At 38.1% G+C, this 102,456-nt stretch overlaps 7 protein-coding genes across 7 annotated transcripts; 2 read left to right on the top strand and 5 right to left on the bottom strand.

Annotated features, from left to right (window-relative positions):
• Positions 1–48,804: 48,804 nt before the first annotated feature.
• On the bottom strand, positions 48,805–50,240 carry LOC131840985 (uncharacterized). The gene is made up of 2 exons (XM_059189203.1): positions 49,953–50,240; positions 48,805–49,053 (listed from the first exon to the last, which is right to left on the bottom strand). The coding sequence occupies exons 1-2, from the start codon at positions 50,238–50,240 to the stop codon at positions 48,805–48,807; spliced, it is 537 nt and encodes a 178-aa protein (XP_059045186.1).
• A 514-nt stretch (positions 50,241–50,754) lies between these two features.
• Positions 50,755–52,209, top strand: LOC131840981 (uroporphyrinogen-III synthase-like). The gene is made up of 2 exons (XM_059189200.1): positions 50,755–50,924; positions 51,025–52,209. The coding sequence occupies exon 2, from the start codon at positions 51,109–51,111 to the stop codon at positions 51,853–51,855; it is 747 nt and encodes a 248-aa protein (XP_059045183.1). The 5' UTR covers positions 50,755–50,924; positions 51,025–51,108; the 3' UTR covers positions 51,856–52,209.
• Positions 52,210–59,039: 6,830 nt separating this feature from the next.
• LOC131840987 (uncharacterized) lies at positions 59,040–62,891 on the bottom strand. Its single transcript, XM_059189206.1, has 4 exons — positions 62,669–62,891; positions 60,498–60,674; positions 60,021–60,122; positions 59,040–59,174 (listed from the first exon to the last, which is right to left on the bottom strand). The coding sequence occupies exons 1-4, from the start codon at positions 62,798–62,800 to the stop codon at positions 59,040–59,042; spliced, it is 546 nt and encodes a 181-aa protein (XP_059045189.1). The 5' UTR covers positions 62,801–62,891.
• A 3,503-nt stretch (positions 62,892–66,394) lies between these two features.
• LOC131840982 (uncharacterized) lies at positions 66,395–73,572 on the bottom strand. The gene is made up of 5 exons (XM_059189201.1): positions 73,424–73,572; positions 73,171–73,341; positions 68,122–68,355; positions 67,417–67,737; positions 66,395–66,616 (listed from the first exon to the last, which is right to left on the bottom strand). The coding sequence occupies exons 2-5, from the start codon at positions 73,291–73,293 to the stop codon at positions 66,395–66,397; spliced, it is 900 nt and encodes a 299-aa protein (XP_059045184.1). The 5' UTR covers positions 73,294–73,341; positions 73,424–73,572.
• Positions 73,573–75,317: 1,745 nt separating this feature from the next.
• LOC131840986 (tudor domain-containing protein 5-like) lies at positions 75,318–94,316 on the bottom strand. Its single transcript, XM_059189204.1, has 10 exons — positions 94,128–94,316; positions 93,140–93,246; positions 92,167–92,525; positions 91,814–91,976; positions 90,930–91,194; positions 89,262–89,452; positions 80,953–81,094; positions 79,772–79,993; positions 79,148–79,261; positions 75,318–75,902 (listed from the first exon to the last, which is right to left on the bottom strand). Exons 1-10 carry the CDS (start codon positions 94,314–94,316, stop codon positions 75,318–75,320), a joined length of 2,337 nt encoding a protein of 778 aa, XP_059045187.1.
• Positions 94,317–95,035: 719 nt separating this feature from the next.
• Positions 95,036–96,081, top strand: LOC131840980 (NADH dehydrogenase [ubiquinone] iron-sulfur protein 3, mitochondrial-like). The gene has a single exon (XM_059189199.1). The coding sequence runs from the start codon at positions 95,116–95,118 to the stop codon at positions 95,914–95,916; it is 801 nt and encodes a 266-aa protein (XP_059045182.1). The 5' UTR covers positions 95,036–95,115; the 3' UTR covers positions 95,917–96,081.
• A 1,587-nt stretch (positions 96,082–97,668) lies between these two features.
• Positions 97,669–100,257, bottom strand: LOC131840984 (splicing factor Cactin-like; the record flags this gene model as incomplete). Its single annotated transcript, XM_059189202.1, has 4 exons — positions 97,669–97,894; positions 98,981–99,125; positions 99,531–99,709; positions 99,933–100,257. Coding segments are annotated over 4 exons (838 nt in total), but the record flags the coding sequence as incomplete, so codon positions are not given.
• Positions 100,258–102,456: the final 2,199 nt, after the last annotated feature.

Genomic DNA, 102,456 nt, shown 5'->3' with positions numbered 1-102,456 from the left:
GAAATGGCTAGACCAATTTTGACGGGACTTTTATTGGCAGATAACTGATGTAATAAGGAGTAACTTAGGGTATTTTATCATTGAAAATACCCTATCTTGAAATCTTTAATGAAATCTTTAATCGTCCGCGTGAAATTTAACTTTATTATTAGTAAAATAATAAAGTTAAATTCCACGTGGACGAAGTCGCGGGTACAGCTAGTACTGCTTGCTGACCGCTTATAAGACAAAACTAGAACGGACAGAACAATTGACTAGACACAAGTACGACAGATATAAAGACGGACGACAATATAGAATATATTGTGTGTGATTAGGTGATTAGGTCGTGTGATTAGTAATGTAGACGTGTGATTAGGTACGCCTGCGTAGGTACAAACTGAAAACCAGCGCTGGACGCCTATCAGTCCAGCAATAGCTGAGTTTGTACCTATTGCCAATCATGTTAAATATGTATAAATGTGTAACTATGTCACTATATCCGCAATACATCAGGCATCTGAGCGCAGCAGATGGTGCCGGCTAGTCGACAAGATAGTATAGGGTCACGATCCTCAGCAGTGAGGGAACGATTAAGAAGAAGAGAAGATGTCACTATACTAATATTGCCAATAATTGGATTTTTTTTTTTCAATTATAATTATCTCCCCTCTTAAGGAGAGGAGATGGCAACATACCCCCGGCAGAAGCACAGTCGGCCGGGGTTCAGAGCCCCAGGGAGAGAAACCGGCGTACAATGCGGGCAGAATCTAACAGCACCGCTTTCTGCATCTTTCCCGGGAGTGAGCCGCCCCGGAATCCCAACCGTCTGAGATGTTGTTCCAGACTGGTTGGGATAAGACCGTTCACCGACATAACGATTGGAATGATTTCGGTGGAGATCACCCCCCACATTTCGGTCACCTCGTGAGCCAGGTAGAGATATTTTCTCTTTTTCTCAGTTTCGGCTTTCACGACGTTCTCGTCATGCTGTATGGTGATGTCCACCAAAAACACCCTCGAAAGTGCCCGATCCATCACCACGATATCAGGTTATTATTATTATTATATCTTATTATCAAACAAGTTCACTTCTTTCATTATCGGCAACAATCTTATGCTACGTTTACATTGAGCCGCTTCCCTTGTCACTCGCGCTGCCGGAAATATTACCGGGCGACAACTGAGCGAGAGGGCTGAATGTAAAAACACGCTGCCACTCGCGCTGCCAGTCCTTTGACTCGCGCACCAAAAACCGACAATCGACGGAGCGGTAAGAATAAAAAAAATGTAATGACTATTCAAAAGTGCTTCAATGTAAGTTTATTTGAATAAATGATTTTCTATTCTATTCTATTAAAGAAACCGAAAAGACTTTGTTTTATACTATCTAATGATATACATAGAAAATATCCATGCTACACTATTTTTTAATATCGTGCGAGGAATCAAAATCACAACCATCGGAAGTAAGGCAGAGTGCTAAACCACTGAACCACCAAGTCCATGAATAAATGATATAATATTCACTGTCTCCTATAATAACTAGCAAGATAAATTACTTAGTAAACTTGCACAAACTTTATTCAAATTGGTTGTACGTTCAGTTTAAGGCAGAAGTTAATATTCCTCTGGACTGCTTGATATTCTTCTCAGTTAGAAGACGACGGTATATGTTTGTGTTGGTATTACATTTAAAGCATAAAGAGTAATTTTTTTATTGGGTTGTTTGAGCTATTATCAGGCGCTTATACCTGTTGCACTACGACCTTTATAGATCTATTGTGCTCGCCCTTTTTCAGACTTCGCTACCTAGACCCGTCAGGGACAAGAATTGAAGAATATTCTTTTTTATCTCCTCAGGATACAGTGTGAACTTTCCAAAGGAGATTTTTCGTTTATGTATAAGTGGGCTACAACCATGTAGGATGTGTTACGTTTCCTCTTCAGTTTGATAAAATCTACAGATAACACTGACTTTGGTCTATAAATACGGAGGTCGGTAATTAAAGAACTCTTTCTCTGTGTGTAATCGTTGCACCGAATACATCTCCGGAATTTGATAATAGTGTTTATTATTTAATTATCGTAACCATGAGTTATCTGGTATCAATACCCGTTCTTACATATGTGTGTAATAATATACAGTAGAACAAACTGACAATTTCAAAGATGTGTAAGGCGAAGTCGGGACGGGTTTTTTTTTTATTGGATTGTTTGGGCTATTGTCAGATGTGTAGCACCTGTAGCACTGGGACCTACATAGATCTATTGTGCTCGCCCTTTTCAGAGTTCGCTACCTAGACCCGTCAGGGACAAGAATTGAAGGATATTCTTAGGAGCGATGGTTTTTATCTCCTCGGGAAAGAGTGTAAACATTCCAAAGGAGATATTTCGTTTATGCATGAGTGGGCTACAACCACATAGGATGTGAAGCGGCGTTTCCTCTTCAGTTTGGCAGAATCTGCAGATACTTGTCGTGCATAGGCCTAGTTTAGCCATATGCTTGTTTAATTTGCGGGACGGGTTGCTAGCGTCTATAATCACATGTTTTATCTAGTGTTTTAATATAAAATATAGTATTTAGTAATTTGTAACATTTTGATCAAATTACTATGAAAAAAATCCTTTGAAACTTTTTTCCTAATATCAATGATATCCCTGATATTTCAGGCGTCCATAGGCTACTGTAACCGTTTACCATCAGATGGACCATATCCTTGTTTGCCACCTACGTGGTAAAAAAAACAATTTTCCTCCACGGAGGTCTGATGTTGCAAACCTAAAAAAAAATACGATCGTATTACGAAACTCCTCTTATTTCCAAGTCGGAGAGTAAATTAATGGGACCCCACTACCGAGGTATCGCTTTAATCTGCCCCGTAATTGAGTGGAGCGTTTGCAAAAATAAATCAATTTTGTTGTTAGAATTAATGAACATTGCAAATGGGCCGGGCGCGAGTTGTTGCCCTTGACTGCGCATAATCCATCTCGATCACTGTTCCTCGACTGCCCCTGACGCCGGCCCCTGCCCCCTGCCCCGGGGCCCTGCCAGCACGGCGCACCGTGTGCCCCTGTCAGTACTTCACAATACATTTTATAAATTGCCTCGGATACGACTTCAATGGAGCAGCAAACGCTAGCTGGCCACTCCACTCCACTCCTGTAATCGCATAAGAACAGATCAGGAGAGCACGGCCACTATCAAAAATATTTTTCTTTCTTTTCTTTCTTCTTTCTTTCTTTCTATCAGGATTTCACTGACCAGTTTCAATTCTTACTGTTGCATGCTGAGAGTTAGGTACTGGCAGAGTACATTAATTTTGTATGAAAAAAAAAATAAAAATGTCCAAAATTACTACAATAAAAATATTTGTTGAAAACAGAGTATGTAATATCGTTTCACTAATTTATTTCACCGTCAATATATATATATATATATACATATACAATTGAAATACTGCACAAATTCGATTTTCAACACTTATATTATTAACTTCCTTAATGTGAACAAAGGGACAGCACAGTGCTGCTATTGGTGAATACAGGGTGATTTTTTTTGGGAAAGATTGTAATTTTAATTCATTCGTACCGTTGATGACTATAAAGAATGAAATACAATTCTAAAATAATAAATAAAAATAAAAAATACAATTTAAATATGAGATATAAAACTATATGGCCAGTACGTCAGCAACATGTACCTTTTTTTGCTTGAAGGAAAGTCTTATGGAGATCGCCCGCGCCTGGGGAGTATCTACAGCGAAGAACAGAAAAATAGAGTTGCACAAACCACGTTTTATTTATTTTTATTGATTTCCCGATATTTCGATAGTGATGAAAAAAAATTAAGGGCAGACATATTCATCTACCTTCACACGTCTTCGTTTGTTGCTACTATTGAAACTCGCTCGATATTTTACTATATTTTATTTTTATTTATCAATATATAAATCGTATGATATTTAACAAATTGCAATGTATGAGGGGAGCCACAATGTTTATAGATATAGATTACTAGTTTACCAGGGCAGTATAGGTGCATTTCAATGAGGTTGTGCTATAATTAATAAAATTATTTAAAAGAGCAACACTCAAGTTTCTTGTTCGTTCTTCTTGTGATGAGACAGCTTTCCGAACGAGCGGTAGATTAAAAAAGAATGTAATGACTATTCAAAAGTGCTTCAATGTAAGTTTATTTGAATAAATGATTTTCTATTCTATTCTATTATATATAAGCAGTTAGGTTTCAGCATTTGCTGATATACCTATATACAGCAACAGCTGAAGCCGCTCCTATGGCCAACAGTATAATATTTTTCTTATTACTTTGTAATTTATTAATGTTATCAATAAATGATAAAGAGCAACACACAAATTTCTTGCTCATTCTTCTTGTGATGAGTCTGCATTCCGAATGAGCGGTAGAATCAAAAAACTTGACTATTCAAAAGTGCTTATATTAAGTTTATTTGAATAAAGATTATTTCTATTTCTATTTCAAAATGTTTTATCTATTTATCTATCAAGCGGTTGATCACTTGTCGACAATTCCAAAACGATTATTATATTTATTTCAGGCTATATTATAAATACCTTATAGACTAACATACATATGAAATAATAATGAAATGTAAACAAAATTGTCTCTATGGTCACGGCACTGACGACGGTAATCACGGTAGCGCCGATACACCACACCCTTCGGCCAGTAGTCCTCCTTCATAACGGTGGACAGCATGCTGGTGGGGAACCGGACCACAGACGCTTTGAAACTCATGTTGTGACTCCACTCCAACTGCATCACAATTAGCATATCTAAAATAGAGACATCCTTTCGCCCTCGACGTGTATTTTATGTTTCCGATCAGCGAGGGCGCGTTGTCACACCGGTATAGTCATTGTTGACTCGATGCTCCCACAGCGACCTTTATAAATATCTGCAAAATCACCTGTCGACCCGTCCGCCTGTCCGGCCGTCCGGCTGTCCGCCGCGACCCCTACTCCGCCCTGACATTTATGTAGGCGTACTGATATTTTGTGGCTATTGAACCACGCTCCGCTCTATTCACCAACATTAATATTTATATATTCAGGTTTCTTACTACAATGTTTAATATACAATTTTTTTCTTAACGGTTTTAAGCTTAATTTGTTTTTCGTATTGATAGGAAATCTATAGTGACACTCATTTGAAAGAATAGAATAGAATAGAAAATCATTTATTCAAATAAACTACATTGAAGCACTTTTGAATAGTCATTACATTTTTTTTAAACTACCGCTAAGTTTCATCCATAAATAGTTTTGACTCCACCATAAAAAAAAATTACATACATCGCACTACATGTATAGTAGTTAATATTCACTAAACGATTACTTGAGTGATGACCAAGGGCGGATCCAACTTTGGCGCCAGGAGGGGGTCACATAGTCGTGGTCAAGTCAAGAACTTATAATTTAATTTTGATAACAATAGATACAAGTAAAAAGTAGGTGTTATATTAATGTACGCAAGTACTGTACTTAAAAATATTTATTCTTTATTGTACGCTTGAAAAACTTACCACTTAATAACTTGTACATATACACGTACATATAACCATCTTCTCTTGATGACATCCAGAGAAGCACTATTTAAGTATAATTAATTAAATGTTGAAGATATGTAGTTACATAACATCTGTATGGTGACAAAATATATAAATAAAATCATTGTGTTCAATTAGTGGTCCACCTAAGTCTTGGCCTCAGGGGGGGGTCATGACCCCCATGACCACCCTGGATCTGTCGTTGATGATGTCATGACAATAGTTGTTCATGCACGGGATTCTCATTTAATGTTAGACATAGACACCTATATAAATATACATTGTAAACATACTAGCTGACACACACTTTCACGAAGGATAAAGGGCCTCGCAATGGGTAAGGCAAAAAAAAACTTCGTTCGCATCACACACTTTCACGAGACCTGCCGCCCGGGATTGGGTAAGGCGAAAAAAAACATCGTTCGCATCACACACTTTCACGAGACCTGCCGCCCGGGAATGGGTAAGGCGAAAAAAAACGTCGTTCGCATCACACACTTTCACGAGACCTGCCGCCCGGGATTGGGTAAGGCGAAAAAAAACATCGTTCGCATCACACACTTTCACGAGACCTGCCGCCCGGTAATGGGTAAGGCGTAAAAAAAAACATCGTTCGCATCACACACTTTCACGAGACCTGCCGCCCGGGAATGGGTAAGGCGAAAAAAAAACATCGTTCGCATCACACACTTTCACGAGACCTGCCGCCCGGTAATGGGTAAGGCGTAAAAAAATCGTTCGCATCACACACTTTCACGAGACCTGCCGTTCGGGATTGGGTAAGGCGTAAAAAAAACGTCGTTCGCATCACACACTTTCACGAGACCTGCCGCCCGGGATTGGGTAAGGCGTAAAAAAAACGTCGTTCGCATCACACACTTTCACGAGACCTGCCGCCCGGGATTGGGTAAGGCGAAAAAAAACATCGTTCGCATCACACACTTTCACGAGACCTGCCGCCCGGGAATGGGTAAGGCGAAAAAAAACGTCGTTCGCATCACACACTTTCACGAGACCTGCCGCCCGGGATTGGGTAAGGCGAAAAAAAACATCGTTCGCATCACACACTTTCACGAGACCTGCCGCCCGGTAATGGGTAAGGCGTAAAAAAAAACATCGTTCGCATCACACACTTTCACGAGACCTGCCGCCCGGGAATGGGTAAGGCGAAAAAAAAACATCGTTCGCATCACACACTTTCACGAGACCTGCCGCCCGGTAATGGGTAAGGCGTAAAAAAAAACATCGTTCGCATCACACACTTTCACGAGACCTGCCGTTCGGGATTGGGTAAGGCGTAAAAAAAACGTCGTTCGCATCACACACTTTCACGAGACCTGCCGCCCGGGATTGGGTAAGGCGTAAAAAAAACGTCGTTCGCATCACACACTTTCACGAGACCTGCCGCCCGGGATTGGGTAAGGCGAAAAAAAACGTCGTTCGCATCACACACTTTCACGAGACCTGCCGCCCGGGATTGGGTAAGGCGAAAAGAAAACGTCGTTCACATCACACACTTTCACGAGACCTGCCGCCCGGGAATGGGTAAGGCCAAAATAAAACATCGTTCACATCACACACTTTCACGAGACCTGCCGCCCGGGATTGGGTAAGGCGTAAAAAAAACGTCGTTCGCATCACACACTTTCACGAGACCTGCCGCCCGGGATTGGGTAAGGCGAAAAAAAACGTCGTTCGCATCACACACTTTCACGAGACCTGCCGCCCGGGATTGGGTAAGGCGAAAAGAAAACGTCGTTCACATCACACACTTTCACGAGACCTGCCGCCCGGGAATGGGTAAGGCCAAAATAAAACATCGTTCACATCACACACTTTCACGAGACCTGCCGCCCGGGATTGGGTAAGGCGAAAAAAAAACGTCGTTCGCATCACACACTCACGATTTCTTTACCCTTCGTAAGGGTAGGTAGAGTTCATTACTCCCAAACAAATTTTTATAGGGGGCCCCGCCGAGGCACGCTACGCTTCTCATAGAAACAAAGAAATTACAGAATGTTGTCTTAAACTACTACACAAAGTAGAGTCGCCAACTGTCCTGTTTTCCCAGGACATGTCCTAGTCTTTGAAGAATCCTGGGAAGTCCTGCATAGTCTATATCTTAACATATAATTTTGATTTTAATTCATATATTATCTTTTATATATTTTTCTCTTTAGCATTAAGTTTCTTCATTGTTACTACAATGCGAATCATATATATATATATGCAAATATCTATTACTATGTTGTAATATGCTTACACTGTCTGCTGTAATCACTATTTCATTGTCAGATTATTGGTCAGGTATTTATGTGTGTATGGTAAAATAATAATAATAATCTCAGGACAATTCACATAGCGCCATCTAGACCCAAGTTAAGCTAGCTAAAGCTTGTGTTATGGGTACTAGATAACTGATACAAATACATAGATATTTTTTTTCGTAAATACATACATATACATACATATTATACATAGAAAACACCCAGACAGATACAAACAATCATACTCATGAATACAAATGTTTGTGCCGTGCGAGGAATCGAACCCGCGACCATCGGACGTAAAGCGGTGTGCTAGACCGCTACACCACCGAGGTCGTCAAAATAAATAACACAAATAACTATTATAACAGTATAATTTTATCAAATACTTTTTATTAACAACCTGATTATATTAATTACTTTTTTTTTTACTATACATTAATATAAGTGTAGCAACACTATTACTGCGTTCTGTTTTTGAACTGGATAGTCCAGGTTTCTTGAACTTTCAATCCAGATTATTTTAATTTGGACTTGGCAACCCTAACATAAAGCAATGTTCCGACGAAACAGATGTATCCGAGTGAGATGTTCTTGTAGTAAACTTGATTCTTTAATTAACATGGAATTGTACTAATTAAAACAGATTCAGCAGTTGGTAGAACGCGTCTAACTTCGAGTTGGGTACGAGCTGTGGTCACAATCAACCGCTCCCTACCATTATTGTCCAAACTAAACGGCTGCCTAACAACGTCCAACTACAAGAACATGGCAAACAGTGTTGCCACTTTATATAACCTTTTAGTATTATTTAAATCAACAAAATATTTTTTTTATTATCAAAACTGATTATCTATACTTACATATAAATAAAATTAAAGTGTCTGTTTGTAATATTGAAATAACTGTTTTACTACATGCATATGAATATAAATATGGTACATACACCAAAATAACATTTTTTACAATTTTTATTTGTCTGTTGTTCCGGCTAATCTGTGAAATGGCTGGACCGATTTCGACGGGACTTTTTTTGACAGGTAGCTGATGTAATAAGGAGTAACTTACCTAAGGCTACCTTTATTTTATGCATGCCTCTTACTTGTTACACTGTAATTATTTATATAAAAAAAACATCTATTAAAAAGAGCAACACACAAGTTGCTTGCTCATTCTTCTAGTGATGAATCTGCATTCCGAATGAGTGGTAGAATCAAAATATGACTATTCAAAAGTGCTTGTAATGAGTTTATTTGAATAAAGATTATTTCTATTTCTATTTCTATTTTAGAAAAAGAAAGTTAAATTCCACGCGGACGAAGTCGCACGAACAGCTAGTAATAATATTAAAATTGATTATGATGCTGTACTACATAGCTTTTAACCGCGGATTCGCTCGCATTGAATCCATTAAACATCCTAACTTTCACATTTATATTATTAATAAAGATTTATAACTTCATTACTGCTAGATGGCGCTTAAGTAGCAAAAATTTATATTTTCTTTTTGTTTTATTATTATTTTTTTAATAAAAAGTAACCTATTTTCATTGTAATATCTTCAAGAATATATGTACAAGATTTCATAATGATCGGTTCAGTAGTTTTTGCGTGAAAGCGTAACAAACATCTCTACTTTCACATCTATACTCTATACATATAAATAAAATTGAAGTGTCTGTTTGTAATATTGAAATAACCGTTTCTTATTACATGCATATGAATATAAATACGGTACATATAGCAAAATATATTTTTTTACAATTTTTGTCTGTCTCTCTGTCTGTCCGTTTGTTCGGGCTAATCTATGAAATGGCTGGACCGATTTTCACGAAACTTTTGGCAGATAGCTGATGTAACAAGGAGTAACTTAGGCTACTTTTATTTTAGAAAAATAAAGTTAAATTCCACGCGGACGAAGTCGCCGGTACAGCTAGTTTATATTAGTCAGGATGTGACATTGTATAGTAAGTATCACTTGTAAACAATCATATAAAATTGTGTTCATATTCATTATGAAGAAGAATGCCAGAAGAAACTTGACGGTAACTTAAAATGACACTGATCTTATCTAATATAAGTAAAGACGTTGAAGGTTACCTTAAGTTACAACTTAAGGTCTTTATCTCGCCAGTTGCTAAGGGCAACTCACTTAATCCACGCTAGTGGCTTCAGAGATAAAAACAACGCATACATCACGACAAGCCTGCGTGTCGAGCCTGCGTACGTATTTTTATTCCTCCCTCTAAGTCTCTAAGTCCTGAAAATAAAAAGTAATGATAAGGGAGTAGCGAGAAAATAAACTGATGTTTAGGTGGCTGAAAGCATATGCACAGTCAGCAGGGATGGCCGGATGTTATTATGCACTTTCACCTTTTAGTGGGATCATAATATAGCACACAACATCCAAAATATATCTCTTCCCGCGACTTCTTTCGCGTGGAATTTAAATAAACCATTCTCTGCACTACTCATGGTTGCCTGGTAGATAACGTCGCAAGGTATTAAGTCCGCTATATGTACACATTGTTATTATGCATTAAAGATAAATATATATATTGTTAGGAGTATCCTCTAAATTTAATTAAATAAAAGAAACTTATAACAAATCGTATAATTAATTTTAACAAAATCAGGAAAAGAACTTATAAAGCAAACACGGTATGATACGGAGATTCGTTCGAGAGCACGTCTGTCGACCAAAAGAGGCCGCACACCGGGTTTCGCAGCCTTTTATAGACGCGCCGCACGACGGTGGCGCCACCACAGGAAGTTACACCTAACACGGCCTCTCCTGACGGAGCATCGTCCCCGATGCTTTCTGGTCACGGCGCGTCGTCTGGTCCGACTGCTAATCTTATGCGCTCTGTCCAGGCTGAAAGTATTCTCAGGGCTATTGCTCGGAGACGAGTCAACAGTGACTCTTCACAACCTGTGAACCATAAGTTAGTGGTAAGCATTTTATTTTTGGAAGTAGGATCACGTTGCCTCACAAGGACTAATTTAAATCTGATCTAAGCTTGTATACATAGAAGCCACACAAAGCTTTATACGAGAGGTAACCTATAACACACTTTACGCTACACAGAGCCTTACACGAGATGTATCTTATAACACACTCGATGCTGCACAAAGCCTTACACGAGGTGTATCTTATAACACACTCGATGCTGCACAAAGCCTTACACGAGGTGTATCTTATAACACACTCGATGCTGCACAAAGCCTTACACGAGATGTATCTTATAACACACTCGATGCTGCACAAAGCCTTACACGAGGTGTATCTTATAACACACTCGATGCTGCACAAAGCCTTACACGAGGTGTATCTTATAACACACTCGATGCTGCACAAAGCCTTATACGAGGTGTATCCTTTAGCACCCTCGATGCTGCACAAAGCCTTATGCGTGGTGCTACCTAATACACACTCGACGCTGCACAAAGCCTTACACGAGGTGTATCCTATAACACGCTCGATGCTGCACAAAGCCTTATACGAGGTGTATCCTATAGCACCCTCGATGCTGCACAAAGCCTTATATGAGGTGCTTACCTATTACACACTCGACGCTGCACAAAGCCTTACACGAGGTGTATCCTATAACACACTCGATGCTGCACAAAGCCTTACACGAGGTGTTACCTAAATACCTTACGATAAAATTTATCTCAAAAATACAAATTACATTAGAAAAACTCAAATTCCTTTTTGACTCTACTCTATTTTGACTCTGTATAGATTAGAACAATAGAGAAAGCATTTGAGTGTACGAGAATATATTTGTATTCGTTACATTTTATGTACTGCATCATAAGGTATTGAAAGTATAGTGGACCTGGACATTGGGTGGAGAGGAACGTGATATAAAGTATAAGGTAACATGTTTACACATTAAACAAACAATTCCGTGCTCTATAGTATTTCTTTACAAGATGGACCCTACTTTGAAACCGTCAACTAATTTGAACTCGACAACGTTTCCACGTCAATATGGTCAACACGTAGTCTTTAGAAATATAACAATAATCGCGACTTTTTCCTATAGAGATATGTTAATAATTATTTTCTTTAAGATTTATTTTCTTTATATATCGCAAACTATTCAACTGCCCTTGTACAAGTAGTTTCATCATCAGCAGCATATGCTACTACGATTCGTGAGGTTATTAAAAGGATTTCGATGCGTGTGATATGAACTAACCTTTACGATATTCAAACGTCAAATCACGATCCTGTAGGCACATTCACCAGCGCACTACCCTAGGCAAGAGATCCTCTTATAATTTTCAGGGCGTTGCAGTTAGTTACTACCCTAAAATGTTTTCCGATGAGATGACGATGTTGCAATGCCTTGACAACAGCAAGTATCTCGAGCTCAGGAGTAGTACCTTGGATCTGCACATATTGTAAAGCTACTGCGTGTATACGTCCGTCTTTTCCTATTTGAATTAGTACCGTAACCTAGTGCACTTGCATCCGTATGGACTTCAGTCCGTAAATGGTCAAAGATAAGCAACGCGGATTGACTAGCCAATATAGAGATGATCTCATCTCTCTAGTTTCTATTCTTTTCCCCGTTAAAATTTCAAGAGGCGATTTGGGTGTATCACGGGATATACCGAATAAGATAGCTGACCAGTATCACTAAATAATATCAACTAAATATTGCACAAACCATGTCAGCTCTCCTTAAATGATATTGTTTGCATTTGATCAGTTCATTTTTATTATACATCGTCTCAACCGACAACATCGTATTCCGCAACAAGCAGCTTCGACAGTTTTTGGTATCCAAAACTACTACGGCGTTTATTTTCTCTGTCCGTCATACACATGAACGAGGACTGCTTGTAGAGACTTTCCTACTCTAACACCGCTTTAATCTTATTTACTTAATCAACCAATTGATTGCGTATTTAATATTTAGATTTTAATGATTTAGTACTAATTCGCAGTTTGTATTCACACATTTGAACTTAAAATGTACAGTTACCACAAGTGTTCAAAAAAGCAACAGACTTAGTCTTCCTCGCTCGTTCCTTATACGATAAGATAGTTCACGCGGAAGATTCAAAAATAAGTATTACTTGATGAATGAATGAAATGCTCAAATTGAAATTTGTTTGAACGAAGAATCCATCATTTCTTTTTGGATACGTTCGGCCTGACCTGACTCTTACAAATAGTTCCAGTCTCCTAGGATACACAACCTCAGGAGCGAGGTAATTACACTTAGCGGAAATGAATTGTAAACCTGGATTTTCACACGCATGCTTAATTTATAACTGTAAAATAATTTATATGGTCGATTCGGTAATTAACCGTCGTACCTACATAACGCTACTTCGTTAACAAGTAGTCGAATGTGTATCTCTATACGGTATTGACCATAGCTGTGACTGAGCCACTAAAAAGTATTCAGAATGTTTATTCATTAAGACTACAAATTTTCTTTTTCATCACCACGGAACGGTGTATTTATCAATTGAAGTCGCGCTATCGATTCACTACGCGCTATATTATTTTCAAAAGAGCGGTTTCTAAAAATACGCTAAAAATCGTTATTTCGTATACGCAATGTCTTTTCAATATTAAAAATATCATTACCAATGAGTACCGACGTCTTTAAGATAATCACAAGGTACTAAGAAGTTACTTCTTGTGAGATGTTATGAATTTTGCAGATTAAGTAAGAAAGTAATCAAACCGCATATCCGTTTCGTCTAAACAGCATAATATGTGCACCTTACAACACGAAAACCATCATTTGATTTAAAAGAAGTTGTTGAACTACTATCGTACTAAACATTTGTGGGTATAATCAGACCGCATATCCGTTTCGTCTAAACAGCATAATATGTGCATCTTACAACACAAAAACGATCATTTAATTTAAAAGTTGTTGAACTACTATCGTATTAAACATTTGTGGGTATAATCAGACCGCATATCCGTTTCGTCTAAACAGCATAATATGTGCATCTTACAACACGAAAACGATCATTTGATTTAAAAGTTGTTGAACCACTATCGTACTAAACATCTGTGGGTACCCGCATATTACGGCGCGATAATTTCGTCGCGATGTGCATTATCACTAGTCCAAGTCACGGCGAAAACTTGCGTTAGCCTAATTCAGATTATTTCTTTGTAAAGTAAGCGTATTCAGTATGACCTATCTTCTCACAAAACGCATATACGATTTTGTCCGTAGGTTATTTTTCAAAAGAACTAAATTTACTTCTATACTACTCGACTATATTGCAACTATAGCACCGTATTTAAGAATCTACTTCTATACTACGTAGTTTGCTATCATATATGACCAAGTATGATCATCACTAGCTCACTCACGTTACTACGCACTTGCTTCACCTTTTAATGACAAAACTGACACCGTCTGTCGGTTCACTGAATGACCACGATCTACTTCATCGCAACTATTCGTCAATGTTGCGCATACTTAAAAGTATGAAATATAAAAATAGAAAGATCTCACCAGATTCATGACATTAAGCGTCGATAAGACGTTTCGTAATGTCTGTTGAGGTAGCAACCGATCGCGCCACCGCACCAGGTGCGCTCGTTGGCGCCGCGTTGGCGGGTCTGGCTGGCGCGCCGACTGTCTGCGCGGGCGGCGATAGCGTGGCGGGGCCGGTGCCGGCGCAGGCACGTCGTCAGCATCTACGTCGGCAGCTATATGCGAACCCCTGTTTCGCTGAGCTACCCGCACGTTGTTCCAGCGACACCAATTGTTGAGACTTGCGTCCATTAACGCTGCTAGTTCACCTATATTTGATAGGTGGAGAACGGAGACGCGTGCTCTCGTAACGATGGGCGTTTTCTACTCGACATGTAATCAATCCTTAGTCAAAAATGTTATTCGCGACCAAAAATGGCCTCGAATCCCACTTCTGATGTTAGGAGTATCCTCTAAATTTAATTAAATAAAAGAAACTTATAACAAATCGTATAATTAATTTTAACAAAATCAGGAAAAGAACTTATAAAGCAAACACGGTATGATACGGAGATTCGTTCGAGAGCACGTCTGTCGACCAAAAGAGGCCGCACACCGGGTTTCGCAGCCTTTTATAGACGCGCCGCACGACGGTGGCGCCACCACAGGAAGTTACACCTAACAATATATATACCAAAATATTTATTTATAAATTTCTATAAAAAAAAAATTATATACATACAAAAATCTATAAGATAAATATTTTATGTATAAATAAATACATAATTATCTGGTAAATCAAATTATAAGTACAGCATCAAATTGAAAGTAAGAAAAAAAATATATAGACATAACTATAGAGAAATAGTAAGTATGTACTACCGGGGAATACATTTTAAAGAACAGATAGAGACTTTGTGCATATATATAGATAATTAGCATACTTTTTAATACGTCAAAATAGAATCATGCATCAGACGACCTCGGTGGTCTAGCGGTCTAGCACACCGCTTCACGACCGTTGGTCGCGGGTTCGATTCCTCGCACGGCACAAACGTATGTATTCATGAGTATGATTGTTTGTATCGGTCACTGTGTTTTTTATGTATAATATGTATATATTTATGAAAAAAACATGATCTATTTATTTGTATCAGTTGTCTAGTACCCATAACACAAGCTTTAGCTAGCTTAACTTGGGACTAGATGGCGAGGTTGTCAAAAATTGTCCTGAGTTTATTAAATATTTTTTTATTCTCAGCTTTTGCTGGTTTTCTCCACACTTACGGGCCGAAACCAAGTGCAGAGTGTGTGTATGTGTGTGCGCGTGTATGTATGTGTGAGTGTGTGTGTACTTACTGTGTGCCTGGTGTGACTGGTGTTATATCCTTTTCATCGATTTCGAGAAATTTTCAGACTGTACGACAGGTATTTAAGATAGCAGCCTTTTGAAGGGTGATGTAAAGTGTTTTTTGTATATCTAATTGTTTCAGGCTATGATGTAGGTGTTTGGGTATGATACCTGTAGATGAGAAGACTATGGTATTATATAAACTTTTTCCTGTTTCCAAATTCTTGTTACTTCTTCCTTTAGTTCTGCATATTTGTTTATTTCTTCAGCAATTGTCTTCTGGAGATTGTGGGTATTAGGAACTGCAATATCTATCAGGTAGGTTTTTTTATTTACTTTATCTTGAAGTATTATGTCAGGTCTGTTATAATAATAATAATAATAATAATAATAATATTATTATTATTATTATTATTATTATTATGCAGTTCTATGTATTGGTGTGGATATATGTCTATGTATATTTTGTACTTGCAAAAAAATTGACAATTGTCTAGTACACTTGTTATAAACTGGGCAAACAACTGAAATTAGTAGACAGATGTACACGAAGGCGACTTTTTAGTAAGTCACAGATAACATAATTGACTAAGTCTACGTTAGTTCATCTGAGATTCAATATTATTTTATCTGTGGTTCAAACATTGACATAGATTATGTAATAACATTAAAGAAACTTTATATATTTAGTAATGATATATTGTAAATTAAATATTGTAATGGGTGAAAACTGTGTTTGAAAATTAGCTAATATACCACACTCGACTCTCTAATTACCTTACAATATTGTGTTATTGCTCTGTGCCCCTCAGCAAATAGTTACGCTGAAGGCAGTTTACCTTGAATGTAAATTAATAACATTAATAATATCTAAGGTAAATTCGCCTTACACCTAATGATTAAATTATTTCATTTTGATATAAATGCAATAGAATTTTTATATATTTTATTTATAAACTCTTAATCCACCAATAGAATGAATAAATAAGAACTATACAAAAAAGAGATATGGAAGTACAAAAGGCGGTCTTATTGCAAGAAGCCAATCTCTTCCAGACAACCTTTAGGTAGAGAAAATACAACAAAAGTGAAAAAAAAATGAATCTGTATTTTTGTAATTGTCTTGTACAATTGCAAAAATATTGAACTATTGAACTCATCTGAAAAGAATAAGAGCTGAATTTCTCATCATTTTCCAGCTCTAAAGTACTTCGAACTATTAGTAGTACAGTTTATGCTGTAAATAATATAAATGACGTAGTAGAGTAACTTGAAACAGTCATGCTCGCTATAAAGTTCAAACTTGTGGCGGCGTGGTGGGCCGGGTCGATGTGCTCCCTCTAATATGGTTGAGTACAATGATGGCTGGCTCATACGTCATACTCCTGAACGGGTGCTGATTGTGGGGACTGGTCTGTTCAGGCGAACACTGATTAGATTTCTTGTTTTTTGTAATAGCATATGCTGGTGGTCACTCTATTCTCACAAATTTGATTTTTAATGACTGTGTATTATTGTAAACATGTACATTCATTTGAAAAGAATACGAGCTGAGTTTCTTGTCAGTTCTCATCTCGAAATCATTCCGAACTGACGGTAGATTTGACATATCATAACAGTCTGTAATAGACCTACATGAATAAAGATATATTGAATTTGAATTCAAACTGATCTACGATATACAGACTCGTTTTTTCTAATATTTATCCGCTCTATTTTTTACTACACATTATCGATATTTTCGGCTCTTAAAAATAATCCGTCTATAAAAAAACAACGAGCAAACTCTGACGCAACTTGATTGATATCAGAGAGGCCATCAAATTCTGATCAATCAAATACTCGGCGACGCAACGCAGTAAAATTACAAGAACAAAATGTGCAAACAAATGTGTGTCGTATAAGAAACAACCATGCGTTCGATACCAACAATATTATGGTGTATTCGCTATCTGATCTGGAATATGGTTTGGTTTATGGTGTCGTAAAAGATATCGCACCAGCGCAGAATGGGTCACGGGCCGTACATGTACAAACCAATTACATAAACCATTGGTTGTGGCTGCTATCTACACAGCTTTGGTTGATATTAATCTGCAGTTAAATATTAATAAATATATGATTCACTCGAATTGCTGTGTTAATAGAGCAGTGTTTATAATCAGGGTATATACAATACATATGGTTTATTCAATTTTAATTGAAATAAAGTAAATACTTAATTACAAACACAAAGGTATAAAGAATGGAATAAAATAATTAACAATTATGAACATAACAAATAAGTATGTCTACAGAAAATATCTTTTTTTAATTTCCCGCGCAAACGTAATGAGCCATAGATGCACAATTGCAGGCGCGTAGCCACAGTAAGATGGCGACGCGTTATAGCTGTATGAGATTTAATACTTAGCTTTATTTTAATTTTAATGCATAACCCCTATGAAGAAATAATATAAAAAATCAGTTAAACTACTCTTAAAACAATTTGTTATTATATAACGTCTAAAACAAATGTTCAATTATTACATATTTTCACGGATAAAATTGTATTAAAATTTTTTGGTACGCACAATCACATTGTGGAATCACCTTCCAGTAATAGTATTTCCGAACCGATACGATATTGAAACCTTCAAGACAAGAGCTCCTTCTTAAAAGGCCGGCAACCAACGGCGGATCTAGGGGGGGGGGGTCATGGGAGTCATGACCCCCCCTGAACTGGTTCCAGGACTTAGGTGAACCACTAATTGAACATAATGATTTTATTTATATATTTTGACACCATACAGATTTTATGTAACCACATACCTTCAATATTTAATTAATTTAATATAATATAATAACTTTGTACTAAAATACCTACTTTTTACTTGTATCTATTGTTATCAAAATTAAATTATAAGTTCTTGACTTGACCACGACTATGTGACCCCTTCCTGGCGCCAAACTGGATCCGCCCTTGCCGGCAACGCACTTGCAATTCCCCTGGTGTTGCAGATGCTCATGGACGGCGGTAATCACCTACCATCAGGTGAGCCGCAAGTTCTTTTGTCCCCTACAAAAAGAAGAAATCTCATAAATTTAAATAATTCAAAACTTGTTTGTTCTTGAGCATTTATTTGACATCGTCATCATCTGGAGTCTGGAGCGGATAAAGTTTATATCGGGAACTAGTCCGTTTATAACTCGCTCGACCTTCCGAGATTGTATTAAATTTGATTTAAAATTTAAATTCCCAAACTCTCATTATCCATTTGTTGTTTATAATTCAACTTCTCTCGGTTAACTTGCTGGAAGTTTGCTGTTTCTGATGACTATAATTCCGCTGACAACGTTTAATCCGCGTCGAGTATTAAGGGTTGCCACATGACTATATTATGTTATGTGTCTTGCCAGTTCTTTTTGATTTAATTTGTATTCTTAGTATGGAGGTTGATTATTAAAAATATTATTACAACAGTGCTGTAATGACTATTGTAATCTCAATATAAAGATTATTGATATTTCTGTATACATTTATGATGCTATGACGTAGGCATCCGCTAAGAAAGGATTTTGTTTAATTCTACCACCAAGGGGATAAAATAGGGAGTGAAAGTTTGTATGAAACTTTGTCAGTTTTAAACCGTTTGGGCTGAATGATGCATGCATAAAGCTACTATGACGTAGGCGTCTTATAGGAAAGGGTTTTGATAAATTCCACCCCTAAAGGGATAAAATAGAAATAGAAATAGAAATAGAAATAATCTTTATTCAAATAAACTCATTACAAGCACTTTTGAATAGTCATATTTTGATTCTACCACTCATTCGGAATGCAGATTCATCACAAGAAGAATGAGCAAGAAACTTGTGTGTTGCTCTTTTTGATAGATGTTTTTTTTTATATAAATAATTACAGTGTAACAAGTAAGAGGCATGCGACAATCAACATAGAAATCGCTACGCACTCATTATTAGTGTAATCAGATAATATTGTCAGTGCTATGTATTTAAAATTTTTCTACAAAAACATTATTATCGTTAACGAATTCTTCAATTTTATAGTAAGCTTTTTTGCAAAGGAAGTGTTTTATTTGACATTTAAATCTTTTTCTGGCAGATTTATAACAGACTCTGGTATTTTATTGTAAAACCTTACGCAATTGCCATAAAACGAATTACTAACTTTAGCCAAACGACATTTAGGTAAAATCAGTTTGTTATTGTTACGTAAGCTTTTATTAGTGCAATCACTAACTCTTTTGAAACTGTCTATATTCTTCCTGGCATACATGATGTTTTCATAAATATATTGAGAAGCAACGGTGAGGATATTTGATTCCTTAAAGCACTCTCGCAAAGACTCCCTGGAACCCATGCTATAAATGGAGCGAATGGCCCTCTTTTGTAAAATAAATATTGTATTTATATCAGCTGCTTTGCCCCATAACAAAATACCATACGACATAATGCTATGGAAATAACTAAAGTACACAAGTTTAGCTGTTGCCACGTCTGTTAATTGTCTAATTCTTCTTACCGCATAAGCGGCAGAACTAAGTCGACTCGCTAATTTAGTAATATGGGCACCCCATTGCAACTTGGAATCTAATGTGATACCTAGAAATACAGTATCATCCACAAAATTAATAGGTTTATTGTCCAACATGATTTTTGAATCTACCGGTCTTACATTGGGGAGAGTAAATTTGATACATTTAGTTTTATTTGCATTTAGTAACATATTATTAGCCGTAAACCATTTTAAAACATAAGAAAGAGCACCGTTTACTTCGTCCAAATCATCAATATGTCGATTGACTTTGAATACTAATGAAGTATCATCAGCAAACAGAACTATGTCAGCTATCTTTTCTACCATATAAGGAAGATCATTTATGTAAACTAAAAATAAGAAAGGACCTAAAATAGAGCCCTGAGGAACACCCATTTTAATACTAGTTCCTTCAGACTTTACACCATTTATTTCGACAACTTGCATTCTATTATTTAGATAGGATTTCATCATGCTTTGTGCTTCATATCTAATACCGTAATGTTCAAGTTTGAGCAAAAGTGTTTCATGTTCAACGCAATCAAATGCTTTTGAAAGATCGCAAAATACACCGACTGCATCCTGAGACCTCTCCCAAGAATCAAATATATATTTAATGAGAGCTACACCGGCATCAGTAGTTGATTTACCGGCCGTGAAACCAAATTGTCGACTGTGAAGCAGTTTATTTACTTTAAAGTGTTGTAGCATTTGATTGAGCATAATTTTTTCAAACACTTTACTCAATACTGGTAAGATAGATATAGGCCTATAATTACCTACCACAGTTTTTTCTCCTGACTTAAAGAGTGGAGTTATTTTGCTATGTTTCATTAAATTGGGAAAAACACCGTCAGAAATACATTTATTGAAAATAATTACTAAATATGGAGCAATAACATCTATAGCGGTGTTAATAACTTTAACAGACATGCCCCAATGGTCTTCAGTATTTTTTAAATTTAATTGTTTAAATGTTTTAGTAATTGTAGCAATGTCAATAAATGTAAATTTAAATGTAACCGGACAAGAAACAACATTATCAATAAGGAATGATTTAGCTGTACCAGGAGAAGAGTCCAAAGAGGAAGTAATGTCAGTTGGAATATTAGCGAAAAAATTTTCAAAAATATTGACAATTTCTTTTGTGGACGTTACTAGTTTATCATTATAATTTAGCGTAAAATCGTTATATGGACTTTTAACTTTGCCAGTTTCTTTGTTAATAATATTCCACACTGTCCTTATCTTATCCTTGGACTCTTTAATTTTTTTATTTAGATAATTAGACTTTGCTACATTACATACCTTTTTAAAAGTTTTTGAGTATCTTTTTACATAATTTACGAATGTACTATCGAAACGGTATTTTTTTTGAGCATATAAATCAAATAATATATTTCTACTTTTAAGAATTCCCTTTGTAGCCCATTCTGAAAATTTTGTTTTGTTAATAATACTGATAGTTTTTTTGTTAAAAGCCTTATTATATTCGTTAGAAACAATATTGAAGAAATCTGTATAAAGTTTGTTAGGTTCATTAGATGGAAGATAAAAATCTAATTTACTACGAACTGATATTTTAAATTTATTTATCTTATAACTAGTCAAGTCTCTTTTTAATAAATTAATTTTCCCAATTTTGTTTAAGTGATTTGGAAAAATAACTATTTGACCACAGTGATCAGAAGGAAGGTTGTTTATTATTATTTTATCTAAATACTCACTGTTGCTAAATATGTTATCCAAGCAAGTAGCAGACGTGGCAGTGATACGAGTGGGTTCGTGGAAGACATTACTCAAGTCAAAGGATTGAAATAAACTCATTAATTTAGTTTTTGTGGTATTATGTGATAAAATGTCAACATTGAAATCACCACACACTATAATTTTTTTGTTAATATTAAATACTCTTTTTAAAATATCCTCCATTACCTCTTCAAATAAATTATAATCACTATTTGGAGGTCTATAAACACATATAACTATATAATTGTCTAGTTCCACACAGGAAATTTCAATACAACATTCAACAGAAAGATTGCCAATATCACTACGTTCTTTTACTTTTATATTATTTTTCACCAATATCATAGAACCTCCTCTATTTACTATTTTTCTATTAAAGCAGCTGACAATATTATAATTGTTTAAGCTGAACATCATATTGCTCACTTTGAGCCAATGTTCAGTTAAACATAGAACATCTATATTATTTTTTTCTAAAAACAATTGAATAATTAATTCACAGCCGAGAAAACTTTGTATGTTCTGGTGAACAATTTTCAATTCTGATAGCTTTCCCTTTGTCTTTTTCAGCAGTTTAAATCTGCAGTCATATTTAAATTTTTGTAAATAAAAGGATTCTTACTAGAATCAATATTTATGTCAATATTTTCAGTATGTTTAGTATTAACATTAGTACAAGTACTACTAATTGGATTAATGCAACCCATTATATTACTTATAATGGGGTCATTTATATTATAAGCTAGTAAACTAGCTATATTTCTTATTTGTTTTTTAGGCAGATAAAATCTATCTCCAGTCATACAAAAGTTTGTAACAAATTTGTTACTATCAAAAAATAAAAAGTCATTATGACGACATGTCATATTATAAATTAAATTATTAATATAATATATGAACTTATTTTGTTCAATGGTCAGAGAACGACAGTAAGGAAATGCACATAATATTATTTTACCTATGCCCAGCTCAGCAATATTAAGCAAAGAGTTTACAAGTTTAATTACATGACTTTTTTACATATAAACAGTTGCCTAAAGCAATGACTAATGTGGTTAACTTATCATACCTACCATTAACCACCTTATTTAAAATATTAGGCAATGAAGCACCAGGAAGACAATTATTTATGACATGTTGATATAGACTTTCTGATAATGAACGGCCCAGACCCTTACCATATTCATCTGAATAAATAATTGTCCTTCGTACTGGTGCAACATTACAATTATCAGTTTTTAAAGACAAGTTAGAATTGAGTAAACTAGAACAAGGAGTGATTGACTCAGTCAAAACCGAATAGGGGATGATAGTTTGTATAAATCTTCTTAAATTTTCGACTTCTAAATTCCACCCCTAAGGGGATAAATTGACACGAGCGAAGGCGCGGGCAAAAGCCAGTTTTGTATATATTTGAATAATATAATACAAAATAAATAAAAGTAAGTTAATATATAAAAAAAATCTTTGTTAGCCGTACGACTGTATTCTATTATGTATTCTAATTTGATAGCTATCTTCAGTACATCGTACCTGAAGAAACTTCTTCGTTCAGCTTCAGATTGTCTATGTGTACGTACAAAGTGTAAAGAAATGAACGAACCTGAAATTAATTTGTTCAGTTCTCAAACTGATTGTTATAATTTAGGTCTTTAACTCACGATGATTAATCCAATTTATTTGTATCTGAATCGATTTTACATTGAACGCCTGAACAAAAGAGGCAAGAAGGAACAATACTTGTTTAATATAACAATATTCAAACCGTAATCTCTCTCCCCCTTTTATATATATATTTTTTCCTCGTCTTGGTGCCACTGAACACCAGCTGTATGTTCACCTAGGACATACATTAAAGCTGAGTGGAGCCATTTCAGTGCATATATGGATGTAAAAAATGATTATTTTATGTTTATTTTTAATTAACTACATTGTAAATTAAGTTTAATTATATGTACATTTTATTTGATCTTTTTTTTCGTTTGTTTTTTATATTGCACTGAATAAAATATTTTTCTTTCTTTCTTTCTAATTCCCTTTTCAAAACAAACGCCCGTTTACTTTGAAAATCTAATAAATATAAAAAAAAATGTATTCGCCAGTATGATATCAAAATATTTGAGGAAAATGTGTTACAATAAAAAATTTTAATTATTTCGAAGTAAGCGTATTTGATAGCGTTGTTATAAATCTTTGAGTTTAATAAATAATTAATTTATAGAATGTATATTGCTATATTTCTTTAAAATTAAAAAATACTGGTGAAAAATATGTTTAATAATAAATACTTATGTAACTTTTATTTCTGATATTCGATCCAAATGCATATTACCGACTTTAATCAACATCATTACATATATAAAACAAAGTCGCTGTCGCTGTCTGTCCCTATGTATCCTTAAATCTTTAAAACTACGCAACGGATTCTGAAGCGGTTTTTTTTTAATACATAGAATGATACAAGAGGAAAATTTATATAATATACTAGCTTTTGCCCGCGGCTTAACTCGCGTTAATTTATCCCCTTAGGGGTGGAATTTATCAAAATCATTTCTTAGGGGATCCCTACGTCGTAGTAGCTTTATGGATGCAAAGTTTCAGCCCGATCGGTTTAATATTGACAAAGTTTACTTTCATCCTCTATTTTATCCCCTTGGGAGTAGAATTAATCAAAATCCTTTCTTAGCGGATGCCTACGTCATAACATCTACCTGCATGCCAAATTTCAGCCCGATCCGTCCAGTGGTTTGGGCTGTGCGTTGATAGATCACTATGTCAGTCACCTTTGAATTATACATACATATTTAGATGTACACTCGTGCCGCTTCAATATCCGTTGCATAATTTTTAAAGATTTAAGCATACATAGGGACAGACAACGACAGCTACTTTAATTTATACTATGTAATGATAATCATAATACTCTCTCTTGATTTAATTCTTACCATAGACTAAACTGAAATTTATATGAAAATCAGAAATTCAAAATAATATTGCTCCTCGGAGGCAAGTTACGGTGAATGTTGATCATTTGGCAGCCCTACGTTACGTGAAAACGGGAGAAGGGGGGTGGAGGGAAGAACGGAAGTGGAGGGACAGGGGAGGGTGAGGGCACGCAGAGCAGAGGATCAAAAGCCCTCTGTCCACAATCTGCTCCGCGACCACTCGGTTTAATGATGACAGCACCTTGTCAACAATATAAAAAAAGCACGATCTAAGATATAAGTAGTTAATTTAGCATCCCCTCCAGAGGAACACATTAAGCAATTAAAACTTTGGCCGTATCAAATCACGGCTGAAGTACTACATAATATATTTATAATAAAAAAAAAAAGAAAAAAAAATGTGATAATAAAAACAGTTGAGAAACAAATAAAATTAATAAAAAAAAAATATATTAGTAGTATCCAATTTATAAACTTTATCAATAATAATTTAGTAAATATTGTCATGTATCTCTGTCTGTCCTATTTCTCCCGTTAAGCAGCTTGTTTTGCAATCTGCATTCTGGATATGTGTTTAAAACCCACCACACAACTTCATTTACATCACACTTTACATAATATCTTTTTAAATTATAGCCTATTTGTTATTCGGGTGTATAAGCTAGATTCGTGTAAAGTTTCATTAAAATCTGTTCAGTAGTTTTTGCGTGAAAGAGTAACAAACATCCATCCATATTTGACATGACTTAGACTTAGTTAGATATGACAGTCAAATTGCTGTTGCGGAGGAGACTTTAGCTGTTTGAAGAATGGTCAATAAATGGTCAAATAATTATAATAATAATAAAAAAAAATCAGGTGGTAGTTATGAGAGATACAGCAGTTATTTCAAATTCAATACATGTTTATTCATGTAGGTCTATTACAGAATAGAATAGAAAATCATTTATTCAAATAAACTTACATTGAAGCACTTTTGAATAGTCATAACATTTTTTTTTAATCTACCGCTCATTCGGAATGCTGTCTCATCACAAGACGAACAAGCAAGAAACTTGTGTGTTGCTCTTTTAAATAATTTATTCTTACTTACAATTTAAGTTTAAGTGTAAAAATAAAGTAACATGATTTTGAATTTTGAATTTGAATAAACCTAATCTATAAGGACGTGTACACACACCTCCTTAAACTAGTATTCTAAAGCGACACTTTCAAGGTCAGTCCTGTAAGAAACAAACGCGTCCCGGGACGCGTCAATTGTCAAATCTAACTATAATAGTACTATGAACGCGAAAGTTTGTGAGTATGGATGGATGTTTGTAACTCTTTCACGCAAAAACTACTGAACGGATTTTAATGAAACTTTACACTAATCTAGCTTATACACCCGAATAACAAATAGGCTATAATTTAAAAAGATATTATGTAAAGTGTGATGCAAATGTGTGGGTCAGCTAGTTTTAAACACAAATCCAGAATGCGGGGGGGAAGGGGATTGTTAGCAATGGGTACTAGTAACTCCCATGGCTAGCAATGTACCATGTTAGGTCGACCTCCACGCGGTTCCCCCTGGAAACCATCGTGATCAATTCTAGGTGAATTTGTCATGATGGGCTAACTGACCTGACCTCATGCTCATCTTATCATCCTCCACTGGTGCCCCGCCAGCGTAAACCGTTAGCGCAGGCGGGTGCACCATTCCATTATCATCCACAAAAAAAAAAAAACCAGAATGCGGATTGCAATACAATTTTGAATTTGAATAACTTTAATCTAAAAGGACGTGTACACACGCCTCCTTAAACTAGTATTCTAAAGCGGCACTTTCATTTCAAGGTCAGTCCTGTAAGAAACAAACGCGTCCCGGGACGACGTTCAATTTTTAATTAAGCCTAGTTTTATCAAAATAAAACCTATTTTCCCCAAGTGAAATGGTGTCTCTAAAAACATCACATAATTTCCATGTCATCGACTTCAATAAATCAAGTTTGATAAATAGAATCGGACGTTTATTGACCTATTTTTCTTTTGTATAAATCTTTCCATTCTTTCGGTCGACGAAGAGGTTTTAGTGGGGAGTCTACAGAGTAATATATATGTACTGCACGTAGCTGTGACCAGATGGTGAACGTATAAAATAAAGTATGAAAATGGCTGTACCTGTACAAATAAAGTAACGAAAAAATGTTGCTTTTCCAACGTAAATATGCGAATCGGAGCGTGCACAGAACAATGAAGACGCTTATTCCCACAGTAGAGAAGAAAAATAGTGCCCGCCAACTAATATATAGTTTATATTTATATTTTAGTAGCTGTACCCGTGGAATTTAACTTTATTTTTCTAAAATTAAAGTAGCCTAAATTACTCCTTATTACATCAGCTACCTCCCAATAAAGGTCCCGTCAAAATCGGTCCAGTCATTTGAGAGATTAGCGGGCACAAACAGAACGACAAAATTTTTTAATAATGTTATTTTGGTGTATGTACCGTATATATTCATATACACGTAGTAAAAAACGGTTAATTCAATATTACAAACAGACACTCAAAGTCATTTAAATTCGAATTTATTTTATTCACTATATAAATAAATAATAAATATATAAATAAACTTATTAATGTACAATAAATAGTGCAATTATTATTACACGTGTATACTCACTACCTATAGACTACAATAAACATAATAGACTATATAGCGACACCTCATCACACCCTATATAACGCTACAGTGGTGAGGTGATAACCACCACAAAACAATAGCCAGAAGCCAAGGGAAGACTTCAAAGGCGAACAACGAAATAACCGACAAAGCAACAGAGTTTTCAAAGCAAGCTAGAGAGGTAGAGCCCTTTAGCTTACTTTGTAAACTATGTTTCGGTTGCAAGGTGCAATTGGGCAGTGAAATTACGAGATAAGAGAGATGACATCGTAATCCCCTGAAATTCAATACACGGATGTCACGTGATAACTTTATTATATCGAATTAGGTGTTAATATGAGGAAGCCTATTTCACTATTTAATAGATTTATATTATTTTGTTTAATTCCGCTACAGTTAGCATGCGTGAGACCACAAATATTCAGTGCGGAAACTTGACTGACCGTTACGACCTTCTCTTATTTTAATTCTTCTAATTTTCTAACAAAACCAGCGTCGTGGCACCCCGTCACGACATATGCTGAGCGGAGACCTAGTTGGTACTCTAATTATTAATATAAAATGTAAATTAAATTTTAAAAATTATTTTCAGTGTACCAAATAAACAAGTTTCTTTCTTTCTTTTCTTTAATTTAGTGTTGAGAACAAACCGAGATTTGATCACCGAACAGTCAACACTAGGCTACCAAGCTATATCCGAACTCTATTCAATACCTGATGATGCCTCATTCAAAGGCGAAACACGTATCGTAATATGGGTTTAGACTCAATAACGGTCGGAATTTGATCGCCACTAGCGAAGGTCGTAATGGTAGTCAAGTTTCCCCACTGAATATTTGTGGTCTCACACATACTAATTGTAGCGGAATTAAACAAAATAATGTAAATATATTAATTAGTGATAACTTTTATACTCGTATAGGCGACCGTTACCACTTACCAGCAAGCTGGCAACCTAATGTAAATTTAAGCCTAGATATTGAAAACAGATTGAAAATTCTGATATGTTGGTAGTGTTACGTGCTACCGCACGAAGCTTATATATAATTACTTCAATGAAAATTAAATGGAATCTGTCACAAAATTAATTTATAGGCTTTTACACAGCTGCTATGGCAATATTTGAAGGAAATTTTTAGTAAAATTGTTATTAATTCTCTGCTAAATTCATGGATTTTTTTTGGACTACTCTAATGCTGTTGGCTGCAGCTGGCCTTTACAGCTTCACCGGGTGATAGGGGACGAGTGCAGATGGCACTCCAAACCAAAGGAAGGACTTATGTAACGGCTGAAGGACAACTCCCGCCTGACGGATACGACTTTAGTCTGAGGGCACCGCTAGGGGTTCGAACCTCGGCTACGGCCTTAATTTCGATCCCCGTTTGAATTGGACTGGGGATCGATCAGAGGGGGTTGTAAAGATGTGAATCATTTGTAGAAAAATAGGTACATAAAGGTATGAAACTGTGTCAGTGTAATAATTTACTAGTCTCACTTCTGGGAAAGAATCTTTCCTCATAAAAGAAGGATTTGGACTATTGTTATCACAGAGATTATATCAGGACTATTCAAATCTGATATCATAATGTAAAAAATAACTACTTAAGTCAGTTAAATTACATAACGCCATCTAGTCTCTAAAGAGCGTACTATGTGTACTGGATTTTACTTTATGTTTTTAACACTAAACTTTACTACAGTTAGAAATTTATAAAAAAACAATACCAGGTTAGTGTGGTTGGTCTACCCAAAACCGAAAAATATGGCAAAAGGTCTACGACACAAAAAAATTTGGGAACCTCTGGTGTACATACAAAGCCCCACGGTGAGCAGAGCTTGTGTTATGGGCACTGGACAACTGATATAAATGCTTATATATTTTTTCTAAATTAATAATTTACATAGAAAACACCCAGACTGATAGAAACAATCATACTTGTGAATACAAAATGTTTGTACCGTGCGAAGAATCGAACATGCTACCATCGGAAATAAAGCGGTGTTTTAAACCGCTAGACCACAGAGGCTGTTAAATATAAGCCGAGTTACTAATTCATTTCGAAACACAAGTACATTTCCTAACTTGGTCCATTCGAGGATTTGAAGCCAAACAACATGCCCAACCACGGGCGGGGCGGCCGCGAAAATATCTTCCGTACAATAAAGTTTCAAGGTTCATTGTCGCGTACTCATGAAACTTTTAATTTGAACGGGTCCATTATAAGAGCCCCAACAATGAGGGCGCATTGTGAACTGCCTTGAAGCCGCACAAACAAAAAGTGAACATAAATTTTTACATTACCGTCAAGTTTCCACCTACTCGTGTAGCTGCCACAAATTTTATTCGCATTATAAACGCGAAAGATTGTGAGTATAGATGAATGTTTGTCTTTCACGCAAAAACTACTGAACAGATTTTGATGAAACTTTACTGTAATATAGCTTATATATCAGAATAACATATAGGTTAGAAATTTTGCGGGCACAGCTTGTATAGATATACCAACTGTCCCGGCAAACGTTGTTTTGTCATATAAATTAATAACGCCATAAAAAATTGGAGTTGGTGATAGAAGAGTGCAAATTTAGGGTTGTATGTATTTTTAATGACACATAATAAAAAAATACAATATAAAATTTTGCCCAAAAAATAAAAAAATAATGAAGGGACAACCCTTGTCACTTAGGGGTATGAAAAATAGATAGTAGCCGATTCTCAGACCTACTGAATATGCATATAAAATTTCATAAAAATCGATCAAGCCGTTTGGGAGGAGTATGGTAACTAACATTGTGACACGAGAATTTTATATATAAGACTAGCTGTCCCGGAAAACGTTGTTTTGCCTTAAAATAAAAAAAAAAAAATTAGGGGTGGACTACCCCTAACATTTAGGGGGATGAAAAATATATATTGGCCGATTCTCAGACCTACTCAATACGCTCACAAAATTTCATGAGAATCGGTCAAGCCGTCTCGGAGGAGTATGGGAACGAAAACGGTGACACGAGAATTTTATATATAAGATTATTATATCGGTCAATTTTTTTATGGACTAGTGCTTATCAGATTTGAAGCATAATATATTGGCCACCTGACTTTGTTGTAATGTATATGCATGTAACCTCAATGGTTTATAATATTTTGACGTCGATCGTCACTCTACTTCTTGTATTACAATTTTACAATGTCGTTACCAATACGTTTTCTTTAATAATATTTTTCTCCAATAGACTTAACACCTAAACCTTAGAAATTTATGTCATTATCACAAACATATAAACATATGCGACGAGGGACATATGTTATACCTATGGTATAACAAAGGTTGAGAAATTATATAGCTATATATTATCTCAATCAAATCAAATCAAAATATCTTTATTCTTATGTCTATTATACTATTATGATATGTCAAATCTACAAACAGTTTTCAAATTCAAATTCAGAATATCTTTATTCATGTAGGTCTATTACAGACTCTTATGATATGTCAAATCTACCGTCAGTTCGAAATGATCTCGAGATGAGAGGAACTGACAAGAAACTCAGCTCGTATTTTTTTTTAATGTTGTACATATTTACAATAATACTATTTCATTTAAATTCAAATTTGGGAGAATAGAGTGACCACCAGCATATGCTATATAAATAAAAAACAAAAAATCTAATCAGTGTTCGGAACCTGAACAGACTAGTCCCCACAAGCAGCACCCGTTCAGGAGTATGACGGATGAGCCAGCCATCATTGCACTCTACCATATTAGAGGAAGCACATCGACCCGGCCCACCACGCCGCCACAAGGTGAACTTTATAGCGAGCATGACTGTTTCAAGTTACTCCACTACGTCATTTATATTATTTACAGCATAAACTGTACTACTACTAGTTCGAAGTACTTTAGAGCTGGGAACTGATGAGAAATTCAGCTCTTATTCTTTTCAAATGAGTTCAATAGTTCAATATTTTTGCAATTGTATAAGACAATTACAAAAATACAGATTAATTTTTTTTTTCACTTTTGTTGTATTTTCTCTACCTAAAGGTTGTCTGGAAGAGATTGGCTTCTTGCAATAAGACCGCCTTTTGTACTTCCATATCTCTTTTTTGTATAATTCTTATTCATTCATTCTATTGGTGGATTAAGAGTTTATAAATAAAATATAAACAAATTCTATTGCATTTATATCAAAATGAAATAATTTAATCATTAGCTGTAAGGGGTATTTACCTTAGATATTATTAATGTTATTAATTTACATTCAAGGTAAACTGCCTTCAGCGTAACTATTTGCTGAGGGGCACAGAGCAATAACACAATATTGTAAGGTAATTAGAGAGTCGAGTGTGCTGTATTAGCTAATTAAAACAGAGGAGAGTATCACTACGTACAATCCGGAACATGATCCTATATTTTGTACTGAAATAACTTCATGACAACCATCTGAAATGGGGTCGATAGAAACTGTTGTCCATCGTATTGGACGCAATATTTGACATGCCCATATTTTGTGTTTTTTTTACGATTCGAATGCTGTAATACGTCGATGCAGCTTTACTTGATTTTTGTTCCTTTTTCAAATTACACTACACATATTATCGGGAAGTTTCAGAAATGGTATGTCGATGCAGCAGTACTTGTTTTTTATTCCTTTTTCAAATTACCATTATCGGGAAGTTTCAGAAATGATACGTCGATATACAGTACTTGATTTTATTCCTTTTTCAAAGTACACCCCGAATATTACTGGGAAGTTTCAGATGTGATAAGTCTATGCAGCAGTACTTGTTTTTTATTTCTTTTTTCAAATTCGACTCCACATATTACTGGGAAGTTTTAGAAATGATACGTCGATGTAGCAGTACTTGTTTTTTATTCCTTTTTCAAATTACCATTTTCGGGAAGTTTTAGAAATTTCATACAAACTTTCATCCCCTATTTTATCCCCTTAGGGGTGGAATTTATAAAAATCCTTTCTTAGGGGATGCCTACGTCATAGCTTTCAGCATGCAAAGTCTCAGCCCGATCGGTTTAAAATTGTCAAAGTTTCATACAAACTTTCATCCCCTATTTTATGACCTTGGGGGTAGAATTAATCAAAATCCTTTCATAGCGGAAGCCTACGTCATAACATCTACCTGCATGCCAAATTTCAGTCCGATCCGTCCAGTGGTTTGGGCTGTGCGTTGATAGATCACTACGTCTGTCACCTTTGAGTTATATACATTTAGATTTATATATAAAACAACAATAGATTGAAAATAATACAGTAACGATAGTCAGTTTGGGAGGGATCTCCCACCGCGTGCTGTCAACACCCAAATCACCAGAACATCACAACAACGCCACGTGACAACGGCCACGGTAACGTGACTGTCAGTGTACGCATATGTGACCATTGTGTATGTTAGGGAAACTACTCTGCTACCAAAATGTTAGGGAATTTACTCTCTGTATATTTATAGGGGGAATTATGTGTGGAAGCGTCTGTCTAAATACCTGCCTGGTTCTGCGGATTTCTTGGGCTTCAGGGTCCCGAAGATATCTTCGCTAGCTTTCCAGTTTCACAGTAGGTTTAACACAGTTCTAATTTATTTTAATTCACAATACAATGCGCGCGCGTCTTGGCCGCCGTAAAGTCAGGTCAGTACTGAGTAAGGGAGGGGAAGGGAAGCCGCGGGAACACAAACTAACGGACTCTAATATAAGAATCTGTGGTTACGATGATACAGGGTATATTTTGAACAGTGTACATTTGTTATATCAGGTTGTTCGGAAAGTAATTTCGTTTTTTCCTGGCAGAGGATTTAATTATATTTTTTTTTGCACTCAGTTCATACTTAAAGTTCAAACTTTATATGGTTTGAGAGCTCATATAGCAAGGCTTGTGTGTGAAAAATATCAATTAATTCAACGTAGTTTTTGGTTGGTGCCCTTTTAAATATGGAGAGGGATAAGTAGCATTTTCGACATATCATACTGTTTTACTGCAGAAAGTGGAAAAATTCTGTTCAAGGCAGAAAGAAATTAAGCAATGTGTATGAAGAAGGTGTGTTAACAGTACGCCTGTACCAGAATTGGTTCGCCAATTTTCGATTCGGCAATTTAGATGTCGAAGATGCAGCACGCTCGGGAAGGCCGGTTGAAGCTGATAATGTCGCGATACACCGAACCGTAGAATAACAACACTTATAATAACATCCCAGGCCTTTCATTTTTTTTTCGAATTCTTGTGTGGCCAAGGGCCCCAGCCTAGTTTAAGATGGCGGTGCATGTACAGAATTGACCTCTCTACAGATTTATTATAAGTATAGATATCACTTATCTGATAAAATATTGTTTTATATTAAACTGCAGGAAGTTTTAATCGACTTTATTTTTTATACAATAGAAACGTAGACAAATAAAAATTCCATCCGTTATATAGATATAAACAACACAGAATATCTTCATTAAATTAGTTAAAAATAAATAATTACTAGAGCATTTTAAAAATAATAAATTTAAAAATCATGTTATTCATAAAATTACTACACGTAAAGAATATATTGTATCTAAGGTCCGTAATTATTACGGATCAAGAACTAGAAAATATTTAGTTTCAAAATATTATAATATGTTACCAAAAACATAAGATTATTAGATAATGTATCCAAAAAATTATTTAAAAAGAAATCATTAAACTTTTTTGTATCCAAATATTAGGGCATATTGTGTGTATAAGATCAGGTTAAGATACCTACCATATAATGCCACACAATATGCCCTAATATTTGAATTGTACAGTAATGTGTTTATGTGATTATACATATGTGTGTGTATATATAGATTAGAAATAAGTATTAAGTTAAGCGCTTTTACTGCAGACAAAGTGCTGAGCAGTTTTGCGGCTCAATGTTTATATTTTATTCTGTATAAATTACACAAATTTATACAGAATAAAATATAAACCAATAAAACACATTTTAATAATAAATTTAAAAAAAAGGTTATTTCGTGACGCCTTTCAGAAACTTTTTGACATAAAGTTGTGTCTGAGTAACATAGGGTTTTCCTATTAAGGTGTTTATATTAAAAGGAAAGCACACGAATAACATCATTTAAATTTGGTTGCCTGTAAGATATTGTTTTATGCAATGAGGCCGCCTTTTTATATATAGGGGACAAACGAGCTTGCGGCTCACCTGATGGTAAGTAAGATGGCCGCAAACCGCAACCTTTTTAAGAAGGAATAAACTAATTTTTTTAAGGCTTTTAAGTATTAAAGTTTCAGCTGATAATATCTAAATTTATTTTATATCTAAATTAAAAATAATTTCAAATAATATTAACTCTATATTGCGTCACAATTATACTTTAATTGCATTATCCTAAAAGCAATTACTTGTATTTCACTCAAGTTCTAAACTGAGATTTTAATTATATTTATGAAGCACTGGAAGACACTCGTCTGTGCTGTTATATTGCGATAGAGATCTTAGATTTTTTTATATAATTCTAATTATGTTGTAGTAATATGGTATTAGTAATCTACTCGCTGATGTCCTGCAGTTCCCAAAATAGAAAATTATTAAAAAAAAATTGTTTTCAAAGAAACAAACTTTCGAATATTCAGAACATATATTTATGTAATACTAGCTGTGCCCGCGGCTACTTTCGTGTAGAATAGTGACCTTAACCAAATAAAGAAACACATATATATATTTTTTTTTTTAATTTATTCTTTATTGCACTTAAAAATTGTACAATTTGGTGAGCTTAATGCCATATGGCAAATAAACAACCTAAAAAAATCCAATTAAAAAGATATCATCGTTCTAGATTCTTAAAAATGATGAATTTCCATACAAACTTTCATTCCCTATTTTATTTTACCCCTTAAGGATAAAATTTGTCATATTTATTTATCAAGTGTCAAGCGCCTATCTTTAAAAAAGACGATATTTTCAAAGAACCTTTTATCTCCTCTTTCAACCCTTTAAGCAACTTTTTTTGCTTAAATATCCTTTATCAGGGTCTAGACTACCTGTGTACAAAATTTCATATAAATCGGATCAGTAGTTTTGGCGTAAAAGAGCAACAAACAGATAGAGTTACATTCGCATTTATAATCGCATTATTATTAAACATTATCTCAGACAAGTGATAATGCTTGACTGGTGAGTGTGCGCAGTGAAATCAAATTGTATAAAAAAATACTGTATTCCGGTCAAAATCGATGGACCTAACTCGACGCAATATACAAAGTCGCAAATGTCCCCATATCAATAATAATAGGGAATATCTCTCCAAGAAATGATACTTCAAAGATACCGTAACATTACGGATGAAATGGAACTCTATCGTGGAGACGTAGTGTTGATACTCGGGTAGGAATATCTGTTTTTACATTTCAAGGAAATGGCAGGTCTCTAGGGGCATTTCGCGTTGATCGCACTGTAATACTTTACAGTCTGTACACACGAGAAACTTTTCAGTTGACAGGATATATTTTTTGATAACATATTAAATATATTTATTGACTATGGTACTCTTCTGGTTGCTTAATAATTTATCTTAATCTGTAAATCATATTTACTGAGCAAAGCCTATTACTCACTAAACGATTACTTGAATGACGAGCGGGATCATGCACTGGATTTTCATTTAATGTTAGACATAGACACCTATATCAATATACATTGTAAATAAACTGGCTTTAAAAAAAAAAGTAATTCAATTGAATTTCTTGCCAGTTCTTCTCAATTGGATCTATATACTGAACTGGACGGTAGGGAAAAAATTATAATATAAAAAATTTGACGTTCATAAGTGGCCAAAATGTCCTACATGAATAAATGATTTGTGAATTTCAAATTGAATTTCAATAATAATAAATTAATAATTACATTTTGAACTGATTCGGCGTGATGATATGTATTATGATATGTGATCCTATATCGTCGCCAGCATGGATTCAGCAAATGAAAGTTATTTTTGTTTATTTTCAAAACCAACAGCGAATTATAAATAACTAGCTTTTTTCCGCGGCTTCCCTCACGTTAATTTATCCCATTAGGGGTGGAATTTATCAAAATCCTTTCTTAGGGGATGCCTACGTTATGGTAGCTATATGCATAATGATGATATTAAAATTGACAAAGTTTCATACAAACTTTCATCCCCTATTTTATCCCCTTGGGGGTAGAATTAATCAAAGTCCTTTCTTAGCGGATCTCTACGTCATAACATCTACCTGCATGCCAAATTTCAGCCCGATCCGTCCAGTGGTTTGGGCTGTGCGTTGATAGATCACTACGTCAGTCACCTTTGAGTTATATATATATATATATAGATAACTAATATTATGTTCTTAAATTTAAAGCTAATTAAGGGTTTTCGCACTATAACTACACTAAAGGTACAGAAAATTAAAAAAAAAAATATTTGTTAAAGTATTAACATATTATTGTTGTATGTATCCACAAGTCTAGTTTATACAATACTAGCTGTACCCGCGACTTCTTCCGCGTGGAGTATAACTATATTTTTCTAAAATAATGGTAGTCTAAGTTACTACTACTCCGTATTACATCAGCTACCTGCCAAAAAAAGTCTCGTCAAAATCGGTCCAGCCATTTCAGACATTAGCCGGAACAAACAGACAGACTTGCAGACAGTAAAAAATGTTATTTTGATGTATGTACCGTATTTATATTCATATGCATGTAGTAAAAGACGGTTATTTTTAAACTATTACTATAATTATTTCTTAAACTTCTAACTGCTCTATAGTCGCATATAAAAAAATGTAGCTGCTCTGTAGTTGAGTATATAGTCTGAATGACCTTGGTATTAGTAACAACTATTAAAGTCAACTAAAAGTCGCTCGTGTGGACGTTTTCAGCGACAATCGCTACAACGAAGAGGCGACGCGTCACCGTGCGACGCGTGCTCCGTCGGCCGGGTGGCCGGGTGCTCCCTACCCCTCACTGAGACGCACATTACTCTCTGTGAATGCACGACGAGGTAGTTACCCGCCCCAGGACAGCTCTGGCGCTGTTAAATTGCTATCTGGTTAAACTATATACGGGTTAACTATATGAGAAATATCGTTAATGAAAGAAGAGAGCTTGTTTTAAATGTAAAATATAATAATTCAAAATCTCTATGTAATTGTCCATATTTTTTCTTGTCGTATCTCCCTTGTCAATTGTCTCGTCAGTCCTTGTCACGTCTTATCACAGGCCAGCAAGCAGTCCTGTCAAGGAGGCCGTAACACTATACAAATAAATAATATTGGAGTGTCTGTTTGTAATATTGAAATAAACGTTTTTTACTACATGCATATGAATATAAATACGGTACATATACTAAAATTTATTGTTTTACAATTTTTGTCTGTCTGTCTGTCTGTTTGTTCCGGCTAATCTCTGAAATGGCTGGACCGATTTTAACGGGACTTTTTGCCAGGTTGATGTAATAAGGAGTAACTTAGGCTACTTTTATTTTAGAAAAATAAAGTTAAATTCCACGCGGACGAAGTCGCGAGTGCAGCTAGTCAACAATATGGTATAAAACAAAGTCGCTGTCGCTGTCCGTCCCTATGTATGGTTATATCTTTAAAACTACGCAACGGCTTTTTAAGCGGTTTTAATAGATAGAGTGATTCAAGAGGAAGGTTTATATATATAATACATATATACCCTTGTGAAGCCGGGCCAAGTACCTAGTAAATAAATAAATTAATGAGTGTGTATAAACATGATCAGTAATCTGCAGCAGTTTTTTTCTCTTCTTACATTCGTGGTGGAGAATAATCAATGGTTATCCACTGGTTAATTGATGGTCTGCTCCATATACGATGGATACTGTGGACCATTATCCATTAATATCAAATTAGGCTGTATCTGACACGACAAGTGCCCTCTGGGGCGCAGGGTTGCCAACAGTACTTAGTATTTTATGATTTCGGTACGAGATCCGAATTGTTCTCGTTAAATTTGTTCGAGATTTTGACATATGGAAATTTCATTCATTCATTCATAATTAAAGAGCTACTTCTTCGTTTCTTACTTTATCTTTCCAGCTATTTCTTTCCTTCATGGAAATTTATGAACAAATTTTTAATTACACACAATTTTTTGTGTGTATGTTATTTTATCGTAAACTAGTTACTCGCCCCGGCTTTGCGCGGGTGTACATGTATTATATATATTAACGTTCCTCTTGAAACACCCTGTCTATTAAAAAAACCGCTTCAAAATCCGTTGCGTTGTTTTAAATATTTAAGCATATATAGGGACAGACAGCGACAGCGACTTTGTTTTATACTATGTAATAATCTATACATATATAACTCATATACAGCTCAAACCACTGGACGGATCGGACTGAAATTTGGCAAGCAGGTAGATGTTGTGACGTAGGCATCCGCTAAGAAAGGATTTTGATTAATTCTACCCCCAAGGGAATAAAATAGGGGATGAAAGTATGAATGAAACTTTGTCAATTTTAAACACATCGGGCCGAGACTTTGCATGCATAAAGCTACTTTGACGTAGGCATCCCCTAAGAATGAATTTTGATAAATTAACGCGAACAAAGCCGCGGGCAAAACCTAGTAAAACAATAAAACGTAATTATTGAATAGGTTATTTTGATGAAGATATAAGATAATCTCGTATCAACTCAGTTTCACACGGCTGAAGTTATTTTAGGGATCTCTAATTATACTGAAATTAAAATAGAGCCTATGCTTTACCGATAAATATAGTTTTATATAAATTTGTTGTATATATATTAGGTGTATGCACAGCCCTAATTACGTAAGATCGTTGCCCCTCCGCCCCTACACATCTTCAAAAATATTACTACCTACGAGATAAAAGTCAATACGAGGTTACCTTCAGCCGTTGTGTGCGAGAACAAAAAGTTATAAGGTTGCCAACCCTGGGTACACGCGCTCTTGTAGGTATCAAGTCAAGTCGAATTACTCAACTCCAACTACAGCGAGCGATAATGCTTTAAGTTTCCTCAAGGATACTTGAGAGACTCCTGAAAGTACCCCGAGTCACTCTCAGTCTGAAACAATTACGTTCTAGTCAGCACTGTGACGAAATACCATTATCATCATATTTGAGCGTTCCACTACTCAAATTATTGCGTGGAGTTTAAATTTTCTAACATAAGAGCTGAAATTGTACTGCAACTTAATAATGAATGAATAAAAGGAGTGATAGAAGATCGTGGAAGGTGGCGGGAGCTCCACCGACAAGAGCACAGCTCTTAAATTATGAATAATACTAAACTACTCGATGGATTTATATTAATCGTCTGCTTCTTCCTTATCCCATTTATTTGGGGTCGGCGTAATATCTTTTTCTCTTCCATTCATCTTTGTTCGCAGTCATCTCTGTTCGCAGTCATTCCGTTATTTACTCCCTTTCTCACTATATCATCTTTCACACAGTCCATCCATCTTTTTTCGGTCTTCCTCTACCCTTATAACCATCCACATTCATATGTAACACCGTCCTTAGGATATGATCTTCATTCCTACGCATTACATGCCCATACCACGATAGACGATTACTCTTTAACCTCTCTGACATCGGTGCCACTTTCATACTTCCTCTGATGTATTCATTCTTTATCTTGGCTATCCTCGTTACACCACACATCCATCAATGGATTTATATTATTTTGTTTAATTCCGCTACAATTAACATGTGTGAGACTACGAATATTCGGTGTGGAAATCTGACCAGCGCTACGACCTTCTCCAGTGGCGATCAAATTCCGACCGTTATTGAGTCTACACCCATATCGCGACACGTGTTTCGCCTCTGAACGAGGCATCATCAGGCGTTAAATAGAGTTCGGGTACAGCTCGGAAGCCTAGTGTTGACTCATCGGCGACCAAACCGCGACTATAAATATATAATACTAAATTGAAAGATCATCATCGCAACCCGAAAGACGTCCACTGCAGGACATAGGCCTCCCAAAGATCTCCACGACGAACGGTTCTGCGCTACTCGCATCCAATGCCTTCCAGCGATCTTGACCAGATCGTCGGTCCACCTTGCTGGAGGCCTTCCCACGTTGCGTCTTCTGGTCGTGGTCGCCACTCGAGGACTTTATTGCCCCAATGGCCATATATTCCACGAGCTATGTGCCCTGCTCGTTGCCACTTCAGTGTCGCAATTCTTCGGCTATGTCGGTCACTCTGGTTCTTCTTCTTCTACTCATTTCTGATTCGATCACGCCGAGAAACTCCAAGCATAGCCCTCTCCATTGCCCTCTGAGTGACTCTGAGCTTGTTCATGAGGCCCATAGTTAGCAACCAAACTGAAAGTTATGGTGAAAATAATATCTCAGGTCAATTCACACAGCGCCATCTAGTCCCAAACTAAGCAGAGCCTGTATACTAGACAACTGAAACTATAAATACATAGATTTTTTAGTAGGTGTCGTATATTGCGAGGTAATAACGTATTATTACAACGTCGTAACGTTGTCGGTTGAGACTATGTATATTACAGACTAGTTGTTCCCGCGACTTCGTTCGCGTGGAATTTAACTTTATTTTTCTAAAATAAAAATAGCCTAAGTTACTCCTTATTACATCAGCTACCTGCCAGAAAGAGACCAGCCATTTCAGAGACTAGCCGGAACAAACAGACCGACAGACAGACAGACTGACAAAAATTATAAAAAATGTTATTTTGGTATATGTACCGTATATATATTCATATGCATGTAGTAAAAAACGGGTATTTCAATATTACACAGACACTCCAACTTTATTTACATGTATAGATGTAATGTCACACACTTAAACTTAAATGGTCTGCTCTAATCACTATGACTAAGTTTAACCATTGTTGTGTAAAATATTTTTCTATTTGATTATTTAATTGAATTAGTGCTAATCACACACACTTAAACTTTCTTGCTCGTTTTTCTTGTGATGAGACAGCTTTCCGAAAAAGCGGTAGATTAAAAAAAATGTGATAACTATTCAAAAGTGCTTCAATATAAGTTTATTTGAATAAATGATTTTCTATTCTATTCTATTCCGAACTGACGGTAGATTTGACATATCATAAGAGTCTGCAATAGAACATGAATTTTGATTGATTTGTTTTGACTAGCAAACTTTATTTTGCCATATAAATTAATATCAATATCGAAACATTCACCTTTCTTTGTAGCTGTGACGTGGTCGAGTGGAATGAGTAGTCATGCTCACTAAAATGTCCAGACATGTGGCGGCGTGGTGGGCCGGGTCATTGGGCTCCCTAAACTATGGTCGAGCGCAGTGATGGCTGGCTCATCCGTCATACTCGTGAACGAGTGCTGCATGTAGGGACTGGTCTGCTCTTATCAGTACGACTGATTTAATCTTATAGTGTTTTTATATTTGAGCCTAAATAGATTAGTGCTGGTTGGTAGTTTGTATTCACACGTTACGACTTGTAAAATGTGAACTTACAAGGATTGTTTAAAAGAGCAACACACAAGTTTCTTGCTTATTCTTCTTTTGATGAGACAGCTTTTCGAATAAGCGGTAGATTTAAAAAAATGTTGACTATTCAAAAGTGCTTAAATTAAGTTTATTTGAATAAATGATTTTCTATTCTGTTCTATTCTATTCTTAGTTCACAAATTCGTGAGAGCAGCACAAGCGGCCCACGTGCTACCATCGCGTATGCATGCGGCAATCAATACAAAAGCGGCTACGCTATCATATATCAAGGCGTTGTCCGCAAATAAACTTATTCTTGCTATATATTGCTATCATCTATAAATTCATCTATCTTATAATAGTTTTTTACATAACATTTGTTTAATATAAGATTTGAATTGCTTCTTTGCAAGATTTAGCGTAGACTCTGGCAGTTTATTATAGAATCTTACGCAATTACCATAAAATGAATTACTAACTTTGTGTAGACGACATCTATTCTATTCTATTCTTAGTTCACAAATTCGTGAGAGCGCGGCCCACGTGCTACCTTCGCGTGGCGTCAAACTCAATAACGACAGCTATCAGTTCCCGCCGGTAACGAAGGTAAGCCGATAGCGCGGGACACTTTTTCAATTCTCATACCGATAAGATCCACATCTGAGGGCCTCGTGGGCCGGGGAAGATAGGGGGCACCTAAATCATAGTCCCACTGCGCGACCCTTTCCCTCTAATTTATATTCCGGGGTCCCCACTTGCCAGCTGCCGCGTAGGTACCTACGTGCGTCTTTTAACATTCATAATCCACTTTGACCTGTTACGTTTAATCAAACCTATATCCTATAGTATATATCGTAACGACCTCGGTGGTCTAGTGGTCTAGCACACCGCTTTACGATGGTCGCGGGTTCGATTCCTCGCACGGCACAAACATTTGTATTCATTAGTATGATTGTTTGTATCGGTCTGCATATATAATGTGTAGGTATGTATTTACAAAAAAAAATGTCTATGTATATGTATCAGTTGTCTAGTACGCATAACACAAGCTTTAGCTAGCTTAACTTGGGTCTAGATGGCGCTGTGTGAAGTTGTCCTGAGATTATTTATTATTATCATTAATATAATTTCATTTCTTAATTTCATTTATATTTAGTGCACCGCAAACAATCATTCTCTGCACCACTCATGGTTGCCTGGTAGATAACGTCGCAAGGTATTAAGTCCGCTATATGTACACATTGTTTTTATGTACATTAAAGTTAAATAAATAAATATATTGTTACATAGTATAAAACAAAGTCGCTGTCGCTGGACACCGACTTTGTTTTAAAGATTTAAGCATACATAGGGACAGATAGCTCTGTCCCTATGCTTAAATCTTTAAAACTACGCAACGGATTTTGAAGCGTTTTTTTTAATAGAAAGAGTGATTCTAAAGGAAAGTTTATATATATAATACATGTACACCCTTGCGAATAGAATAGAACAGAATAGAATATATCTTTATTGCTAACTGTGTGGGTACATTTTTTTGTGGGTGGTATAACACTATATATAGTTATGTATCAACAGTTTCACCCTATCGGGCATGCAACAATTTACAACGAAAAGCTAGTAGGCATATAAAGTTTCATCAAAATCGTCAAACCATTTCTGAGAAGCATGGTAACTAACATTGTGACACAATTTTATATATAACATAGATGTGTAGATAAACAGGGTGTTTCACTTTATATATAAGATAGATGCTATACATCTATAAACAGGGTGTTTCACTAAGCACCCTGCAAGAGCCCGGGGCGCCGGGGGTACTGGGTGGCTCCTCTGTAAAGGGTTTCCTCCGTGCGGATATCCCTTCATTTGTCCTCGTTTCCAATGTAATTATAAAGATCCAACCAAATGATTGCGTATTTTAGTACATTATTGTCACGTACTGCAATTTATATTTCTGACAAATAAATCGCTTGATTGATTATAATTAGGATTACAGAATTAATATTTGTACGCTGGAAACAGCAGAATATGATGAAACATGTATAATATATAATTATCACCATTGTACATACCGTATTCTGACAAATAAATATATTATTATTATTATATGAAACTAACTGTACCCGCGACGTCGTCCGCGTGGAATTTAACTTTAGTTTTCTAAAATAAAAGTAGCCTAAGTTACTCCTTATTACATCAGCTACCTGCCAAAAAAGGTCGCGTCAAAATTGGCCCAGCCATTTCAGAGATTAGCCGGAACAAACAGACCGACAGACAAATAAAAATTGAAAAAAATGTTATTTTGGTGTATGTACCGTATTTATATTCATTTGCATGTAACAGAAAACGGTTATATCAATATTACAAAAAGACACTCCAAATTTATTTATATGTATCGATGAAATGAAATGAAATGATATTTATTCGGTAGATGTTAAAAAAATTAAAACACACATTAAAGAAACAAAACAAAAACTCAAAACTTTGCAACAATTACAAAAATAAAACAGTGCTCAGCATAATGCTGCAGCGGCGGAGCGCTGCAACGCTGTTTTTCAGCACAAAACCTGGGGTAGTGTATTACTATATAATACTATTGTATAACTATACTTTGTTTTCTCTATACTTACCAATCTATACATGTAAATAAAATTGGAGCGTCTGTTTGTAATATTGAAATAACCGTCTTTCACTATATGCATATGAATATAAATACAGTACATACACCAAATTAACATTTTTTACAAATTCGTTAACTTTATTTTTCTAAAATAAAACTAGCCTAAGTTACACCTTATTACATCAGCTACCTGCCAATAAAAGTCCCGTCAAAATCGATCCACCCATTTCAGAGATTATCTGGAACAAACAGACCAAATTAACATTTTTTACAAATTCGTTAATTTTATTTTTCTAAAATAAAAATAGCCTGTTAAAAGAGACTAGCCGTTTATAAAAAATGTTATTTTGGTATATGTACCGTATATATATTCATATGCATGTAGTAAAAAACGGTTATTTCAATATTACAAACTGTTTGTAATCTCCAATTTTATTTATATGTATATATTTAGGTTTCCTAACTATATAATATAATTATATCTCGCCTCTACTCTAGTTCAATGACATGAAAATTATTCAACCAAACCGACTTAATAGGCAGGTAGTGGAAAGTTGGTTCATTACTAGTGACATTAGGTTTATGGTTACGCGCTCAAACTTTGTAATGAGCAGCCCTCCGTCCTCCAGCAGCCGAGAATGTTGGATCCAATCTCTTTATCTATTTGCCAAACATGATAAAATACAGGCCCTTCCCCTCTGGGCACACTGGGCACGTGCCCAGGGCCCGGCGATGGATTGGGGCCCCAAACCGTATTACCATCTTGTCACAGATCTGTGCCCGCAAAACCGTGACTTCTTTTTAACCAATTTAGTCATTATTTAAACGAAATAAGATCGAAACGCATTTGAAAAAATACTGTTGGCACGCGCATACCGCCTCTTCACTTTCGGTCGCTGCGACAGACGACAGACATTCGAAAGGCTAGTCTAGTCTAGTCCCTACTCCATTAAATAAAAGAGAATAGAATAGGATAGGACAGGACAGAACAGAATAGAACAGAATGGAACAGAATAGAACAGAATAGAATAGAATAGAATTTGTTAACTCGTTTTATACAGTAATGACATAAGAAGTACAAGAATAATTTACACATTAAAAAAACAGAGTCAATGTGGACCACAACTCAGCTTAATGCTGGAAACATAAGTTTCCACAGCTGTTTTCAGTTGTGCCCACAGTACGGACTACTACGGACGCACATACATATGTATATTACAATAAAAAAATACGTATACGTAAACTTTATAAAACAGATATTATACAATAAAAAAAATAATAATATCTAAGAGAAAAAGTATATAAATAATAAAAAGGAAAATTATAATAATCGTAAAACATTATATACGTAACTAGCTTTTGCCCGCGGCTTCGCTCGCATTAAATTAGCCCCTTAGGGGTGGAATTTATCAAAATCCTTTCTTAGGGGATGCCTACATCATAGTAGCTTTATGCATGCAAAGTCTCAGCCCGATCGGTTTAATATTGACATCCCCTATTTTATCCCCATGTGGGTAGAATTAATCGAAATCCTATCTTAGCGGATGCCTACGTCACAACATCTACCTGCATGCCAAATCTCAGTCCGATCCGTCCAGTGGTTTGGGCTGTGCGTTGATAGATCACTATGTCAGCCACCTTTGAGTTATATATATTTAGATAGCCCTCAAATAAAAAAAAATAAAACTGTAAATGGAGAAAAAAAATAAACAATAATAAAAAAAATACCCACAGTGATGCGTACGGTGCATTTTACGTATTCTAATAACGGTATCGTAATATTAAAATAAAAATATTCATAACACTTGCTCTCTGGTACCAGCACATAGTTTGAGTCAAGGAAAATGTGTGTTATTACCAAACGAACAGTCCACAAACTTAATCCACAGTTCATCCACAGTCCACAGTCTTAACAAATGCTTACCGATGTCTAACAACATCTTGGACACCGCAACACATAACAACTTTTTAAAAATATTTTTGACTAGTGTTTAAAATCTACCCTATACCATCGTAAGCACAGATTATTATATTAGAGTCCGTTAGTTTTCTGTTCCCGCGTCTTTCATTCCCCTCCATTAACTAGTAACAAACTGACTGTACGGCGGCCATGACGCGCGCGCGCATTGTGTTGTGAATTAAAATAAATTAGAACTGTAAAACCTACTGTGAAAGTGTGTGAAAGCTAGCGAAGATATCTTCGAGACCCTGAAGCCCAAGAAATCCGCAGAACCATACAGGTACCTGACCTGCCGTTTTCCCTAACATTTTGGTAGCAGAGAGTAGTTTCCCAAACAACTAGTTCGTTTTGAAGGTATACGTGTTAAAAAAACTAATTTGTTTAATTTAACAAAATAGTGCTTTATTACAATGGTCATAGGGGCCCCATTACCCTAATGTGACCAGGGCCTCTAATAGGTGAAAGACGGGCCTGATCAAATCAACTGAGAACCATAATTGAAAGAGGGAACTACAGGGCGCTGCCGGCGAATACAAACAGCTTCATTATGGGGATCATATTGTTGAAAGGCAGCGGATAGCGGGCGAGCTGATGTTTATGCGAGTCAACTGGGACGTGAGCGACGGTAACCCGATCTATTGATACTGTATTGGTTATGAATGAATGAACGAAACTGTATGATATGAATGTATGGGACACAGCTACATACATCAAAATAATAATTGCATTTAATGATGTCTAGTAAGACAAATCCAATATTGTGTACTAAGCACTGCTGTGTCTAAACTGTGTCACCCCACCTTACATTTTCCTATTGTCATTTAGTATATAAGATCATTATTTCTATGAACATATTGTCAGTTTATTACCATCTGTAATATACATCGTCTCGACCAACAACATCGTAATGAATTACGTATACAAGGAAACACTTAGATAATTTCAACAAACTTAAAGACTGTACAAGTACAAACTTACGCGTACGTATAAAAATAAGCTAATTTTACCTAAATGCCGTCTACACAAAGTAATTCATTCTATGGTAATTGAGTAAGATTTTATAATAAACTGCCAGAATCTACTCTAGATCTTACAGAGAGGCATTAAAATTTTCTATTAAACAAATGTTATGTAAAAAAAAGCCTATTATAGGATAGATGAATTTATAGATAACAGCAATATCTAGCAAGAATAAGTTTGTTTGCGGAAAACGTTATAATTTATTAAGAAAAGATTTTGATTAATTCTACCCCTAAGGGGATAAATTAACGCGAGCGAAACCGCGGGCAAAAGCTAGTACTATATAATTCTCTTATAATAATGACCCACTGCGCCATCTAGTCCCGCGGTAAGCAAACCTTATGTTATAGTTACTAGACAACTGGTATAAATACTCAATTTTATAATATACAAACACCCAGACCGATATAAATGCACACAGCTTTACCTCCGACGGTCGCTGGTTCGAGTCCTCGCGCGGTACAAACATTTGTATTCATGAGTATGATTGTTTGTATCGGTCTGAGTGTTTTTTATGTATAACATGTATGTATAATTACAAAAAAATATCTAAGTATTTATATCAGTTGTCTAGTATCCCTAATGCAACGCATTATTATATAGTGGGATATATGTATATATGTATATTATTATTTGTTTTTATTTTTTGCCTTTTGAACTCACTGGGATAGGGGGCAAGGGGTTATCAATCCACATTGGATTGATAACTCCATTGCTAGCAATGTACCATGTCAGGTCGACCTCCACGCGGTTCCCCCTGGAAACCATCGTGTTAAATTCCTGGTGAATTTGTCACGATGGGCTAACTGACCTGACCTCATGCTCATCTTATCATCCTCCACTGGTGCCCCGCCAGCGTACACCGTTAGGGCAGGCGGGTGCACCATTCCATTATCATCAAAAAAAACACTGGGATATAATATTCGTCTTCATGGGCTTGTCTTTATCCCATTATTTGGGGCTCTCTATAGGTCGTCATATCTGAGCATACTCTCCTTTTATTCATATCATCTTTCACACAATCCATCTTTTCTTAGGGCGTCCTCTTCTTCTCCATCCATCCACGCTCATATTATACACTTTCCTTACGACATAATCCTCGATCACTGGGATATAATATTAAAGACACTAAAAACAATGCTATATAAGTATATTGAACAATCAAACACGAATCAGAAATATTAATTATAATACAGCTAGTCACAGCGCTGGCTGCTCGACCGTAGGGCTCCTTAAAAAAAGGTCATCCTCGAACTCCTTATCGAAGAAGCAGTTGGAGGGGGGACCTGTGTGCGCGGCCAAGCAGCGGTGCTTCCGCAGCAGTAAGTACAGGAGCAGGTTGTACTCCGCGGTGGCGTTCTGGACCATCTTCAGAGTCGCTTCCAGCTGTTCGTGGCGGGCGTCCCACTCGCGGAGACGGTCCACGCTCGCAAACAAGTACTGGTTCAACTGTTTGATAGACAGATACATCTTTTATTTGCATTTAAGAGCACACACAGAAGGCACAGTAATATAAAGAACAAAAATCTGCAGATTTTGCTAAACTGATGAGGAAACGCCACTACACAACCTATATGGTTGTAGCCCACTCATGTATAAACGATATATCTCCTTTGGAAAGTTTACACTCTTTCATGAGGAGATAAAAACCATCGCTCCTAAGAATATCCTTGAATTCTTGTCCCTGACGGGTCTAGGTAGCGAACTCTAAAAAAGGGTGAGCACAGTAGATTCGTAGGTCACAGTGCTACAGGTCCAAGCAACTGCACCACCAGCACCTAACAATGGCTTAAACAACCCAATAAAAATATATATACTTATAAAGAAACTGTAACAAGTATTTATTTTTACTCGTGACCGAGTGCTGCTTGTAGGACTGGTCTGCTCTGATAACATGGAATTATGTAACTAAACTGACTATTAATTTATTTATATCAACTTTGCTATTCGGCTTTTACACAATTCTAAAAAAAATAATTCCGAACAACACTAAAGAACACGCAAGTTTCTTGCTGGTTCTACTTGTGACTCTGCATTCCGGTATGAGCGGTAGAATAGTAAAAATATGACCATTCAAAAGTACTTAAATTAAGTTTATTTGAATAAATATTATTTATATTTCCAATTAGAAATTATATTATATTAATATTATATTATATCAGTATATTACTCTAGCAAAAGTTTTGAGGTTCATAATATCTTTTATGTTAAAAAACAGTTACTATGTAAACATAAAAAGGTTTTTACAGTACCCTCATCATATAATATAATTTTAATGTAGGTACTCATAATTCACTAGATTCATATACGTTAATAAATAAGTTACAATGACGGAAATTATAAATCACCTTGACTATTCTTCTTTCCATTATTTTCCTTTGAATCCATTCGCATATATACGTAAGGAAGGCTGACATCAATAGTACGAGTGTAAAAAATATGTCTAGAGGGGGAAAATGAGTGAATGCAAGGTAGAACCAAGCGTTTGTTGGCGGGGAAACAGTGGGAGTCTGTGGTGTTTCGAATTCCTCCTCCGACTTGGAGTACAAGTCTGGTACGTAATACTGCGCTGGTAGAAAAAGCAGTGCCACCAGCGCTGTCACGATAAGCCCGCTTGAACATGTGCTCAACGGCATCGGGAGCCACAAACATCGACTCCCGGTTCACATCGCCAGTAAATTATGTCAAGTAAGTTAGTTATCGAACATAAACTGCTTAGTTTTCTTTTGGAATCTTATCGAAATATGTAAATGTGAACTTTATCAAAATAAATTTATTTAATAAATACTTGACAGAGTAAACGTCGGATTTTTTTCTTCTAGATTTAAAAGCTATTGTCACAACCAAAACTTGCATTTTACTCTGTTTTTATACGTTGCATCCAGCGCCTTAAATTCTTATAAAGAAGCTAGGACTGACATTTGCACCACATATTGTCATTCAGTTTGCGTCTCATCGTAAGTCAGTCCTTTGAAACTGACAAGATAATAAAATACAGAAATGATACCAAAGACAACGGCTGTATGGGCTTAGACTGATTGCCTTTCCATTAAGGATAAATAAAACAAAAAAAAAACTGACAAGATAAGTCAGATAAAACTGTCAACTTCAACAAGTTGTCATTGGAAAAAAACTTTGTTTATTCTAATTTCTAATAAACTTTCAATTCTTCATAATTTCTTTTCCTTAACATTATTTAAATATTTTTATATATTAAATACTTAGCTTTCTTAGTTTTTGTTACATTATTAATTTCATTTAATACTAACTTCAGTTGTTTTACTTTTAATTGTGTCAATTGTCTATTCTGTAAACATCATGTAAGTGCTAAAGTGTTATGCATGGAAATTACCTGTTTAATCGAATGTGTTGACTCGTGAACGTCCAGCGTTTTACAATAATAACATCCTCCTTCCTCAGGGTCAACTAGCTCGCCTTTGAAATAAAGAATAAGGATTTGTTGAGTAGCTATCAGTAGGCCTACGGTTACGCATCGACATTAACATGAAGAAAGTTGTTTTATTCAAAAGTGCATCAGAAGATTACAAAAGAGCTTTCACTGAGAACAATTATCAAGTGGTGTTTGTGGAACCCTTACGATTCTCGTTCATAAACCTTGACGCTCTCAAAGATAAACTTGCACTTAACGAGTACGAGGGCCTAATACTGACCAGCCCTCGCGCCATAGACGCCGTGTCCAAATGTTGGGATCCCTCCAAGTTTGTAACATGGAATATGAAAAAAGTCTACACAGTAGGCCCTGTGAGCAGTCAAAAAATAACTCTTTCACTAGGCCTGGAACCGCTGGGAAGCACTGCAGGTAATGCCGAAAACCTAGCCAAATTAATCAGTACCGAGAATACAAAGACTTCAAAATTTTTATTTCCATGTGGCAACCTGAGATCGGAGACCCTTCCCAACATGTTGCAGATGCAGGAGATTACAATAGATTCCGTCACGGTGTATGAAACCAAGGAGAACGAGAGTCTTAAAGAAGATTTGATAGCACTGAACGAGGGGGACCAGGACCCGTGCTGCATGGTGTTCTTCAGCCCGTCGGGGTGCGAGTACATTCATCGTCAGCTGCAGACCTTCAACAACAAGCTCTCTACATTGCCACACTTTGCTATCGGCAACACAACAGCACACAAAATTGAAAATCTGGGCTTAGAAATAGCCGGTGTCGCAGCCAAACCTGTCCCAGAGAGTGTTGTGCAATCTGTTAACTCTTATTTCACACCCCACCAATAAATTTAATTAGAATTGAGTCTTGGTTTAGTTAATTGCAATATGTACAAAAAAAGTGAAAATATAAATGTTAAATGTGATATCAACAAAATATACTGGTGTTGGTATTTGTCTCTAGCTAAACATAGGTATAACATTAGGCAAAATAATATGTAATATACCAAAATTTATAAGAATTTTGATAGGCAATATTACTGTGATAAATTTCTGTTGCATTTGAAGCACATTATTGTGATAAATTGTAGTAAAATTTAAAAATCTGTAACCAATGTATAATATATATTGTTATAGAGGTGATGAGTGTAATTTTATACATGAAAGTTAAAAAATTAGTGTATGTGTACCAATGATGTTATGGATATGGATAGGTTTCGGATATAATAATGATTATTATACGGGATATGGATATGAAATTATTTCAGATTATCCATTAGCTCCGGATAATGAATATTAATTTTTTAAGAAATTTCAAAAGTAAAATACAAATAGTTAATAAAATTACTTACTATTACATAACGTGTCTCAATTAGGCTCCGCCCCTATCCGGTATTATCCAAAACTTTTATTTCGGATTCGGTTACGGTTACTGATATTTTTTTATATCGGATATCCTATAGTTTCGGTTACGGTTACGGAGCTTCTTAACATCCCTATGTACCTATAAGTTCATAGGTACATAGGGATGTTAAGGAGCTCATAACATAGGGATGTTAATGTGTTTAATAAATGTTTCGAATTATGTGTATAAGAATATTAAAAATTTAAAACAGGCATACTGCTTGTACACAGGGAGTAATAGTTAAATTACAATAAAATATAGTTAACACATATTACTAATCATAGTATATATATATATACTTCAATCCTTGTCCCTGCGACTGTAGCGAACTTTAAAAAAGGGCGAGCACAATAGATCTTTGTAGGTCGCAGTGCTACAGGTGCTACAAACATCTGAAAATGGCCCAAGCAACCCAATAAAAAATCATCATAGTGAAGAAATTGTCACTGTTTTTATTAACTTTTCTGTAATTTTTCATTGTCATTGATCAAACTTAAGTACAATTAGAATTTTATAAATACAAATATTGTTCAACATTGTGACTGAGGATGATGTGGCAGCCAATATTATTTAAATAGTGTTAGTCAACTAACCTTGTCATTACAAATGTTTAATTAGTTCTAGATATAGATGTTTGGTGCTGGGTATAGATAACTTTTGATTATATACAACTCTGAATATAGGCATTGTACATTGTTAAATCTGAAATCACAATTATATATTTTGTTATCTAGATAAATAAAATGGCATAATTTATGGTCATAAAAATAGATATAGTAACACTTAAAAAATTACTATTTTAAAATTAGTGTATTACCCACTATTTCGTTTTCATGTCTTCAATTTTTTTATTATCCAGAATATATTGTTGATTAAATAGATAAATTTAAATTTTCAAAATTAAAGCTAACATTGCCTCCTTTTATATAAGTCAATTAAATTAACCAGGCCGTCTTAATCATTATCTAAATACTTTTATAATGACATATAATACTTGTGTATATTTTTGTTAAAACTTTAAAGGAAAAAAAAAATAATTAAATTTAAAACTTTCAATGCTTTACAAGACAAGCATATGTACATTTTGCATAGTGCCATGATTCTATACTCTCCCTCGCCTCAATCTGAGTGGTAACGGAAATCAACCTGTGTAGTGTCATATAAGTACAGCTATTTCTGTATACCTCAGCTCCATAAACCAAGTCCAGTGATTTTCGTTTATTTTTAACAATTCACTTAAAAGAGAAATAAATTACCCAAGCCATTGTTTAAAAAAAATACTGTATACCCATGACCTGTATTGTTTTATTGTATGTAAATAAAAGGTAAATATATGTACATAGTATATAAAGATATAATTATTTTTATACTTTGATTTCGCAATAAACTATATTTTGTTTTGGCATTTTGTTTCATTCATTTTCAAATCCAGGAGCATATTTTAGCAATGGATGATTTGATTGATGTCAGTAAATACAATGCTGACCGTTTTGAGTCATTAACTAAACATTGTACATGTGATCATTCAACTTTGCCAAATAATAATTCAGTTTCAACTGTGCAGATAAATGAAGTTCAGGGGATTTGTGTCAGTGACTATACTCCTAAAAGTAGCACAATGGTGTTTTCTGACAGAATAGGCTGTAATTTTGGGTCTATATTGAAGTATCATCTTAAGGGTGATGTATTAAATTACTGTATGCCAGGGGCATCATTTGCACAAATTATTAACAAAATTAAATCTACTAAAATGAATAAAATGACCACAGTTGTGTTATTTTTAGGTAATAGTATTAAATTAAATAGACAGGATATAATTAAAGGTATTCAATATTTGTTACAATTGAATGTATATAAGATTGTATTGTGCGCTCTTCCTTATACAAGTAGCCATTATCATAAAAAAATTAACAATAAGGTACATTACCTTAATAATTTATTACATACATTGACATGTCGTCATAGTGACGTTTTTACATTTTTTGACACTAATAGTTTTATTAGTGATTTTTATTTGACAAAAGATACAATGTATCTTTCTAAATCTTCTAAGAATAAAATAGCCACTTTAGTGGCTTATAATATTGACTTCATGAACAGTTTACATGGTAAACTTCAATATAAAAATTGTGACATAACAAATGATTCTATTAATTTTTGTTTAAATAGTGATTTAAGTAATTTGACTGCAGATTTAAACTGCTAACAAAGACAAAGGGAAAGCAATTAGAATTGGTAATTGTTCATCAGAACATACAAAGTTTTCCCGGCAGTGAATTAATTATACAATTATTTTTGGAAAAATACAATATTGACATTATCTGTTTCACTGAACATTGGCTTAAAGAAAGCAATATGATGTTCAGTTTAAATAATTATAATGTTGTCAGCTGCTTCAATAGAAAGTCAGTTAACAGAGGTGGGTCTATGATAATTGCAAGAAATAATATTAAAGTAAAGGAACGTGCTGACATTGTTAGACTTTCTATTGAGTGTTGTACAGAAATCTCATGTATAGAACTAGATAATTATATACTTATATGTGTTTATAGGCCTCCTAATAGTGATTATAATGTATTTGAAGAGGTGATGGAGGATATATTAAAAAAAGTATTTAATAGCAGTAAAAAAATCATTGTGTGTGGTGATTTTAACGTTGATATTCTTTGTGATACACCCACATGTACAAAAATTATTAGTTTATTTCAGTCTTTTAATTTGAGTAATGTCTTTCAGGAACCCACTCGTGTAACCGCTACGACTGCTACTTGTCTTGACAATGTTTTTTGTAACTGTGAGTATATTGAAAAATTAATAATAAATAAACTTCCTTCGGATCACTGTGGTCAAGTTGTTAAGTTTAGTAATCAGACTAAAAAAAATACCAATAATAAAAGATCAAAAAGACAAATAAATGCTTACAATATTAATAAATACAAAAGCACGGTTAAATATAAGTTAGACTTAGAGTTACAATCTGTCAGTCTTAATAATCCTGATATTCTTTACACCAAGTTAATTAGTCTTTTGTCAAAAGAATACCAGAATATTTTCAAGAAAAGAGAATATTGTGTTAAATCTAAATTTACAGAATGGGCAACAGTAGGAATACTTAAAAGTAGAAACATTTTATTTGATTTATATGATCAAAAAAAATATAGATTTGATGACAAATTTACAACTTATGTGAGAAATTACTCTAAAATTTTCAAACAAGTTTGTATTGCAGCTAAATCTAATTTTATAAATAAACAAATTAATCAGTCCTCTGACAAAATTAAGACCATCTGGGGAATTATAAACAAAGAAACTGGACGGTCTGAAAAAGCCTGCAATCAATTCTCATTAAATTATGACAATAAGTTAATAACAGCAACAAAAGATATAGTTCATATTTTTCAAGATTTTTTTGCTAATATTCCGATTGATATTACATCTTCTCTAGACTCATCTCCAATTCGAGCAAAAACATTACTGGAGGCTAATGTCAGCCCTTGCTCTTTAACATTTAAATTTTCACATGTCAGCCCTTTTCATGTCATAAAAATATTCAAACAGTTAAATTTAAAAAATACGGAAGATCTCTGGGACATGTCAGTTAAAGTAGTTAGTACATTCATAGATATTGTTGCTCCTTATCTAGCTACTATTTTCAATAAATGTGTTGATAATGGCGTGTTTCCTCAATTAATGAAATTTAGCAAATTAATTCCACTCTTTAAATCTGGAGATAGATTTGAGCTAGGCAACTATAGACCAATTTCTATTTTGCCAGTTCTAAGTAAAGTATTTGAAAAGATTATGTTTAACCAAATGTTAAAATACTTCAGGGATAACGGACTGCTTCACAGTCAGCAATATGGTTTCACTGCCGGCAAGTCTACTACTGATGCAGGCGTAGCGCTTATTACACATATATTCGAATCATGGGAAAACTCACAGGATGCTCTCGGCGTTTTTTGTGACTTGTCGAAGGCGTTTGATTGCGTAGATCATGAAACACTTTTGTACAAGCTCAAACATTATGGTATTAGAGATAATGACCTAAGTCTAATGAAAACTTATCTAGAGGATAGGGTGCAAACTGTAGATATTGATGGTGTAAAGTCTAAGGGAACTAATATAAAAATGGGCGTTCCTCAAGGTTCAATATTAGGCCCGTTTCTCTTTTTAATTTATATAAATGACCTTCCCTACATGGTAGAGAAAGTTGCAGATATAGTGTTATTTGCGGATGATACTTCGTTAGTGTTTAAAATTGGTCGCCAATGTAATCAATTAGACGATGTAAATTATGCTATCTCTGCTATACTAAATTGGTTCACATGTAATAATCTATTATTGAACTCCAACAAAACTAAGTGCATTAAATTCACGCTGCCTAATGTAAAACAAGTAAATACGCAGCTATTGCTTAATGATGAAATAGTAAATTTTGTTAATGATACAGTTTTTTTAGGAATAACAGTGGACTCGAAGTTACAATGGGGGCCCCATATTTCAAAATTAGCCAGTAGACTTAGTTCTGCTGCTTATGCAATTAGAAGGATAAGGCAATTAACAGACGTGGCGACGGCAAAACTTGTATATTTTAGTTATTTCCATAGCATTATGTCATATGGCATACTGCTATGGGGTAAAGCTGCCGATATAAATACTATATTTATTTTACAAAAGAGAGCCATACGTTCTATTTATGGTATGGGTTCTAGAGAGTCATTACGTCAATGCTTTAAACAATCAAATATCCTCACCGTTGCCTCACAGTACATTTATGAAAATATTATGTATACAAGGAAAAACTTAGATAGTTTCAAGAAACTTAAAGACTGTACAAGTAGAAACTTACGCAATAAAAATAAGCTAATTTTACCTAAATGCCGTCTACACAAAGTTAGTAATTCATTTTATGGTAATTGCGTAAGATTCTATAATAAACTGCCAGAGTCTACGCTAAATCTTACAGAGAGGCAATTCAAATCTTATATTAAACAAATGTTATGTAAAAAAGCCTTATTATAAGATAGATGAATTTATAGATGATAGCAATATATAGCAAGAATAAGTTTATTTGCGGACAACGTTATAATTTTAATTTTCATACTGCTTTCTTGATATATGATAGCGTAGCGGCTTTTGTATTGATTGCCGCATGCATCCTTATGTAAAGTGCGAATACTGTAACTACCATATAGTAATTTTTATAGCTGTGACGTGGTCGTGTGGAATGAGTAGTCATGCTCACTAAAATGTCCAGACATGTGGCGGCGTGGTGGGCCGGGTCAATGGGCTCCCTAAAATATGGTCGAGCGCAGTGATGGCTGGCTCATCCGTCATACTCGTGAACGAGTGCTGCTTGTAGGGACTGGTCTGCTCTTATCACTACGACTGATTTAATCTTATTGCATATTTATATTTGACCCAAAAATTAGTGCTTGTTGGTAGTTTGTATTCACACGTTTCGACTTGTAAATGTAAACTTACAAGGATTATTTAAAAGAGCAACACACAAGTTTCTTGCTCGTTCTTCTTGTGATGAGACAGCTTTCAGTGGTAGATAAAAAACAAATTGTTATGACTATTCAAAAGTGCTTAAATTAAGTTTATTTGAATAAATGATTTTCTATTCTATTCTATTCTATTGATTCTATTATTTTCCTGCGCAGAGTAGAAGTAGTTATTCTGCTAATTATGTGCTGGCAGATCTCCTAAACATCAAGACCAAATCAAACCCCCTCAGAGAGGTGAAGGTTGGGGCATCTACTCCGGGGCAGCAACCCCCGGGTGGCTAGATCATAGCCCCTAGGGCATCTATACATAAGAAAAACTACGTAAACCTTACTACGCGTTGTGCCTTACGTGGGGACCGATTATTTTTTTATTTTGTTTTTATTCCTCTTTTGATTGTTTTTTTTAAGTATCTTATATTATCTAAAAATAACTAAATTAATTATTATATATTCTTTATTGCACTGAAATACATTTTATAAGTATATTAATTAGAACTAACGTTAACAAAGGAGGACTTATCTCTAAAAGAGATCTCTTCCAGTCAACCCAATACAGCGTGGCATAGGAAGTGTTGAGTGGGTCAAATTGTGCAAATAATAATTATGTACATTATGTATTAATATTATAATTATTTCATTCATTCATAATTTAAGAGCTACGCTCTTGTCGGTGGAGCTCTTCCCATTTTCCGCGGTCATCCATCATGCTCTTTAATTATTGATACGTCACAACTCCCATTTTCTTCTTAATTTGTTTGATGTAGCTGTGCCTTGATCTTCCCCTCCTCCTCTTTCCCTCTATTTTCCCCTCAATAATAATATTCATGAAATCATCGTGCCGTATTAAGTATCCCAACATTTTTCCTCGTCGATTTTCTATTGTGTTAAATATTTACCTTTTTTCTTTTACCCTGTGTAGTACTTCTTCGTTTCTTACTTTATTATAATTATTACATGAGGTAGGTATTTTGTTTAAATAAGTAAGTTAGGCAACATAAGTTAAGCTAGACAAAAACATGATACTAAAATAATGATGTATACAAATGTCCAAGAATGCAGTCCAGCAACTAAATTACTAAATAATTGTCTATGATTTACGCTAAACGTAACGCCGCCCGTCACGCGTCATGCTCGCGGACGTCAGCCCGCGGCGGCTCGCGCCGGGACTGCAACCCGTGCTGGCGGCTCGACACTGCGCCGTACGTGACTGCTGCGCTGCCCACCAGCATGCCGGCACTCACGATGGTCAGCGGCTATAAAAAAATTAACACCTGTATCTACCAAGGGCAGATCCAGCTTTGGCGCCAGGAGGGGGTCACAGAGTCGTGGTCAAGTCAAGAACTTATAATTTAATTCTGATAACAATAGATACAAGTAAAAAGTTGGTACTTTAATAATGTACAAAGTTATTATATTAAATTAATTAAATATTGAAGGTAAGTAGTTACTTAAAATCTGTATGGTGTCAAAATATATAAATGAAATCATTATGTTCAATTAGTGGTCCACCTAAGTCCTGGAACCAGCTCAGGGGGGGGGGTCATGACCCCCATGACCCCCCTGGATCCGCCGTTGGTATCTACACAAAGACAAACTTGAGTTTTGTAACTTGGTCATGAACACGCAGTCCGAAGCACGAGCTATTATAACCCTGCGGCACTTATTGCGTAGGATTTTTTTTTATGACCGTCCTCTGAGTGTAAATAAACAACGTGGTCACTTACTCAATTTAGATCAAAAAGTTTATTGAGGTTTTTTTCTTGGAAAAGCTGTTCAGTTTCCTGAGTGTTCTGCATGCTTGTGTATTAATGAGCATGATTGTTTGTGTTCATCTGTGTTTTTACAAAAATAAATGTATTTATTTATTCCATGAGCTGTCTATTAAGCTCTGTTTAGCTTGGGACGAGATAGGACCGTATGAATTGCCCTGAACGATTACTTATTTCTACATTAGGGCTATAGCTACCAAACTAGGGCTATACTATACTATATATATATATATATATGTTGATACAATTTATAAAATACACTACGCCAGTAACTGGCTTTCCGAAATAACAGTGTTAAATTCAATATCACTACAGTAATTACAAACTCACTCCGTGCATGTAGTCGACGGGCCGGGTCAGCTCGCACGTCGTCAAGCTCATTATGGCCGACACCAGTAACAGCACGCCGAGCACAGTCGATAATATTATATCCTGGAAACACACACTCATATACAACAGCCTCGGTGGCATAGTGGTTTAGCATACCGCTTTACTATCCGATGGTCGCGGGTTCGATTTCTCGCACGGTACAAACATTTGTATTTATGAATATGATTGTTTGTATCGGTCTGGATATGTATTTATTTACAAAAAAAATGTATCCCATGTATATTTATATCAGTTGTCTAGTACCCATAACACTAGCTCTGCTTATCGTGGTACCAGATGGCGCTGTGTTAATTGTCCAGGGTGATATATTTTTTTATTATCATAACCACGGAAGTATGGGCTAAAACCCTCACAATCTTTGGTCCTTCGAGCCGGATTTGGAAGCAACTTATGAATGTTATGGTGAGGAGTACTGACAATGTAGAGCCAGAGTTGAGGCGCTCGCAACGGCAGTCGCAGCAGGGCGCCGCTGTAGAGAAGCACTGACAGCGCGGCCGCCGCCAGCGCCACGCTGGCTGCACTGGCCGCCAGCCCGGGCGCTGCGTCGCAGCCCCGGCTGTTCAACAACAGGGCTGTCGCCACTGCTGCCGTCACCTGCCGCCACGAGGACTTTAACACCACGCTGCATCCTGACACGACTACACGACACTACCAGAAATCGATCAATATTAACTACTTCTGCATAAGATCCTGTATGGCCTAATTTGGAAGCTGTGTTCCGTTTAGAAGAATTAAATATAGCATTAATGCATTCGCTTTTTCTGAATAATTTATTAACGACCTTGGATACCAATCTTTTAGTCTTCAAGTATTGCCATTCCTTTAACATTTTAGAGATGCCACCAATGTCATAATGTATTTTTGGCACTGGCATGGCACTCCTGTATATTTGCCAGTGTACTAAATTTAAAAAACAAATATATTTTTTTTTTATGAATTGGCACGTTGATGCTTTTGTCAAAATCAAAGTTTGAAAAAGTAGCAGGTACAATTTAGTGTTAATATCTATTACACAGTAATTAAACATATATTCTATACCTCCTTAAATACAGTGATCTATGTATCGTAAAATCCAAACAATTTCCTCTTTTCCGTACAAATCGTTGCAAATCTACAGTCATCACTTTGTGACATTCGTTAAGCAATATCAGATACAAATTCAGAGAATGCGGCATAAAAAATATTCCAATTAAACATTGCACCAGCATTGGTACAACAATCCACATTCATTCTTGGTGCTACACTATTGTTAGAACCAGCGTACGTTCAGACGCTACGACTATATCATCAAGATCCGTAACTGAATATTATACCAATATTCATAAATACAAAGGAATAATCGTAGTAGATACTTCAGCTTAATCATGTGAGTGTAATAATCATCAAAATCGGTGCGTCACCGTACAGCCGTCAGCATTTTACACCTCTCCGCGTTCATATAACGCCCAGACATACCATTTTTCCTTCAATACACCAAATACTCACAAGCAAGCATCCAGTCCACACTCGATCAGCGTGTATTCAATATATCAATTTGGAAAACAGCCCAGACTTATCATTTATACATCATAGCATCCAGATTGTATGGGTCACAGACTCATATATATATTGTTCACTCTACTCATTTTAGATTGTGATGCTTTAGGTATTTCCCTCTCTCCGAGAACTGTACTACACTCACTATTTAGTCAGTAGTTGTATAACTACTAACTAAATAGTGAGTGTGTACACACACATAGTCCTATGGAATGATAACATGAGTGGTATCACGGTTGTCACATGATAACGTGATGTCCGATGCTGTTCATGTATATAGGCGAGAGTTACCGCTAACTAACGGACCATCCAATCATTCCTATATTTTAATTACACTTTTCTATAACCGAAGAAACGGCCGCTCACGTAATGCTGGAGTGCTTGCAGTGGCCACACAACGAAAACAAATCCTCGGAACGGTGAGGTCGCTCCGTGAAGCCTGTGAAGATACCAGACTTCTGCGCTTTTGGGAGGAGCTTGGCTGGCTACTTTAGTAGTCCGGCTCTGCACGCACAACGGCCCGAATGAGAGGCTAATTGCGGAGACTGGAGTCCAACATACATTACAATACAATACATATAATTATAATATTAATAATAATAATCTCAGGACAATTCACACAGCGCCATCTAGACCCGAGTTAAGCTATAGTTACGGGTACTAGATAACTGATACAAGTACATAGATATTTTTTTTTCGTAAATACATACATAATATACATAGAAAACACCCAGACCGATACAAACAGTCATACTCATGAATACAAATGTTTGTGCCGTGCGAGGAATCGAACCCGCGACCATCGGACGTAAAGCGGTGTGCTGGACCGCTAGACCACCGAGGTCGTCAAATTTGTTGAGTCATAACGGAGATAATTTAGCTGTAAATTCTAATTCAAAATTCAAAATATATTCATGTAGGTCTATTACAGACTGTTATGATATGTCAAATCTATCGTCAGTTCGGAATGATTTCGAGATGAGAAGAACTGACAAGAAACTCAGCTCGTATTTTTTTTTTACTTTGTATTTTTTTTACAATATAATACTTACAACAGAAGCAACTTTCAGCAGTCCACCAGGCGAGACCACGTAATTGCTGGCACTGTAGTAATCCCGAAGTACGTCCTTCTCAGATTTAGACAGATCGTCAACGGGAAGCGCTGGTTCCGCGCGGCCACCCATCCTCACTTGTGTTTACAAGTACACTCGATACACATATTTTTTTACAAATCGGTATAAAATAATTGTCTCTGTATAAACATATAGCTTTCCACTTTTTAGCAGACTGTACAATCATTATAGTTTTTAAAAATAAACATTAATTCGATATTCATTAAGATATCATGATAAAATTCTATCCACTCCAAGCCTGTAAATAGACTATTATTCTGCCACCTATATGTCAAATAATTTGATATTATCTTTTTAATATATAAATTGATATAATCTGTGCTGACGAATATTAAAAATATTAGATATTACGTTATTATATTTATGTTATCTAAATAGCCATCGAGTCATAAGCTAGGCAGAGCCTATGTTGTACTATGCAACTGATAGTAAAATAGAATAGAATAGAAAATCATTTATTCAAATAAACTTAATTTAAGCTCTTTTGAATAGTCATAACAATTTTTTTATCTACCGCTCGTTCGGAAAGCTGTCTCATCATAACAAGAACGAGCAGGAAACTTGTGTGTTGCTCTTTTAAGTAATCCTTGTAAGTTTACATTTACAAGTCGAAACGTGTGAATACAAACTACCAACCAGCACAAATTTTTTGGGTCAAATATAAATATGCAATAAGATTAAATCAGTCGTAGTAATACTTAAATTTATTTTTTTAGATACATACATAATATACAAATACAATTGTTAACATTGTGCGCGGAATCGAACCTGCGACTTAAGTTTATTTGAATAAAGATAATTTCTATTTCTATTGTAAATACTTTGTATTGTCATGGAAATGTTTACCTTGAACACAGGGGCGGATCGTGAACTTGTCCGGGGCCCTGGACTAAATCTACTTAGGGGCCTACCTAATGATATTATTCAACTAAAAAAATACACCGACCATAGACAAGCGACCAGAAATTCCCCGTTGCTTTCAATAGTCTCGCACTTGCATGGGTTATGATGGGTTTTTAACACTATATATTTTTTTATATTCTAAATATTGTTTCAATGGGGACTAGGAGCCCTTTGTATAATCGGGGCCCTGAGCTGCAGCCCAAAAGCCCTTAGGTAGATCCGCCCCGCTTGAATAAGTCAGGCAAGTTAAAGAATAACGTATTCAACAAATCGCCTGCAACTCAAATCCTAATTGTGACTGCTGTTTGCTGTTATCTACCAATAAACAATTAAGAATTTTCAATCTTGATAGTATATCTCTAAGATGTACTGATTTCTGATAACGCCGATAAAGTATATCAGTCGATCGCCCGCGGCCTATGGCACGGTGATATAAAAACAACATACTTGTATAAAACCATATATTATTATTAAAATTTTAAAGTAAAAATGACTCACCGTACACGGTCACTTATGGTAACTTACATTGTCCTCCTGAACATGAACATAATACGATCCTCACTTACAATATAAATAACACACAAAGCAATCCAAATCGCACGCAACTCAACTGAACACCCTCGCCAACACAGGTAAACTTACAAACATAATCCGCCGAGAATAAATTATACAAAACAAAAATTAATATATTATTTCATTGTGATATGTATGGTGTGTACAATAATAAAAGAAATGTGTTAAAGTTATACAATAATATCAATACAAGTAGACAAGCTGTATATATAGTGCAATAAATGCGAATAAATATTGGAATGAGTATAGTCCACACGGTCCGCGGTGAACATGAACAACTGTACCAAGTTCTAAGCTCGGGGAGCGTGTACGACAGACCAGACAGTATAAAATTATCTCCTATAACAATTCTTATTACAATCGAACTTTACTTACTACCTATATTTCGCTTATGAACATCATTATATATATCATGCAAACAATTTGATCCATTACAAGCGTCACGTCGAAATTAACTCGGACTACGAGCACGTGGCGACGCGCACGTGAGCGGCGACGCACTGTGACGTCACGGGAGCGTCCGGCACGCACTTACGGGACGTAAATCATGACACAATTTAAGAACGCGGGTTGAACGTAAGGGATGAAAGAAGTGGGAAGGGGTCCTAAAAATCGTGATGTAACATTTCATCACCTAATAAAATAAAATAAAAGCGCTGACAATATTATCTGATTGCACTAAGAATGAGTACGTAGCGATTTCTATATTGATTGTCGCATGTCTCTTACTTGTTAGTATCTTATAGTATATATAAAAAAAGCATCTATTCAAAAGAGTAACACACAAGTTTCTTACTTATTCTTCTTGTGATGAGTTTGCATTCCGAATGAATAGTATAATCAAAAATATGACTATTCAAAGGTGCTTGTTCGGAGTTTATTTGAATAAAGATTATTTCTATTTCTAATATGTATTAAAATACGAAATTTTAACTCTTAACGAAAATCTAAAGTTCTAATTCAGCGGTATAAAAACATGTTTAATTTGTATTATTGTGAAATCAAATTGTGCCTCTACACTAGGAGAGATTCACAACGTGAACACAGCTGGTGTTAAAACTGGGGAAGGGTGTCATTTCAGCGCGGAAGACGTCCACTGCTGAACGAAAGTCTCCCCCAAAGATCTCCACGACGATCTGTCCTACGATTCTCCTGGTTCCCCAGGCTTGAAGATCATGATCATGTGCCATAATTTACGGATATCGCGTTACTACGTGCATATAGTAGATATAGACAGCGCGGCTCGTGTGCACTAGCGCCACGCCTTCGAGTCCATCCCTAGACAACAGTTATTACTTAACACCATTATATTCGTCTAACGTAGAAACGTACCCTTGACATTTGTATAATATACATTTCAATAGTAAATATCTAATAGTGTGTAAATATTCCTGAAACTTATACAAATTGGACGAATAGGAAAACGGGACAGAGAAACAAACGAACGGACGCGCACCGGCGGCTGCACGTGCAACGAACTATTCGAGAAATTGCGCGGAATTAAATATACGAACGAACGTTTATTAAATCTAATAAAAAGGACTAGCATCAAGATCAGACTCGCGTAACGTTACGTCGCAAACTCACGACGCTTCCCGCACCGCGCGAGCGGAGACTACAGAACATATCTCATTCTACATAGAATGTTATTTACTGGCTACAAGTCCATATAATGAACGATATCGACAAGCCAATCATTGACGCAATCAAAACGAAATCCAAACGTGAATACTCTCCACATAATCGATTCGAAACGAGTGTGAGGTGCATTAGTTGAAAATATATAGATAAACAAATAAAATACTTGGAAGAGTAAATATAATAGATGTGATCTACTACGTGTGATTTCGCTTCAATTTCAATACGATTGCGTTAACGGTCAGCTTTCACAATATTAACAATTTGGTCATAGCGCTCTCCGAAATAGACTCGCTTAGACATCATAGACATCGGTAACCCCGTACCGTCAGGCTTCGGAGCGAGCGACTATTTCGTACAACCACTCACATCTCGATCGTTCACTCGTACTCACGGCGCATCGGACTCGACCTCGCACTCGGACAGGCGACACGTCACGCGTCGAACGAGAGATCACAGTATGGGAACGCGGCGACGGGGGCCTGCGGGGGCGGCGGGGGCGGCGGGGGGCGGCGGGGGCGGCGGGGGCCACTATAACGGGTCGTCGCGCGACGTGGACGGCAGCGGCGCGGGCGCCGGCGGCACGGCGCGGTACGAGGCGCGCGGCGACGGCGACGCCCGCGACCCCCGCGACCCCCTCGCCCCCCGCGCGCCCCCCGCCCCCCACGCCCCCCGCGGCCGGGCGCCGCACATGGCGCGCGCGCCCGCAGCCACCAGCGCGCCCGACGCGCACGCGCCGCCCAGCCCCAGGCCCTGCGGACGCACACCACTCTCATCTCACTCGCACGTAGTCTGTGCGATAGCTGCTGCTCTCCCGCCCGCACTCGGAGACGTGCCGTACATTAGCTGCCTTTACACGGACGAGCTCATTCACGTGCGAATATGCTTAAAAATTAACATGTAAATGTACACTAAGAGAACGAGAGTGACCGCGCGCCACCGGTTCGCGCATTGCGGCGTCCAATTTTTTGTAATAATTAAATATCATTGCAAAAATGTTAACATCCGATTATGGAGTAAAGACATAGTTATGGACAATTTATAAATATTAAACATGTCTTAAAATAAAAATAAAGTTAATTAACACAAACCGTACAAAAATAGTAAAATGCAATCAATCAGTTAGGCCTAGCGAGCAGGTTAATATCACTTTGATTGAGCTCTAGATCGCGTATGAAAGAACGTGTCGTATAAAAGCAATACTATTACTAATCAATCATTAACTGAAATCTTTAAAGTAATCATTAAACGTCTCTGAGTGCGGCGGTATGTATTGATGTATATCTTAGACTACGATTCACGAGCGAAATCAATAAAAAAAAATCCTGGACAATTCACACGGCGTCATCGAGTCTCGAGCTAAGTAGAGCTAATGTTATAGGTACTAGAGAACCGATATAAATACTTCAATATATTTTTTCTATAAATACATAGAAAATACCCAGACCGATACAAACGATTTGATTACGAGTCGCGGCAGATTGAAAGTAATGCGGTGGACCAAACGGTTAGACGGTCGAGGCCGTCAAGGAATAATAAAACGTATGACTCACGGAGGCGGAGAGCAGCAACCTCGCGAGGTGCGCGGGCGCCCAGCGGTACTCGGGCGCGGCCAGCACGGCGTGCAGCACGAGCGCGGCGCCGGCGGCCAGCGCCGCGCCGCTGCAGGCGCTGGTCCACGCGCCCAGCCGCGCCCAGTCCAGCGGCAGCAGCGCCTGCAGCCCCGACACGTGCATGGCCAGCAGCACGCCGTGCAGCAGCAGCGACGACAGCGCCGCCAGCTGCAGCAGCTGCACGCGCGCCGCCAGCGGCAGCTGCGCCGCCCGCAGCCCCGCCGCGCCCCACACGCACCCGCACGAGCCCGCGCAGCACGCCTGCCGATGATAACGCCTGACCTAGTACACCTACTTCTAACACTACTTATTCACTCTTCACTTCAAAGATGCAATTTTGTAAGAGACTTTAAACACGGACATCGGGAGTGAGAGAGTGAGTACTATTTTTATTTGATCACATAAGAAAAGATGATGTAAATCGATCGGTACGAGCAGCGAGAACGTCAACTGTGTGTATGGAATAGTAGCCCGTGCTAACCATTCATCATTCCCTTAAAAATCCTCACCTCAACGGTTAATTCTTGGTGAACTTCTAACAATAACCTACCTGGTCTAACTTCATCGGGATCAACATCCTATCATTCGCGGTCCGTGGCCTGCGTGGCCTCCGTGGCCTCCGTGCGGGCCGCGGCCGGTACTCACCACCAGCAGCAGCGTGCAGGCGCCGCGCAGCGAGCGCAGGTGTCGCAGGCGGCAGTAGAGCGGCGCGAGCGGGCGCGGGCGCGGCGGCGGCTGGCGGCGGTAGTGCGCGTGCGAGTCCCAGGACCGCTCCGTGGCCTCCGTGGCCTCCGTGCCGGCCGGCGACCGCCCCCCGCCCCCGCCCCCGGCCCCGCCCCCGGCCGCCGCGCCGCACCCGCTGCCCGCGATCTCGAAGTCCTGCGACCACACACACACCCCTCGTTAGTAAACTACCCATAGGAACAGTTCCAGTATGAAATGACGATGTCGAGTATAGCAGACATTATGTTAAAGAATGATCAACAGACAAGTTTCTACATGGACGATTCAGCTATACACAATATGAAAAAAATCTTTACTTATTACTATTGTTATTTAAAGATTACATAAACTTATATATTTAAGTTTATGTAATCTTTAAATTCAAGTCATGCATATTCTACATTTATTGTATTTAAAAATACTTGCAAAATTATTTTTCAATACATGTTTTGTAAATACTTAATTCAGGAAACCGACTCAAAGTTCCAGTTGGCAGTAGCTATTAGAACCAACAATATATTTTTTAAAACAATATGGGGCTTTAATTGCTCATTCATTTTGATTCATCATTGCCTTGCCTTTATCCCATTGTTTAGGGTCCTTTACAATTTAACAACTCAACAGAATATAGGATAATATTGCAAAAAGGTTTAATGTGAATAACTATTTAATTAAATTAAAAAATATATATACATAACAGTGTTGCATTTTAGACAAAGAAAAAGGTATTGAGTTCCAGAATAGCTATAAAATTAAATTAACCAAAACCTTGAACTGAAAATATTGAAACAAATTTATTTATTTTATTTATTTATTTATTTTCGGAAAACCAAGGCTATTTACAAACATAGTTATAAACATAATTAAATGATAACGGCCACTTATAGGTTTCCACGGATAGAAACGTAATATAGAAAAAAAAAATTACAGTGCTAACACGAGAGGCGTGTTTGTGTTATAAATACTCATAAAATCATATATCAAACAATAACAATCCACTAAATTAAAACATATGCTGAAATTAACAAACAAACATTTTTGAATAATGGAAATGCATATAAGTAACATTAAATTCAATACCTATAACTCAAAGAATTGCCTGCTCATCACGGCCCTCGCTAAAGATATTCCATCGGAAAACAAATCAATATCTAACACCCTACTTAACCTATTGAAGTTATTACTTGCTCGCCACATATAACTGTTTTGCCTATAGTTAGATGATACAGAAGGTATAGAAATAGAAGGAGTAAATCTGGTACGTTTAGCTAGTACATTAAAATTAAATTTTGAAAGTAACTCAGGACAGTCTATGTCACCAGAGGCTACTTTGATCAAGTAAATGATATCAGCAATTTCACGGCGTTTCTCAAGGGTAAGTAAGTGGTGTTTTTTACACATACTAATATAATGTTTAGAGTCATATTGCTGTTTGATACGGTAGGCAAGAAAACGGACAAATTTTTTCTGCACATTTTCGATACGTGCAATGTACGTATCATATCTGGGGTTCCAAATCTGAGATGCATACTCCAACTTACTGCGCACCAGTGTACAGTAAAGTATTTTTAAAGTTTTAGCTTGTACGAAGCAGCTGGAGTTACGCATAACAAATCCCAGGGCGCGCATTGCATTATTAACAATATTGTTAATATGTGTGTCGAATATTAATTTAGAATCGAGTGTTATTCCTAAATCATTTATCTGCGATACTTTTTTTAGCTGTTGACCCTTAAGCAAATAATTATTATGAATAGAGTTAAGTTTGCGTGTAAATATAACCGAAAAACACTTCGAAGGGTTCAAATCTAACTTGTTAGTGACGCAGTAGTTGTCTAGTCTATGTAAGTCAGACTGAATAGCTGCATTATCAGATAGATTTGATATTTTAGAAAAAATTTTCATGTCATCAGCAAAACACAGGAGTTTAGAGAAATGAAAGCATTTACTGATGTCATTGACGAAAATAATAAATAATAAAGGACCCAATAATGAACCCTGAGGAATGCCGCTGGGGATAGAAACCCAGCTTGAAACATAATTATTGACTACAACAGCTTGAGAACGATTATCAATGTATGACGAGAACCATCTAAGAAGATCGCCCCTAATTCCTACATACTGAAGCTTAGATAAAAGCAAACAATGATCAATGCGATCGAATGCTTTACTATAATCTGTATAAATAACGTCTACTTGGTGTCCATCATCCATGGCTTCTGTCAAATAGTCATTAAATAGAACAAGATTAGACACTGTAGACCGTCCACTGATAAACCCGTGTTGAAAGTGATGTAGGGAATTTTTTACCGCTGGATAGAGTTGATTATATATTAATCTTTCAAATATTTTAGCTATGTGACATAATTTAGAAATAGGCCTATAATTTTCAACTCTATTCTTTGGGCCTTTTTTGTGAACAGGGGTTATAAAGGCAGATTTCCAAATTTTTGGGACTATTCCATCGGCCAGAGAACGTTGGAATAATAAACAAATGGGAATGGATAAATTTTTAGAACAAGCTTTTAAAAAATATGCTGACATATAATCTGGGCCAGCCGATTTATATATATCGAGACCAGAGAGCAGTTTATCAATCATCGAGGGGACCACTACAATATTAGCAATGTCGGAAACAGAATCTATATTGTCAGTATAAGAAATTGGAACATGATTACTGGAAGAACCGTTTTGTAAAAAAGTAGATTGAAAGTATGACGAGAAAGCGTTACAAATATCATTACCTGTATTATGGACCGCATCATTATAATTCATACAACTAGGAATTAAATTGGTTGAAGTGCGCGATTTCATATAGCTCCAGAAGTACCGTGGATTATTCTGTATTGAGTTTTCAACAGAGTTTAAATATTTTTGATGACAGTCTTTTAATAATAATTTAACACGTGTGCACAGCAACCGAAATGTATGTAAGTCAGAGAGATTTCCGTAGTTTTTGAACTTCCTATAATATTTTTGTTTTTCTTTAATGACTTTAATAAGTGAGGGTGAATACCATATTGGATTGGATCCCTTAGAAATACGTTTAGAAGGTATATATTGGTCACGCAATTCAATGTAAGTTGAATAAAAGAAATCAACCGCATCCTCTAGTGAGCGTGAAGAGAATTCACTAGACCAGCTTATACCGGCGATATGCGCATTTATTTTATCATAGTCACCCTTATTGAAAAAATATTTAATTCTACTGTCTGATTTCAAAGGTGTTAACGTAATCGTGGGAACAGTCAACACGAGAGCATTATGATACGGATCAATTGGAACAAGCGGGTCCGTGCAATCGGACACTTGAATTGTCATACTTGATAATACCAAATCTAAGATTTTTCCTGTTTTATTTAATACTCCATTAAATTGGCTAAAGTTATGTGTGTATAATTCATCAACCAATAATATTTCATCAGGACTACGATAATAAGTGGGAATATATGAGCCGTGCTGAAAATCCCAAGTAATACCACTCAAGTTAAAACAAATCTCAAGAACACTTTATCATTCTAATTTTTTTAATGGAACATGTCCACCCTAGTAATGTGTTCTTAAACCATTCAACTTATCAAAGCATTTATAAAATTCTATGCTCAATACAAATGTTAACAAGTATGATGACCTCGGTGGTCTAGTAATCTAGCACACCGCTTTATGACCGATGGTTGCGGGTTAAATTAATCGCACAGCACAAACATTTGTATTCATGAGTATGATTGTTTGTATCGGTCTGGATGTTTTCTATGTATAATATGTATGTATTTACAAAAAAAAAACTATGTATCAGTTATCTAGTACCTATAACACAAGCTTTAGCTAGCTTAACTTGGGTCAAGATGATGCTGTGTGAATTGTCCCGAGATTAATAAAAAAAAAACCTATCTATTTTGTTCTCATATACACATGCAAACTGCAAGTTCATATCAAAACAAAGATCATCAGTCTTACACTTAAACCCTTATTAGATCAGTACTTTCCTTCTTTCACTTGTGTTTTTCTTCAGCTGCCATTCAAATATGACAGCCTCAGTTGTCAAAAGGTTTAGTGCACTGCTTTATTTCACATGATCATGAGTTTGATTCCTCACATAGTACACACATTTGTATTCATGTTTATAATTGTATATATTGGTCTGGGTGTTTCCTATATATATTATATATATATTTATAAAATCTAAGTATTTATATCGATAATTTAATACACATAACACTAGCTCTGCTTATCATGGGACTACATGACACTATTCAAATTTTTGAGGGATATTATAAAAGTAGTTGCTTGTAAATTAATCATATAATTACATAGTATAAAACAAAGTTTCAGTCGCTTTTGTCCCTATGTATACTTATATCTTTAAACTACACAACAGATTTTCATGAGGTTTTTTTAATACATAGTGATTCAAGGGAAAGGTTTATATATATAATACATGTACACCCGTGCAAAGCCGGGGTGGGTAGCCAGTATTATTATAAATGCAAAACATTGTGAGTATGGATGGATGTTTGTTACTCCTTCACACAAACACTAAATGCAAAAACTACTAACGGACCTTGATGAAACTTTACAGTAAAATAGTTTATGCATCAGAATAACATATATGCTATAAATTTAATGCAGGTGAAACCGTGAGGGCGAGCTAGTATAGTAAATAGCAGTTACAAAATAAGAATATTTCTCATTGCAATTCAACAAACTTGTAAGGACCATAGCAATATTGTAACAGTTGAGTGTTGCATAGTTTTGTGGAGAAGCTGAATTTCTCTATTAGTTAAACACCTTTCCTGGTTAAAAGGGGGTTGTTAGTGAAATTAAATAGGCTAGCAATATATCAAATATATCATGTAAAACTGACTACATGCTTATTCTATGATCTTCCTGTGGTGCTCCGCCGACATGTATGTTAAAGGCGATTTTTTTACACCATTCCACATATATATAAGAAGAGCATGGTCGTCTCACCTGCACGTCTTCGCCGCGGCAGCTGGTGGGCTCCAGTTCGCGAATCTCGTCTAAAAGCAGCTCCACCTCGTCGGTCGAATACAGCTCGCTCACTGACACGTAGCGCGCCGGCGCCGCTTGCATATCACCCGCACACTGGTCTACCGCCGAGCGCCTTCGCCCCGGCACCTCCTGTCATCACCACATCACATCCAGTACCAAGAGGGTAAGCTTTCCCATCATCAAACTATAACACTATTTTACGGAACGTTACCTTTTCCGTACGTTAACATGGAGATTTCGCCCTCTGGTATGTGACGACATAATCCGCCAAGACGAATATCTTATAAAGATACGTTGACCTAATAAACAAATTATACGAAGACGCTTCTATCACGCCATGTTTGTTATCATATTTTTTTTATGCCTGTGTAACAGTGTTACAAGATAAAAATTCATAATTGTTCTAAATAAATGACCTTAACCAGAAAGTGCTAAATTGATCTTTTAAAAAATGCTAAATGCTAAATTACAATATTAGAAGCTTGTATATAACAGAACATCTTAATATAAACTACTATTAAAGAATTAATGAGTACTATTGAATTCGTCACTTAATTACATATTAAGTGACGAATTCAAAATTAAATACGGAAACATCATACTCGTATATTAATGAATTATTACTGAAATTGTAAAATTGTACTGTCTAAGCTCATATAATAGTTTATTCCTTATGTTTTAATTTTTATGTTATGTATTCAATTCATTATAAAAATGTATTCGACTGAAGGACTTGTATCCAAGGTCATGAATAAAGCATTATTAAAAAAATTACGTGGTAATAAATGGCGCACTCTTTTAAATAAGTTGTTGTAGTTGTAACAGAAACCCCGCGAGATTTAATTTTACTTTTCATATTTGTACTACATACCTTTCTTTTTAGCATTCTAATGTGGGAACTCTGCTTTATTTACTTTTAAATTGATAGTGTCGAAATTTCATTAATTATTCGCTAAGAAGTGCTATTTATGAAAGTGGAACTAACATTACTGTATTATAAACAATACAAAAAAAAGACACTAATTAGGATTACACGTTCAAAATTCACGATCATTCGGTCTGAGAAACTTTTGGAAATAAAACTCAATATATATCTGTCTTTTTTATTAATCTTTCGTGTCAACTAATTCTTCTTTTATCACAGAATCAAATATCATAGTCACAACAGTTTGAGGTAATCAGTTACTGTACAGGCCTACACTAGATCGATAGCTAAATCACACACAAGTAACTTATAACTAACAGTTTTGATAAACTCGTTTTATCGACATAAACGTAGAATCCACTATTTACCAAATAATATTTCTTACATACTAACAATATAATTATAGAATAGAAAACTATTACAGTTTATAAAAATACATTTGTTTATAGACGCTCGCCACATGGCAAAGGAAATACATAGTCTCCGTTCATACAATTTTTGTTCTAGTTTTCATGATCGACTAGGATAAAAAGTAATGTTTTTTACTAATGCAATATGTGAAATTCTTATTACAGATTTATAATAGTTCGTGGCTAACGTTTCCCGTGTCGGCGAGTATTCCTACAAATTATAGTCGTTACAAAAATAGACGTGTGGCCGTGTACAGTGTTTATATTTATATTTTATTGACGAAATCAATGATTACAAACTTCAACATACTATGACTAAAAAGACAAGTTTCAATAACAAATAAAAAGAAAATTAAACAGTCAATTAAAAAATTTTATGATGCTCCGTGAGATTCAAGGAATGATCTTTATATAAATTTATAATACAAAGAGTAGAATAGAAAATGTAATGAATACATAAAATGTAACATATTTTAAAAACAAAAGCCCAACTCTGCGGGTTATATAAAGTCTGATCTGTCGATCTAATAAACTCCTTAAACAGAAAATAGTCAAATATTGAACAATTTTATATTTAGAATGATTTCGTTCCTGTTTTGCGAACAGTCGTTCTTTTCAAAAAACAGCAACGAAACAATTTACAATTAATATAGGAATTAAGAGTGTCATTTATTTTTATAATTAAGGTACAACATAACGTTACGTAGGATGCGATGTGAATCTATAATTAGGCGGACGAGCATAGACAAATGAGGCGGTGACATCGCTCGTCAATTTCTGTGGGGGAACTCGAACCCGGGCGGCGGGGACAGCTGGTACGACCACGGCTGCGACGCCGCCCCCCACGCCGCCGACGGGGGCACCGGGGGCGGCGGGGGGGCGGGGGACGAGCGCGGCCGGAACTCGGGCGCCGTCACGTCCAGCGTGGAGGCGGAGTGCGCGCGGCCCAGCCTGCTCAGCATGAACCAGTGCGCGGCGGCCGGGTCCACGCAGCTCAGCAGCTGGAACGTGTCGCACTCCGCCGCAGACAGCGTGACGCCGCCCGCGGCCGGGCCGGCGCCGGCGGGGGCGCGAGGGGGCGACGTCTGCGTGGCGGCCGGCACGGCGGGGGGCGAGGGGGGCGCGCGCAGCAGCGGCACGCGGGTCGCCACCGCCACGGGCGGCGCGGGGGGCGCGGGGGGCGCGGGCGGCGCGGGGGGCGAGGGGGGCGGCGGGCTCGCGCACACGTGGCGCCGGTAGTCGTCCACGAACTCGAGCGCGATGCCGTCGCGCAGGTAGGCGGAGATGTCTGCGTAGTTGGGCGTGGCGCCGGCCTCGAGCGCGGCGAAGCTGGGCCGCAGGTAGGGCTCGTGCGCCTGCAACCAGTCCCGCGGTTACGTCTCGTGCTCTGGCCTCGTTACGTCCCGTGCTCCGCTCCCATTACCTCCCGTGCTCCGCCCCCATTACCTCCCGTGCTCCGCCCCCATTACCTCCCGTGCTCCGCCCCTATTACCTCCCGTACTCCACCCCCGTTACGTTCAGTGCGTACCGACACAAACGACGCGGATCGCGACCCACGACCGACGCGTGCTCGTCCGCCTAATTGTTTACAGCGTTCTATGCCGTCGGGGTTGCCAACCTTCAAATATTTATCCACAAATGAAGAAGTAAAAGATGTTTATTTTTAAATTACAGCGTTTAGTAAGCAGCATCAAGTATAAAATAACTTTATAGCAACTGAAGATATTTTTAAGAGAAATCAGGTTAGCATCCCATGTAGCATCTACATGTAAATCTCCATAGATTCATAATTTTATTCCTTAAAATTGTTGTTTAAGGAATCTCAGTACAATATTCATAATGTATGGAAGTCATATCGCACTACCGAATTCTAACATAAACACCAAAGTCATTTAATAACATTACATGAACTTACATATGTTTACATTTTATTTATATATTAGAAAACAAACAAATATACATAATAATTTTCATTCCAAATATACATATTACTTGGTAGAAAAAACAGTATATACATCAATAACAGAAAGAAAGTTATTTCATTTATAACATATCAATCTGTTGTTTTAATTTATTTGTTTTACTATATAAATGTACAAATTGAAATACTAATATCACCATTAAAAATTGAGGGGTGGAAAAGAGGGTTGATGGCCGAAAATTTAGGGTTGTATATATTTATTAATGGCGAATCATAAAGACATTAAAATAAAAAAAATGAGGGTGAACCACTTAGGGGTATGAAAAATAGTTTACGTTCTATTCTCAGAGCCACTGTATATACACAAAAAATATCATAAGAATCTGTCAAGCCGTTTCGGAAAAGATTTGTTACAAACATTGTGACAATAGAATTTTATATCGATCCTCCTTCCAATTCAAATGGGGATCGAAATTACAACGGCCTGAGCCGAGGTTCGAACCCCTAGCGGTGCCCTCAGACGAAAGGCGTATCCGTCAGGCGGGAGTTGGCCTTCAGCCGCTCCATAAGTAAGGACTTATGGAGCGGCTGAAGGCCAACTTGGCCTTTGGTTTGGAGTGCCACCTGCAGTCGCCCCCTATCGTCCGGTGAAGCTGTAAAGGCCAGCTGCGGCCAACAGCATTAGAGTAGTAAAAACATATATTAGAAATACCGAGGTAAAACTATATATCATGTAGCATATTGTAAATTGTCTTTCAATGCAAGAGAAAATGACAGCAATAATATTCATCAAGTGGGACCTTAGTTTTAACAGGCGATTCTATCACCGGAAGGTTAAATATAAATTAACTTGGCACAAAAATGGCACAAAAATATTGAACTAGTAACCCGTTAGAGACCCATATGGAACTACAAAGATGACGACCTCGGTGGTCTAGCGGTCAAGCACACCAGCACTTACGTGTGATGGTTGCGGGTTCGATTCCTCGCAGCAAACATTTGTAATCATGAGCATGATTGTTTGTATCTGTCTGGATATTTTCTATGTATAATATGTATGTATTTACGAAAAAAATATCTATGTTTTTGTATCAGTTATCTAGTACTCGTAGCACAAGCTTTAGCTAGCTAAACTTGGGTCTAGATGGCGCTATGTGAATTGTTCTGAGATTATTTTTATTAATATTATTTTACATACTAAAGTATTATAATTCTTATTTGAACTTGTATTATTGGCTCACAACTTATGTACAAGATGATGGTGTCACAGCAATATAATGTAATAGGCCTTGCCTAAAAATTACAATCTTTGGTGAGTTCCCGATATTTCGGTAGTCTTTCAACCACAATTATCACGGGTCGCAATAAAAAGAAAAAAAAAAGTGGTAAGATCTCGTGATTTTTCCTAATTGTACGTATAAATTACAAACAAGTTTATTATGTTAAGTTTCCTGTAAATTTACTTAGGTAATATTAATGACTTAGGTTTATTCTTAAGAGTAAATACACATTATTTTAGTTTTCCGTTGTATTTTGGGAATATTATGCGCTACTTTATAAAACAACTAGCTATGCCCGTGACTTCGTATGCGTGTTATAGTAACCTTGACCAAATGAGGAAAAAAGATCCCATAAACTAATCCTAATTGTAACGATACATGTGTCCTTTGTTATATTGTTTGTGCTTCTTCTTTACTGTACGTTGCAAATAAAGTATATTCTATCTTCTATCTATCTATCTATCTAAATCGCCTAAAGAAATTTTTCATCGTTCTAGATTAAAAAATAACGATTTTGCATACAAACTATTTATTATTTTACCCTTTTTAAGGTTAATGTTTTTACAAAATTTGTATGTCATATATATTTATATATATATGATAATAAATATAACACTCTTTCCCGAGTTTAAGTCGATTCGTGCGCGACAGAGCATGCGGGTACAGGCATTCCTTATTGCCTACAGTTCTAATCAAATATATCACAAGTTAATACCGGTAGGCCGGTGTGAAGGCTATCTTTCGAGTTGGACCAAATTGCACGCAATGTTCAAATCAAATTTGCAATCGGTTCAGTAGTTCAGGAGTCCATCGCGCACGTTTGACGCGTAACTTTTATTTACAAAGATTATATGTTATGCGAGACGGGTCTGCGCGTCGGTCGCGGTACAGAGTCTAGTGGAGACGGGGCGGCCACGTGGAGCTTCCTGGCGAGCGCGAGCCGCCGCCGCAGCGCGCGGCTCGTGATCCACTCCGCGCTGGAGGGGGGCGGGGGCGAGGGGGGCGGGGGCGTGGGAGGGGGAGGGGGCGGGGGCGGGGGCGGACCGCCGGGGGCGCAGTGCAGCGCGCGCAGCCGCGCCAGTCGCCCGCTCGGTGCCGGGGCCGCCGCCCGCGGCGACAGGCGGCGCGGCGCCGGGGCCTCGGGGTCCCAGGCGGACGTGCGACGAGAGCACGGGGCCTCGGGGCTCCACGTAATGTCACTAGACGACGAGTCCTCTGAGTCCCAGGTGGACAAGCGGTGCGGGGCCGGGTCCTCGGGGTCCCAGGTGGGCATGCGGTGCGGGGCCGGGTCCTCGGGGTCCCAGGGGGGCATGCGGCGCGGCTGCGACGCGGACGCGGACAGCTCGCCCACGGCCGCCACCAGCGCGCGGAGGTCGGCCGCGCGCGGCCCGCTACTCACCCTCACGGCGGAGTCCGCGCGGGGGTCGGCATGTCCGGCCCGGATCAGCTCGTCGCCGATGCACACGTCCTCCTCGCCGCGCGTGTCCACCAGGAACAGCTCCAGGATGTCTTCCTGTGTAAAGGACACTAAATATCATTTTTGTATACGATATCGCTCAGTATATACGTTTTTTAATTCCAAATAGAATAGCTTTAATATACGTTTTTTAATTCATAAGTATGATTTTCGTCCAGTAGATAAGTATTAAAATTAAATAATAGTAAAATTGATTTAGGAATTAATAAATTATTCTTCACCGCACTTTACACTAAGTTGTAGATTTAACGGTTCATACCTTATGACGAGCGAATGGAAGTAGTCACTGCGAGTGATGGTCAGTTGGGGAATGATTGATATCTACGCGTGTAATCAGCAGCGCTCGCCGACGAGCCGCATACCGCTCGTACCTGCGAGCTGCACGAGATCGTATCTGCGGGCCGCACGTGACCGTACCTGCGAGTCGCGCGTAGTCATGGGCGTGAGCCGCACGTGGTCGTGCCGGGCCCGCACGGCTGCTCGTACCTGCTGGCCGCACGTGGTACCTGCGGGCCGCACGTGGTAGCTGCGGGCCGCACGCGGTACCTGCGGGTCGACGGCGACCAGGTTCCCGACGAGCGGCGCGTCCCGCACGCGGCGCAGGAAGGCGGCGGCGGCGGCCCGCGGCCAGCGGCGCCCGCCCGCGGGCCGCACGGCCGCGAGCCGGGCCCGCACGGCCTGCGCGGGCAGCGCCGCCCAGCGCCGCACCAGGGGCCGCAGGCTGCTCACCGCCACGGTCTCCACCGTGCCGTAGTCCACGTGCCGCACCTGACACGCACACACACACGCTCCGGTCGCTACCAGCTCTCCGCCGGGCGGACGCTATCGACGAAACGAGCCTCTCGCTCGGTCACTATGCGTCCTTCGATAACGATATCGGTTATAGAAAGGACGGGACCGAGATGTGAGCCCTATGTGACTCCTCACATATAACCAAATAGAAGTAGAAATTATCTGTAGTCGAGTAAACTTATTACAATCACTTTTGAATAGTCATATTTTGATTCTATCACTCATTCAGAATGCAGATTCATCACAAAAAGAACAAGTTCTCGACTTGTGTGTTGTTGCTCCTTTAAATAGATGTTTCTTTTATATAATATAAATTACAGTATAACAAGTAACAGGCATGCGATAATCAATACAGAACTCGCTAAGCACTGACTATTACTGTAATCAGATAATATTGTCAGTGCTATGGATTTTAAGTTTTTCTATAAAAACATTATTATCGTTAACAAATTCTTCAATTTTATAGTAAGCTTTTTTGTAAAGGAACCGTTTTATTTGACATTTAAATCTTTTTTCAAGCAGATTTATAACAGACTCTAGTATTTTGTTGTAAAACCTTACGCAATTGCCATAAAATGAATTACTAACTGTAGTTAAACGACATTTAGGTAAAATCAGTTTGTTATTGTTACGAACAATAATTACCAAAACCAATGTTTAAGATATTTCCAAATGTATAATATTAGTTCACTGCGTGCAAACTAGATGGTGCCACACGTAAATGTAGATGGCGCTATTTAGATTCTTCTTTGTCTCCCTATTGTATTTTTTTTAATAAATTCCTGTCATTCCTATTGATTGGTAGTTTCAATTGGAACCCTGAATAGTAGCTTTTCAACCTCACGGTCCCTACTTGTTCAACCAAAGTAACAGTAACCGCAGTAGGTCAGTTAATTTGAATGAATATCAGTGGTGTATGAGTAGCGGGGCGGTACCTTGACGGTGTCGGAGTCGAGGACGCTGAGTATGAGGGCGCGGTGCCAGTCTCCGTCGTAGAGGCAGGCGGCGTACTGCCCCGCGCGCGCCGCCCCCGCCGCCAGCCGCCGCCCGCGACCGCAGCCCGAGCCGTAGTACTCCCTGCCGCCACGGGACTACCTTTTAATCTCCACTCACACTACGGAACTAGTGTTATGAAAACAGTTTAGACCACCTCGGTGGTCTAGCGGTCCAGCACACCGCTTTACGACCTACGGTCGCGGGTTCGATTCCTCGCACGGCACAAACATTTGTATTCATGAGTATGATTGTTTGTATCGGTCTGGGTGTTTTCTATGTATAATATGTATGTATTTACAAAACAAATATATCTATATATTTGTATCCGTTATCTAGTACCCACAACACAAGCTTTAGCTAGCTTAACTTGGGTCTAGATGGCGCTGTGTGGATTGTCCTGAGATTATTATTATTATAGTTTAGAAATAGCAAATTTTTCTAACTGATACTATCACATAGACTGGACATTATTACAAAGTTGGTTATTGTAATAAATGCTATTATCGAGCGGTTTTCGTGATTTTATATTGTACTAGCTGTTCCCGCGACTTCGTCCACGTAGAATTTAATATTCTTTTTCTAAAATAAAAATATCCTAAGTTACTTCTTTGTTGCGGACCACGAGTCGGCATCGAAAATATGTAAATAAATTTGTGTATAAATTTGTATTTTTCCAGTGTTTTGACTATTGTTTAGGTTAGACTATTGTTTGTACCATATACCCTTTGTAGCGGCATAGATACTGTGAATTCTATGTCCGCCCATTGTGTAAATTCTTAGGGATCACAGCTTTAGTGTAGCCTGAACATGTGGCATTTAGTCGCACGTGGTTTTTTGTAGTTTTTTGTGTTGTTACTATTGTATTTAATTTTAAATGTGTGCGTATTCGCTGTTCCGGCCCGTCGGTCACCGACATGTGCAGGAATTGTCGGGAGGGTGGGACGGCCGACGCGCACGGCTCGGCGGGGGTGGGGAAGGACGCGCTCGGGCGCCCGTAAAAGGCGGGTTGGTTCTCGATCGCGCTCTCTTACGCATACGCCACCGACGAAGAACCACCGCCGGCGCAACGACCAAGAAAACCCCACTCCGGCCGGCCGACCCATAGAATAAGAAACAAATTGAAATACAGTCCACATATTTTGAAAATCGAAGATCTTTTAATTGTGTACCCCAAAATTTTGTGGTCCATCGCAGCCGCATATCAAGACCGAAGATCACCCAACGGTGCGACGAATCGCCGTGGAAGATCACCCAACGGTGCGACGAATCGCCGTGGAAGATCACCCAACGGTGCGACGAATCGCCGCGGAAGATCACCCAACGGTGCGACGTACCTCGCCGAGGAAGATCACCCAACGGTGCGACGCTAGCAGCTTACCGAATTTAGCTGCCGTCGTAAGGTGAAAACTTGAGGGTGCAGCGAGGATAGGATAAATAACGTCTACGCCATATAGGATAGATAACGTTTAAGCGGTGTGTCCGCGGCTCACATCTCATACCACCTAACGGTGTCAAACGGTCGGAGTGTGGGTTAACGCCATTGAGCGGTGCAGTGGGTGGTGTGTCACTGCCGGTTGTTGCTTGTTACCGTGGCGCAACCGAATAGCACTATTACGCCTGTACGTGTGTATCGTATAGCGGGGGCCGGACTGTAGGCACTGCCAAAGGGGTCGGAGAGTCCGAACCGGCCCTGAGCGCCCCGTCTGTACATACGCACCACTGCGGGGTAATTCCTACCCTCCTATCCCCATAGTCCATCCCCTCGGGTGTTATCCTGAGGGATTGTTAGGGACGGTTAGGTAGGTAGGGACCGGTAGGTTAGGGGCTTGCAAGTGCCAGAACACGATGCCGACTACGAGAAGCCAAGCCCCGGGAGCAGAGAAAAAGACCACGCGGGAAAATGAACAGACAGAAGCGTCCCCTTCAGAAACCACGCAGATGTCCGCGTCCGCCGCGCCGTCGAGCGCGCCACAGGCACAAGCCGCCCGCGCCGCGTTTACCTCGGACTCCGCACCGGCGCCACCGTCGCAGCCGCCGACGACAGATGTACGTCCGGCCCGGGCCGCGTCGGTGCGATCGCGCCGCTCTACCGCTAGCGGTATAGCTAAATTAAAGAGGCTGGAGTACGAGGCAGCGCTACAGATGGCGAAATTACAGGCTGATTTAATTAGAAAGAAGTTGGCAGCCGATGTCGCCGCGGTACATGAAGAGACCGATAGAGATAGCGTGTGCTCCGAGGAAGGTGCCGGCCTGCAACGTATAACGGATTGGTTTCAACGTACCGAAGTACGGGGGGAGCAGAGAATTAATTCCCCACCGCCTACGCAGAAAGAGCCAACAGAAAGGCAAGCTTCACCGCCGAGGACGCCGAAGCAAAGACGGAGGTCCCCCGCTCCTGAAGCCGGGATGCAAGAAGGATTCACCCGGTTGGCCAAAGCTATTGAACGAGCTGTGGACGAACGAGCGGATAGGGTAGCGCCGAGGCAAGCCCAAGATCTCCCGATCTTCAGCGGCGAAGCAAGTGAATGGCTAGCGTTTAAGGCGGCCGTAGACCAGTCTACAAAGACGTACAGGATCACACCAGCGGAGAACCTGGCCAGGCTGAGGGCCTGCTTACGTGGAAAAGCGAGAGAGACAGTCGCAGCGTTACTCGTATCCGCTACAGAACCGTCGCAGATCATGAGGACGTTGGAGCAGCGGTACGGCCGGACAGAGGCCATCATCGACCGCGCCCTCAAAGATCTGAGAAGGATGCCGGTAATAGGAACATCGACAACAGAGGTGATTGACTTCGCCATTAAACTACAGAACATCACCACCATCGTCGCGGATATCGACAAGGGGGCGAGATTCCTACATAATCCCGCGCTTGAGAGTGAAGTGTCAGAGAAGCTGACCCCTCACTTACAGGTCCACTGGTGTCACTACGCTGAAAAAAACAAGGAGGACACTAGACCTACGATCATCAAGATGGCAGAGTTTTTAATGAGCGAAGCCGATCTCATGACCCGACATCTACGAATAGCATCACCAACGAGACGAACGAGCGCGCTACCCACGAAGCAGCCCCCGAAGCAACCCACTAGGCAACCCATACCGAAAGCAACGATGTCGGCACCTCGGCGACAGATGACGGATCGTGGCGCGGCCGTATACGCCGCCGTAGAAAAGAGCGAACAGAGTACCGAATGTCTCTGTTGCGGCGCCGCACACGTAACGCCGAAGTGTAAGAAGCTGAACGACATGTCGTTATCGGACAGATGGGAGTGGGCGAAAACAAATAAGATGTGCTTCCAATGCATGAACAGCACGCACAGAAGGTTCAAGTGTAAGGCACGCAAATGTGGTGTGAGAGAGTGTCGTAAGCCACACCACGCCCTGCTGCAACCCCCAGAAGAACCGCCGAAGCGGCAAGAGGACACCGCGATTACAGCCGCAGCACGCTTGCCAGAGAACAGCCAAGTGTTGTTAAAGGTGTGTCCCATCATCGTGAAAGGCAAGACGGGACGCGAAGTAGAGACGTACGCGATGCTAGATGAAGGCTCGACGGTTACACTCATCGATGCGGAGATCGCAGAACAGATCGGAGCCGAAGGTCCGACGCGATCTCTGAGAATTCAGGGAGCGGCCTCGAGCTGGCACGAAGCCTCAAGCCGAGTGGCTGATGTCATCATCAGAGGGCGACACCATACGGACGAAGAACACTCGGTGAGGGCGCGTACGATCCGGGACCTCACCCTAGGAACGCAGCGAGTGAACCCGGAAATACTCGCGTACGGACACCTGCGACAACTCACTTGCGAGCAAGTGTGCTACGAAGATGCCAGACCCAAGGTCTTGATCGGGTCAGACAACTGGCATCTGATTGTTACGCGGAAGCTGCTCATAGGAAGGCACAATCAACCCGCAGCGTCGCTGACACGACTGGGATGGGTCATCCACGGAACGGTACCCAGAAGTGTCGTGGAAGACGAGGAACATGTCCTCCACGTGCGGTTGACACAGCGCAACGCCGAGCCAGACATGCGGCATATAGAGGGCATAATAAAAGCGCATTACGACATCGACGCGTTGGGTATATCGTCGAAGAGATTACCCATCGCTAAGGAGGAGCGCGCCGTCGCCACATTCAACCGCACAGCGACGAGAGTGGATGGACGATACGTCGTAGGATTGCCGTGGGAGAGAGATAACGTCGTTCTACCTCCCAGCTACGACATGGCAGCGAGCCGACTGAGGGGAATAGAGCGGCGGATGGATCGCTCTACGGAATTCCGGCTGGCGTATACCGCGGAGATAAACAAGTTGTTGGACAAGGGTTACGCCGAGAAAGTAACCGACGACCGGTTCAACAACGACCGCGCGTGGTACCTTCCCCATTTCGGAGTGACGAATCCGAATAAACCCGGAAAACTGCGACTCGTATTCGACGCCGCGGCCCGTTCGAAGGGAATGTGCTTGAACGACGTACTGCTGGATGGGCCAGATATGCTACGGTCGCTTAACGGTGTGTTATACCGTTTCCGCGAGAAGCCCGTAGCTATCACGGCAGACATACGAGAGATGTTCCTGCAGATTAAGATACGGGAAGAAGATAGAGCAGCACAACAGTTTCTGTGGCGAGGAGATGACAGGATTAACCCGCCGCAGAAATACGTAATGACCTCAATGATTTTCGGGGCGAGGAGCTCACCGTTCATCGCACACAGCGTTCGAGACAGGAACGCGGCAGAGCACCGAGAGTCGCACCCGTCAGCGTACACCGCCATAACAAGGAACCACTACATGGACGACTGGGTCGATAGCTTTGACTCCGAAGAGGAAGCAGCCCGCGCCATACGAGAGGTAGTAGAGGTTCATGGCGGGATAGGATTCACGCTGGCGGGTTGGAATACAAACCGACCGAGCCTGCTAGAGAATGTGAGTGAGGACCAGCGAGCGAGGACGCCGAAGGAACTGGGAGCCAACGCACATCCATACGGAAAGACATTGGGGTTATTGTGGATGTCAGCCGAAGACCAGCTGGCGTTCAACACCGGCATGCCACGCGTCCCACGAGAAGTGAAGCACGGCACGCGGATACCGACGAAAAGGGAAGCCTTAGGAGCGGTGATGTCATTGTTCGACCCGCTCGGGCTGCTGAGCCCTTACACCATCACGGCAAAAATCATCTTGCAGGCGCTGTGGGTGCAGAAGGTCGAATGGGATGACTCTCTGCCCGCCGAGGAAGCGCGGATGTTCCAGGAATGGAGAGATGACTTAGCCTATATAGAGGAACTGAGATTGCCGCGATGGTATGGCACGAACGACAGCCAACGGTCGCAACTGCACGTATTCACGGACGCAAGCGAACAGGCATATGCCACAGCCGCGTATTGGAGGACGGAACGCGAGGATCGTAGCGTTAACGTCGTCCTGGTAGCAGCCAAAGCGAGGGTAGCGCCCATGAAAGCGCAGAGTATACCCCGGATGGAGCTTCAGGCGAGCCTGATAGGAGCCCGACTGGCCGCTGACATATTGAAAGAACATAGTCGCGAGGCCGAAGTCTTCCTATGGACGGACTCGAAAACGGTGCTACACTGGATAAGGAACGACACCGTCAGATATACTCCATACGTGGCTCATCGTTTGGCAGAAATCGCCGAACTGACGAAACCGACACAGTGGCGCTGGGTACCGACTGCCCACAACGTAGCCGACGACGCGACCCGCGCGGGATACACACAAATGACCGCTGCCGACAGATGGTTTGTCGGGCCGGCATTTCTGTACGCTCCGGAGCAAGAATGGCCTCATGAGAGCGAGCCCGTCCCAGCAGAGATGGTAGCACACGTCCGGGAGGAGACAGAACCCGTGATCGACATTGCACGGTTCTCTTCATATGACCGAGTGAGGAGGACCATGGCGCAAGTGCTACTGTTCGCAGATAAATGCAGGCGACGGGCACAGAAGCTAGGCACAGAGCATTTCGCCAAAGCGGAGCAACTAATAATACGGCAGGCGCAACAGGACAGTTTCCCGAAGGAAACGCGGTGTCTACGCGAAGGAAAGACCGTAGACAGGACAAGTCGTCTGTTCCGCCTGGATCCCGTTTACAAGGATGGCATAATACGCTTGAACGGACGTATAAACGCAGCACAGGTGCCGCTAGAAATGAAGAATCCACCCATACTGGACGGAGCGCACCCGTTGGCGCAGATGATGATTAAGAGAGAACACGAGCTACATCATCATGCCGGCAGAGAACAGACGGTGAACACCCTGCGCCAATACGTGTGGATGCTGCGTTTAAGGCCGACCGTCAAGACCGTATTACGCAAATGCACAACATGCGCCGTACGCCGGAGGAACCCCGACGTCCCAGTGAAAGGGAACTTGCCAAAGGAGCGACTCGACGCATACGCCCGGCCGTTTACAAGATGCGGTATGGATTGTTTCGGGCCTATGTGGGTGACGATAGGTCGCAGGCGAGAGAAGCGATGGGGGCTCCTATTCACGTGTATGGTCACCCGGGCCGTGCATATAGAACTCATAGCGGGGTTATCGACCGACTCTGCTATAATGGCGATACGACGCATGGCAGCGCGTCGCGGCTGGCCACGAACCTTTATGTCGGACAACGGAACGAACTTTCGCGGAGCCGACGTGGAGCTTACGACTGCGTTTAAGGAATGGCTCCCTGAACTGGAAAAGTACGTCAGCAACAAGAGGATAAACTGGCGGTACAGCGACCCGGGCGCACCGAACCAAGGAGGAGCGTGGGAGCGACTGATAAGGAGCGTGAAGAGAGCGCTAGCAGTGGTACTGCACGAGCGGGCGCCGAGAGAAGAGGTGCTCGCAACGCTAATGACGGAAGCAGAACACACCGTCAATTCACGCCCCTTAACCCACGTCTCAGTGCGACCCGAGGACGAAGAGGCGCTGACCCCCAACCATTTTCTGATGGGCTCAGCCGTCGGCCTACCGTACGTAGGTACCACCGACGTTGCCGACCGCAGAACGTGGCGCGCAGCACAGGCGCTCGCGGATAGATTCTGGCAGCGGTGGTTACGAGAATACCTACCGACGCTGACGCCCAGAGACGACGTACGACGGAGCACGGCAAACATCAAGCCGGGCGACATGGTTTTAATAGTGGACGGCCTGCTACCTCGCAATCTGTGGCCGCGCGGGCAAGTGGAGCGCACCTATGAGGGGCCCGACGGCGTGGTGCGAAGTGCGGACGTGAGGACGCGAGGGGGAATTTTTCGAAGGCCGACCCGAAGGCTAGTGGTCCTCCCTAGGGATAAGGGCTGCGAAGATCTGCGCCGGGGGGAGGCTGTTGCGTACCACGAGTCGGCATCGAAAATATGTAAATAAATTTGTGTATAAATTTGTATTTTTCCAGTGTTTTGACTATTGTTTAGGTTAGACTATTGTTTGTACCATATACCCTTTGTAGCGGCATAGATACTGTGAATTCTATGTCCGCCCATTGTGTAAATTCTTAGGGATCACAGCTTTAGTGTAGCCTGAACATGTGGCATTTAGTCGCACGTGGTTTTTTGTAGTTTTTTGTGTTGTTACTATTGTATTTAATTTTAAATGTGTGCGTATTCGCTGTTCCGGCCCGTCGGTCACCGACATGTGCAGGAATTGTCGGGAGGGTGGGACGGCCGACGCGCACGGCTCGGCGGGGGTGGGGAAGGACGCGCTCGGGCGCCCGTAAAAGGCGGGTTGGTTCTCGATCGCGCTCTCTTACGCATACGCCACCGACGAAGAACCACCGCCGGCGCAACGACCAAGAAAACCCCACTCCGGCCGGCCGACCCATAGAATAAGAAACAAATTGAAATACAGTCCACATATTTTGAAAATCGAAGATCTTTTAATTGTGTACCCCACATTCTTATTACAACAGCTACCAAACAAACTGCCAAAAAAGTTCCATTTAATCCGGTCCAGCCATTTTTGAGATTAGCCGGAACAACCAGGTCGGTCTGTTCCGATACAAACAGGCAGACAGACAGACAAATAAAAATTATAAAAAATGTTATTTTGATATATGTACCGTATATATATTCATATGCGTATAGTAAACAACGGTTAGTTCAGTATTACAAATGGGCACTCCAATTTTATTTATATGTATAGCATGCAGGATACTTTTTATTATGAACTTATTATCCATACGGAAAAGATTCAATTCGCATTGCGCATCAATTGATCGAACGTCACAGACGGTGATAAACTAGCGAGCGATACTGACGTCATCTCGTCCATGAGTCGGTCGAGCGCGCCGTAGTGGTGGTCCCCGAGGCGCAGCACCCAGAAGTGCGAGGGCGAGTACACCTCCCCCACCACCAGCTCCAGCATGGCGCCCGGCTGCAGCCCCGACAGCGGCGTCGCTGGTATGCTCTCCAGGTAGTGCATGCAGTCCTCCGGGAACACGTCCGGGTCCTGACACAACATATCATTATTTAAACTTCTCCCCTCGAAACGCCGCTATAGCGCCACAAACGCTACAGCAATATTTTTTTTTTATATCATAATCTGAGCGCGCTTGACCGCAATCTCACCTGATGTTAAGTGATGATGTGGTCTAAGCTGTTACACGCAAGCTCAAATAATACCTATTCACTCTTGACTTGAAAGACCCAATGTTGTAAGAGGCAGGAAAAATAGACGCTGGTAGAGAGTTCCATTCCTTAGCTGCTCGCATAAGGAAAGATGACGCAAAACGGTTAGTTCGAGCAGCTGGGATGTCAATAGTGTAGGGGTGGAGCCGCTCTCTACGTCTTGTTGTACGTTGATGGAACGGTGCTGGAGGAATGAGGTTGTGCAGTTCTTGAGCACATTCGCCAAAATGGAGCCTATAGAACACCGATAGACAAGCTACTTTACGTCGGTGATTAGGACTTTGAAGCCTCTTAGCTACAAGTGATTCGTCCCCGATAAGTCTCCTTGCTCGTCTGTCGATTGAGTCTAGAGCGTCAAGTTGGCACTGAGCGGATCCATCCCATAAGTGGGAACAATACTCCATGCAAGATCGGACCTGTGCTTGGTATAGCGTTAAAAACTGTCCAGGCGTGATGTATCTCCTAACCCTATATGCTGAGCACACGTCTATTTGGTGAACAGTATCGGATTTATATATTTAACTAGTCGTTACCGCGACTTCGTCCGCGTGAAATTTAACTTTAATTTTCTAAAATAAAAGTAGCCTAAGTTACTACGCCAGCTACCTGCCAAAAAAAGTCCCGTTAAAATCGGTCCAGCCATTTCAGAGATTAGCCGGAATAAACAGACCGACAGAGAGACAGACAAAAATTGTAAAATAAATATTTTGGTGTATATATAAACATATACATGTAGTAAAAAACGATTATTTCAATATTATAAACAGACACTCCAATTTTATTTATATGTAGAGATGACCGTAGGCCACGTCCCATAGAGGTATATTTTCTAAAATAATAATTTTCTCTAATCTAATTGTTTGACCTCTAAAATCGAATGACCGGTCTTCCTTTGAAATCTGTCGTCCCTAGTCCCTATATGACCTATTTATAAATTCAGGACTCCCAGTCCTCAACACCCACCATACACCATACACCAATGAATACTGCCATTAATCACGAGATGGCCTATTTTATTCAGATTTACGTAACATTTATTCATATATTTTGGCCAATTTTCTCAATAATTATATAAATCCTAGCTTTACATATGTATAGTACGCTGACTTAATATATGAGTTATATATTTTTTTCCTTAAACAATACAGTAGTTTTAGCGTGAAACAGTAACAAACACACATCCATACAAACCTTCACGTATATAATATATCAGCTAGGTTAAACCGAAACGAACCCGTGACTCCTATATGTTAAATTAGAGAGTGTCAAATAAGATAAGACAGTAGAAAGGGTCGTACGAAGTCGATGCCGGGCAGCGCGTCGTCGGGGTCGACGGGGGCGGCGGGGCGGGGCGGCGGCGCGGGGCGGGGCCTGGCGCGCGGCCGGGGGCGGGGCCGGGGGCGGGGCTCGGCGCGGGGGGCGTGGCGCGCCAGCTGCAGCAGCCAATCGCCGGGCTCGTCGCTGGACTGCGTCGCCGCAACCGCCGGCGCCAGCGAGAACGCCACGCTCACGATGCTCGTGTACCCGAACCGGGAGAAGTTCAGCTCGCGCCCCTGACGCTCCCTGCCACCCACACACGGTCAATACTCACCACTGTTCTCAAACATAGGGAGGTACTAAATTATTTAGAAATAATATATTAAAAATTAGTACACAAAACCAAAGTTAAGTTTAAATTGATTACATTTCTTAGTCTTGTAAGTAATATCCCTAGCTAAAAGTGACCCACCCTTAGAGGCTTAATCTAGCTATCCAGTTGTAATTGCCAAGGCGAAGGCAGTTTGTCCCGAGCACCAACCTTTTTCGTCAGTTCCCAGACAAAATTAATAATAATAATAATAATCTCAGAACAAGTCACACAGCGCCATCTAGACCCAAGTTAAGCTAACTAAAGCTTGTGTTATGGGTACTAGACAACTGATACAAATACATAGATAATTTTTTTTTTTTCGTTAATACTTACATATTATACATAGAAAATACCCAGACCGATACAAACAATCATACTCATGAATACAAATGTTTGTGCCGTGCGAGGAATCGAACCCGCGACCATCGGACGTAAAGCGGTGTGCTAGACCGCTAGACCACCGAGGCCGTCAAAAATTAAAACCTTTCATTGGTACATAAGAATGTAAATTTATTTGACCCCCATCCTTTTAGTATTATATATATTCCTTACCGATATAATCTTATAAGATCGGTACACCAAACTCCTTCTGGATAGTCCACTAACAAATCTTGTATCTCTTGCTTTAACTCTTCAAACTGAGCTGCTTTGGAAATGCTGCCACCTGTTTTATAAAAATTATAATGAAAGAATAATAAACATTTGTTATCTGTTTCTATATATGTATATTGTACTTTGTAAAATATGGATGCGAAACATGGTCTTTGACTGAGAGTCATAGGGACCGACTGGCAAAATGTCAAAGGGCAAAGGAGATTCCAAGAATGTGTCCGACTTTAAAAAAATTACACAGCCTGTTAAAAGCAGGTATATATATATATATATATATATATAAGAAGACTCACTGGATGATGTTTGTCTGCCAGAATCTTTTGATGATGTCTTATCACTGGCTATTTTATCCGTGTTCAAATCTTGTGACTTGTTCAGTGCTCGTTTCTTCATAAAACTTTTTAGTTCATTCGTAGGACTGTCATTCTGTTCTTTACTGCGGTCTATATTTTTTATATCTATTTTACTAGTTTCAGCCTTTGGTTCATGTTTCTCTGATGGACTATCTACATCTACAGTGGTAGTCTCTTTAATAGTGCAACATGTAGTGCTATTATTGGTTTGCTTTCTGAATGTTCTTACAATATTATTGTTAGGTTTTTGTTCAATTGGTTTTACAATGGCCTCTGGTATACTTCTCCTTTTGCCCTTGCTAAAAGTACAATAACAATCACTATCAGATTCTATAGTAGGTACTTGTCTAAGTTTTTATCAGCTTTAAAATAATAAATGGAACACACATAAAAGGTAACCTTCTCACTATGAATGAATATGAAGACAAAAATTGTAAAAAATGTAATTTTGGTGTGTGTACCGTATTTATATTCATATGCATGTAGTAAAAAATGGTTATTTCAATATTACAAACAGACACTCCAATTATACTTATTTATATGTATAGACGGCATAATGATTCTGTGTACTTCTCTAAAAGTAAAAAACTACTTTATCACAGAAATAATAAATCTTTTACAGTGATACTGTAAGAGTTCTTTTATAGCATCTAACTACAAAATTCAAATTCAAAATATTTGTATATAAGATATGATGATATGTACATAAGAGTCTGTAATTTTTATGGAAGACTAACTCTGCCACAGTTCTATAGATAAACTTACATCAGTTCCAGTTTATCTGTATTCAGGAAAGTCTATGACAGACTTTTATGATATGTCAAATCTACCGTAATGATTTCGAGATGAAATGACATATCAAATGTTGGATAAGTTGATAATATTAATAATTTAACACATCATTATAACTTACCATTTGCCACTTTGATTACTCCTCTGTTTCTGTACAAATTTGTCAATGTGTTGTAAGGTTTTTGGGACAATCAATGTCAATATAGGATTACTAAGGGGGCCCTGAAACTGAGAGTGAAAAATTGATATATTTTTGAACGATATAACGGGCACTGTCTCTCACTAGTATGTGTCAGTATGTCAGCACAATATAATTTAATGTATATATTTTTGATATGAAATATTCCACCCGCTCTAGGTTCCAGGGTGCAGTAGAAATTAAAAAATGTAGGTATACATATATCCTACACATACAAAAAAGTTTGATGTTGGACATATTTATATGTCCCGCTCGATTAACAGGTTAAAATCAAGACTATTCTTCATGTTTCTCATCCTCTACTGAAGCTATATTAAAAGTTTTTCAATTCAATTTATTTACTGGAAAATGTGTACATAATGGTCTTAAGATTATAATAATTCCAAACATGCCCTGCCATTGCAGGCGTATAAAAAAATTACAATGATATTAATATTAGATTATTATTATATTAATTTTTTTTTTTTCATCTCAGTTTCGCCGGTAATTTTGGTATGTACGGTCCTAAGCCAAGTACATAACAATGTTATATTTTGAGGTGAATATATGTACATATATTACTATAAACATTGGTCTAATCTGTTTTTAGAAAATTTCTGACGATGCAGCATATGTTTAGAATTACAGCCTTCTGTAGTTGGCAGTATATATTAGGGGGCAAGTTTAGGGTATTTAATATTATTACAATCCATTATTGTCATTTAAAGAATCATTTCTGGAATAATAACATTTTTATTTAATAATTCTTTAAATACTTAATCTATTTAAATTGTTTATTGTTCAAATTTTTTAAATTGTCTGGAAGATGATTTAAAATTTTATGGCCATACAATACACATTATTTGACAAAAGTGCCAATCTTTGATTAGGAACATATAGCTTGTATTTATGTCTACTAAATTCTACCTACCAGAAAACAGTCATCACAACGTTCTTTAAGGAACGTGAGCGCATCTTTATATCCATATTTGGCAAGTGGAATAGGCCCTCCCATCATATTCCTGTAATCACGTAACAATGTTCGAAGATCCACTTCGCTGGGGCTGGACACCACCAGTGAACGCAGGACCTTCTTCAAATCAGCCACCTCCGAATCCATTGTGACGACTAAAATTAACATCGAAATTAAATATAAAGTCACAATAATCGACAATTATCAAAAAATGAAACCGGCTTAAAAAACTCACGTGGTATTATTTAAACAAACCTAAATTTTAATACGCTTTTATATATATCAATCCATAACCATTAAGTATAAATGTAAATTCTATAATATTGCCACCACATAAAGAATACTTATAAATTTGTTTATGTTGTCGAATTCAAATAAACATTCAATTTAAGAAAGTTTTACAAACAAAAAATTATCTAAGTAACAAACAATACAATAGAAAACAGAATACAGATTATACAGAATAATATAGGATGGATTGAATGAAAGAATGACATTAAATTGAAAGAAAATACGAAAGTCGTGTAATGATTGACAGATTTCATGGTCACACAAATGTACTCTACATTTGTAGCATCTGTATTATATTGTGCTCTGTAATATTATGTTATCTGTGATTGTGCAGAGTACCTTCACAGATTTCTTTAAGATTTACCGTAGTTGACTCATAGTTCGATTTTATCCTTTATTCCAAAATTATTTTATGCAGATAGATGAATTATTTGCGTACAAATATAATATTGGATTTTTCGATTTATTTTAATTAGATAACCTTTAATGCATATTTTAGACTGACATCTTGAAATTGACATGTGAAATGTTGACAGTAATCGATTGACAGCTTTCTGTTTTTATGCTGCACCAGCTTCAAAAGAAACACTGAATTGATCATATTTCGTTCTGTACTTTTATCGAATTACGTAAGGATATATTTGTTTTTAATACAATGTCCTTTTTCTTAAAACGCACCGCTGGTGCGGCTAGCAGTATGGGACGAGTTATGTTAAATAACGCTAGGTCTCCTATCGTTCAGCGCGTAGCCTGTAAATCGGACCAAACCACACCACAAGTTGAAACTCGGCCCACTGTTGCTAAATTAGATCCTCTACAGAAAGCTCAACTTGTTGACTTTGGAAAATATGTGGCCGAATGTTTACCTAAGTACGTGCAGAAAGTGCAACTGACAGCAGGAAACGAACTAGAAGTGCTGATTCCTTTAGATGGTGTGATACCAGTGCTACAGTTCCTCAAAGACCACCACAGTGCACAATTCGCCAATCTCGTTGATATAGCGGGCATGGATGTGCCTTCCCGACCAAATAGGTTCGAGATTATATACAATCTCCTATCCTTACGGTACAATGCTCGAATCAGAGTCAAAACTTACACAGACGAGTTGACTCCGGTGGACTCTGCGTGCGACATCTTCAAAGCCGCAAACTGGTATGAGAGAGAAATATGGGATATGTATGGTGTGTTCTTTGCTAACCATCCAGATTTGAGGAGGATTCTGACAGATTACGGATTTGAGGGCCATCCGTTCAGGAAGGACTTCCCGCTGAGTGGTTATGTGGAGGTGCGCTATGATGATGAACAGAAGCGCGTGGTGGTGGAGCCTTTAGAGTTGGCGCAAGAGTTCAGGCGCTTTGAACTGAGTGCACCCTGGGAACAGTTCCCGAGCTTCAGAAGCAATCCTGCTACAGAAGAAGTTGCCAACCCAGCGGGAGACAAACCCAAGCAAGAATAACTTATTATATATGTAAATAATTAATAAATCAATTAGATACAATGCTGATACTTTAATTATTATTTATTTATCAGACATATCTTTCTGTCTGCGCTCCATACAGAGAATTTATATATGTAGTAATATTTATTGCCACCATACAAATTCGATGCAGAGATATATATATGTACATAAGATATTAAAGTGTATGAATTTAAACATCTATTTTCAATAATCCCACATGCTCTATTTGACTCCACATGTAGTAATAGAGGAATAAAAATTGTTTATCGCTGGTAATCAAATTACATAAAAGAAAATACATTTAAAGAATACTTAATTAAAAGCGGCAAAAGGACCCATTGCAGTGTATGTCAACATGGAGTGCCCCCGTGGTTCATCTCAAATACAAAATAGTCGAGCATGAATGCCTATTTAGTTATGAGTTCTTGTATGTAAATTTTTGGTAGTTTTGCAATTATTATTAATAATTATAATTACTATTGATTAATTCGTCCAGGTAAACTTTTTCTTGACTGTAATAATAATGGACAATTCTATTAATAATAGTAAGTCTACTTCCTCACATTGCATTATCTCATCCACACTTAGCTAAGGCTTGTTTGAGTATTACCTTCTTTTATATGAAACAAGACTAGCTACTCGCCCCGGCTTCGTAGCTGTCATGGGTTTTCTACTGGACATTTTCTACCAAATTTGAGTATAATATAAACTATAGAAAATTCTATATCCAAATAAATAGCCTAGAGCACATGACGGCCAGACATTCGTCTTATTAGTATATGTGATAGTTCTTGTATGTGTGTCCCCAACACAGTTAAGAACCAGGGATGTTAAGGAGATCCGTAACCGTAACCGAAACTATCGGATATCCGATATAAAAAAATATCCGTAATCATAACCGAATCCGAAATAAGTTTCAGATAATATCGGATAGGGGCGGAGCCTAATTGAGACACGTTATGTAACCATATTATTAATTTGTATTTTACTTTTGAAATTCCTTAAAAAAATATTCATAACCGAAATTATCCGAAACTAGCGGATAATCCGAAATAATTTCATATCTGCATCCGTATCCGTATCCGGTATAATAATCATTCCTATATCCGAAATTTCATATCCATAACACAGGTAACATAATATTACATATCCATAACATCCCTGGTAAGAACAATCCCCAAACATGAATCCTGGCTAGTGGTTCCTTTGACAGGTAACGAAGATGTAAAAATTATCATATCAAATTCATTAATTTTTGCACATATTGTTCGTAACAGTATTATAACTTACGCTGCTCATTGCCAGACACTTAGTATGGTTCCAACCCTCTACCGAATTCAAATGGAAGGCAACATGTACATATAATTAGAAAACTTATGCCAAGCCGAGGTGTGTTGCTAGTAATAGTATATTTTCTATTTGTATTGTATTCTATGTTGGACTCCAGTCTCCGCAATTAGCCTCTCATACGGGCCGTTGTGCGTGCAGAGCCAGACTACTATAGTAGCCAGCCAAACTCCTCCCAAAAGCGCAGAAGTCTCCTGGTATCTTCACAGGCTTCACGGAGCGACCTCACCGTTCCGAGGATTTGTTTTCGTTGTGACGCCACTATATTACATTTTTGATGATGAATTTCATTACTAAAATAACTATATTGAGGTGAATTTGTATTACAAATTAGTAAAGTATACAATTGTGTATTGCACAGTAAGCAGGCATGTGCGGTGCCCAATAAAATAAAAAAAAATATATTCTGACACATGTTTATTGGTTCTATATGAAACATTCAGCGACGGTATCGGTATCTCTTGAAATGGAACCACAGTTGGAAAATGTTATTGTGGAAGTGACATCTAAACCCTCGCTTGTACGAGTACTCCCACTCTCGGTTCACAATTTTAAAGGCAATGTCTTCATATGGAGGCCCGGCGTGAAACCGGAGTACCGCAAAGTCTGCATTCTCGGGGCACGGTTTCTGTAATATACAGGATTATGTATTTAAAAGTGCAATAGAGAATACATAAATATTACCTTATATATAAAACTGTGCACTATTAAGTATATGTATGTTTATGTAGATATGTATTAATATGTATATATCAGGGCTGTTAGGGAGCTCCATAACCGTAACCGAAACTATCGGATATCCGATTTAAAAGTATTCGTAACCGTAACCGAATCCGAAATATAAGTTTCGGACAATATCGGATAGGGGCGGAGCCTAATTGAGACACGTTATGTTGGTTACATAACGTGTCTCAATTAGGCTCCGCCCCTTTTATTTAGTTATTTGTATTTTACTTTTGGAATTCCTTAAAAAATTAATATAGAGGGTAATATAAAATAGGAGATGTAAGTTTAAGGAACATTTTTTTAGACTTTGAAAATCAAATTTATGTATATTCAATCAAGTTTAACAACTAAGCGCAGAACATAATAAAAAAAAGCAGCAATATAACAGTATAAAAAACGTTTAAGCTTTAAAAATGACGATATTTCTATATAAAAATTCATATTCTCTTTCAAATCCTTTGAACCCTTTTTTTACATTAAAAAATAGCCTATATCTTTTCTCAGGGTCTAGACTATCTGTGTATCAAATTTCATTTAAATCGGTTCAGTGGTTATGGCGTGAAAGCGAGACTATGCGAGTTACTTTTGCATTTATAATATTACAGATTATTTGTTTTTTTTATATTATTCTACGACGTTGGCAAACAAGTACTCGATCTATCTAATGGTAAACGGTTACCATAGCTGTACGGTGCGTCATTGTACAGCCGTCAGCATTTTACACCGCTCCGCGTCCATATAACGCCCACACATACCATTTCCCCTCAGTACACCAAATACTCGCAGGCAAGCATCAGTCCACACTCGATCATCGTGTACTCAATATATCAAGTTGGAAAGCAGCCCGGACTTATCCTTTATACATCATAGCATCCAGATTGTGTGGGTCACAGACTCATACATCTTTATGGTCCTTTGAGCCGGATATGAACTAGTGGCCTATGGACGATTGAAAGCATCAAAAGTCAATTCAAGTGAATGTAGTCACCAGTGAGAACTCAGGGGTGGCATTCTTGTTAATGAGGTCCGGATAGAAGATGTTGAACTTGTAGCCCTGCACGATCTTCGGCGGGGGGTTGTCCATGTCGTAGTGGGTCTGGTTGTATTTGTTCCACTCAAACCCTGTATGCACTCTGAAATTATACGGGAAATATTTTTATTTAATCATGGAAGATTAGCTGTACCCGCGAATTCACCCGCGTTAAATTTCAATATAAAATATAGCCTATGTGCTATGTTACTGTAAAGTTTCATCAAAATTCGCTCAGCAGTTTTTGCGTGAAAAAACTTATATAAATACTACACCGGTTACAAGTTGCTGAGGCTATGGCTAGTTCTTGAATAAAATAATATTGCGACTACAAATTAAGATGTAAGCTATCCTATCTTTAAAGTTGGATCAAATCGCACACAATGTGCAAATCAAATTTGCAATCGTTCAGTAGTTTAGGAGACATCGCGGACAAACAACGTGACGCGTAATTTTTTGTATATAAAGATTTGTATCAGTTTTGCTTAGGTCGGGCCCGGATGGGTACCTGTTGAAGTAGCGCGGCTTGCGCGGGCGGTACTTGTCGGCCCACAGGCAGGGCTGCTCGGGCAGCGGGTGCTCCACACTGAAGGCGGCGGCGTGGTCCCCGGGCGCGGGGGCTCCGCCCGCGGACATGGCGCGCGCCGCCTGCTGCTCCAGCGACCGGGAGTCCGAGGCCTCCGCGCGCTGCACACACTTACTTATTTAATAAAGGAAAATCGACGCTCTCGACGATAAAAACGAATCGTGTTCAATTAGATATCAGTACAAATCGAGATTACGATGCTATAAGAAATGTTTTCATAGATGCGGTACGACCGTAAAACTGGTCCTTCGAGCCGGGTCTGAACCGGCGACTTATGGATCGTTGCTTATGAAATAACGAATACGGGCAGGTGAGGTAATCGACCTGTTGCGGTGCGAGCGCGGCGCGGAGGTAGGCGAGGCGCTGCAGGTCGTCTGCGGGCTCGGTGAGCATGGTGCCGGGCTCCAGCGACGCCGCACACAGCAGCGCCGGGGAGTACCGCCCGGCCGAGTACCACGCCTCCGCCGCCTCCGCCGCCTCCACCGTCTCCGCCGCCTCCGCCGCCTCCGCCTCGGAGGTCTCCGAGGCCGCCTCCTTCGAGGGCCCGGCCGCCTCCTCCGCCTCCTCCGAGGACCCGGCCTCGTCCTCGGCCTCCGCCTTCGCTACGGCCTCGGATTTCACTGGGCGCTCGCGCTCCGGAGATTCTGACCTATAAACAAAGTGAATACGTCGTATGAGCGAGTTTCTCTGCTTAAATTATTTTTATCGTCAATCAGCCACTTTATTGTTGGATGTATTTTATGTACATTAGGTATGTATTTAAAAAAAATCTAAATATCAATTGTCCAGTAGCCATAATAATAATTCTGCCTACCGTGGAACTGGATGGTGCTATATTAATTGTTCAGAGTTCGTAAAATCGAACGAGATTACATGTTTGTTTTAATTCCTAAGTGTACCACTAGATGGCGCTATTTAGTTTTATACTTTTTTCTACATCACGCTAATTAGATTTTTTTTGGAACGCTATATGCGTTCGTCTTTTAATAATGATTAATTACATAATATAACAAACACTGTGGAAAAGTTTCCGTAGTTTAATTTATTTAACTACCCTAATCAAAGTACACCCTTGGCAGTGGCACTCAATGAGGAAGTAGCCATTATTATTGCTAAAAGTTGCATATAGATGGCGTGATTGGTATCGATGGAATTCTTCATAGTTTTGCAAACGTTTTAAAAAACAAAACTGTGTTTTCAAAAATGTTTAATCAATTTTTAAAAAGTTATATATACATGTTAAAATGAAATAATGCGTTTAGAAAAGTAATTTTCATATATTTACTCATTTTGTTATTTTCCAGTAGGTACTTAATTACACTTTAATCAGTGCTAATATGGGGCTCAATGTTTTCAAAATGCTTTCATAGATGGCATTGTCGTCATTTGTATCGGCCTAATTAAATGTCTTTTTTATATTTTCCAATAATAAGCACTTAATATATTATTATTGTAAATTAAACATATAAAAAAATTTTAAGTAAATTAAAAATAGCCGAACAAGCAAGTAATACTATTTCCAATAATACTTATGTATGAAGTGTTGTCATATTAAAAATAAATACATGTATTATCGATTTTTTTTAATAATCGATAACAGGATTTTATTACAGCGCATTATTCGATGATGCTTTTAATGAGTCGTTGTGAACAGTAAATTTTCATTATTTTGTATTATAGCAGTGTTCCGTTTCAAAGAACGGAATATAGTAGTACATTATTAGTGTCGTTGGTTATTTACATTTGTACTGAATAATCGATTACATAATAATTTAAAATATCCAGTACTAATCGTAGCTGTCTTCGAATACTGGCAACTGGTAAGATTAAAATAGTATTTAAAAAAAAAGAGAGAAATCGACCCTAACTCGAATACCATAAAGTTGATTTTCCTTTCTCATTAATATATCATAGCAGTTTGTTTTTAACTTGCGTATGACTCTGTGGTATAATGTTTAACGTGTATTGTTATTGTACGGTGCATACATTTCAAAAATTATATTTTAATGTAGGTACATACATTTCATACATGTCAAAAATTATGTTTTAATGTAGGTACACACATTTCATGCATGTCAAAAATTATCTTTTAATGTAGGTACATACATTTCTTTCATACATTTCAAAAATGATCTTTATATGTAGGTACATACATTTCTTTCATACATCTCATACATTTAAAAAAATATATTTTAATGTAGGTACATACATACATTTCTTTCATACATTTCATACATTTCAAAAATGAACTTGTAGGTACATATATTTCTTTCATACATCTCATACATTTCAAAAATTATATTTTAATGTAGGTACATACATTTCATACATGTCAAAAATTATCTTTTAATGTAGGTACATACATTTCTTTCATACATTTCATACATGTCAAAAATTATCTTTTAATGTAGGTACATACATTTCTTTCATACATTTCAAAAAGTATCTTTTAATGTAGGTACATAACACCCCATGTCAGACCCCTTGTATTTGGAAGAAACTTAAAAATAATGCCAAAAATATTAGATGAATATATTTTTAATACGAATATTGTTTTATTTTTGTTCATCAACTTTATCCCTCACTAACAATACTAGTAGTAGTACATAACCTGGTTTATACCGCTAAAGATATTGAAAGATATACGAGTAATACAGAATGTTATCAAGTTCAAAATAAGCACACATTACTTGCTTAGATAACAGAGTAATATTACTCGTAATAAAAACATTTGTAACACCCATATGTATACTACGTATGTATAGTAAGTACTTACGCTGCGGCGCCGTGAGACTCGTCTACCTCATCTACTAACCAATAGGAGCGCGCCTCTCGTGTTTCCAGAAAG

This window comes from Achroia grisella, unplaced genomic scaffold (assembly GCF_030625045.1).
Source record: "Achroia grisella isolate CSIRO2021 unplaced genomic scaffold, CSIRO_AGI_Agris_v1 utg15219, whole genome shotgun sequence".
Taxonomy (NCBI): Eukaryota; Metazoa; Arthropoda; class Insecta; order Lepidoptera; family Pyralidae; genus Achroia; species Achroia grisella.
Note: the sequence above shows the minus strand (reverse complement) of the source record. Positions and strands in the feature narration are given on the sequence as shown.

What these genes read in the sequence shown, in the direction of transcription:
- LOC131840980 (XM_059189199.1), top strand. Translation starts at nt 95,116, where the DNA reads ATGTCCTTTTTCTTAAAACGCACCGCTGGTGCGGCTAGCAGTATGGGA.
- LOC131840985 (XM_059189203.1), bottom strand. Translation starts at nt 50,240, where the DNA reads ATGCCGTTGAGCACATGTTCAAGCGGGCTTATCGTGACAGCGCTGGTG. An exon ending in TGGAAAGAAGAATAGTCAAG is followed by an intron (nt 49,054 to 49,952) that starts GTGATTTATAAT and finishes TCTATCAAACAG; the next exon opens with TTGAACCAGTACTTGTTTGC.
- LOC131840986 (XM_059189204.1), bottom strand. Translation starts at nt 94,316, where the DNA reads ATGGATTCGGAGGTGGCTGATTTGAAGAAGGTCCTGCGTTCACTGGTG. An exon ending in CGCTGCCCGGCATCGACTTC is followed by an intron (nt 89,453 to 90,929) that starts GTACGACCCTTT and finishes ATGTTGTGTCAG; the next exon opens with GACCCGGACGTGTTCCCGGA. An exon ending in TCGACTCCGACACCGTCAAG is followed by an intron (nt 79,994 to 80,952) that starts GTACCGCCCCGC and finishes TGTGCGTGTCAG; the next exon opens with GTGCGGCACGTGGACTACGG.
- LOC131840987 (XM_059189206.1), bottom strand. Translation starts at nt 62,800, where the DNA reads ATGGGTGGCCGCGCGGAACCAGCGCTTCCCGTTGACGATCTGTCTAAA. An exon ending in TGCTGAAAGTTGCTTCTGTT is followed by an intron (nt 60,675 to 62,668) that starts GTAAGTATTATA and finishes TCGTGGCGGCAG; the next exon opens with GTGACGGCAGCAGTGGCGAC. An exon ending in CCGTCGACTACATGCACGGA is followed by an intron (nt 59,175 to 60,020) that starts GTGAGTTTGTAA and finishes ATTTTTTTATAG; the next exon opens with CCGCTGACCATCGTGAGTGC.
- LOC131840982 (XM_059189201.1), bottom strand. Translation starts at nt 73,293, where the DNA reads ATGCAAGCGGCGCCGGCGCGCTACGTGTCAGTGAGCGAGCTGTATTCG. An exon ending in CCTGCACGCTGCTGCTGGTG is followed by an intron (nt 67,738 to 68,121) that starts GTGAGTACCGGC and finishes TATCATCGGCAG; the next exon opens with GCGTGCTGCGCGGGCTCGTG. An exon ending in GGTTGCTGCTCTCCGCCTCC is followed by an intron (nt 66,617 to 67,416) that starts GTGAGTCATACG and finishes GTGCGTCCGCAG; the next exon opens with GGCCTGGGGCTGGGCGGCGC.
- LOC131840981 (XM_059189200.1), top strand. Translation starts at nt 51,109, where the DNA reads ATGAAGAAAGTTGTTTTATTCAAAAGTGCATCAGAAGATTACAAAAGA.